At 40.9% G+C, this 144179-nt stretch overlaps 1 protein-coding gene and 1 long non-coding RNA gene across 2 annotated transcripts; both read left to right on the top strand.

The window, feature by feature from the left end:
- Window positions 1–3202: 3202 nt before the first annotated feature.
- On the top strand, window positions 3203–15748 carry LOC140725660 (uncharacterized). The gene is made up of 3 exons (XR_012098405.1): window positions 3203–3455; window positions 9029–9160; window positions 15550–15748. It is a non-coding gene; the product is annotated as an uncharacterized lncRNA (long non-coding RNA).
- A 21663-nt stretch (window positions 15749–37411) lies between these two features.
- On the top strand, window positions 37412–95585 carry irs1 (insulin receptor substrate 1). The gene is made up of 2 exons (XM_073041423.1): window positions 37412–41011; window positions 94534–95585. The coding sequence occupies exons 1-2, from the start codon at window positions 37759–37761 to the stop codon at window positions 94536–94538; spliced, it is 3258 nt and encodes a 1085-aa protein (XP_072897524.1). The 5' UTR covers window positions 37412–37758; the 3' UTR covers window positions 94539–95585.
- The last annotated feature ends 48594 nt before the right edge of the window (window positions 95586–144179 follow it).

Genomic DNA, 144179 nt, shown 5'->3' with positions numbered 1-144179 from the left:
CGGGATTAAAAGTAACATTAGCAAATTTGCTGATGACGCAAAGCTGGGTGGCAGTGTGAAATGTCAGGAGGATGTTATGAGAATGCAGGGTGACTTGGACAGGTTGGGTGAGTGGGCAAATGTATGGCAGGTGCAGTTTAATGTGGATAAATGTGAGTTTATCCACTTTGGTGGCAAGAACAGGAAGGCAGATTACTATCTAAATGGAGTCAAGTTAGGAAAAGGGGAAGTACAACGAGATCTAGATGTTCTTGTACATCAGTCAATGAAAGCAAGCATGCAGGTACAGCAGGCAGTGAAGAAAGCTAATGGCATGCTGGCTTTTATAACAAGAGGAATTGAGTATAGGAGTAAAGAGGTCCTTCTGCAGCTGTACAGGACCCTGGTGAGACCCCACCTGGAGTATTGTGTGGAGTTTTGGTCTCCAAATTTGAGGAAGGATGTTCTTGCTATTGAGGGAGTGCAGTGTAGGTTCACAAGGTCAATTCCTGGAATGGCAGGACTGTCATATGTTGAAAGATTGGAGCGACTGGGCTTGTATACACTGGAATTTAGAAGGATGAGAGGGGATCTGATTGAAACATATAAGATTATTAAGGGATTGGGCACACTGGAGGCAGGAAACATGTTCCCGCTGATGGGTGAGTCCAGAACTAGAGGCCACAGTTTAAGAATAAGGGGTAGGCCATTTAGAACAGAGATGCGGAAAAACTTTTTCATCCAGAAAGTGGTGGATATGTGGAATGCTCTGCCCCAGAAGGCAGTGGAGGCCAAGTCTCTGGATGCATTCAAGAGAGAATTAGATAGAGCTCTTATAGATAGCGGGATCAAGGGATATGGGGAGAGGGCAGGAACGGGGTACTGATTGTGTATGATCAGCCATGATCACAGTGAATAGCGGTGCTGGCTAGAAGGGCCAAATGGCCTACTCCTGCACCTACTGTCTATTGTCTATCAATATTCTGGCTTCCTCCTCCTTCTTTCCAGTCCTGATGAAGGGTCTCAGCTCAAATCATGACTGTTTATTTCCCTCCATAGATGCTGCCTAACTTGCTAAGTTCCTCCAGCATTTTGTATGTGGTGCTTGAGCATCTGTAGAATCTCTTGTGTTTAAGACACCGGGATTTTACCACTGTACTTGGTGTACTTCTCTAAAGAATGGGGTGCTGGAAGGGGTCAATCAGGTTCACCAATAAGACTTTTGCTTCTGTGTGAGAAAGCAGAGGGTACACACCCAATTCCAGAAACTTCCACAATCATGAGATGAGTATTACTCTTTGCACGTGTATGAAAACGGACAGGTTCTAGTCACTTTGAACATCACTCGATTTTACTCTTCTTTGAGTTTAATGGAATGTAAGATCGGCCAATGTCATTTTAAAGCTTCTCCATTGCTTGACAGCACTGCTTATAGAATTGCTGTATTCCTCAAAGTGATAACTTTTGAATAGGTTTTATGCTATGTCTAACCCTTCAGGGAAACTTGAAATATATTGTGGCAATATTGAAAAATAACAGGGAGCTCTTCTGTGCCCTAGACAATATTTATCCATTAACAAACACTAAAAACAGAGTAACTAGGTATTATCTTACTGCTTTATGTGCAACCTTGCTCTTTTAAAAATTTGTTCTCATGTTTGCTGAGCCAACATGTCATTGACTTCCTGCCAGTATTGTTATATTTTGCAATACCTTCTAAACTCTCACAACATTCATAGCTTTTGCTTTTAATTGTCTTCTCCTCTTTTGATTGGTGTCCAGTCCAACCATTTGTTGCCCAATTACAATTGTCCTTGAAATTTACAAACTACTAGACCTTCTTTATTATTAAAGTTATTAATGTTACACTTCTGAACCTGTTCTCAGTTCTGAAACTGTTCTCTTGTGTTTCAGATTCAGATTCATTTATTTATCACACATATACCGAAACAAATGCAGTGAAATGCAGTGTTTACGTTAACAACCAACACAACCTAAGGATTTGCTGGGGGCAGTCCAAAAGTGCCACCACACATTCTGACACCAACATCGCATGCCCCCATGTTCACAAAACAATACAAATAACAACAATGTCAGAACAACAGCAACAAAACAAAATACAAAACAACCACTTTATCTTCTTCCCACCCACCAGTACATTTTGTCTTTCTCAAATGCTCTCACCCCAATTTTGTCAACGATAATCTTTTGCCTTTTAGTTCCAAACACAATGTGCTTCACCATTGCACTGTTAATGAGTTGAGATCAAGGTTTGTGCAGGCATACCTCACACAAAATCTCTGCTTCTGGGATCTGAAAAGTGTTCAGTTCTTCATTCTTCCTCTTCCAGTCAAAAGTTTTTAAAAACAGATTGCTGGCACCTTACCTTCATGAAGGCTCTCTGAGCAACCAGTGATATCTCCTTCAATTCAAATAATGCTGCCCAGTGTAATGAAATGTTATTGGCATGAAATGTTAACCACGCTCTCTCTCAACAAATTCTCAAAATCTTTTGGGTATTTTCAACATTTTTATTTCACATTTACAGCATACTGTATGTTTTCTTTGCACATTATTCAATGATGAATTTGCCATTCAATTCTTAATACCTGGAACCTAAAAATGCCTTTTTGTTATTCAATGCAAAGATAAAGGTTTGCTTTATTCATACACAGAATGTCAAAACATAGTGAAATACATCATTTGCGTCAAATCAGATCAGCGAGGATTGTGCTGGAGCCATGCTTCCATTGCCAGGATAGCATCCTCACACCATACTAACCTGAATCCTAATCCTAACGGTACATCTTTGGAATGTGGGGGGAAATCAAACCCCACAAGGTCATGGGGAGAACATACAAACTTTATAATCAAACCCTGATCAGTGATCACTGGCATGTTAAAGCACTTGTATTAACTGTTTTACTACTGTGCCACCCATGTTAAAGGTTCAGACCTTTAACACACATAATCAAACACTGGATAAGCAGGCCATCTCCAAACATTTACAAGAATTTAAACCTAGATTACTGATCAAATGTAATGATTTAGCCCTGTCTGTATTTGCAGTCCTCCAAGAGGCCCACAGCCCTGTCATGTGGTTTCGAGGCTTTGTGTACCTCAATGACCTGGAGGGCTATGCAGGTTGGAGTCAGGGATTTCTGCTTTGACTCTTGGAAGGGTCACCTGTACCAAACAGGTCAAAGGGCAGAGGACAGACTGAGCGTGCTCCACTGATCTTCCAGGGGATTCAGCTCAGGGCTAACAACCCTGACTGGTAAAGCAAATTTGTTTTGGAAACAGCAATGAAGAATCCTTCTAAATCTGAATGTGATGGTATTCCTGAGTCTCTACCCAGGACTTGCATGACCGACAGTAGTGAAAACCGAGAGGAAGCTACTGACATGATGAAGGAAGCCCTGAACACCCAGAGATGGTCTTCATTGCTGCCCTAAGTGCCAATGGCGTAACAAGCAGTAAGTAAATATTCACAATATGTTGCCAAAATATAAACTACTCTTGCTCCTACTCAGCATCCATTAAAAGAAATCTGTCGGAATAAAACCTTTACTGATTAAATTGCAGATAGTGTCAAATTTAATGGCACTGAAAACAGAAGCTGAAAGTTCGAACTGCTAAACCTCAGAAGATTATTGTTTAGGGATGGTGTAGGTGAGAAATAGAAGCGGCCAAGGGGAACAACAGCATCAGTACGCAATGGTAAAAGAAGTGCTCTTTTGGCAACATTGAATGTTTAAGAATGGAATCAACTAAGTGTGCTAATTGGCAGTAGATTGACAGTAAAAAAGGAGGGTCCAATCAACTGTGTCAAAGTCAGGACAAATGACCTCTTCCTTTTTTATGCAGAAATATTTTGATGAAGAAATATTTTGATACAATGGTGATGAATGTAAGATTAAAAGATTTTAACGTGTTTGAACTTGAAAGGTTCAAATTTCACAGTAAATTTATATCAAAGTGTGTATATGTCCCCATATACTACCTTGAGATTCATTTTCTTGTGGGAATTCACAGTAGAACAAAGAAACACACTAGAATCAATGGATAACTACACACAAACAAATACTGACTAGCAACCAATGTGCAAATAAAGTCAAACTGTCCAAATACAAAAACCAAATAAAAATAATAAATAAGTAAACAGATAATATAATAAATGTAATATATAAATGTATATATAATTATTTAGGAATAAATGTTTATCCATAGACCATATCCATATGGGAACTTGAGAGGTTAAAATATATTCATAGATAATAGAGAGGTAAAGGAGGTAATAGCTTGCAAGAACAGACCACCATTGCTTTTGTCGAGGCGGGTATGTACTTTCAGGGTGTTAAGGAAAGATTTGAACAGAAGAGGACCTGGTTCATGATATTAAAAATATCAGTTAAAATGGGGGCCAGGAAAGAAATTATGGTGGGAATGGATTCAAGGAATAAATTGGTGAGTGCCAAGGTCAACATCAGCTCAGAGGGATTATAAGGGTGAAGGGGAAAGGGACCAGAGAAAGATGAAAGGCCAAGTATTGTCTAAATGGGAAGAATGGGGGTTACGGGAAGGAGAAGATGAGGGGGGGGAGGAGGGGCAGAATAAGATTTATTCATTTTAATCACAAGGAAATTGATATTACAAATTTGAGATGTGTTTTTGTAAAGGAGAAGCAGCCAAATATTTTGCAGTCTAAACCAAAGCTATAGCTATGATTTTGGAAGTATGTCAGTATGTAAATTGCATTATAACTTGAGCATTAGATCCTGATCTGATGCTTGAGTGCACAAAGCAAAATGCTGTGAAACCCTCACTTGCAACGTCCGCCAGCATAGAGCCCATTTCAGAAATGTTTATGCGTAGACCATATGGGAACTACCGAAGCCAAAAGGAATTTAATAGAGAAGTAAGCAGTAAAATTTTACAGTACAGAAAGAGACTTGCAACAAGTTTGCTTCCAGTAAAGGGATCTCCAATCACTAAATGTACAAATATTGGTGTTAGTCTTAGTTAATTATTATCACATGTACCACGATACAGTGTAAAGCTGGTCTTGCATGTAGCTCACACAGATCAAATCATCACACAGTGCATTGAGCTAGACTAAGGTGTAAAAGATACTGATAAAGTATATACAGGTAAACAATAAAGTGCAAGATCATGATGAGGTAGTTTGTGAGGTCAAGAGTCCATCTTATCATACAAGAGATCCATTCAAGTGTCTGATAATAGTAGGACAGAAGCTGTGCTTGATCAGTATATCAGGTACATGCTTTCCGGCTTTTGTATCTTCTGCCCAATGGGAGAGAGGAGAAGAGAGAATGTCCAGGGTGGGTGGGGTCTTTGATTAAAATGGCTGCTTTACTGAGGCACTGAGAACTATAGACAGAGTCCATGACAAGAGGCTTCTTCCCACGATGTGCTGAGCTGGTCCACAACTCTGAAGTTTTGTGCGGTCACGTGCTGAGCAGTTGTCATTCCAGGCCATTATCTGTCTAGACAGAATGCCTTCTATGGAGGATTAATTAAAATTGGTAATAATCGATGGGGGTGTGCTGAATTTCTTTCATAATTTATTTAAGGCTTCTGAGTGTGTGGAAGCATTGGTGGGCTTTGTTGGCCGTGACTATATTTAATGATTGGAAAGAACATTGGCTATGATCTCAATGATTGAAGTTGAAACTTTCTTCACTCAACTTTTCAACAGCTAAACAAGCTCTTTTGACCATTCTTTTTCTGAGCTGGTGGGTGTATTAACCAATCTCATCACTGCCATAGTTGACAGGACTCTCAAATGTGTCTGTTGAACCTTCCATCCAGCCCAAGAATAGGGAAAATTGTCCTGATCTTTCCGTGCCCCTAGTTTCCACATTCAATGGATTTATCTTTTTGCATCTGCTGTTTTCAAAGTGATGCTACCACCAGACATATCTCTCCTCCCCCTTCGGCGTTCTAACACGACTGTTTCCCGTGCAACACTTTGGTCTGCTGATCGCCTCCAACAACACTCGTTCCCTTTCTCACTGCACTTTCCCATGCAACTGACTCAGACGCAGAGGCTGTTCTTTTACCTTTTCCTTTCCTAACACACATGGATCCAAGCATCTGAGTGAAGCAATGATCCTTGTGTACCGTTTCCCATAAAGGCATTTAGTGGTCATGACATAATCTTCTCTACATAAAGAATATCATGTGTGAGTGTTTCAAAATCCCATGTCATCCTGAGCTGCACTCTCAGAAGAAAGCAGCATCCTTCATCACAGACCTCCACCGTCCAGGTGATGCCCTCTTCTTGCTACTACTATCGGGCAGGAGGTAAGGTCCCTTACCACCATGTTCAGGAGCAGCTATCACACTACAAACATCAGGCTCCTGACCTGGCATGATTAACATCACTCACCTCAACTCTAATCTAATCCAACAACCTACAGACTCACTTTTAAGGACTCTTTACAACTCATTTTCTTAATACGTTCTTTTCCCACAATTTGTCTTCTTTTGCACTTTATTTGTCAGTGTTTGCATTCGTATAGTTTTTTTCTTAAATTTTAAATTTCCTTTATTTTCCTGTAAAAGCCTGCAAAAATTAATCTCAAGGTGGTATATAGTAACATATACGTACTTTGATAATAATTTTGACTTTGAACTTGGAACTTGCCTCTTTAATTTGCCATCCCTCTCTGATCTTTCTGGCTTTGGCCTCCTTGCATTTTTGGTAAAAGCATCCTCTGACTGCAGAAGGGCAGATCGCAGCCTTCAGAAAAATATAATAACTTTATTTTATTTATTTGGAGTTACAGCATAGCAACAGGCCCCTCTGACCCAATGAGCCCGCGCTGCCCAATTACACCCATGTAACCAATTCATTTACTAACCTGTACATCCCTGGACTGTGGGAGGTAACTGAAACAGTCAGAGGAAACCCATGTGGTCACGGGGAAAACGTGTAAGTTCCTTACAGACAGGTGGAACTGAACTGCTACGCTACCTTGAACTCCGATCAGTGATCGCTGGCGCTATAAAGCATTGTCTTAACTAATGTGCTACTGTGTTAAAAAAATAAATATATAAGCAACAAATCTCGAGAACGTGAGCCAAAGAGGTCTTGAAAGTATGGGAACAGTTCAGTGAGAGGGCAAGTGAAGTTGAGTGAAGTTATGCCCCTTGCTTCAAGAGTCTGATGGTTGAGGGGTAATAACTATTCCTGAACCTGGTGCTGCGAGTCCCAAGGCTCTTGTACCTTCTTTCTGATGGCAGCAGTGAAAGAGAGCATGATGTCCCTGATGTCCCTGATGTCATTGGTGTCCCTGATAATGGATGCTGCTTTTCTGCAACAACACTTCGTGTAGATATGCTCATTGGTAGAGAGTACTTTACTCATGATGGGTGGGGCCATATCCACTACCTTTTGTAAGATTTTCTTTTCAGGGGCATTGGGGGTTCCATACCATGCTGTGATGCAGCCCGTCAATATATTCTCTACCACACATATGTAGAAGTCTGTCAAAGTTTTAGATGTCATGCCATATCTTCACAGATTTCTCAGGACATAGAAACACTGCTGTATTTTCTTTGTAGTTGTGCTTATTACAGGACAGGTCATCTGAAATGTTAACACCAAGAATTATGTGGTTATTTGAGTTACTGTTGCCTTCCTGTCAGCTTGAACCAGTCTGGCCATTCCCCTCTGACTTCTCTCATTAACCCATAAAGCTGCCACTCACTGGATAGTTTTGTTTTTCGCAGTTTCTGAGATACTCAGACTACCCCTTTCTGGCACCAACAATCATTCCACAGTCAAAGTCACATAGATCATATTTCTTCCATATTCTGATCATTGGTTTGATCTGACCAACAACTGAACCTCTTGACCATGTCTTCTGCTTTTATGCATTGTGGTGGTGTCACGTGATTGGTTGAATAGATAGTTACATTTACGAGCAAGTGTACAGGTGTAACTGTTGAAGTGCCCACAGAGTGTGCAGTAGAATCCATGGAGAACTACACTCAAAGACTGACAAGCAACCAATGTGCAAAAGAAGATAAATTGTGTGCATACAAAGAACTACCCAAATAATAAATAAACAAACAGATAAATAAATACTGAAAACAAAGAGTGCTTGAAAGTGAGTCCATAGGTTGTGACCAGTGATGAAGTGAGTGAAGTTCAGGGGCCTGATAGTTGAAGAGTAATAATTTCCTGAACCTGGTGGTCTGGGACCTAAGACTCCTGAACCTCCTGCCCATAGGCAACAGCATGGAGAGAATAGCCTGGATGCTGGGGGTCCTTGATGATAGGTTCTGCTTTCATGTGGCAGCACTCAATGATGATGAGGGCTTTTCTTGTGATGGACTGGGCTGCTCTCACCACTTTTTATTGTCCAGTCACAACAAGTGGTGAATATGATTGGTTTGATTCTATAGATAATACAAGAATGCATTTCATTTCACTGGGAATACCTTATTTTATCCTGAATTATTCTGTTTGCAGTAGTTAGAATGAAAGTAAATGAGATTGTTTGGCTTGTCTCTCATTAGTAAATCCTAAAGCCTGTCCCACTTCACCTTCAACTTATTCTGTACTGCATAGACATTCCCGTCCCTACCCAGAGCCAGTGGTCTCCTGAATGAGATGGGAAAACAGATCAGGCAAACTCAGAGAGAAAAGAAAGCTGAAACTTTCCTCTTAAGATGATCAACTCTACAGCAGGTGATCATTCATTCTGTGTGTGTGGCAAATCTCATCCTAGCCAGAAGCAGCTTCAGCTCTCGTTGAAAACATTCAGCAAGTCACCCTACGATACTCGAATAACAAGCGGACTGATTTTTCACTAGAGCTCTCTAACCTAATTCTCCCTGATAAAAGCTCACAATACTAAGTATTGTTTGTTGCAAGCTTGGTTGCTTCACTCTTAGTTCATGGCCCAGATGAAAAAGCTGAAGAAGGATTACTGTCATAAATTATTGTACCGTCAATAAAAAACGAGAGTCGGGTGCGACTGGTATTACATCTAAACACTTTTCATTCTTGATGCAGAGTCTCCGCCTGACATGTCAGCTCGTTATTCCTCTCCATAGACGCTGCCTGGCCTGCTGACTTCCTCCAATGTTTTGTGTGTGTTACTCCATATTTCCAGCATCTACAGAATCGCTGTAATTTCTCTGACAGGTATGTACATTGGCATGGTAGTTATACCTAAAATATTTTCTCCTCTACTGTGATACCCCTTTGATCAAATAACTCCATTGCCAAGTTGCTGGGTTGCTCAACCAATTGGAAATAACAACGAAGGTCAGTTGTGGTACCCTTGTTTCTTTTGTCATGCAAAGTATAAATCTTTAATTGGAATGGCACCAGAGTTTTAGACAATGATGCCTTCTTACAAAGCTCAGCCACCCAGGTAAACTAATCAACTTCATAGTGCTTACTTGACAACACACTGGCTGATGTATCATTGAGATCTCTTTGCTGATTACAGCTGGATGCTGCATATATTACCACCAAATACTACCACCCCAACAGCATGATTTGATGGTATACTGCCAAATTTCCATGGTTCAAAACCAAAGCAAGTCTCATCAAATCACAATGAAAAAAGAGTCACTGAGCACCAGTGATTCAATGTCTGACACCAATTCTGAGAATGCTGTGAGCAATATACACTGAATGCCCATGCTTCCCCCTTCTTAACCTTTGCATTCTAAAGAAAACAAGAATCTTGTACAACCTCCTCCTGGCTGAAACACAATACTTTCATGACTACCAGAAATATGAGACTCCCTAGTTCTGACAAAGAGTCTCGGATCTGAAACATTAACTGTTTCTCTTTCACCAAACATTGCTTGACCTGTTGAGCGTTTCCAGCATTTTCTGGTTTTACCTCGGAGTTTCAGCATTTGCTGTTTACTTTCCTTTTCTCCACCAGAAATAAAACGGCAGTCAATTAAATAAAGTTTAATTCTTCTGTCACTATGACGGCATTGTAACTATCGATACCAGCGTTAGCAAAGAACTTTCAAGCGACCAGCAGGCTGACTCAGTTTTGGGTTAGAGTCACAGAGAAAAATGGCATAGAAACCCGCCCTTTGACTCACTCATCTATGCTGATTGAAGGTGTGGGGTAATGTAGTGGGTGGAAGCATACACTGTGCATAATTCACAACCACTGACATTGAGCTGGGGTTCACTTTAAGATGTTGGTCTGACGTGATGATTTAATGACATTAAGATATTTTACCATGCTTTAGATTCTGTGTTTGGTGGAGAATAAAGGAGTTGTTACAGTTCCCCTTAAACGTAAAATGCCTCTGCCATTTTACTTAGAAAATTCTACAAAGGTACTACTCCCAAGCTAGGCCTATTTGCCTGCGTTTGGCCCATATCTCTCCAAACCATCTTTTTAAATTATGTTATTATACCTGCCTCAACTACTGTATCTGACAGCTCATACACACCACCCTCTGTGAGGGGAAATTGCCCCCCAGGCTGTTTTTAAATCTGTCACTTCTCACCCTAACCCTATGCCCTCTCATTTTAGTTACCTTTCCCTGGGAAAAAAGACTATACGTGTTTACCCTGTCTAGATTCCTTGTGATTTTGTATATAGAACATAGAAATATAGAAATCTACAGCACATTACAGGCCCTTCAGCTGTCCATGTCACCTACTCTAGAAGCTGCCTAGGATTTCCGTACTGCATAGCCCTCTATTTTGCTAATCTCCATGTACCTATCTAAGAGTCTCTTAAAAGACCCTTTTGTATCCACCTCCACCACCGTCACCAGCAGTGTATTCCATGCACCCACCACTCTCTGTGTGAAAAACTTACCTTTGACATCCCCCTTGTACCTACTTCCAAGCACTTTAAAACTATGCCCCCTCGTGTTAGTCATTTCAGCCTGGGAAAAAGCCTCTGGCTATCCACATGAGCAAAGTCTCTCCTCATCTTATACACCTCTATCAGGTCACCTCTCATTCTCCGTCGGTCCAAAGAGAAAAGGCCAAGTTCATACAACCTATTTTCATAAGGTACACTCTCCAATCCAGGCAACATCCTTGTAAATCTCCTCTGCACTCTCTCTATAGTATCCACATCCTTTAGGTCAGGGGTGTCAAACTCATTTTAGGTCATGGGCCGGATTGAGCAAAATGCAGCTTCATGCGGGCCGGATCAGTCGGACACGTGCGAACGCAGCTTTCGTTGCCTCCGTTTTTTCAGCCTGCTCTCATGTGTCTCAGTCTCTGCTATAACTACAAGGTGTTTCACTTTACAAATTCCGTTTCTTATGAAGAAGACTGCCGAGCAAGACTGCCGAATAAACACTAAAAACCCTGAAAACCTGGTACCTGAATAAACTCAGCATTAGCCATATCATACGCCATAGGCGCTTCGATTACTGGGGCCATCTTTAATAATAATTAGATATTATCTCGCGGGCCAAAGATAATTCCACCGCGGGCCGGATTTGGCCCGCGGGCCTTGAGTTTGACATATATGCTTTAGGTAGTGATGTGACCAGAACTGAACACAGTACACCAAGTGGGGTCTAACTAAGGTCTTATATAGCTATAACATTACCTCACGGCTCTTGGAATTCAATCTCACGGTTGATGAAGGCCAACACAGCACACACCTTCTAAACAACACTGTCAACCTGCACAGTAGCTTGAGTGTCCTATCGATACAGACCCCAAGATCTCTCAGATCCTCCACACTGCCAAAAGTCTTACCATTAATATTAAATTCTGTCTTCAAATTAGACCTTCTGAAATCAGCTACTTCTCACTTATCTGGGCTGAACTCAATTTCCCACTTCTCAGCCAAGTTCTGCATCCTGTCGAAGTCCTGCTGTAACCTCTGACATCTTTCCAGAGTATCCACAACACCCTCAATCTTTGTGGCATTAGCAAACTTACTAACCCACTCTTCCCCTTCCTCATCCAGATCATTTATAAAAACCACAAAGGGGAGAGGTCCCAGAACAGATCCCTGAGGCACACCACTAGTCACCGACCTCCATGCAGAATACGAATCATCTACAGCCACCCTTTGCCTTCTGTGGGCAAGCCAGTTCTGGATCCCCAAAGCAAGGTCCCCTTGGATCGCATGCCTCCTTACTTTCTCAATAAGCCTTGCATGGGGAACCTTATCAAATGTCTTACTGAAATCCATATACACTACATCCACTGCTCTATCTTCATCAGCGTGTTTTGTTACATCTCCATAAAGTCACCTATAACACAGGCTCTCCAGTCTTGTAAATTGTTGTAAATGTTCTCTGCACACTTTCCAGTTTAATGAAGCCTTTCCTGTAAAAGGGTGACCAAAACTGTCCACAGTATTCCAAGTTGCCCATAGAAACGGTCTAGGGTGGCTTTAGGAGGGAGGGGGCATTAGTGACAAAGTGCAGGAGCAGATAGTATACAAAATTACAACATTACATGGTCACTGGGTTCACTGGTTTTCTATCTTTTTCATCAATTCCTCATTCAGTCTTCCTTGTTCATTTTTATACCCAAACTCTTCTCTGCCTACAACAACATCATCAGGGCAGCATAGTAGGAACTAACTACCTGATGGATCGCCACCAATGACCAGTAGCCCAAGTTGAACTCGGGTATATTGTCATGTATGTGCGGGTGCAGGGGAAGACTTACTTGCAGCTGGTTCACAGGCTTGACAGTCTTGGAAACCATACTAAAATGAAGATAACCAATCTGGGCTGGCCACAGCGCCATATGGATGATATGACAATTGAAAGGTTGATGGAGGAGGAGGCTATTTCAGTCCATTAAACCGGTGACAGATAACAAAACAATCCTATTTCACCACCGATTTTCACTGTAACCTATCTTCTCCACACTTGCTTCAATTTCACCACCCTACTCCGCAAAGAGACGCACTATAAGACAATAAGACCATAAGACATAGAAGCAGAATTAGGCCATTTGGCCCATTGAATCTACTCCGCCATTTCATCACGGCTGATCCATTTTTCCTCTCAGCCCCAATCTCCTGCCTTCTCCCCATTTCCCTTCATGCCCTGACCAATCAAGAATCTATCAACCTCTGCCTTAAATATACATACAGACTTGGCCTCCACAGCTGCTGGTGGCAACAAATTCCATAGATTCATCACTCTCTGGCTAAAGAAATTCCTTCTCATCTATGTTCTAAAAGGACGCCCCTCTATTAGATTCTCGCACCATGGGAAACACTCTCTCCACATCCACTCTGTCAAGGCCTTTCACCATTCGATAGGTTTCAATGAGGTCACCCCTCATTCTTCTGAATTCCAGTGGACACAGGCCCAGAGCCATCAAATGTTCTTCCTATGACAGGCTGTTCAAACCTGGAATCACTTTTTTAAACCTCCCTTGAACCCTCTCCAGTTACAGCATATCCTTTCATCCAATAAAGCATATCCTTTTATCCTATAAGGCAAGGGGAATAATCCATCCACAACACTTTAAGATATAGGAGGAAACCAGAGAAGCTGGAGGAAATGCTAATGCCACAGGAAGAAAGTGCAAACTCCACACAAAGGGCAGCCAGCGTGCCAAGAGTTCTAGCTTGGAATTTGGGGTCCTCTTATCAGCCGGACGTTGGGTGGTCAATACCAAAGATTGGAACCCAAATCCCAGTGGCTGAAGCGTGGAGATTGGAGGTCGGTCCATGTCTGTGAGTAGGAAGGAGGGTGGCAGGGAGGAAAGGGGCGTGTTTCACCGGTGTTGCTTTGCTTGTTCTGTTCTGAGCATTGTGGGCAAGCTATGTTGATGTCGGAATGTGTGGCGATACTTGTGGGCTTAGGCAGTGGTTATTGTTACAAATGATGCATTTCACTGTATGTTTCGATTAAAAAAATCTCAATCTAAATATCAATTTGAGAAGGCCAGGGATCAGGATTGAACCCGGATTGCTGGAGATTGGAGCAGCAGCTGTACCAGCGGCACCACTGCACCACCTTGCCTCCTTGTTATATAGAGGTCAAACAGAGAGGCAGCAAGGACATAGGAATTGAAGAAATATTGCAGAACGTTCTCAAGTCTGATGAAGCATCAGGCACATTGTATAAAAGCGACAGAAAGAGCAAAGGAATATAACTTGCATCGCCTTGGCTGAACGTAGAGGGAGTGTAGGCATCATTTTACCCTGACAAGTTTCGCGAATCTGCGTGTGGAAACTCATTCCAGAAGTAGGCACAGTCTCTGGTGTTTACTTTTGCATAGTTCCAGAGTTAATTTAGCTTCTCAATCGTTCGAGTAAGTACGCTTACTGGCCACACTGGAAGGTTTCACTGAAGGTACATAAGTCTCCTTTAGAAAGATCAGAACCATTTTCGGCAATACATTGCAAGGACACTGCCTGTGATTCTGCACTGGTCAGAACATTACAGGATCACTAATGCTGCCTGTTTCCAGGTCACGCTCCCACATCCTATAACCATCAGGTCCATAGGCGCTGGTAAACCTTTATCAGTGTGTAATTGATAGCATACCGATCTACTGCCTGACAGAATGGTACACTAGCTGCAACAAGATCGATCAAAAAGCGCTCCAGTGAGTGACCAGGACAGCACAGAACATCAGTGGGACACAGCTACTAGATATGGAAAACATCTGCAACTCACACAGTCTATGGTGGGCTCGCAACATTGTGATAGACTCATCCCACCACTAGTTCACTAACCTACCATGCAGCAGGAGATCCAGAAACATCTCTCAGGTGTTATTTTACAGTTGGTCATTGTGCTTTTAGTAATTGATTTGCCAGTGTGCTGTTTTACACGGAATGGAGCAGAACTGCAATCTCATTGTCCTCAGTAATGACAATAAATTTCTCACTAACTAATTAACATATAATCCTAAAAGTCTTAGACACCTATATTAATAGAGAGCCTAAAACATTTGATCAGCACTGCAGTAATTTTATGTTTTGCTCTGTCCTGCTGCTGTGAAAAAAAAACAAATTTCATGACCTATGTGAGCGATGATAAACCTGATTCTGATATGGGTCTGTATTGTGGACTGAGAGTGGGAAGGGGGCAGGGAGAGGGGAATCATGGTTGGGAAAGGGGGAAGGGAGAGGGAGGGAGCAGGAAGCATCAGACAGATATTCTGTAATGATCAATAAACCGATAGTTTGGAATAAAATTACCTTGCCTGGTGTATCAGGGCTGAGTGTGACTGCACCCATGCCACACCAGTTCTGACCCCTGGCACTCCTTCTCTGCCACCTGTCCCCCACCCCTCCCATGGCACTTCACTCTTGTCATTCCCAGCATCTGTTATTTTTTCCAGATTTACAAACTTGTTGTCTACTCCATGTTGACAAATACAATACTGTGCAAAAGTCTTGGGCACCCGAGCTACATACGTATATGGCCCAAGACTTTTGCACAGTATTGTATAATTGTCATTAAGCTGTTGTTTGAGGCAAAACTGGGACTCTACAAACTTTAAAATAGTATATCCCTTAGTTTTTGTTTTGAGTTATTTTCCAACCATTTTGCTTAAAATTATCTTCCCATCACAATCTTTTAACTTTCTCCTTACAGTAGAGAAGAGTCGATGAAGATGTTTGATCTCCATGTTCTTGTCCTGCCAATACATGGCCGATCGCACTTGGAGATTGACAGCTGAAGCCCAGTGTGGAGGTTCGTACTTTCATGTGTGAGCTTACAAGATGAAACAACATCCATAAAAGAAGTGACTGAGAGCATCTATTGGACAACAGGTGCTTGTTTCTTCATTCCTTAAAAGGCAAGGTTGGTTTGTCCTTCAGCTCTTTGTGAGAATGATGCCTCAGCTGTCCACTTCACTTTCCAAACATCGGGTCATTCTTTGGAATATCAGTTTGTATCAAATCATTGATTATCACAAATAATTGGGAAAAGATCATAAGACATGGCAACAGAATTAGACCATTTGGCCCATCGAGTCTGTTCTGCCATTCAATCATGGCTGACCCTTTTTTCCCTCCTCAGCCCCACTCCCCGGCCTTCTCCCCATAACCTTTAATGCTGTGTTCAATCAAGAGCTTATCAAGCTCTGCCTAAAATACACCCAAAGACCTAGTCTCCACAGCTGCCTGTGGGGGGCCGAGATGGCCTGTTTCCGTGCTGTGATTGTTATATGGTTATATGGTAACAAATTCCACAAACTTACTACCCTCTGGCTAAAGAAATTTCTCTGCATCTTTATCTTAAATGGAGGTTCCTCTATCCTGAAGCTGTGCTCTCTTGTCCTAGACTCCCCTGCCCTAGGAAACATCCTTTCCACATCTACTTTGTCTAGGCCTTTCAACATTCGAGAGGTTTCAATGAGATCCCCCCTCCTAGCCTTCTAAACTCCAGTGAGTACAGACCCAGAGCCATGTATGATAACCCTTTCGTTTCTTGAATAATTCTTATGAACCTCCCCTGAACCTTCTCCAGTGCCAACATATCTTTCCTTAGATGAGGAGCCCAAAACTGTTTCCAATACTCAAGGTGAGGCTTCACCAGTGCCTTAAAAAGCCTCTGCATCACATCCCTGCTTTTGTACTCTAGACCTCTTGAAAAGAATGTTAATCACCCTTCCTCACCATATCAAATTTGGTTAAGATCCTCACAATCAAGAGAAAATCTGCAGATGCTGGAAATCTGAGCCACACACACAAAATACTGGGGGAACTCAGCAGGCCAGGCAACATCTATGGAAAAAAATACACAGTCGACGTTCCGGCTGAAACCCTTTGGCAGGACTGGAGAAGAGAAGCTGAGGAGTAGGTTTAAAGTTCTGAGGAGTGCGGGAGGATTTACCGACCTTTCAAATCTACTCCTCAACTTTTTGTTCTCCAGTCCTGCTGAATGGTTTTGACCCAAAACATCAACTGTACTTTTTTTTCCTGGCCTGGTGAGTTCCTCCAGCATTTTGTGTGTGTTGCTGGGTTATGATCCTGTCAACTATGCTATCAAACACACATATTTAAATTCATTCTATAAAACCAAAAGACAGAGGAGCAGAATTAAGACATTCAGCCTGTCAAGTCTGCTCCACCATTTGATCATGGCTGATTTATTTTCCCTCTCAACACCTTTCTCCTGCATTCTCCCTCTAACCTTTGACACTCTTACTAATGAAGAACCTATCAACCTCCGCTTTAAGTATACCTGACACCTTGGCCTTCACAGCTGTCTACGGAAATGAATTCCACAGATTCTCCACCCTCTGGCTAAAGAAATTCCTCCTTATTTTTGTTTTAATAGGACATCCTTCTAATCTGAGGCTCTGCCCTCTGGTCCCAGGTCCTCCCACTATCCTATCCACATCCACTCTACATAGGCCTTTCAATATTGGGTTTGTTTCAATAAGATCCTCTCCCGTTTTTCTGAACTTCAGTAAGTACAGGCCCAGAGCCATCAAACACTCCTTACACACTAACCCTTTCATTCCCAGGCTAATTCTCAATTACCTACTCTACACCCTTTCCAATGCCATCATATCCTTTTTCAGATATTGGGCCCAAAGCTACTCACAATACCCCAAATGTGGTCTGATCAATTTCTTATAAATTCTCAGCATTACATGCTTGCTTTTATATTCTAGTCCTCTTAAAATGAATGCTAACATTGCATTTGCCTTCCTTCCAAACAACTCAACCCTTAAGTTAATCTTCAGAGAATCCTGCACTGCGACACACAAATCCCTTTCCACTTCCCATTTCTGAATTCACTCTGTATTTAGAAAACAGTCTATGCCTTTATCCCTTCTCCCAAAATGCATGACTATATAATTCCCAACACTGTATTTCATCTAACACTTCTTTGTCCATTCTCCTAATCCCTTGAATTCCATCTGTTGACTGCGTGCATCCTCAACATTTCCTGCCACACCAGCAATCTTAGAATCATCTTTAAATTTGGCCACAAAGCCAATAATTCTATCATCATTAGCATAAAATGTGAAAAATGGTGATCCCAACACTAGCAGCAGCAGACCACCACTGTTTACGAGCAACCAAACCAGAAAAGGCCCCCCATTATTTCCAATGTTTGCCTTCTGCCATTCGGCCCATCTTCTGTCTGCTCGTACCTTTGCAATCATTCCATGGACTCTTGTCCTGTTTAGTAACCTCTTGTGCAGCACTTTGTCATAGCACTTTTGAAAATCCAAGTAAAGAACTTCTTTTTACTGACTCTCCTTTGTCTATCCTGCCTGTTACTTCCTCAAAGTGTTTCAACAGATTTGTCAGGCAAAATATCCAGTTAATGAAGCCGTGCTGACTTCGACCTACTTTATCATCTGCCTCCAACTACCCTAAAAGATCCCCCCTCCCCCATGACAATTATAACATTCCTGTCAATGAAAGTATGTATCAGAATCAGAATCAGGTTTATTATCACCAGCATGTGACGTGAAATTTGTTAACTTAGCAGCAGCAGTTCAATGTAATACATAATCTAGCAGAGAAAATAAAAAAAAATAATAATAATTAAACAAGTAAATCAATTACATATATTGAATTGATTTAAAAAACATGCAAAAAACAGAAATACTGTATATTAAAAAAAAGTGAGGTAGGGTACAAAGATTCAATGTCCATTTTGGAATCAGATGGCAGAGAGGAAGAAGTTGTTCCTGAATCACTGAGTGTGTGCCTTCAGGTTTCTGTACCTCCTACCTGATGGTAACAGAGAGAAAAGGGCATGCCCTGGGTGCTAGAGGTCTTTAATAATGGATGCTGCCTTTCTGAGACACCGCTCCCTAAAGATGTCCTGGTACTTTGTAGGCTAGTGCCCAAGATGGAGGTGACTAGATTTACAACCTTCTGCAGCTTCTTTCGGTCCTGTGCAGTAGCCCCTCCATACCAGACAGTGATGCAGCCTGTCAGAATGACCTCCACGGAGAACTATGGAAGTTTTTGAGTGTATCTGTTGACATGCCAAATTGCCTCTGTCTTGCCTTCTTTATGATTACATCAATATGTTGGAGCCAGGTTAGATCCTCAAAGACCTTAACACCCAGGAACTTGAAGCTGCTCACTCTCTCCACTTCTGATCCCTTTATGAGGATTGGTATGTGCTCCTTTGTCTTACCCTTCCTGAAGTCCACAATCAGCTCTTCTGTCTTACTGACGTTGAGTGCCAGTTTGTTGCTGCGGCACCACTCCACTAGTTGGCATATCTCACTCCTGTACGCCCTCTCACAGTCTGTCTTACGACAATTACCTGGTTTGCTTTTTCTGCTCCCAGGATCTCCTGTGCACATCAGCATAAGTTTGCTTCCTTCGAGTGTATACAGTGTGGTTATAGAAGTCCATAACACTTAGCAGCTGAAAGCTTGCAGTTCTGCTCATTGGCTTCTATACACACTTGGCTTTCATCATGTTGTTAGAGCATTTTGTAAGGGTCTCTTGATCGCTGTTTGATTCTTTTCTGAAATACACACAGGTTAACTCCTTTCCCCTGACCATCAATGTCTGGTATGATTAATCTTTAACAATGGCTTCTCTTCGACTTTGTTGTGACAAGAAGTGTTTCCTGTGGGGAAGCTTGTTTAGAGAAGACGGACAGTTTTGGCTCCTGGACTTGGGTGCCATGGGACTCAAGATGTGTGTTGCAGGTAAAGTGCAATCAACATCTGGCAAGTGATCTTCCACAGCTGGGGAGTGACAGTAAAGCTGGAGGAGCGATTGATAAGTATAACTACTTTTTTTTGCATTAATATCTATAAGGCATTGTGAAAAGTGTTGTCATCCCTGTCTAGATACACTTACAGTTTTGATTGTGTCCTTGTTAGCTTTATAATTTAATATAGTTTGCTTTAAGGTAGTGTATATACAGCAGGTTCACCTAATGAAGCCGCTATAGGCAGAGTAGAGTGTATTAGATTTTCATGGTGAAAGATCCTTAATTTTGGTACCTGTACAGGAACAGCCACTTGAGTTTTTTCAATTGAATCATGGGTAATTGGAACTAATTTCCTGTTACTTACTGTTGATCCTTTGATTCTTGTTCCAAAGAAAGTCTGATATTCAATACTATATTAAGGTCCTTATTGCAAAACTGGATTGAGGAAAACTCAAGAGAATGGCTTTTGCTAAGTTAAGGGCAGTATAGATAATTCTGCAGAGTACAAGGTAAGTAGTTGTGTAAATGGGTAGGATATGGAACTCCCAATTCTTCAGCAAAGTGATCAAGTTTCTATTGATTTCAATTCCCAAAAAAGAAAGATTGTGGATCTGAAGTTGTTGCCACCTTCCAGTGGCTAAAACCGAGGAGGTTTCACCTGCTTGTCACTGTGAGGCTGAACCCAATCCACAAACATCAAGGAGCTGCAGAAAGTCATGATCTAAATGGCCAATCTTTGTCTTGGAGAAACAAATATTGCCCAGCATTCTGGAACTTCCTTACACTTATTAAAAAAAAAATGTCATGACTCTTACATCAGCCCGAGAAAGTCTCAGTTTAACATGTATAACAGGCATCTCTGAATATGTACCCATCTCTTAGCACTTGATGAGGTGTCTGCCTAGCTATCCCTCAACTGAAGAGTATATCTTTATATTCCATGGAACAGAAAATTATAAGCTGAATATTATTTTCCTTGATTTTACAATGACAGCATATGCCTGCTAAACGCCTACATCCTGACACTGAAGAGAAAAATCTGGATTCTTATCATAACCTTTCTCTTATCTCGTGATCATGAAGTACACTGTGCTGTTTAAAACAATTGTGCAAAAATGGGTATCCCACATCTAGAACCAGCATGACAGTCCAATGTTTTGAAATTCCTATGAGCTCTGTCATGGTTCCCAGTAACCTGCATGCAGACGTTTTTTTATCCAGGATTGTTATTCAAAAGGAGGTGGAAGATGTAAGCTAGGCACTTTCCCACAGGTGGGACTGATATTTACATTACATTTTACCCTTACATAAGGCTGGTAGGTATATTGTGCAGCACCGACAAAAGCCTTGGGGTACAGGAAAAGCAGATAAGATGCCAAAATATCCGCCTGTTAAGATAATATACTATGAATTACTTACTTACTGCTCGTTATGCCACCGGTGTTTAGGACAGTAATGAAAGTCCTCCACCTCTGGCTTCCTTCATTGTGTCAGCAGATTCCTCTCAGTTTTCACTACAGTCAGTCATGCAACTTCTGGGTGGTTTCTCAGGAATACCATTGCATGCAGATATAGGATTCTTCATTGCTGTTTCCATAACAACTTCGTTTCACCAGTTAGCCCTGAGCTGAATCCCTGAACCTGGAGAACCAGAGGACCACTCTTAGTCTGGCCTCTACCCTTTGACCTTTGACCTGTTTGGCATAGGTGACCCTTTCAAGAGCCAAAGCATAAAGCCCTGCCTCCAGCCAACAGAGATCTCCCGATCATTGAGGCACACAATCCTCCAAACCACAAACAAGATCCTTGGAGGATCCTATGAATTAAAAGCAGCAAAATACTTGACTGATTTCATGTTCAGAGAGCTATAGTGTGGGTTGATGTAGAGACAGAAAGGGGGAAATTTTACTAGTCTCCTATCTTGTACTGTTTTGACGCCTCTGGTTGTTCTGTTAAATTCAGTTCAGCTAGTGAATCAAATTGCCCAAGTTAAAGTGATGGTACAGTGCAAGGTTTTATCCTAAGATATCCTGTGCAATTAATACAGGCACTATTTATGAAACAGCATGAACCTTACAACAGGAGGAAATAAAGAAATGAAAGCAACGCACACAAAATGCTGGAGGAACTCGGCAGGCCAGGCAGCATCTATGGAAAGGAGTAAACAGTTGACATTTCGCGCCAAGACCCTTCATCAAGGCCTGCGAGATTCCTGATGAAGGGCCCCAGCCTGAAACGGTGACCGTACTCTTTTCCATGGATGCTGCCTGGCCTGCTGAGTTCCTCCAGCGTTTTGTGCGTGTTGCTTCGGATTTCCAGCATCTGCAGATTTTCTCTTGTCTGTGAAGAAATGAAGGTGTCCTGGCTTACATTTACTTCATATCTTTCACAACACCATAATGCCTAAAAGCGCTATACAGTTATAGAAATACGAGGCATAGTCATTGTAGAAGCTAGAACACAAAGCACCAAGCTTGCACTCAGCAAAATCCCACAAACAGCAATGGGACCAGATAATCCATTATTAAGACCATAAGACAAAGGGGTAGAATTAGGCCATTCAGCCCATTGAGTCTGCTTCACCATTCCATCATGGTTGATCTTAGATCCCACTAAACCCCATATACCTGTCTTCTTTCCATAACCTTTCATGCCCTGACCAATCAGGAAATGATTAACTTCCGCCTTAAATATACCCATGGACTTGGCCTCCATTGCAGTCTGTGGCAGAGCATTCCACAGATTTACTATTCTCTAGCTAAAAAAAATTCCTCCTTACCTCTGTTGTAAAGGCTCACCCTCAATTTTGAGGCTGTGCCCTCTAGTTCTGGATACCCCCATAAGAGGAACCATTCTCTCCACATCCACCCTATCCAGTCCTTTCAACATTTGGTAGGTTTCAATGAGATCCCCACGCATTCTTCTAAATTCCATCCAGTGAGCACAGGCCTAGAGCTGCTAAGCGCTCCGCATATGTTAACCCCTTCATTCCCGGAATCATCCTCGTGAACCTCCTCTGGACTTTCTCCAATGACAACACATCCTTTCTGAGATATGGGGCCAAAAGCTGCTGACAATACTCCAAGTGTGGTCTGACTAGTGTCTTAGAAAGGCTCAGCATTATCTACTTGCTTTTATATTCTATTTCGCTTGAAATAAATGCCAGCATTGCATTTGTCATCCGTAGCACAGTCTAAATCTGTAAATTCACGTTCTGGGAGTCTCACACGAAGACTCCTAAGTCCCCAGCACCTCTGATCTTTGAACCTTCTCCCCATTTAGACAGTGGTCTGCACTATTGTTTCTTTTCCAAAATGGATTATCCAACATTTCCCAACACTGCATTCCATCTGCCACGTTTTTGCTGATTCTTCCAATTTGTCTAAGTCCTGCTGTAATCACATTGCTTCCTCAGCACTACCTACCCCTTTACCAATACTCGTATTATCCACAAACATTGCCACAAAGTGATTCCATTATCTAAATCATTTTCAAACAATGTGAAAAACAGCAGTCCCAATACTGACCCCTGTGGAACACCACTAGTTAAAGGCCCCTTTTATTCCCACTCGCTGCCTCCTGCCTGTCAGCCATTCCTCTATCCATGCCAGTATCTTTCCTGTAATGGCACAGGATTTTATCTTGTCAAGCAGCTTTAGGTGTGGCACTTTATCAAATGCCTTCTGAAAATCCAAGAAAATTAATCCACTGCCGCTCATTTGTTCACCCTGGTTGTTACTTCCTCGAAGAACTCTAACAGGTTTGTCAGGCAAGATTTCCCTTTATAGAAACCATGCTGACTTCGACTTATTTTATCATTAGTTTCCAAGTACCTCAAAACCTCATCCTTAATAATAGACTCCAACACTTCCCCAACCTCTGAGGTTACGCTAACTGGCCCATAATTTACTTCCTTTTGCCTTCCTCCTTTCTTAAAGAGTGGAGTGATATTTGCAATCTTCCATTCCTCTGAGACCATGCAAAATCAAGTGATTTTTGAAAGGTCATGACCAATGTATCTGCTATCTCTTCAGCAACCTGTCTCAGCACTCTGGGACGTAGTCCATCTAGTCCAGGTGGCTTATCCACCTTAAGACCTTTGAGCTTGCCTTGTACATTTACCTTTGTCATAGCAATGGCACTCAGTCCTGCTCCCTGATGCTCACTGACCTCTGGCACACTGCTAGTGTCGTCCACTGTGAAGGCAGATGCAAAATACCCATTAAGTTCATCTACCATTTCTTTGTCTCACATTACTACCTCACCAGCATCATTTTCCAGTGGTCCATTGTCAACTCTCACCTCCCTTTTACTCTTTTTTATAACAGAAAAAAAGTTTGGTATCCTGCTTTATTATTATTGGCTAGTCTGCCTTCATATTTCATCTTTTCCCTTCTTATAGCTTTTTTAGTTGCCTTTTGTGGGATTGTTACAGCTTCCCAATCATCCAACTCTTTCTACCTTATAATACCCTTTCCTTGGCTTTCGTTAGTTACGGACAGATTCTGGTAAAGGTAATGGTGAGAACAGCCTTTCTTTTGTTCAGAGTTATGTCCCTGGACATTTTATACTTACCAAAATCAAGTCAGTGGTTTGAGATCACATTTGAAAGGAAGTTATGATAGGCATAATCTGCTTTTTTCCTCACTTTAATACCTTAAAGACTGTATGTGGTTGAGTTCTTTTTCCTTAAAAGGAATTACTTGTTAATAAACCCAGAAACAGTTTGTTGCTGAGACATGTTAATGTCCCACTTGAAAAGCAAATACTATCAAATCTCTCATCTATCAGCATGAATTTGATTATTCACACAACTGATTCATGTAGCTGTGATATTTGATATGTGAAGGGCAGGCGAGTGAGAATTTTAACCCTTGTAATCCCTGTAGAAACCTCTTGATAGGACTGTTAAAATACACTTCATTATTTAACTAGCTAATCCCTGCTGGTTTCCTGGGAGTTCCAATCTAAATCAAACTATGTTTTAGTCTAGATGGACTCTTCTTACACAGAAAAGTCACTCAAAAGTTGAATATGGAGATTTAAGAATGATTCTAAATAAGTAGGTAACTATAGCCATTGAAACTGAAACTGTAGTAATTGTTTAATTGTTGTTTTAGTGTTCAAAAAGAATAACACATTATGTTGAGAGAGAAGAACTAGATTCTCTCCAGAAGATCTGCTGTAAATCCGTCAAGACCTTTTGTATCTCCCAGGTGTGGCTCAGCCTATCACAACAAATAGGTAAATTGAGAAACATCTTGTCACAGGCTTTCTTATTTCCTCTGTAGATCCGACATTTAACTTCCCCTCATCCTCAACTCCCATCCACTTAAAAGAAAAATCTCATCCATCTCCAGAACTCTCAAATTCAAAGATGTTTAAGAGGCTGTAGTTCAGAGTGTGCCCAAAGGGAAAACCTCTACAAAACAGCGCAGATCTGCTTTGAAAGTAAGCTTCTTGAGAAACTATGATGAAGACAGGTAACATTGTAGCATTAAATACTTATAATGGGAGCACTTTCAACTAACAGAACTGCTTTGAGTACTCAAATGCTGGCAGATGGTCCAAGAGCTTCTAAGCACAAACTCCGGACACCCAATATACACCCGTTTAGTCACAGTGCTGTGGCAAGGATATGCTTTAAACAATGGATTGGATGTCTTCCCTGATCTCACCCTAAAGTCTTTAATGACTAGCAATTAACACCAACTCCCATTTATTGTCCTCCTGTGTAGTTTAGTTTGACTGAGTCTGAATGTCCCATACCCTATGACCGGTTTCGACACCTTAAAGATCAGTGGAAGTTGAACTATTAACAAGTTTTAATCCATGAAGACCAGTTCTCGTTTTAGTTAATATCCACTATCCATAATTTTATAAACCTGAATAATCCTTAATAATTATCAAATATGCACTGGGAATATGATGTGCAATCGAGTTGAAGCTGGTAAATCAGGAGATTAATAACTTAGCAATCAGATTATAATGATATTGCTTGAGGAATAAAAGCTATAGAATTCCTTTCACCTCCTTGAAATAATGCCATGCGAGCTTTTAAGTTCATTGAGAGGATAAAACAGTACTTGACCTGAAAGATGGCACCTGTCAATACAGTACAGGTCCGCCCCAGTTTACAAAGATTCAATTTATGCACAGTCCATGCAAATGGAAAAGCATTTGTGAGATCAGTGGTTTGGGTTCGTCAGCTGCTGTGAAGCTGCAGTTATCTTCAACCATGTGGCAACTCAGCTTGTGGCCACATTTCTGACTTACGAACTCTTCAGGTTATGAGCAGTTCACAGAAATTAAGGGCTTCCATAACCTGGGGACAACCAGTACCTGCTTTGTGACTGCAAAGCAAATGAGAATGGATGTTGAAGCTTAGTAGAAAAGGATCACGGATCAATTTTATTCGGCATATACAGTATTTCACATATTAGGAGTTTGTTGTGGTGTGTCAATGTGACATGCAACAAAAACAGCATTCAACAATTATAAGAATAAAGAATTATATAAAAATAAACAGAAAGTATGGATATGGAATAAAATGTGCATAAATACAGATATACCATCACATACTTACAATGAAAAGTTAGGAGAGACAACTAAAAACTCGACTCTAAGGACAGAAGGTGCAAGAGAGGATACAAGTGTGGTGGACATTACAGAAGAGGGGTAGAACTAGACCATGGAGAACTTTGGAGATGATTTTACATTCAACTCACTGGGGTATCTGGGAGTTAGTTTTTGTCAGTGGAAGTTTTATAATGAGCTAATGTACCTGATGAAGAATATACAGGACTGAGGTTTAAAGTACTTGGAGCTTCAAAAGGGTATCAATCAAACCATTGCCCAAGAAGAGCAGGTGAGCTGCCTCAGCAACTATTACCCAGTAGCACATATCAACAGTGATGAAGTGCTTTGGTCATGGCTAGAATCAGCTCCTGTCTCAGCAAGGACCTGGAGCCACTGCAATTTGCTGACTGTCACAACAGGTCTACAGCAGACACAAGCTCACTGACACTCTACTCGGCCTTGGACCACCTGGACAACAACGATACCTACCTCAGGCCACTGTTTATTGATTAGAACTCAGCATTCAACACCATCATCCAATCAATCGGCTTCAAAATCCAGCCCTTTGCAACTGGATCCTTAACTATCTCATTGGGATTCTACAATCAGTGCCGATTGGGAATAACATTTTTTCCTCATTGAGAATTAACACAGGCTTATCTCAAGGATGCATTCTTAACATCAAGCTCTGCTCAATCAATATTCTTGACTAGGCAGCTAAGCACAGCTCAAGCACCATCCATAAATTTGCTGATGACACAGCAGTGGTTGGTAAAATCACAGATGGTGACAAGGAAGCATAGAGGAGTGAGATAGATCAGCTGATTGAGTGGTGTCACAACAACAACCTTGTACTCATTGTCAGCAAGACCAAGGAATTGATTGTGGATTTCAGGAAGGAGAACACACACCAGTCCTCATTGAGGGGCCAGCAATGGAAAGGGTGAGCAGTCTTAGGTTCCTTGGAACAACATCTCAGAACATCTGTCCTGGGCCCAACACTTTGATGCAATCATGAAAAAGCATGCTAGAGGCTATATTTCATTAGGAGCTTTGCTATGTCACCAAAGCCTCTAAAAATTGCTACAGATGTTATGTGCAGAGTGTCCTGACTGGATGCATCACTCCTATTAAGAAGGCTTTAATGCACAGGATCGAAAAAAGCTTCAGAGGATTGTAGACATAGCCATCTTCATCATGGGCACTAGCCTCCCCATCACCGAGGATCTCAAGAAGGCGACATCCATCATTAAGGACCACCACCATCCAGGACATGCTCTTTTCTCATTACTACCATCAGGGAGAAAGTACAGGAGCTTGAGAACACACACTCAAACATTTTAGGAACAGCTTCTTACCCTCTGCCATTACATTTCTGAATGGTCCATGATCACTACCTTACTTTTTGCTCTCATTTGGACTATTTTTTGATTATTTTCTTGTGGGCTGCCCCAACACATCCTTAGATTGTGCTGGTTGTTAACACAAACAACGCATTTTACTGTGTGTTTCGATGTACCTGATTGTAACCTACAGTAATTTAAAAAAATGTAAACACAAGGGATTCTGCAGATGCTGGAAATCCAGATTAACACACTCAGAATGCTGAAGGGTCTCGGCAGGTCAGGCATTATATCATTTGGCTTGCTGGAATATGATATTGTTTCATACAGAAGCTGGGAAAATCTGTTGGAAAAGATTCTTAGAGATAGGATCTATGGGCATTTAGAGAATCATGGTCTGATGAGGGACAGTCAGCATGGCTTTGTGAAGGGCAGGTCGTGCCTAACAAGCCTGATAGAGTTCTTTGAGGAGGTGACCAGGCATATAGATGAGGGTAGTGCAGTGGATGTGATCTACATGGATTTAAGTAAGGCATTTGACAAGGTTCCACATGGTAGGCTTATTCAGAAAGTCAGAAGGCATGGGATCCAGGGAAGTTTGGTCAGGTGGATTCAGAATTGGCTTGCCTGCAGAAGGCAGAGGGTCGTGGTGGAGGGAGTACATTCAGATTGGAGGGTTGTGACTAGTGGTGTCCCACAAGGATCTGTTCTGGGACCTCTACTTTTTGTGATTTTTATTAACGACCTGGATGTGGGGGTAGAAGGGTGGGTTGGCAAGTTTGCAGACGACACAAAGGTTGGTGGTGTTGTAGATAGTGTAGAGGATTGTCGAAGATTGCAGAGAGACATTGATAGGATGCCGAAGTGGGCTGGGAAGTGGCAGATGGAGTTCAACCCAGAGAAGTGTGAGGTGGTACACTTTGGAAGGACAAACTCCAAGGCAGAGTACAAAGTAAATGGCAGGATACTTGGTAGTGTGGAGGAGCAGAGGGATCTGGGGGTACATGTCCACAGATCCCTGAAAGTTGCCTCACAGGTAGATAGGGTAGTTAAGAAAGCTTATGGGGTGTTAGCTTTCATAAGTCGAGGGATAGAGTTTAAGAGTCGCGATGTAATGATGCAGCTGTATAAAACTCTAGGCCACACTTGGAGTACTGTATCCAGTTCTGGTCGCCTCAGTATAGGAAGGATGTGGAAGCATTGGAAAGGGTACAGAGGAGATTTACCAGGATGCTGCCTGGTTTAGAGAGTATGCATTATGATCAGAGATTAAGGGAGCTAGGGCTTTACTCTTTGGAGAGAAGGAGGATGGGAAGAGACATGATAGAGGTGTACAAGATGTTAAGAGGAATAGATAGAGTGGACAGCCAGTGCCTCTTCCCCAGGGCACCACTACTCAGTACAAGAGGACATGGCTTTAAGGTAAGGGGGTGGGAAGTTCAAGGGGGATATTAGAGGAGGGTTTTTCACTCAGAGAGTGGTTGGCGCGTGGAATGCACTGCCTGAGTCAGTGGTGGAGGCAGATTTTACTAGTGAAGTTTAAGAGACTACTAGACAGGTATATGGAGGAATTTAAGGTGGGGGGGGTTATATGTGAGGCAGGGTTTGAAGGTCGGGACAACATTGTGGGCCGAAGGGCCTGTAATGTGCTGTACTATTCTATGTTCTATAATTTCTGAAACATATGGTGCATATTCAGATACAGATTTTATTTTACTTATCATCAATGCATTACAGTGGAGTCTGAAAAATTTCTGAACATCATTTTACAACTCCTACCCATATACTGAAAAACACTAAGATGGGGAAAAACAAGAAGAAAGCAATAAAATTAGGAAACAAAGATAGAGAGAAACAGAGAAAAACTACTTGTATTTAGATAACATTTGCCTGCCCTTGAGATGTTTTAAAGTGTTTCATGGTTACTTGATTGCGTATTTGAGTGCATTTGTATGTAAGTCCGACATAAATAACCATGAGATACAAGCCTGGTTAACTTGTTTAGATGATAAAAGTGGAACGTAACATTGTAATATTTCTCTTACTTTTCTTCCAATAATCACTGTAGGAATTTTATGTCCGAATCAGAACCACTCTATTGCCAGTATGTGAAACGTACCAGAATTGATGGTGGTTCAGTGCCAAGCATAAAACACAGGCCAGTACCATATCAAACCACACAACAGCAACCAACAATTTGCAAGACAGTAGTGCAAACAGCCATGGTCAATCAACAATTAGCAGAACAGTCACATCCACAAATGTCAATAATCAAACTTAAATAAATGGGAAAATATGAACAGATTTAAATAATTATCATCAGAACAAAGAGAGCAGGAAAGGCCATTTAACAGATGATGTGCAGGGACAGTTAGGGTATTACATCCGAGTGAGTTTTGTTGAGAACCTAGATAGATGCAGGAAAGAAGCTTCAGAGATGATGTGCAGTCAAGGTGGTGATGGAATTTAGCAATTGGTGAATAGGTTGCCTCTAGGGAGGGTGGAGTCAGCAGGAACTTTGTCAGCTCTTTTCTTTGCTCTAGCGATGAACAGGTCTTCTAATGTCAGTTTAAAGAGCAAACACGAGGAAATCTGCAGATTCTGGAAATTCAAACAACAACACACACAAAATGCTGGTGGAACACAGCAGGCCAGGCAGCATCTATAGGGAGAAGCGCTGTAGACGTTTCGGGCCGAGACCCTTCATCAGGACTAACTGAAAGGAAAGATAGTAAGAGATTTGAAAGTAGTGGGGGGAGGGGGAAATGCGAAATGATAGGAGAAGACCGGAGGGGGTGGGATGAAGCTAAGAGCTGGAAATGTGATTGGCGAAAGTGATACAGAGCTGGAGAAGGGAAAGGATCATGGGACGGGAGGCCTCAGGAGGAAGAAAGGAAGGGGGGAGCACCAGAGGGAGATGGAGAACAGGCAAACAACTAAATATGTCAGGGATGGGGTAAGAAGGGGAGGAGGGGCATTAACGGAAGTTAGAGAAGTCAATGTTAATCCATGTCTATCCATGGCCTCCTCTATTGTCCAAATGAATCCAAACTCAGGTTGGAGGAACAACACCTTATATACCGGCTGGGTAGTCTCCAACCTGATGGCATGAACATTGACTTCTCTAACTTCCATTAATGCCCCTCCTCCCCTTCTTACCCCATCCCTGACATATTTAGTTGTTTGCCTGTTCCCCATCTCCCTCTGGTGCTCCCCCCCACTTTCTTTCTCCTGAGGCCTCCCGTCCCATGATCCTTTCCCTTCTCCAGCTCTGTATCACTTTCGCCAATCACCTTTCCAGCTCTTAGCTTCATCCCACCCCCTCCGGTCTTCTCCTATCATTTCGCATTTCCCCCTCCCCCCATTACTCTCAAATCTCTTAATATCTTTCCTTTCGGTTAGTCCTGATGAAGGGTCTTGGCCCGAAATGTCGACAGCGCTTCTCCCTATATATGCTGCCTGGCCTGCTGTGTTCCACCAGCATTTTGTGTGTGTTGTTGTTCTAATGTCGGTAGCTGACAGCCAATGATCTTCTCTGCTGAGTGGACCACTCTCTGCAACCTGGACTTGGAGGGGAAGAGGCAGTGGGAAACCAAATGGTGATAGAGGTGGTCACAACACTCTCAATGATGGCTGAGTAAAAATTCATCAGGATATGCCCTGAGATGTTAAGTTTCCATAACCAGATGCTCAGTTTAAATTGCATCTGCTAGAAAACATCTCTGAACTTGTAATACTCCTGTACTGCAAATCACTCTGCATTCCAAACTGATCTAGGAAAGAAAAGTAACCATAGAACCTTCAGATTTAGGAGTGAGCGGCTGATAGTTGAGTCAATCTAAAGCTATATTGCATTCTGTTATCTACTAAATGCATAAAGGCCAGACTAATTTTGTCCTTTTCTTCTTTAACTAAATTGATTTAACTTGTAACATCTAATCCTGATATTGCAGAAAACATCTTACTAAATATGCAGGATAATTTCAATAGTAGCTGAATTGTTTGAACACATGCAATTGCTCTAAAGTCAAAATGTGCAATCATTTTTTTCAATATCATTACCTTACCTGAGGCCCAGCAATGTTAACAGAGAAACTATTTTGGCGGCAACTACTGCGTGTTGGCGCCAGAACATGTGGCGACACTTGTGGGCTGCAACCAGCACTCCCTAGGGTGTTGGTTGTTAATGCAAATGATGCATTTCACTATATGTTTTAAGATGTACGTGTGAGAAATACATTTGAATCTTGAACCTTGACAGAGATATACAAACCCCATTTCCAGAAAAGTTGGGAGATTTTCCAAAATGCAATAAAAACAGTAATCTGTGGTATGTTAATTCACGTGAACCTTTACTTAACTGACAAAAGTACAAAGAAAAGATTTTCAATAGTTTTACTGACCAACTTAATTGTATTTTGTAAATATACACAAATTTAGAATTTGATGGCTGCAACACACTCAACAAAAGTTGTGACAGAGTTAAAATAAGATTGAAAAGTACACAGAATATTCAAGTAACACCGGGTTGGAAGACTCCACATTAAGCAGGCTTGACAGGGTATAAAAGTAGCGTCCATCAAAGGCTCAGTCTTTGCAAGCAAGGATGGGTCGAGGCTCACCCCTTTGTGCCAAAATTCGTGAGAGAATTGTTAGTCAGTTCAAAAGGACTAAGTTCAACGCAAGATTGCAGAGAATTTAGGTCTTTCAACATCTACAGTACATAATATTGTGAAAAGATTCAGAGAATTCAAAGACATCTCAGTGTGTAAAGGGCAAGGTCGGAAACCACTGTTGAATGCACGTGATCTTCGAGCCCTCAGGCGGCACTGCCTGAGAAACCGTCATGCTACTGTGACAATTATAGTCACCTGGGCTTGGGAGTACTTCGGAAAACCATTATCACTTAACACAGTCCGTCACTGCATCCAGAAATGCAACTTGAAACTGTATTACGCAAGGAGGAAGCCATACATCAACTCTATGCATAAATGCTGGCGAGTTCTCTGGGCCCGAGCTCATCTCAGATGGACCGAAAGACTGTGGAACCGTGTGCTGTGGTCAGATGAGTCCACATTTCAGCTAGCTTTTGGAAAAAACGGGCGTCGAGTTCTCCGTGCCAAAGATGAAAACGACCATCCTGATTGTTTTCGTGAAAGGTGCAAAAGCCAGCATCTGTGATGGCATGGGGGTGCATCAGTGCCCACGGCATGGGTGAGTTGCATGTATGTGAAGGTACCATTGACTCTGAGGCGTATATTAGGATTTTAGAGAGACATATGTTGCCATCAAGGCGACGTCTCTTCCTGGGACATCCATGCTTATTTCAGCAGGACAATGCCAGACCACATTCTGCACGGGCTACAACAGCATGGCTTTGTAGACACAGAGTGCGTGTGCTTGAATAGCCTGCTGCCAGGCCAGATCTGTCTCCTATTGAAAATGTATGGTGCATCACGAAGAGGAGAATCAGACAACGGAAACCATGGACTGTTGAGCGGCTGAGGTCTTATATCAAGCAAGAATGGACAAGATTTCCAATTGCAAATCTACTACAATTAGTATCCTCAGTTCGAAAACAATTAAAAAGTGTTATTAAAAGGAAAGGTGATGTAACACAATGGTAAACATGCCTCTGTCCCAACTTTTGTTGAGTGTGTTGCAGCCATCAAATTCTAAATTTGTGTATATTTACAAAATACAATTAAGTTGGTCAGTAAAACTATTAAAAATCTTTTCTTTGTACTTTTGTCAGTTAAATAAAGGTTCACATGAATTAACATATCACAGATTTTTGTTTTTATTGCATTTTGGAAAATATCCCAACTTTTCTGGAAATGGGGTTTGTACATCGAGGGGCTTAATGTGAAGGGAAGATCTTAAAGGGGAGTTGAAGGCAGAATTCTGTCACTTCAAAGCGAATTCACCCAACCAAATGTAGTTTCCATGTAATATCTAAATGAGCAGTCAGCTTCAGGAACTACTTCACACATGATTCCAAATTTTTCCTCTCATATTTTCTTGTACCTTATTATATAGTCTTTCATTAGTCACATAGGAGGGTTACCACTGGTGGTGTAAGAGTTTAAATATCTCTGTATTATTTCTCTCTTCCCCTTTCCATTGGGCAGAAGATATATGATCAGGTACAGGGTCAGTTTTTGTTCCACTGTTATAAAACTCTTAAATGGATCTCCTGTACGATAAGGTTGAATGAACTCTAGATCCCTCAGACTAACTCACTGACACCCTTGCACCTTATTTGTCTGGCTGCACTGCCCTCTCTCTGTAACTGTGACACTTTATTCTGCATTTGCTTCACTTTTTGTATCACCTTGATGTACTTACGTTTGGGATGATCTATCTAGAGAGCATGCCAAACAATTTTCCCCACTGAGTTCAATTCAGAACTGACTGAGAAATATTCTCACTGGTTCAGAATCAGAATCAAGCTTTTTTGTTGTCACATGTGTCGAGGTTCAGTGAAAAACTAAATAACAAAATAAATAAATAGTTGAAAAAAGAGGATTCATGATCTGTAGTGAAAAATGACAGCAGAGGAGAGAAGCTGTTCCTAAATGATTGAGTGTGGGTCTTCAGGCTCCTGTATCTTCTCCCTGATGGTAGTAATGAAAAGAGGGCATGTCCCGGATGGTAAGAGTCCTTTGTAATAAATGCTGCCTTCCTGAGCCAGCATCTCTTGAAGATGTCCTAGATGGTGGGGAGGATTGTTCCAATTTATTTTTTAATCAACAGACTTATCATAGAGAGATACTTCATGATAATAGGTCCTCAGCCCACTGACTCCATGTTGATCATTAACCACCCATTTACACTGGTCGTATTAGTCCCATTTTCATACAATGCCATTATGATCTCTGTACACTTCAAACTAAAAGTACTGTAAAATAATAAATGTCCATTATTAACATTACTTAAAGCAACAACTAGCTAAAGAGAAATTACTAAAATATTAAACAATATACTTATTCATCCCAACAAAACTATTTTCTCTATAAAATCCACTTATAAGTTTTAAACTACCATAGATAAACATCAAAGAAAATAAAACTTCCGCTCAATTCCCAGGAGCAATCAATATAATTTCAGAAGATTACTTGAAATTTACAACTCTTTAAAAAAGAGGCCACACTCAGGTTGGAGGAACAACACCTCATATTCTGTCTGGGTAGCCGCCAACCTGATGGCACGAACATTGATTTCTCTTACTTCCTGTAATTTCTCCCTCCTCCCCCTTCTCTCCTTTTCCAATCTGGTTCGCCTGTCACTCCTTCCCCCCCCCCTTCACCTGGTCTCACGTATCACCAGACAGCTTTACCCCCCCTACCTTTTTATTCTGTCTTCTTCCCCCTTCCTTTTCAATCCTAATGAAGGGTCTCGGCCCAAAACGTCAACTGTTTATTCTTCTCCATAGATGCTGAGTTCCTCCAGCATTTTGTTTGGATTGCCCTACATCGTCATTGGCTTTCATTCACGTTCACTGCAAAGCACATTTTGTTCCTTATTGTTCCAGTGTGCCTTATCAGCATTAATATCAAAGTTATCTCTGTACAGATATTTATTCAAAATTTATTTAAATGATTTAGTCAGCTGAGTATTGATTTTTGTTTAGCTGAATCTCTATGTTTGTGGTTCTGCTGCTCTCTAACCTTGACAGTACTTAAAGAAACAGATTGTTCAGGAAACCAGATTTAAAATTCAATTCTATTATTAATTGACATTGAACTCACTGCTGTGCAATCTTTTTACTATCATAAATAAAAATAATTATTTGCAACCTGTTTCAAAATGAATTCTGTCGAAGTCTTTATCTTTAAAATGATTTGTGTGCCATTAATTTGATTGTATATGTCTCACAGTACTTGGACCTTTTTAGAAATATTTATATTTAATGATTTCCAATAATTCTCTGGTTATTTGCATTCAGTTTTTGTATAGAGAAGGCGTAGAAACCAAATCCAGTAAAACCATAGATAAGAGCAAACTAGATGTGGACTGAAATTCAGATATAAAGTTAATTTTGACTTGCTCTCATGATGCAGATTTTTCTGGCAAGAGTGGAATTTTTTGGAATAATTGCCCAGATATGAAGGTGATATGCACTTTCAACCACTGCTGCCCATGATCTCAAGAGAATTACAAAATGGTACTATGTTGGTAATAACATTAAAATAACTTAAAAACTATATTTTAATTTAAATTTTGAACTGATTTATATTAATTCTATGAACCCCCACATTCACACACCTGATGAAATACTCAGCTTTACAAATAGTTAGAGCACATTTGACGGTATAGTGTGAACATTAATTTCAATAGACAAAACTTCAATGATTTTAGGAACACGAGAATGTAGAGCAATCGGATTTACATATCTGTATGACCTGGGATATAGAAATAACGAATTTTTTGTTTGTATATTGGTACTTCACATTCCAGCGTCCAGCCCAGGTACAAGTAATTTCTATTGTTTCCTCGCAGGCTGACATTTCATGGCACTCAGTAGGTGGCAGTAGAGCGGTGCCAGCACAGTAGCATTGCACCTCGACAGCAACACAGCGGAAAGTACGGTTCTGCAACACTTGAAAAGCCGCAAAATGGAAACGGTTTGAAATTGTACTCTCTCGGCAATGTTTTTCCCTCAGTCTGGATTCCGTCGCCGGTAATATGGAGCACGAGAATTAAAACGCGGTGGCATTTCTTTCAAAGCGGCAATTTAAAATACACAATTTGCACCAATATTTCAGAAAGTTTTAAAATAATCATTGTGTTATAAGCTCGCCGTAAACTAGCCATCAAACAGAATAAACCAGGGATTCCTGCAAGTCAACGCAGATGTTTACGATTCCCGGACCGACTAAACATGTGCTCCCTATATCGTTGTGTTATGCGTTTCTCAATTATTAAACATTGTGGCTTAATTAATTTATATAACTGCATCTATTTCCCCAATCAAAGGAGAGCGCTGTAATTTAATTTGAAAACGCATTCGCTTGTCTTTTTTTTTCATGTGGTTTCGTGATAGGCAGTTGTAATTACGGAACAGTTCAAACATTACGAGATAACGTGTTGTTTTCCGTTTGAAAGCGGCAAGAACATCGTGACAGCACCTGGGGTAATGTGCAATGCAGAGCAGAATGCGGAGGTTGGGATTTGAATCCTAACCCCGCAGTTCTGCATCACAAACTTGCAGCATTGCTATTCCTCCAGGGATTTAATAATATTACGAACGGACCGTCTTATGATGTGAATTTAAGGACTTTTATCTAAATCGCATGAAGGTTCCGTTGACAACTGCGTGTGGATCAGTTTATTTCAGACGTATCTAAAATTTGCTTCCTATCAGTCTTACGAGGACAGGGGAGGGAAAATGCATCACGTACAACAAAAATACACTGTAATTTGAAATTGCAATGCTGGGACCTTCTTTTGGCCTTGGCTATACAGTATCAATGATAATGAATGGCGGGTGCACCTTACTATGATACGCATCCACCGAAGCAAAAGGCGGGGGCGTCTGCAGAATGAGCTTGTTGGGAGGGGAGGGTCGAAGGAGGCGGTGGCGAGCGAGCAGTCGGCTGGGGATGATTGGCAGCTCGTCCGCGTGAAGGAGGGCGGTGCTGGGGGGGGGTGGTGGGCGAACGCGACAACATTCCGAAATAGAACGTAAACAAGGGGGGGGGGCAGCTGGCCAATCAGGGGCAACGTCGCCAGGCATGGGAGGGGAAGGTGTGAGAGGCGGGGGGCACCCGGTTGGCTGGGCGTGAGAGCCCGTGAGCGCGCTCGCACGGGCGCCGCCCCCCCCCCTCCTCTCCTCAATAGCCGGGCGCGCGCCCGAAGTTGAGTTGTCAATCGCGGGGCGCGCGGCGCGCGGCACAGCCGACAGCGCGGGAGCGAGGAGGGTTACTCACATCGGGCGGGCTGCGCGCTTGTTGTGGTTCCCTCTCGGAGGCGGAAAAATAATTCTACATTTAATTGAAGAGAGAGAGAGAGAGAGAGAGAAAGGGGTGGGAGCGTTTTTTTTAAAAAAGTGAAAAGTAATCCCGAGTGGTTGGAGGTGTTTTATTTTGCTGGGGGAAATCAGTCGGTGTAGTACTCGCCCTCACACCCCCCCTTCAAGCCTCCAGCTTGCTGTTTGTAATTGTTTTAATTTATTTACTGAATCCTGATAGTGTGTCCAGCCGGGCCAGCTCGCCCGGACTCCGAGCAAATGGCGAGTCCGCCCGAGCCCAACTCGCCCGGCACTGACGGCTTCTCGGACGTGAGGAAAGTGGGCTACTTGAGGAAGCCCAAGAGCATGCACAAGAGATTCTTCGTGCTGCGGGCGCCCAGTCAACTGGGCCCGGCGAGGCTGGACTACTACGAGAACGAGAAGAAATGGAGGCACAAGGCGAGCGCGCCGAAGCGGTCCGTACACCTGGAGAGCTGCTTCAACATCAACAAGAGGGCCGACTCGAAGAACAAGTACCTGGTGGCCCTCTACACCAAGGACGAGTACTTGGCCATGGCCGCCGACTGCGAGAGCGAGCAGGACAGCTGGTACCAGGCGCTGCTGGAGCTGCACAGCAAGGGCAAGCTGACCGGTGAGGAACGGGAGGCTGCGGCTGGCACGGCCGCCCACCCCGGCGGCTCGGCGGCGGTCGAGGACACCTACGGCGAGGTGAGCCCCGGGCCGGCTTTCAAAGAAGTGTGGCAGGTGGTGCTGAAGCCCAAGGGGCTGGGACACACCAAGAACCTGGTGGGGATTTACCGGCTGTGCCTGACCAGCAAGACCATCAGCCTGGTGAAGCTGAACTCGGAGGCGGCGGCTGTGGTCTTGCAGCTGATGAACATCCGCCGCTGCGGGCACTCGGAGAACTTCTTCTTCATCGAGGTGGGCAGGTCGGCGGTGACGGGGCCTGGCGAGTTCTGGATGCAAGTGGACGACTCGGTGGTGGCCCAGAACATGCACGAAACTATCCTGGAGGCGATGAAGGCCATGAGCGAGGAGTTCCGACCGCGTAGCAAGAGCCAGTCGTCGTCTAGCTCCAACCCCATCTCGGTGCCCCTCCGACGGCACCTCAACAACCCGCCTCCCAGCCAGGTGGGCTTGAGCCGCCGGTCGCGCACCGAGAGCATTACGGCCACCTCGCCCGCCACCGGCAAGCATCATTCGTTTCGGGTGCGAGCTTCCAGCGATGGCGAGGGCACCATGTCGAGACCGGCCTCGGTGGACGGCAGCCCCGTGAGTCCCAGTGCCGCCCGGACACATTCCCAGCGGCACCGAGGCGGCTGCAGGCTGCACCCCCCTCTCAATCACAGCAGGTCCATCCCCATGCCGTCGACCCATTACTCGCCTTCGGCCACCAGCCCGGTCAGTTTATCGTCAAGTAGCACAAGTGGTCATGGGTCCACTTCCGACAGCCTTTTCCCCAGGCGATCCAGCGCTTCCATCTCTGGATCACCGAGCGACGGTGGGTTTATTTCATCCGATGAGTACGGATCCAGTCCGTGTGATTTCAGGAACTCCTACAGAAGCGTCACTCCCGATTCTTTGGGACACACTCCTCCTGCAAGGGAGGAACAGGAGTTAAATAACTACATCTATATGGGGAAGCATTCGAATCTGATTCCAAATTGCCACAACAGGGGTACTCAGAGGTGGGCTTCTACTAAATTAGAAGATGCAGATTCTGATAAAGGATTTAGGAAGAGGGCTCATTCGTCAGGCACATCGCCACCCACTGTGATGCACCAAAAGACCTCTTCTCAATCTTCCACCGCCTTGTTTGAGGAATACACAGAGATGACACCGTGTTACCCAGGGGGGCATTTATCCACCTGTAAAAACTCAGCTTTTGTACCTACTCATTCATACCCAGAGGAATGCTTGGACCTTCACTCAGCTGGTAGGCGTTTCAGCCAGATGGATGATGGATATATGCCAATGTCACCAGGAGTGGCTCCTGTGCCTAATAAAAGTGACTATATGCCAATGAGCCCTAAAAGTGTTTCTGCTCCACAGCAGATTATTAATCCCCGCCAACATTCACGAAAAGATGGGTATATGATGATGTCACCCAGCGGTAGCTGCTCACCGGAAAACGTGAGTTATGGAAAGATTTGGACTAATGGAGGGAATTCTAAGCTGTCCGTTGAAAGTAATGAAGGGAAACTGTCAGTTAGTGACTATATAAATATGTCTCCTGCAGGTTGCTCAACCACAAGCACGCCACCAGACTCTTTCTTCAGTCCAGTTGAAGAGTCTCATAAACCAGTTTGTTCATATTTCTCGTTGCCTCGTTCCTTCAAACATGTGCATCGAAAAAGTGAGGAGTCCCCTTTAAGAATCGCTGTGAATTCAGGTCGTCTTTTATATGCTGAGGATTCTTCTTCATCTACGAGTAGTGATAGTTTAGGGGGGCAAGATGGTGGGCATCATGGAGTTAACCCTGTTAAAAACGACTTGTATGTACCAATGAAAGGTAAACTTGTACGGCCCACGAGGCTATCGCTTGATAACACTAAAGCGAGTACTTTGCCCAGAGCACGAGAGCATCCACTTCCACCAGAGCCAAAGAGCCCAGGGGAATATGTAAATATTGACTTCAGTGACAAAACCTATTCTCGTTCATTGTCTCTTGTTGAACCCTCTTCAGGTGCAGGGAAACTTGTTCAGCAAAGGCTGTCTATGTCAGAATACATGAATATGGATTTAAGAACTGAGGCACACAAGTTTTCTGGCATATCAAAATCTACTGCGGGCGTCAACAGGTCTGTAGCCAGCTGCACTTCCAGCACTTGCAGGAAGAATAGAGGGCAGGGAAATGGTGATTACGTTACCATGCAACTAGCTACCACCTGCTCAGACTTACTAGAACCGCCAGTAAGTAACTATTCAGAGATGACAGTTGGTGAAGGTGTAACACCTTCTATTTCCGTTCTACCTCAGGCAGAAGTGAGCTCATTGAACACCGTTTCTGATGCAGTACCTGGTCCTCTGATGGACCAGATTTCAGGAAGGAGTGCCTTTACTGTGCTTAATCTTGCCCCTAATCGGAACCAAGGTGCCAAAGTCATCCGAGTTGACCCTCAAGGTAGAAGAAGACATAGTTCAGAGACTTTCACTTCCACAGCCAGTGTAGCTGGCATGACGCTGTCTTGCGTTGACCACATTAAACGACATAGTTCAGTGTCTTTTGAGAATGTGTGGCTTAACAAACCAGGAGATTCTCTGGCTTTAAGTTCCAAAGATCAGTCAAATGATGTCACAGTGCAGAATGATTGTAAAAATGGTATGATCTACATCGATTTAGATTTGGTAAATGATTTTAACAAAGAATGGCCCTCCTCTCAACGTGTAACCCCTCGTCAACTTCAAGGAAGTACCTCTGGTGGTGGTAAGAATGATGATGATCTGAATTCGTATGCAAGCATCACCTTCCAGAAGCCAGATGAAATGAGCAAGCCTGCAGAAAGGGAAGGTAAAAGCACTAAATGAATTCTTTGAGAATTGTTACGTTTCACCTAATTTAAAATGTGATTTTTTTTTTAGTTTCTTTGATCACTTTACTAATGACTATAAAACATGTTTTTCTTTAAATGATGGCAGTTTAGTTATTTGCTAGAGCTGCTTTTTGTTTTAAAGTTTTGTTTTTGAAAATACAAAAGCATTTACATTCTTGGTTGCCTAATATATGCTTCTAGTGTACAGATGATTGGAATCATTGGGAGAATAGAGTCAAATTTAAATATTTCACTGAATTACCAGGGTCGATCCTTGGGAATTAACCCCGTTTGGCCTGTATGAAAATTTCCACATCGCTGCAGGGTTGGAAGTTAGTTGTGTATGTGGAAAAGCTCTCTCAGAAATTATTTACTTTATTATCTGTCAATAAATGTTGATCTCCATTTAGTTGGACAAATCATAAAGCAGTTCTGTCAATGTTAAATATGGCAGCAAGTTTTCTCTCACATTTTATGCTCTGTACTTGTTTGTGTTCAGACCTTCCGAGTTGAGCAGGGGCAAAGTGAACCTCAAGAAATAGTTGCCTTGGTTACACAAAATGTTTTGCAATTGAGAGGCACATGTATTTTCCCAATTAGGTCTGCTTATGGAATTTTTAGTGCTCAGCAAAAGCTAGTTTTGAATCGGTCAATTCCAGTTAGAGTTGCTATGATGGAATCCCTGGCCTGGTAGGGGAACGGGGAGCAACCTATGAGAGACCAGAACACTTGTCAATTTAGATACATGGTCAGCATTACTGAGTTAACATGCGGAGGGAGCTTCAAGCGGTTTTGATCATTAGAAAGCGAGACCCAAGCGATCGAAGCGTCACTTCCTGTGATTTGGCAGGAGCACAGTAGAACCTTGTAGCCTTCCTTCTAACATGCTTATAAAAATAGTGAAATGGCTGCAACTTTTATTGAATATTTTGGAGAAATCTGTGGAGCCACTAATCTGCCTTCATGGTTTGGCAGACTGTTACTTCACCACAAGAGCACGTCACTTAACCCTTTTGACAACTGAAGCAACAGTTCTCCAGCAAAATAAGGCTTCTGTTAGTTCAACAAATGTGAATTAAGAATAATTTCCTGAATCGATGTGTTTCTCTGATGCTGTGCATGAAGGAGGAGGAGAGCCTTCAAGAATGTATCAATGAAAACAGGAATCAGGGTCAGAGTTTAAATTCTTGTAGAGTAAATCATATATCTTCTGGAAATTTTCCAAGATGTATTTCTGTGAAGTACAGGTATATTACATTTTGAGACGTGTTGCTAATTGTGAAGAAGTCTAATATATTATACTGACATTTTAAGGACTCTGTAGGATGCCTTCTGGGCTGGGGGAGTGAATGAAGAGTTAGTAAACTTTGTGGTGCACGTGTTTACTAGGTACAGCAGAATAGCTTTGAGGTAGTTGCAAGTCTTCTAAGGAGTTAATGGGGGTTGGAATGTGAAGAATGGGAGAAAAGAGGAACCAAGTACTTCTTTCAAATAGCCATTTTCCTGATTATTTGTAATATAATTTTATTGTAAATACTTGTAGAAAGTAGTGAGCAGAGACTGTTATATGAATATAACTTTGCTTTGAGTTAATCTCTCTCAAAATGAAGGAGCAAATTGTATTGAGCTGCAAAATGTGGATAGTTAATGCCAAACAGTGATTTATTTCATCTTGTCAAGGGCATAAGGTATGGATTTTCTCTGGTTATGCTGCAGAGATAATGATGTATTCATAAACAGCATTGTTCAGCAAGAGTTGATTTTTATCTCTCAAGTATTTTGCAGATTGTTATTTTAGCTTAAAACTTTTTCATATTGTTGGGGCAACTGTAACAGTGTGTACATCCTCTTCGTGGAATGTGTGGACTTCCTCCCACAGTTCAAAGATGTATCGTTTAGCAGATTGGTCATTGTTAATTATCCTGTAATTATACAGAACGTAGAATAGTACAGCACAGTACAGGCCCTTCGGCCCACAATGTTACGCTGGGGTTAAATTTGGGGTTGCTGGGCAGTGTGGCTAGAAGGAACTGCTTTGCATTGTATCTCAAATAATGTGTGTAGCATGTGGCTTGTGTATTTAATGGTACTGACATTTGCTTTGCTTCTGTCTTGTGATTGGTAAGACCTCGAAGCATATGAAACAATATAATGAACCAAACTGTATGTTGAATTGTATCAGAGGAAGATATTGGATGTCTTTTTCTGGCTTCAAGTTTTCAAGGAAAGCTTTATCTGGAATTTTAAAGTACTAAAAGATATGATGTGGTGAAAATGTGAAGAATATTTTAAATCTGTATGGGATTTAATGTACGATTGGGTACATCACTGAGTAGAAATTATTTTTCAAGTGTAATCCATGTTGAATGGGCAATCGAAATTGTCCATGGCCTGGAACTTGGTAACTGTAGTTGGATACCTCATTTTTCTGATTTATTTCATGTGTTAGGTCCAGTTTTGTTTTCAGTTTATATTTTTAAAAATGCAATGACATGGTTGAGAGCTTTGTGCATTTGTGAATCTTTCTGGACTTGGCAGCAGCGTTAGCAAATGTGATATTATAGTAGTAAAGCATGAGTTGTACCATTCCATGACTGTGTCACTTATTGATTGCTTGTTTTAACCACAGAGGCTGATTGGAATGCAAATCATTGCCAGAGAAGTTGAAAGGAAATGATCTGTTTACTTCATTCTGAAAATCACTTCTTAGGGAAAAAAAGTCTTGCATGGTTTGCATTCCGTTCTGCACCGTGAGAATCAATGGAGTTTCTTTCCTCAATGTTCCTTGTGTACTGTCCATTACAATGCTGATTTGTGATACCTTTTCTCATACAGTTTTAGTTCAAGGTACAGTTTGAGGAAACTGCAGACTCTAATTGTCTGTTTGCACAGCAATTTTGATAGTATTTTCTAAGTGTGTATATGAAAACGCAGCTTGTTCACGAAGGCATTCTGGCAGTCACTTCAGTTGCCTCTTCATGGGTGTACAGCTTTGTAAGCTAAACACTTTAAGAAAGCCTCTTTGAGCACTTTCCATTCAACCTTTATTGTGTATTTTACCTGGACTACTTGGGGCATGCCATTTGATAGTCAAGTATGCATTTCGGAAATTATCTGAATTCCTTTGAGGATGTGTCTTTAATTTGAAAGAGAGAATTTAAGTTCAAGGGGCATGCTTTTTGTGATTGTATGCATTGCAGAAGCCACTTATCTCTCTATTTTTATGCTCATTGTATACCTCACCTTTGCCCCACCCTTTGGTCTGTCTTCTTGCACTTGCATTCTTTTAGTGAAAAGTAGTGTTTTTTAATTCAATGAGATCATGCTTTTGAGTACAATATTTAATTACCAATTTCTCAGTAAGTGCAAACCCTAGCTTTCCGAAGCTTTAATACTTTTGAAGATTAACCTGAGTGATCCATGATTTGGGCGCTAACATTTAATCAGTTGTTACTGCTTTTATGCTGTGCAATTGTTCTTGCAATCATGCTCTTGATATAGTCCTGTATTTGGATGTCTACCATTATACAAGGACTGTGCTTTTATCAATAAACTACATGTAGCACAAACTTAATTGTTCGAACTGAGTGTCTGACTTGCCATTTTAATTTTAATGCCAGCAAAAATTTAAGTAATGAAGTAAAAGTGAAAAAGAATTGTAAATAAATCTGACAATTCTCAACTCTGATAGGTGTGAGATTCAGCTGTTGGAAAAAAACCTGAATTCTCCATTCAAAACAATGAACCCTACATTTGACCATATTTTTTTCTGTAGGAAAATGTTTCCAGCTGTGTCATATCAGCCTGTTTTCCTTTGTTCCACAATAAGTGAAAATTGTGGGGGTCAGGGATCAATTAGACACTTTTGTAAGTGGATGGAGATGAATCTGGTTCCAGATGCTTTTCCATGAGATTCAATCATTTACTTATGTTTCTGATTTGGACCTTCAAGCAGTTTTTCAGTCTTTGTTTCGTATGAAAGTAAAAACAAATCCTTTAAACAGCTGCTGAAGATCTCAAAATGAAATTGGGTTTCTAAATTAGTTAATCACAGATTTACAAAAAGTGCAGTACAGAGTGTTCTTTTAAAAAAAAAAAAAAAGTAGGTATGTTTTCTGAGGCTGAGATACTGTATGAACGCTGTTTTGGTGTGGAAGAAGTTATGGGGTAGTGGTTGTAATATTACTGGAAATTGGTATCCCCTGGGTGTGGCTTTTACCTGGTACATTGTGTGCTGCATTTCAAGTGTTAACACTTGCAGAGCTCTTGGTTGGTAAATATTGATGGTCTATAAAGCTATAGAACTATACTTCGAAGAGACTTTGAAAAATTGTTTAAGAAAATTCAAGAGGTTTTGAGCATGAAACTTTTTCATGAGGTTCGGTTTCACTTATGTTTCCGCCCCCCATTTTAACAATGAAGTGGAGTTACCTAGTTCTTGTAACAGAGTAAGTGGAATGTGACTGATCATTGTGGGAGGTCAGCCAGAACTGCTTTTACTTATTAGGAACCCGGAGTAGTTTGGTGCCTTTGCATTAGCACTTCTTCCTCTGTGCTCTGAATGAAATATCTGTGTGACACTCCCTTCAGTTTGCACTTCAGTGCCTTCTCTATTGCTAACGTACGTTATTGTGAATTAGCGAACAAGAGAAAATCTGCAGATGCTGGGAATTTGAGCAACGCACAAAATGTTGGAGGAACTCTGGCAGTCCAAGCAGCATCTATGGAAAAGAGTACAGTCAACATTTTAGGCCTGAACCCTTCAGCAGGACAATTGTGTAATAGTGTAGTATACCCCTGGACAAGTTGTTGCACAAAAGGTTTATGCAAATATATCTAGTCTGGGCATGCACTACTGAAGGAGGATCTATTGTTAATGAGAGTAAAAGCAAATCGACAACTTTTTAAACTTGGATGCGCAAAGAAAGTTTTCTTTTCTCAAGCATCTCCAGTATGTCTAATGCTGACTTGTCATGCTACATCTGCTTTATATTTTGTGAATTCTTATCCTGTGCCTTGTTATAACTGAGAACAGGTTTGCTGATTATGATGGGACTTGTTTTGTAGTTGGGTTTCAAACATTTGTGCAACATCAAAATCTTGACAGCAAGCAAGTCTCTGCAGGAAAGTCTTTTCAAAGCAGGTGCTTAGTTGGTGGAGGAACTGACTTGCAGAGCCTTTGAACTGGATAAGGAATGTCTCTGAGAAGACTGCTGCTACAAGCCCCAGGGTCTGAAACTGGTGGGGAGGAATGTCATTGTGTCTTTCAAAGCAGACTTCTCACATCTTTTTGAAGCAGGGTGCCTGTGGAGTATCCATCATTACTGAGCCTAACAGACCTGATCTGATTTAGAAAGATCAGATCTCCTGATGAAGGGTTTCGGCCTGAAACGTCATCACTGCCTTCTCCCATAGATGCTGTCTGGCTTGCTGAGTTCTGCCAGCATTTTGTGTTTTTTATTTGTTTCTGATTTAGAAAGTAATTGTTTGGTTAGTTTTGAGATGAGGGGCCACTGGAAGGTTCCATTTTCTACCATCAAGTTGAGTTCACAAGGCATTGTTTTGAGATGTGTTTTTTACCACAGAAGCTTTACTAAAAGTTTGTGTGTTCTCTGCTGGTATTTGGGCCACACATTGACACAAGCTCTACTGAAAGTTAGCTGGCATTTACCTTATTAAATGATTTAATGATTATTTAAATTGCTTTATAATTTAAATACCTAATTTTTTTACATAATGGCAAATCTTTGACAGTGGGATCAAGATATCAGCCATATGGATCATAATATTATAAGCTTAAGTCCTTCTCCAGAGACTTGAGGACAGATATCTAGGCCGGTGCTCCAGCTAAGAGTTCCCCAGTACTTCACAGGATGGCTGGTCCTAACTTCTCTGCCGCTGTTTTGGAGATGCATAAGACCTTGCACCTGTTTTCTGCATTGCCTGCCTCCTGAGTCATTGGTAGCTCCCACTGACTCTAAAGGCTGATTTATACTTGTGAGCCGCATCGATGCCGAAGGTAACGCGTATCCTGCGCCGTGGGGTGGGGTGACGTGCACCTCTCCAGAAAAGTTACTCACGGGTTGCGGCGACACGGACCGCAACAACTGTGATTGGTCAGCTTAGTAGCATCGCATTTCCGGTTGCTGCTTCTCCGCCACGTCTGTAGGCTCTGCGTACACCAATGTGAAATAGATTAACCAAGTCGTCAAATCTACCTGCCAACATGTGAAAATGTTTGAAATGCATTTCCTCATCCGTGTCTCTCACGAAGAAACTCAGCACAGTAGCATAGAAACCCCACTGCCAACTAACGTTTTGGCACACACCAACCATGCTTAATCATGCTCGCTACGGCGTAGAGCGACGCAGAAGTGAAAATCAGGGCTGCGGTGCAGCCTGTACGCACAAGTATAAATCAGCCTTGAGTGAGATCTCTGAGAGCCGGAATTGGTCTGGATGTACATATAGGATGCATTGGGAGTTGAATCAAATGTCCAGGTGAAGCACCTTAAGAAACCTGGGCTGGAATTGGGCACTGGGGATTAGAGTGACTGTGTGCACATAGCTAAGCAGAGTGAAAAGTGAATGTGCTGAAGGGTATGCAGTGTTGGCACTCCGCGGAATGTGTAGTGACACCTGTGGGCTGCCCCCAGCACATTTTGGATTATGATAGTTTGTTAACGTAAGCAATATATTTCACTGTTTTGATGGATAAGTAAATGAATCTTGAGTCTGAGGTTGGTTGAGTTCCAGGGTACGGTATTGGAAGAGTGTTGAAATTGAAAGGGGGGGGGGAACAAGTTGTATGTGCATCGGTGATTTAAGTGATGATCACTTTCACTCAGTTACTTTGTTTTTACTGGTTGGTATACATAATATCTTTGTTAGATAGTGTTCTGCCCAGCATGCTTCAATCTTTAATAGTAGAATAAATTACCTGGCGATTATCAATGTGCAGCTGCAGTACTGTGTCGGCAGGTATTTGCATTTATGATGCTCCGGTTTTACTTCAGAGGTACTTTATGGCTGTTTAAGGAGACACAGGACATCCAGAATCAGTGAAGCATCACTGAAAATGTATGAATCATTTTAATTTACCTAGATCATAGCATTACCAATGATCAAATTAACATTGAAGAGACTGCATCTGCTGTATTCTGGGTCTTATTAAGCTCAAGTGTTTGTGGTTCACTCAGTCACCTTGTGTATTGAAATTGTGGCAGGACCATCAGGATTCATGAAGGTATTTAAAACTGTAGCTTACCTACCATTGTGTACCAAGTTCAAGGTGAAGACAGATCTCTGAGTAGCTGAATTTGAGAGAATGGGCTTTTGAGGCCTTGTCAGTGCTGAAGAAATTGCACATAACACTCAAGATACTAGTTGCTACATAGATCTATACCTGTAATTCATTTACTCCCCAGTGCTGTGACAAACGACCCCTAGCTCATAATCACATTCTCAAGGGCAGTACAAAAGAGAATGGTAATGACACAGATAAACTAAAAGTGAGTGTAGAAGGAATGTATGAGAGGAGCTGTAAATGTTATTAAACCTAATCCAAGGATTGCAACATAATTAGCAAAGTTGAAGGTTTCTTTTTGAATAAAATATATCCTACTCAAACTTCAAGTCTTTCTGTCTGAGAGCAGATGTGGCTTTGGTTTAATGATTTGCCTGAAGGATGGCTCTAAAGAAGGTGTAGTACATTTGTATTCGTACAGTGGACTTGGCTGGTTCTCCATGCTCTTGTGTGAGGAATGGTACTTGAACCCACAGTGACAGAGCCCCAGCTGCCAACCTTGGTGTTTGTATTCATCATGAAGTTTTACTGAAGGATATTTACTTTTAAACTGCAATGACTGAATAAATGCAAGCCATTGAGAGGCTTCTAGGAGGTTTCATGCATAAAAGCTTATCATAAATCTGTGCAGCTGTTTTCTAGAAAAGCAACTTTCACTGGTGTATATCATTTGGCTCAATTGCATATGTGACCCGTACATTAAAAGTGATTGTAGAGCACAGTACTTTGTTCATAAGTGGCAAGATATTCAGAGACCTTGATACATTTCTCAGTATTTCAAATTAACTTAGTACAAGTGCATAATTACGATGAGTAAGCCATCAAGAGTTTTGAGGTGGCTCATCATTTTTGCTATGAGGCAACAACCTCCTCTCATTATTCCTGCATAAATCCCTTCATTTTCTTAATATTCAGAAATCAGTTGATTTTTTTTTTATTTGAAGGAATTTAGTTTTGAGCCTTCAGCCCTTTAGGGTAGGGGTTTACAAGGATCACCATTACCTGAGTGAAGAAATTCTTCCTCATTTAGGACTAAAATGGCTTATCCTTTACTCTTTCATTCTTGACCTCTGGTCCCTGACTCCTCAGCCAGGGAAAGCACTTACTCCACTGAACTTTGAAAGAGTGTTAATCCAAATTCTTTCAAACTTTAGGGTGCTGTTTCAGACTCGTACAGGGGTTCCTGATGGGTGCTGCGTTACTGTGACTACGCTCTGTGTGGATGTGATGAATGGCGATGAGGGCGTTACCCACGATATACTGAGCTGTATCCACAACTTCTTGTAGGATTTTCCATTCAAGGGCATTAGTGTTTCCATACCAGGCCGTGATGCAGCCAGTCAATATACTCTCCACCACACTCATTTAGAAGTTTGTCCAAGTTTAGATGACATGTTGAATTTTCTAAGGAAGTAGAGGTGTTGCTGTGCTTTATTCATAATTGCACTTGCATGCTGGGCCCAGGACAGATCCTCTGAAATGATAACATTGAGGAATTTAAAGTTTCTGACCCCCTCCACTTCTGATGCTCTGACTCATGGACCTCTTGGTTTTTATTCCTTTTGAAGTTAATAGTCAGCTGCTTGGTTCTTGCTGACATTGAGTGAGAGGCTGCTGTTGTGGCACCACACAGCCAGATTTTCAGTCTCCATTCTATATGCTGATATGTCACCACTTTTGGTTTGGCCTACGACAGTGGTGTCATTATCAACCTTGAATATGGCATTGAAGTTGTGCTTAGCCTCACAGTCATAAGTGTAAAGTGAGTAGAGCAGGGGGCTATGCATGCAGCCTTGTGCATCTGTACTGATGGAGATTGTGGAGGAGATGTTACCAATCTGAACTAACTGGGAGTGAGAAAATCGAGGATCCATTTGCATTAGGAGGTATTGAGACCAACATCTTGAAGCTTATTGATTAATTTTGAGACTATGGTAGCATTGAATGCTGAACTGTAGTTGATAAAGAACATCTGGTGTATTCATCTTTGCTATTCAGTTGTGGCACTGGCTGGCAATTTGGAATGGATCCAAGTTGTTTTTCGGGCAAGAGTTGATATGTTTCATGAACATCCTCTCAAAACATTCTCAGCACAGATCTTTAGTACTTGGCCAGGTACTCCATCTGAACCAGAGCTTTTTGTAGGTTCACCCACCTGAAGGATGCTCACATGTTGACATTGGAGACTGAAATCACAAGATCATTGGACACTGTGGGAGTTCGTGATGGTTCTTCCATGATTTGGCAGTCAAGTCAAGCATAGAAAGCATTGAGCTCATATAGAAGTGAAGCCCTGCCACAACTTTTAAGCATCCTTCGTTGATTGAAGTTTAGTCCAGAATTGCTCTTTCACCCAGGAGATGGCTTTCTGGAGGTAGATCCTGAACCTTGTGTAACTTTCTTGGTTTCTAGACTTGAATGCTTCTGATCTGACCCTCAGCATTTTACAGATCTCATGGTTCATCCAGGGCTTCTGGGTGGGGAGACTCTGAATAAATTTGTGGGGTCACACTCATCTAAAAATGTTTTTATAAAGTCACCGACAGCTATGGTGTGCATTCAGATCCACGAATATTTCCTTGAACACAGCCCAGTGAACAGACTTGAAGCAATCCCATAGTCACTCTTCTGCATCTGCAACCACCTCTTTGTTGTCCTAATGTCTGGAGCCTTGCTCTTTATTCTTTGGCTGTATTCAGGTAGGAGAAGGATAGCCAAGTGATCAGATTTCCCAAATGTGGTCAGGGCATGGAATGGTAAGCATTCTTGTGTTAGTATAAGTGTTTTAGTGTGTTGGAACCTCTAGTGCTACAGGTTATACCCTGATGGTAATTGGGCAGGGATTTCTTCAAACAAGCCTGGTTGAAGACCCCAAACATGATTTGAAATGTGTCAGGATGGACTGCTTGTTTGGTGATGACATCATGTAGTATCTCAAGCACTTGATTATAGTTCGCAGTTGTTAGGATGTAAACTCTGGTGAGTATCATTAATGAGAACTCCCTAGGTAAATAAAACTGATATTTGATCACAAGGTGTTCAAGGTCGGGGGGGGGGGGGGGGGGGAAACACATTCAACAAAACTACCATATTAGAGCACCACCAAGTTTTTCTTGAAACACACATCTTCACCTTTTGCCTTTTCTGAATCAGCAGTTGGTCCATCCTGTGAATCGAGAAACCTGTGGTTTGATTGCAGTATCTAGTTTGCTGGGAGGAAGCCATGTCTTGGTTAAACATACAACACAACAATCTCTTGTTTCCCTTTGATACATCAATCGTTCCCTTGGGTCCTCAGTTTTGTTGTTCAGAGACTGCACATTCGCTAAAAAGATGTTGGGTAGAAGGGGTCTTATTCCTTGGGTGTTTCAACCTGACTTGGAGTCTCCTCCTCCCCCATGCTTCGCTTCTGGCCATAGCAGTGAACCTTCATGCCTGCATGCTTGTGTCCTTCAGAAGATCATGAAATTTGTAGTTCTTTCACTTGATGTTAAACTATTTCCCTTAATACTACATGTAGCCTGCAGAAGGTCGCTGTGGTTCACCAGCACTATCCCAAGAATGCCTGCCCTCCTGTGTGCTTCTGAAACATTGACCATCAATGATGTCTCTCTGAAATCTACCAAATTACCTGAAGGTTATATGCACCAGTATCTACTGTGAGACCAACATCCTCAGCATTGGCACACTAGTTACACTCAGTTTTATTGGGCAGGCCACATTAATTTGCTTCAATACTAGATGTCCTTAGCAAACAGTCTAATCTGAGCTGTGTCGTGGGAAGTGTTAGCAGGAGGATGGAAAAAGGTTCAAATGTGTGCTCAAAGTCCCCTTGAGGAAATACAAAAGCCTCCACTCACCTCAGGCAGTCTTTGGCCTAGTGTGGCGAAGGAGCATGATTGCCACAGTATTGCGAACCTTGTCTACGTATCAGGAGCACTACCTCACAAACTAGTAAAGGTATATTATCAGGCAGACATCAGAATCACTTGGATGACAGCTTGATAAAATGATCAGACTTGTCTTTATATCAAATTTAATTGTGTTGCTAGCTTAACTATATAAAATGGAAATTGAGTAATTCTGATACCCAGACAATAAGACATAGGAGCAGCAGTAGGCCATTTGGCCCATTGAGTCTGCTGTTTAATTCTATACTTGCCGCTGTATTATTTTCTTTGACAGCTGATAAGGTAATTTCTATACTTTTACACAGATACTCATGACTTCTAATTAGGATTGTGAAGTGGTAACAATGTTGGGGAGATGAAAATAGAGGGGAAATTACAAATATTTCAATTCCTATTGGCAGCTTGATGTATTGGCCTTTTATTAGCAAAAGATCTATTTCATTGTATATGAATTTATCTGCATTTTCTAACAGCCTGCATATTTTCAGTCTTTGTGATCTGGCTGTTCCTTAGTTGGATTGTATTGGAATGAAAGTTCTGATGCCTTTGATGTGGTAGCAATGAGTATGAGACGAAACAAAAGGGTGATATTTGAGAAGCTGCCAGCTAGCTTGTCTACCTCTATTTGACTGTATTGCTTAGCTACAATGATAGTTCACCATCATATTGGCTTGGTATTCTACTTCTGTGAAGCAGCTTGCCATTATTCACAATATGGGGTTGATGCAATGCTAACTACTGAATAGAAGGAAACCAGTTGACAAACAGAGGCATTATCTGCTCAAAACCAGGCCATTTCTGAAATGAAGCTGCACGTCTAAAGTAGACAGTCTCAATTTATAGAAATGCTCTGTTACGCCAATAACTTTCCAAATTTCTAAATTAGTTTTAAACAAACCCGAGTAATAAAGTGACCATGACCAAGGAAAGTAGTTACCAGGGTTTTCACACAATAAATTTCTGTGGCTGTTGTGAAGGCAGGAGACCCTCCTTGTAAGTCTGGAGGGCAATAGAATTCCTTGGGATCTAGAAGGAAAAATTGCTTTACCCTCTCGAGGATCACCCCCAAAACTATTTCAAACTTGCCACTTTCCAATTCACTTGGAGGCCAGCAGGTGGTTGATAATTGCTTATGCTGTCTCTGTGTATTGTGGAAAAATGGACCATGATTTAAAAACTCTCTGGCCTCCTTTGAGCAGAATTCAACCTGCTGGTGTGATTTTTTTTGTGTGTGTGTCACTATGTCATTGCTTGCCACCTTTTGCTTTTTTCCACCAAAACAGAATTCAAATCAGGTCTGAGTATTGGATGTAGAGTTTCACAAATTGTACATGTGGAAGTTTCTGGAGATGGAGGCCTTGTGCAGAAACATATTGCGTCTCATTAATTCAAACCACATTTTCGAGATATTTTGTTTTCTGCACCAGCTATTGGTTTGAAATCCTAACACAGGATCTGCTGATTTCACAGAGCTTTTGGAGTCAGTTGCTGCTGTCCTTGTTTCAACTTGATTCCCAGCCTTCCTTGGCTCAGAGTTGAGTGTTGGTTGCAGGCCAGTACAAACACACAGGGGACTTGGGGGCGGGCTGGTGTGTGAAGCACGAAAGGTTAGTAATGTAGTGCTGTAATGCACTCTGCCTCAAAATACAATCTTCTCAAAAAGGTAAGAATTAAAAGGTTGGAACAAAATTGAAACCATAGTGATCAGGCATTTAGAATAGTTACAGAAAAGAAGGCTTCAGTGATGAGGTTTATTACTGGGGAATGTGACTCATTAAATTTGCATCTTAGGGCTGAGCTTTCCGTTAATTTTTATGTGGTGAAGACTTTATTTAGCTGCTAGTGTTTTCTACCCTGGAAAACCTGTCATCTTGGCTGTCCAGGACTTTTTTTTAATAGGGGAAAAATACATCTTTTCTAGCATATTGGCTAGAAACCTATGCAAAGTTTTCAAAATGCTCCGGAGAAATATGTGGCCATTTATGCAGCTATGTTGTCCTCCTTCTGTCAAAATAGAAACAGACTTTCAACAGAGAGTGGTGTTACAGCTCAGCCCATTGCATGCAAAGCCCACCCCACCATTGTGCACATTTATAAGGAATGCTGCCACAAGAGAATAGCATCCATCATTAAGGAGTCCACCATCAATGCTTTCTTCTCACTTCTACCATCGGGCAGGATGTACAGAAGCTTTAATTCCCACACCACCAGTTTCAACACCAGTTATTACTCTACAACCATCAGTTTCCTGAACCAGTGTGGATAACTTCACTTATCTCAACTTTGAACTGATGCCAAAACCAAGAGAGACACTTCAAGGACTCTATAATTCACAATCTCAGTACTATTTTTTATATTTGCACAATTTGTCGTCTTCTGCACATTGGTTGATTGTCAGACTTCATGTGTTTTGTTTTACAGAGTTTTATACTTTCCTATAATGAACCTCAAGGTGGTACATGGGCAACATGTGGTATCCAAGTATATACATTTACTTTGACAGATGTGGCATACATTGTGGAATGAAAATTTTTTATTGGTGTAGCCTACAGATTTCATTTATGGCTGTTGGATTGAGCAGGTAAAGCATCAATCCTTGTACATTTTATATTTTCTGGCAAGATAGCAGACCATTTGGCCTGTTAAATCTGTTGGCTCTAGAGCAATTCCGTCATTAACAATCCTGTCAATTATTTCCCTGGCACATATTTTACACATGCTCTTTAACACTCCGATTCTACTGCCCACAGTTTATAGCAGTGAGTTAATCAAGCATCTTGATCACCTTGGTGATGTGGGAGGAAACAAGAGCACCTGGGAGAAACCTGTGTATGTGGGTACAAAGGGAGTGAGATTTCCATGCACGTAGTGCCAGAGGTTGGAATGGAACCCAGATCAGTGGAGCTATATTACCTGCAACCCCAATTGACTCATTAACAAAAGAATTGATTCTAATTATAATAAAAGAATGAAATTTCAGTAGCAGGTTTTTGTTCTTCTAGTTAGTATCACAAGATGGATATATTATTAAATTTAATTTTTTTCCTCAATTGGTGAAATTCTGAGGACTAACATTTGTAGAGTTGATACACAACTCTTTACTAATGCTATATTATCAGTAAAGTTAAGTTTTAATCTAAATTAACTTTTATTCATTTAAAAACTTGCCCTAGTCAACTGTAAGCACAAGGAAATCTGCAGATGCTGGAAATTCGAACAACACACACAAAATGCTGGTAGAACACAGCAGGCTAGGCAGCATCAGATGCTGCCTAGCCTGCTGTGTTCTACCTAGTCAACTGTAATGAGTTTTAACAGCTAAACCTTTTACAAAATACTACACAGTTCCATTTATAGACTGTCTATTTTATAATACCACTACATTTCTAATAGTGTTAAAATATCAATTTATTCAGCAGCTGAAGAATAGATTTCTGTCAAACATGTTTGTATTGGAGAACTATAACATCAAGCAAATGCACTGCTTGTGAGGGCAGACTATCTGGCTTTTTAATAAAGGTAGATTCCAATATTTTGCATTAGTTCCCATGGATAGCCCTTTTTATTCAACTTTTGTGTACAGGAATGGAGCACCTGTTTAATTGTTGTCTGTGCTATTAAATGTGTAAGTATTTCCTAAATAATATATTGTGAGTTTGGTAGCAATGTAATACAAAGCAGCTGCAGAAACCCGCAGTATCCCCAGCAATTCTTGGCTTGGCAAAGATTCTGTTTTTCCAGATTGAACAAACCTTTCTGTATTAAGTTCATATCAATAGAACCTGCTATGTATGTCAGTTTCTGTTAAGACTTTTTTCACATAGTTCTTTGTAAAACTGACAATGCAATTGTGAGTTTTCCTTTTCTGGGAACTTATATATAATATGTGAACCTTTTTTGTCTTTTTCAATAGACCTGAAAAATCACTGTACAGATTTAATAAGATGCCATATAAGGCTCTAACCTCTGTCTAAAATAGAAGATGCTTTGTCATTTCTACTTTAACATCTTCCATAACAGTGATTCCAAGATGTCTGTCTTCCAATTAATCTGCTTGCTTTGCCCTGGCAGAAATGTTGTATTTTACATAAACCAGCTACTACAATGTCAATGTGAGGCATTTATCACTGTAAGTTTCCTGCCTTTATTTGTAATACAGATTCTACAATATTAATTTTCAAAAGTCGGAGGAAACTTTTTTTTAAAACAAAGATTCAATTTCTCAAAGCTTTCTTTGTCTGCTGTTCCACTTCATTCTTCACCTCATTCAGTAGTTGTATAAACTGACGTATTTTTCCTTTCAAGTAACAAGGAGCCCAACCCTGGATCCTCTTCCTTACTTTCCCTTTCCCTATGGATTGTTTTCACTGTCCCTCTTGTATTTCTATTTTCTAATTCTGAATAAAATCGCCTTAGCAGTGACCTGACTGCCTCTCTTTACATCAATGGATTCAGAGCTTGATGTGTGTGAGCTTCTACCTTCATCTTTGTGCACGTCTTTAACTCCAGTTCTGTTGACAAGACCTCTTCTCCTATCCTAAAAATTCCTATATCTCTTGTCCTCTAATTTCACTGCAGTTTTTAATTCACTTTAACCTATTCCCCTGTGAGCATCATTGTCCCTAAACCTGTAGATATTCTCAAATTCAAGTTTGGTTATTTTCATAGGCATACAAGTACAGGGTTTAGATGCCATGGACATTAGAATTTTATGTATTAGCATAGTACATTACAAACATAACCAGCATATACAGTCAGCCCTCCATATCCGCGAATTCAACCAACCTCGAATCGCGAAAACCCAGAAGTGCTCTTCCAGCACTTGTTGTTCGAGCATGTACAGACTTTTTTCCTTGTCATTATTCTCTAAACAATGCAGTATAACAACTATTTAACATAGCATTTACATTGTATTAGTTGTTATAAGTAATCTAGAGATGATTTAAAGTATACAGGAGGATGTGCGTGGGTCATCGTGGATCGGGATCGAAAAAAATCGGAAGTTCTCTTACTAAGTAAGTCGGAACAGGTACATAAGGTATTATTTAGCGTCAGTCAAATATTTGTCTTAGTATATAGTATATACTTTCTATGCATATAAAACACTTAAGAAAGTATGTTTCAGCGCTGGGCTCGGGAACGGAAGTTCTCAGGACTCGGGACAGATCGCTCCTGAGTGCGCTCTCCACCGTGCCAGGTTGATGTGGAGGATCAAAAACCCAAAATCCAATAATTAAACCACTGTGTTGCTTAGTAATAATAGTAGCTTTCATCGGGGCAGGGCCTTTTACATGCTCCGTTAAAATTGTTCCGATCGTTGACCGACTGTAGCCTAGTGCTTTTCCAATGACCGATGACATTTCACCTCTTTCCGATCGCTTTATTACTTCCACCTTATTTTCAATTGCGATCGTGAACAGAAACACCGCGGATTCAGAGCTAACACAAGGAAATCTGCAGAGGCTGGAAATTCAGACAACACACACAAAATGCTGGTGGAACACAGCAGGCCAGACAGCATCTATGGGAGGAGGTAGTGACGATGTTTCGGGCCGAAACCAATGTTTGTCTTAGTATATAGTATATACTTTCTATGCATATAACACTTAAGAAAGTATGTTTCAGCGCTGGGCTCGGGAACGGAAGTTCTCAGGACTCGGGACAGATCGCTCCTGAGTGCGCTCTCCACCGTGCCGGGTTAATGTGGAGGATCAAAAACCCAAAAGCCAATTATTAAACCACTGCAACACGAGTGAATCTGCAAATGCTGGAAATAAATAAAAAACATAAAATGCTGGCACAACTCAGCAGGCCAGACAGCATCTATGGGAGGAGGTAGTGACGACGTTTGGGCCCGAAACCCAAGGGTTTCAGCCCAAAATATCGTCACTACCTCCTCCCATAGATGCTGTCTGGCCTGCTGAGTTCTGCCAGCATTTTGTGTTTTTTATTAAACCACTGCGTTGCTTAGTAATAATTGTAGCTTTCATTGGGGAGGAGCCTTTCTCACTTTATCCTTTAAAATTGTTCAGATCATTGACCGACGTAGCCTAACGGTTTTCCAATGACCAATGGCGTTTCACCTCTTTCTGATTGCTTTATTATTTCCACTTTATTTTCAATCGTGATCGTGTTATTTTCGTGAACAGACACTGTGCATTCAGAGCTCTGGCACCAGGTACTAATGTCCACCGCATTGAGACAGGTTGAATAAGGGACTTTGAGCATCTGTGAATTTTGGTATCCGTGAGGGGTCCTGGAACCAATCCCCTGTGGATTGGGGGGTGGGGGGGCGACTGTACCATCTTCTGGTCCCTAGCTCTCCACTTAAACCAATACCCTCTAGTTTTAGTCTTTTCCCCAAAGAAGAAGAACTATGTGCATTTAGCCTTCCTGAGCTCCTTGTGATGGTATATGCCTCTGATGTCATCAATCTTCAATATTTCAAGAAGTAGTCATAGCTTGCCCAACCTCTCCCTATAACTCAGGTCTTGAGTCTTGGCAGCATACTTGTAAACCTTCTCTGCACTTTTTTCAGTCTTGTCTTGTGTCTTTTCTAAAACTGTACAGAGTATTCCAGACCCAGACACAGATACTGGTCTCACTGACGTCTTGTACAACTGCAACATTAATTCCAACTCCTACACTCAATGTCTTGACTGAAGCCTGGCACGTCAAATGCTTTCTTTGCTACCTTGTCTTCCTGCTCTCCTCTTTGTGTTCCTGCTTTCAGTGAGCTATGTATTTGTACTCGTAGGACCCCTTGCTGACTGTTCACTGTACAAGTACGACTTTAATTTGACACAAATATTTATCACTTATCTGAACTTAAAGCCTTGGACAACTTAATATCTGATAACCGTTTGTACTGTCCACATTACCACCCATTTCAGTTTTATTCTCAAATTTCATAACCAGACCTATTTCATGCATATCTAAATAATTTCTGTAAATAACGCTATGCTGAATCTCCTTACACTTTGAAAGTAGGGACACTGTCATGCTGTCTTCATGGTGGTTTGCATATATACTTGTCCAAAATAAGTCCTCTGAGATCTTGATACCAAAGAACTCTAAGCTTTTCACCCCATAGTTTATTTTTGTAGTAGGAAGGCAGGAATCTTCACAAATAGATAAATGTTTTGCCTTCATTCCAAGCTGAAATTAAAATGAATAATGGATTTGTTTGCATGTTCCAAAGTATGGGTGCAGAATGATGGATGATGATTGTGGAGTAATACTTGATCTAGTATTTGTAGTGAAAATAAACGTGAACCACAAATGGGGTTTTTTGGGACAAAATCAGTTGGTAATTAGAACAGAAAGGACAAAGTAATCAACTTGTTAGATAGCGCCTAAGGGAAGAGAAATTCATTGTTCTCAAGACTGAAAGGCTACGTCCACACTACACTGGATAAATCTGTAACTGAAGCTTTTTCTCTTCGTTTTTACCCTCTGTCCACACTAAAACGGCGTTTTTCAGAAACGCTGTCCAGGGTGTGTAATTTTGAAAACGCCGCTTGGGCAGATCAGTGTGGATGGGGTAACCAGAGAAATCTGAAAATGCTGTTGTGACTTGCCGGAACAGATGGTGACGGTAGTGCGCCATTTTATTGTTTTCTTGAATGCAGCCTAACAGTTTCAGAACAGACGGCAATAAGACTGAAGCCAGAAGAGTTAGAAATGTACTCACCAAATACTTTGACCCATAATTTACTGAAAAAATAAGTATACTGTACTCTGCCCTGTTTTCTGTCCTTGCTCATATGATAGTGGTTTACCTATTTATTCAAGTACTTCTCTAATAATAGATGTATAACAGCCTAATGTAACATTGTATGGAAATACAAGATAACACTGATGCAGACATGTTTTATACATTTAACAAGGTGCTTTATTAATGCAACAGTCCAGTCAGTATTTCAATGCTCGTCGTCAGCCGTGTCATACTGTCCGTGAACTCTGTCAGTTGCCTCCGTACGCTCCAGTATTTATCTTTTTTACTTTTAAGTTCTCCTGCGTGAGAGCCAACAGCTGTCCGTCGTTTTAAGTTTTTCTAGTCTGTAACTACACAAACAGTGAGATTCGACACCAACCGTCACTTGTTTTTGGTAGATGTGTCCTGTGCATGCACAGTAGGAGGAGATTCGCCGAAATCTCCGTTTCAGTGTGGACAGAGATATTTTTTAAAACGTATAGTGTGGATGCCTGTCGTTTTTACGCGAAACCGGTATTTTCAAAATTATCCGGTCTAGTGTGGACGTAGCCTAAGAGTCACTTTGCAGCTGAGCCAGGGATATTATTGGCTGCAACCATAACTGGCCACTTGAGCACTACTTCAAGCATGGTTTAAAGCAGGTGGCAAAATGATTGTAGCTGAATAAAGGGTATCAATACTTCAGGGATAGTAAGATTATGGTTGGAGGTGCAGACTGCACGGAGAGGGAGTTGTGAGGGAGCAGGGAGATAGTTCTTTTTTCACTACATCATCCTGTGTAGTCTTGCTACTTGGCTGCTCATTTCCAATATTTTATTCTAGAGGAGACTAACATCAGTAGTTTTTCAGAGGATTGCATGGTTTGTTTTCACAAAAAACATAATTGCATAAATGGCTTCTTTATATATCAATGGAAGAGTAAAAAGTACTGTAATATTGTAAAGCACGGTGAGGGGGTGCAGGATTTTCAATGTCTTTCTTCTATTTGGCTTTAAGTTCCAATCTCTTCAGTTAGTTAATGCCACTTCCTTTTGTAACCCCCGCCATAATTTCTTTTCTGCATGGTGAGTTCTTTGTGGATAACTGTTTTCACTTTGTGAATGTGAGGTTAGAGAGGCTACTGGATAAAGAACAGAAATTAAACCTGCAGGCAATTTAGTGGCAAAACAAAAGAATGGTGTCAAATCTTTTTGACAGACAGGCAATAGTGGAACATCATATCTTCAAGTTGTCAAGAGCCAGGACACTTGCAGGACATCTCCCCAAATATTAGTAATTAAGATCTTGCTGACATTTTTGGGTGTTAAATACCAGAATTTTGTTTGTGATTTGCAATTGGAATTCCTCAAAGTATTGCTTGTGTCTCCAAGAGCAAAGTGTTTCCATGGCAAATGACTCTTGGCTGCGACAAACCAGTGGATGAAGTGATCTCAACATAATTTGCAAGAGAACAAAAAGCTATTAATCCCCTGCAGTGCTGACCACATACAAAGTTAGTGAACACCAGCGAAGAGTTTTGTTTTTTAAATTTAGATCTAGTGCCGGGCAAATGACCCAACAACTTGGATTTAAAATTCAAGAGATGTCTTCTGTAACATTACATTAATGGAGTAAATTGGTTTCAGGAAATAAAAAGGTTCCTTTCACCCAAGGGGTAATTCTGTGACATAAGTTAAAGGGTAAACACGAGGAAATCTGCAGATGCTGGAAATTCAAGCAACAACACACACAAAATGCTGGTGGAACACAGCAGGCCAGGCAGCATCTATAAGGAGAAGCACTGTCGACGTTTCGGGCTGAGACCCTTCGTCAGGACTAACTGAAAGGAAAGATAGTAAGAGATTTGAAAGTAGTGGGGGGAGGGGGAAATGCGAAATGATAGGAGAAGACCGGAGGGGGTGGGATGAAGCTAAGAGCTGGAAAGGTGATTGGTGAAAGTGATACCGAGCTGGAGAAGGGAAAGGATCATGGGACGGGAGGCCTCGGGAGAAATGGGGGGGAGGGGAAGCACCAGAGGGGGTATTGATTTGAAATTGCCTCAAACAGAATTTTAGTTTGATTTCAAATCCCTTCAAGTAATCTGCTTTGTAATATATATTGTTATTAAATAGAAGTACATATGCATGTTTGAGTGTATTGCTTTTTCTGGCTTAAATATTTAAGGTTAGTTCTCCTTATTTGAAGGTGCAATTACGTGAACAAATATTTACTTTGGATCTGAAGAGCAACTCAGTAGCACTTTGAAATATCAAGCTGCTCTGAATGTTTGTTTATTTTTCCATATTACTTTTGCATTTCCTTCATTTTATAAATTTTATAATAAGAATATGTATATCTATAAGATTTCAATAGCTAAGATAGCTAAATTTGTACAATATAAATAGCAATATGGTCTGCTTTTTCCTATTATGATCTCCATGGTACAAGGGAGATTTTTGTTTTCTGGTGGAGAAGTGGCTGTACGAAACATGATTTGTGTTAAAGACCAATTTTAAGTCCATAGAATATGATCTTTCAGATACATTTTGTTCTCTCTGTGGATTGGTTACTGACAGCAGCAGCCTGTGTTCCCACTGAACTGTGAGTGTGTCATGTGTGCAATGATTTCCGAAGGTATTTTTTTGGTGCATTCTTTTCCAGAGATCCCATGGATGCCAGTAATACTTGCTCGGTCAAAAATGAAATGAAATTCCAGTTAAGTGTTCAATGCCATTCTGCTGCCTTAGTGATGCCCACAGCATAGTTTGATTCGTACATACTGGTCACATTTACTCTTTATGTTAAATCAAACATCCAGAAAGAACAAGAAAATACTGTCAATGTACAAAATATATTTGAAACACTTTTTATTCAAAGGATGTTGCTGTTGCTGCCGATGCCAGTAATGATTAACCATTCCATGGTTAATAATTAGCTTGAAGAAGTCGTGATCTCTAGTTTTGAGATTGCTGCAATTCTTTTGATAAAGATATAAGGCACTGTTAGTTGGAAGTTTCAGGATCTTAACCAACTGGCAGGAAAGAATTGGTGTTACTTTCATAAAGGTAGCTATTGAGGAAATCTTGTAATTAGCTGAAAGGCAGCTGACACCTTGTAACATCAGTGGTGAGGGACTGAGGCAGTTGGAGTGCTGTTAAAGTGGTCATCTTTGTTTTGAATAGTGTTGAGCTTTTATTTGAATTGTAATCACCAAGGCAATTGGAGAATATGCAATCGCACCATTTGCTAATACATGTAGTCCCTAGTTTGCATAAAAGTTCCATTGCTGACTTCACTGTCCGAAATGTCACCCCTACTGTATCACTCTACATGTACTTGCTATTTAATTATTTACTTAACACTAATCGAAGGTATACTGTAATTGGTCATTAGATTGCCATAGAGCATTTTATAATTATCATGAAAAACACTTTGGAAAACGCACAGAATTTGAGTAAGATTAAATTTCTGTAAGTCAGGTCATTCTTAACCAGACACCATCTGTACCTTCTAGATGGTTAGGTGCATAAGTCACCCTGACCAGAGGAACTTTACCCTAGGGTTCTGAAAGAGGTAGCTTTGGAGATTGTGGTGGCATTAGAAATGATTGTTCAAAAGTCATTGGTCTTTGGTGTTGTGCTGGAGGACTAGAAAATTGCAAATGTTACTCTTTAAGAAAGGAGGAAGGCTGCAGAAAGGAAATTATAGACTAGAATTATTAGAAATTACAGGATAGATAAAGGGGATGCAGTGGATGTTGTATCTTGGGACTTTCAGAAGGCCTTTGTCAAGGTGCCACGCATGAGGCTACTTACCAAGTTAAGAGCCCATGGTATTACAGGAAAGTTACTAACATAGTTAGAGCATTGACTGATTGGTAAGAGGCATTGAGTAGGAAGAAAAGGATCCTTTTCTGCTTGGTTGGCTGCCAGTGACTGGTGGTTTTCCTCAGGGGTCAGTGTTGTGACCACTTTTTATGCTGTATATAAATGATTAGATGGCTTTTTTGCCAAGTTTGCAGATGATATGAAGATTGTTGGAGGGGCAGGTAGTGTTGGGGAAACAGGTAAGATGCAGAAGAACTTGGACAGATTAAGAGAATGTATTTCATTTTCCACTTGTCTAGTGTTGGAAGATGCATGGTCATGCACTTTGGTAGTAGAAATAAATGTGCGGACTATTTTCTAAATGGGAAGAAGATCCAGGAATCTGAGTAACAGAGGGACTTGGGAGTCCTTGTGCAGAACACACTGAAAGTTAACTTGCAGGCTGAGTTGGTGGTGAGGAAGGCAAATGCCATGTTAGCATTCATTACAGGAGGTCTAGAATACAAGAGCAAGGAGGTGATGCTGAGGCTTTATAAGGCACAGGTGAGGCCTCACCTTGAATATTGTGAACAGTTTTGGGCCTCATCTTAGAAAAGATGTGCTGACATTGGTGAGGGTTCATAAGGATGATTCTGGGAATGAAAGGGTTATCATACAAGGAATGTTTGATGGCTCTGAGTCTGTACTCACTGGAATTCAGAAGAATGAGGGGGTATCTCATTGAAACCTTTCAAATGTTGAAAGGCCTACACAAGTAGATGTGGAAAGGATGTTTCCCATGGTGGGCGAGTTTAGGACAAGAGGGCAGAGTCTCAGGATAGAGGGGTGCCCTTTCAAACAGAGATACAGAAACATTTCTTTAGCCAAAGGGTGATGAATATGTGGAATGTTTTGCCACATGTAGCTGTGGAGGCCAGGTCGTTGGGTGTATTTAAGGCAGAGATTGATAGGTTCTTCATTGGATATGGCATCAAAGGTTATGGGGAGAAGGCAGGGAACTAGGGTTGAGGAAGAGATTTTTAAAAAAGGATCAGCCATGATTGAATGGTGGAGCAGACTCGTTGGGCCAGATGGCCTAATTTTGCTCCTATGTCTTATGGTCTTACTGTTAGAGACTTCCATGTGGAGTTATTCTTTGAAGTATATAAGACTTTGACCATCTTTGCAGCCACAGTATATGTGACTGGTCCATTTTAAATTTCTGTTCTTTTTAACGCTTTCCAACGTATTACTGGTATTGACAATTGCAATGATTACATCAAATCTCAAAGGGAGATTACTACACTTTTTCTTGTTGGAGGTGTTTATTACTTGGCAATTGTATGTGAGTGTTACTTGATACCAGTTTAAGTATGTATGTTATTTAGGTCTTCATGTATATGGACACCAGTTGCTTCATTATCTGAGGAGTTGCGAATACAACTTGGTGCTGTCGAATTTTGTATGAGCTTCCCCACTTCTGCCTTGTGTTAGTTGATGGGTCATTGAGTAATTTGTTTTGCATATTAGTATGTGAAAGTTTGTCAGGACCCAGATCTTTTTCTTTATTCAGTTATTTTTTGCTTACACATGGATAAGGACTGCACATATGACAAAGAAGATCTGAGTGGATCTTAGGTTTTGAAGATCACTTTTTGTTGTGAATGCCTTAACTTTTTATTTAACCTTTATTCTGGTCTCTAGAACAGGGGTTCCAAATCTGGGGTCCACAGGGATCTTGCTTACTGAGATTGGTCCATGGGATTAAAGAAAGGTTGGGAACTCCTGCTGTAGAGTCAAGTAAGTTTATGGAATGGATCCTCATGTTAACTACCCAGTTGTTCCTCATTAATTATGAGGGGGATAGATAGAGTTGACGTGGATAGGTTTTTTCCATTGAGGGTAGGGGAGATTCAAACAAGAGGACATGAGAGTTAAGGGGCAAAAGTTTAGGGGTAACACGAGGGGGAACTTCTTTACTCAGAGTGGTAGCTGCGTGGAACGAACTTCCAGTAGAAGTGGTAGAGGCAGGTTCAATTTTGTGATTTTAAAAAAAAAAAAAAAAAAAAAAAAAATTGGATAGGTATATGGACAGGAAAGGAATGGAGGGTTATGGGCTGAGTGCAGGTTGGTGGGACTAGGTGAGAGTAAGCGTTCGGCACGGACTAGAAGGGCCGAGTTGGCCTATTTCCGTGCTGTAATTGTTATATGGTTGTATATTATTTGTGTAAACCTGGAAAAGATTTGATTTATTGGGGGTTGATACTTCTGCAACCCTCTTTAAGAAAATGTCTCAATCTCTCCCCTCAGTTTTCTCTAGCATGAGAGATAGAAACAGGAGTAAACTATTAAGCCAATCAGGTCTGCTGTGCCATTTACTCAGATCATAGTGTGACCTTTCTTGTACTGTGCCCATAGCTCGTTAAGATCCCTAATAAATAAAAATCTATCAATCCCTGTCTTGAATATTTCAGTGATTAACATGGGCAGTTTGGGTAGAGGATTCTAAAGATTCATTACTTCTGACACGAGGAGTTTCTTTCTCCTGGATGCCAATCAGTGTGACCCCTGGTTTAAAACATTTCAGCTGGGGGGCGGGGGGGGGGGGGGAGATCATTAACCCTGTGAATCTCATTATGAATTTTGTATTGCTTTATCTATTTAATATGTATTTCATTTTGTCCATAAACGTGTATTATCAACTATTTTAATCATTGTATTTAAATTAGCATCTCATCTTTGGGTACATCTAGTGCTGTTTCTGACACACCCATTTACTTAAGTGTCCTTTGAAACTTGTCAAGTTTCTACTGTCAATAACTAATGAACTAATTCATTATGTATCAACAATGCCTCATATCTCAATTCATATTTTTATGCCTGAAAGTTTATTGCTATATCTGTTAGCTTTCTATTGCCTAAGCCTATCATTATGATCTTTATATAATCTGGAATATTTCTATTTAGTACCACTAGACTTTGGCAACAAACCGACCGTTGGCATTTCTGTCCTACCAATTTAAACTTCCTTGTTTCGCTAATTTTTCAGTGGAAATGACCTTGAGGAGCTTGTGTAACATGGGGACAACATTCCTATCATATACCGTAGTAGCTATTTGCCATATCTGATCTTTTTAATTTGGTGTATTGCGTAGAGTTTGACCTCCTGGTACTACTATTCAGTGAACCTTCTGTGCTTGTAGTTACACACTGTTCCCAAGTTTGCAGCTGTGAGCAAAATATAGTGCAGTCAGTCAGAGTGCTGTTCGGAACATTCAGTGAAAGAGAAATTCAAATCATTTTTATGATTCTAACATTTCAGTGATTTGCTCCCTATGCATACGACTTATTTGAATGTCAGCTTCCAGTTTATTTTTGATTTCTGATGTTGTAACAAGGTAACTGAGGTTCAAACCATCTCAACTTGCTGCTTTAAAAACTTCAGTTTGTTCTTTACGGAGTTTGCCATTATAGGGTTGCTCAGATTGTGATTGAGTACAAGTGTGGCCTGCTTTAAAATACACATGTCAAATTAAATCTAATAAATCAATGGATTAAACAGTGTTGCTTTTTCATTTTGAAATGTAATGACCCGGTAGTCAAAGGTAGCATAACCACCAGGGTCATTGAATACATTTCATTGCCTTTTTTTTAAAGTTAGCAAATTCAAATTGTGACTTGTGTGACTTATGGATAAATTGATCTGGAATTGGTTAAATGTCTTTTCCAAACTGGCAAATGATGTAAAGCAGAAAGTGCAAGGCAAGATTGTGTAGTTTGAGAAGACACCTTGAAAGAGAGATCCACTTAGAATAAGACTTAAGTGCAGAATTAGGCTATTTGGCCCATTAACTCGGCTCTGCCATTCCTTCATGGCTGATTTATTATCACTCCCAACCCAATTCTCCTGCCTTCTCCCTGTAACTTTTGACGCTCTGACTAATCAAGAACCTATTAACCACACTAAATATTCTCATCTACTTGGCTTCCACAGACATCCATGGCAACAAATTGCACAGATTCACCACTGTCTGGCTGAAGAAACTCCTGTTCATCTCTGTTCTAAATGGATGACTCTCTTGGGTTATGCTCTCTGGTCCCAGAATCACCCATGACAGGAACCATCTTCTCCACATCCACTCAATACGTTTTTCAATATTTAATAGATTTAAATGTGATTTCTCCCCACCCCATTCTTCTAAACTCCAGCTAATACAGTCCCAGAACCATCAAATGTTAATCATACATTAACCCTTTCATTCCCAGAATCATTCTCATGAAACTCCTCTGGACCATCCAATCCCAGCACATCAATTCTTTGGTAAAGGAGCTCAAAACTCCTCACAATACTGCAAGTGTAGTCTGATCAGTGCCTTTTAAAGCCTCAGCATTACATCTCCGCTCTATTCTAGTCCTCTGGAAATAAATGCTAACATTGCATTTGCCTTCCTTACCAATGACTCAACCAGCAAGTTAAGCTTTAGGGAATCTTACATGAGGACTCCCAAGTCCCTTTGTACCTCTGATTTTTTTGAATGTTCTCCCAGTACCTAGCTCAATGTACCTATCTAAGAGTCTTTTGAAAAACCCCATTGTATCCACCTCCATCACCATCACTGACAACCACCAAACTCTTTGGGTGGGGGGGGGGGGGGGGTGGAACTTGCTCCTGACATCCCCTCTGTACCTACTTCCAAGCACTTTAAAACTATGTCCCCTCGTGTTAATCATTTCCACCCTGGGAAAAAGCCTCTGGCTATCCACATGTTCAGTGCCTCTCATCATCTTGGTCACCTCTCATCCTTTGTCACTCCAAGGAGAAAAGGCAAGTTCATTCAACCTATTCTCATAAGGCACACTCTCCAATCCAGGCAACATCTTTGTAAATCTCCTCTGCACTCTTTCTATAGTATTCTGTAGTGAGGTGATCAGAACTGAACGCAAGTGGGGTCTGACCAACATCCTATAAAGCTGTAACATTACCTCTCGGCTCTTAACTCAATCCCATAGTTAATGAAGGCCAATGCACCGTATGCCTTCTTAACCAGAGTCAACCTGCGCAGCAGCTTTGAGTGTCCTATGGACCCCAAGATCCCTCTGATTCTCCACACTGTCAAGAGTCTTACTGTTAATACTATATTCTGCCATCATATTTAACCTACAAAAATGAACCAACTCACACTTATTAGGGTTGAACTCCACCTGCCACGTCTCAGCCCAGTTGTGCATCCTATCGATTTCCTGCTGCAACCTCTGACATCTCCAGACTTTCCACAACACCCCCAAACTTTGTGTCATCTGCAAACTTATTAACCCACACTTCTACTACTTCATCCAGGTCACTTATAAAAAGTCAGCAAGAGGAGGGATCCCAGAACTGATTTCTGACATCCATGCAGAATACAACCAATCTATAATCACCCTTTGCTTTCTGTGGGCAAGCTAAAACCAAAGGTCTCCTTGGATACCATGCCTCATTACTTTCTGAATGAATCTCACATGGGGAATCTTATCAGATGCCTTACTTAAATCAATATACATTGCATCCACTGTTCTACCTTCATCAATGTGTTTTGTTACATCTTCAAAGATTTCAGTCAGGCTCGTACAGCATGACCTGCCCTTTTATCATCATGGCTTTGTCTATCCCTAATCAGAATACGTCTCTCCAAATGCTCATGAAGATCCTGACAAGCAGGATTTAACAACTTGGCCAGTACTGAAGTAAGACTCACTGGTCTATAATTTCCTGGGTTATCTTTACCCCCTTTCTTGAACAAAGGAACAATGTTTGCAATCCTCCAGAACTTCTCCAGTCCCTATTGATGATGTAAAACTCATCGGCAGAGGCTCAGCAATCTCCTCCCTCACTTCCCACAGTAGCTTGGGGTATATCTTATGCCATCCCAATGACTTGTCTAACTTAATGTTTTTTGAAAGCACCAGCACATCCTCTTTCTTAATGTCTATATGCTCAAGCATTTCAGTCCACTGTAAGTCATCTCCACAATTGCCATAGTTTTTCCCTGGTGAATACTAAAGCAAAGTATTCATTAAGTACCTCCGCTACCACCTTTGACTCCATGCAGGCTATCCACTATTGCTCCTGATTGGTCCTGTTCTCATATGGCTCATCCTCTTGTTCTTCACATACCTGTAGAATGCATTGGGGTTTTCCTTAATCCTGCTCGCTTCTAACTGTCATGGTCCCTTCTATCTCTCCTAATTTCATTCTTAAGCTCCTTCCTGGCAACCTTGTAATTTTCTAGAACTCTATCAGTACCTAGTTTCTTGAACCTTTTGTAAGCTTTTCTTTTTCTTAACAAGATTTTCTACATCTTTTGTACACCATGGTTCTTTTACCCTACCATCCTTTCCCTGCCTCAAAGGAGCATACTTATGAAGAACACCATACAAATGTTTGCTGAACATTTGCCATATTTCTGTTGTGCATTTCCCTGAGAACATCTGCTCCCAATTTGCGCTTCCAAGTTCCTGCCTAATATCATCATATTTCTTCCTACCCAAATAAATGTTTCCCAAATTGTTTGCTCCTATCCCTTTGCAGCGGTATGGTAAAGAAGATGGAGGTGTAATCACTACCTTCAAAATGCTCTCCCACTGACAGATCTGACACATGACCAGGTATATTTCCCAATGCCAGATCAAGTACAGCCTCTCCTTTAGTTCGCTTATCAACATATTGGGTCAGGAAACCTTCCTTAAGACTCCTAACAAACTCCACCCTATCTAAAACCCTTGCTCTAAGGAGATGCCAGTCAATATTAAGAAAGTTTAAAATCTTCCATCACAACAACCCTATTATTGTTGCACTGTTCCAGAATCTGCCTCCCTATCTGCTCCTCGATGCCCCTGTTACTACTGTGGTATTATTAATTTTGCTGTATCATCTGCCTGTCCTTCCTCAGTCTTATTACACAATGCATGAACTTGTATGTTCACAGCTCCATCCTTGGTCATATCACTCCAGTTCCCATACCCCTGCCAAATTAGTTGAAACCCTCTTCAACAGCCCTGACAAATTTGCCCTCAGGGGTATTGCCCTCTGGTGTGTAACTTTTCCTTTTTGTACTGGCCACATCTTTCCCAGAAGTGATCCCAATGATCCAGAAATCTGAAACTGAATCTCTCCCCTTTGCCTTACTTCCTCAGCTGCTCATTAATCTGTACCATCATCCAAAGATGGCATGCAGTCAGACTCAGGTGGGACAGCCAGCAGGGGGAGTACCAGTGCAGAATCAAAAAGGACAGCAAATACAGCACTGTGTTGTATCTCAGTGCACAGAATGCAAGAAATAAAGTGGATGATCTTATTGCACTTTGGTGTGGCCATCACTTGTGGGTGAGGGTGGTTGTAGTTGTGAGCTGAATGTCCAGGGTTACACATTGTATCAGAGGGGTTGGAAGGTAGGCAGAGGGGGTGGCATGGCTCTGCTGGTAAAGAATGACATCACATAGGTAGAAAGATGTGACATAGGATCGGATCCTCATGGGATGAGTTAAGAAACTACAAGGCGGTTAAATACAGACCCCAAATAGTAGCTGGGATGTGGACTACAGATTACAACAAGAATTAGAAAAGGAGTGTCAAAGGGCAATGTTATGGCAGTCATGGGAGACTTTAACATGCAGGTAGATTGGGAAATAATGAATTTGGTAATGGATCTCTAGAGGGTGAACTTGTTGAATGGCAATGAGATGGCTTTTTAAAACAGTTTGTCATTGAGTCTATTAGGGTATCAGCTATACTGGATTGGGTGTTATGTAGTGAACCAGAGGCGATTAGGGAGCTTAAGGTAAAGAAACCCTTAGGAGATCATAATATGATTGATTTCAACTTGAAATTTGATAGGGGATAGGGAGAAAGTAGTCTGACGTATCAGTATTTCAGTGGAGTAAAGGAAATTACAGTGGTATTGGAGAGGAGTTGGCCAATGTAAATTAGGAGATGCTGGCAGGGGTGACAGCAGAGAAGCAAATGAAATGCAATGTTGGAAAATGCATGGTCTTGCACTTTGGTAGTTAAAATAAATGTGCAGACTATTTTCTAAACAGAGAAAACCCAAAAATCTGAGGTGCAAAGGGACTTGGGAGTCCTTGCGTAGAACACCCGAAAGGTTACCTGGTAGAGTGGGTGGTGAGTAAGACAAATGCAATATTTGCATTCCTTTCAAGTGGTCTAGAATACAAGAGCAGGAATGTGATGCTAAGGCTTTATAAGGCACAGGTGAGGCTTCTCAAATATTTTGAACATTTTTGGGCTCTTATCTATATATTTAAAAAAAATGTTAGCCTTGGAGAGGGTTCAAAGATGGTTCTTAACCTTTTCATTCCCAGAATAATCCTTATCATAGGAATGTTTGAGGGCTCTGGGCCTGTACGCAGTGGAATTTAGAAGGATTGAGGAGGGCAATCTAATTGAAACCCTTCGAATGTTGAAAGGCCTAAAAGGATGTTTCCCATGGTGGGGAGTCTAGGACAAGAGGGCACAGCCTTAGGATAGAGTGGCATCTATTTAAAACAGATGCTGAGTAATTTCTTTAGCCGGAGGGTGGTGAATTTGAGAAATTTATTACCATAGGCAGGTGTTGAGGCCAAGTATTTGGATGTATTTAAGGCAGAAATTGATATGTTCTTGATTGGCTCTCCCTCTCTCCCCTTCCCCCCCCCAACCCCTCAGCCCCATTCCCCTGTAACCTTTGATACCATAGCCAATCAAGAACAGCTAAGGTTCCACTGATCCCATGCCTCATGACTTTCTGGAGGAGTCTCTCATGGGGGACCTTGTCAAATGCCTTGCTAAAATCTACTGCCCTACCCTCATCAATTTCTATTGTTACCTCTTCAAAAAACTCAGTTAGGCTTATGAGGCACGACCTTCCCTTCACAAAGCCATGTTGACTATCCTTGAGTAGACTGTACTTCTCCAAATGCCTGTAAATCCTATCCTTAAGAATCCTTTCCAATAGTTTGCAGACCACCGACATAAGACTCACTGGTCTGTTGTTCCCAGGATTCTCCCTATTAGCTTTTTTAAACAAGGAAACTACATTTGCCATTCTCCAATTTTCCCGCACCTCCCCTGCAGCCAAAGAGAATTCAAAGATCATAGCTACTGCTCCAGCGATCTCTTCTCTCACTTCCCACAGCAACCTGGGGTATATCATGTCTGTCCCTGGGGACTTATCAATATTGAATCTTTAATTTTTAATTTCTAATCTTTAATGTTTAACCATTGACAGCATCTACTGGAGGTGTTGCCCTGAAGTAGCATCAGTCATCATGTATCCCACTCGTAATGTCTTTTTGCTGCTACCTTCAGACAGAAGATACAGAAGACTGAAGTCCCACGCTACCTATTGGAACAGCTCCTTTTCTGTGGCTACAGCTTTTTAATAAACCAGCGCAACCCCAACTTTAACTCGTAACTGAACACTCTGAATCGCATATTGCAGTAAAGTGGACTTGTCTCTGATTGTGTCTTTGTTTATTTGTTGTAAAGTTTTGTCTCTGACTCTGCACTGTCTTGTCTAATTTATTTTCTGTGTTGTCTGTGCCCGTGATGCTGCAGCAAGCAAGTTTATCACTGTACCTTGCCGTACTTGTGCACTTGATTATAAACTTTACTGTGAAACATCAGAATCGTAGTTTAAAGCAAGAAAAGCTGTGGAAGAATGATATTATATTGTCTGTATTTTGATAAATAGATGCCATTTCATTTTTAGTGGAGCTTTTGTTGAACAGTGAAGTCAATCAAATGTTGCCTTGATAACAACATTACTTCTGAGGAGGTGGCTTGGGTAGGCTGTGATATGTTCCTGTTTCAGGCACATCTTGAACTGGCTGCTTTTTAATGTTTCTTTTTACTAGATAGTATAAACTATGATAGGCTCAAGGCTTTTGCGGTTGTGATGGAGTAGGATGCAGTTCCTATTTTTATATTGTTATAGGAAATTGGTTTTATTCAATCTTAAGGAAAGCAAACTACAAAAGTTGGCTTTGGTAGCTTAGGGGAAACTGCATTAAAAGATGAGGCAGTAAACTGGCAATGGCTTATTTTAAAGAATTAAAGTGTTATTTATCCCCTTATGGCAATAAAAACTATTAAGGAAAGTGGCCAGGATATAACTAATGGGTTAAGTTAATGTTAGAATATTGGAAAGCACTTGCAGTGCTGCCAAGAAGAGCAAGTAAACCCAAAGACTGGGGAACATTTCAGAGGACCAATTTTTTTTTTAAAAAACAAGCAGAATGCAAAAGTAATCTCAAGGAACACGAAAACAAACTGAAAACTTCTGTGGATATAAATGGAAAATGATTAGTGAAGGTTTTTGCAGTTCAGACTTGTATAGGTGAAAATTTATATAGGGAAATAAGGAAAAATGATCTGGGATGGGGGAATAAAAATAAAGAAGTTGTAGATAACAGACTTGTGATGTATAACACTCTGCGGGGTAGCCGACATGGGGGCATCCTTATCACGTGCCCCAGCCACTGCAACTGACGCTGGGTGATCATGGCCTCAATACTTGTGCGGTTGGTCTTTACTAGTAGTTCAGTGTGAGGCACCCGCTCACACCAAGTAATTCCCAGGATGCGCTGAAGGCAGCTTATGTGGAAGTGCTGCAAGGACTTGATGTGACGGCTGTCGGTTACCCAAGCTTCACAGCCATACAGGAGAGTGGTGACGCTTGGTATACGGCGACCTTTGTGGAGGGACGAAGGCTCCTGTTCTGAAAGACTCTATACAGAAGTTTCCCAAAGGCAGCTGATTCCTGCTTAATGCAGATCTGGATGTCATTGTCAATGCCGCTGTCCTCAGAGAGAATGCTGCCCAGATATTTGGAAGATGGCACCTCTGACAGCTTTTCAATACCAACAGTGAAGGTAAGTAGGGTGGGTGCGACACTAGTACTTCATTGGCAACCCACTTCTGTCTTGGTAGTACTGACGGTCAGCCCCATCCTGCTGTACGCTCTCACCACCACAACAAGGACAGTCTGAAGATCCTCCGGAGTATGGGCCACAGGAGCACAGTCATCTGCATACTGCAGTTCCATGACCCGTTCTCTATGGAGTTTGGTTGCGTGGAGCCTCCTGATGTTAAAGAGGTTGCCATCTAATCTGATGTCCACTGCCACACCGCTGCTATCCTCAATCTCGTGGAGAAGCTTGGTAACACACAAGAGGAAGATGTTAAAGAGCACTGGCACTAGCACACACCCCTGCCTCACCCCTGTGCGTACAAGGAAGGGCTGGGACTCTTGTCCTCCTATGGTCACTCGAGCAGTCATCCCATCATGGGACTGGCGGAGGATGTTAACAGATTTATTGGGACAGCCAAACCTGAGGTGGACATCCCATAAGAGCTCTCTTTGCATAGTGTTGAATGCTTTGGAGAGGTCGATAAAGGCCATAAACAGATCTTGATGTTTCTCCCGGCACTTTCCCTGACGCTGCCAGGCTGTGAAGATCATGTCGAACATGCTCCTGTTCTTCCTAAATAAAATTCTATAAATTTTATTTATAGAACTTCTGAAGCAGAAAATAAAACTGCAAATGTTGGAAATTAAAAAATAACTAGATGAATCATTTGATTTGAAAGTTGTTGATCATTATAACATTGATATTACTGCTCCTTCTCCAGATGCTGCTTGCTGTATTTCCAGCATTCTCTTTTCATTCAGAATGCTACCAATCTGACCTTGTGCAATGAAATAATGTTTTTCAGATTCATTTTGTTTTTCTCATTGTTATCCTGTCTAAAATTCCCAGATATAGTAATAGAAACCAGTTACGCTAAGTTTAGCTTAAGTATTTTCTATTAACCAAGTGACGCGATCTTGACTGTGCAAGAGTTGTGACTGTGACATAATTGTAAAGGTGCTTTAGCATCAATCACAGTGACATAAAGAGGAGTATCCCTACGAAATCACTCTAGCTTTATGGGAAATGCTTCTTTCTATCCTTTCTACACCCCGTTACTTTGTCTTCCTGAATCAAGTCCTACTTGAACTTTATTATAAAATGTGGCCTGATATTCATCCAAGTCTTAATAGTAGACAAACACAATCTGTCTAAGCTAATAACGCAAACAATTATACTACTTCTTGTCAATACTGTGTGCCCCATTTAAACAATTGCAGTCCAGGTTCAAAGAAGTATGTGAGCCTCTGGTGTAATGTCTTCTGCAAAAGCTATTTGGAGTCGGGTGTTCCAATCAACGAGATGAGATTGGAGGTGTAGGTTGTTGAAAAAGTGTGTGTGTGTGTGTGTATATATATATATATATTATAATATGTGTGTATGTACAGTGGTATGCAAAAGTTTGGGCACCCCCCCCCCCCCCCGGTCAAAATTTCTGTTACTGTGAATAGTTAAGTGAGTAGAAGATGAACTGATCTCCAAGAGTTATAAAGTTAAAGATGAAACATTATTTTCAACATTTTAAGCAAGATCAGTGTATTATTTTTGTTTTGTACAATTTTAGAGTGGGGGATAAAACGGAAAGGAGCACCATGCAAAAGTTTGGGCACCCCAAGAGACTTGAGCTCTCAGATAACTTTTACCAAGGTCTCAGACCTTAATTAGCTTGTTAGGGCTTTGGTTTGTTCACAGTCATCATCAGGAAAGGCCGGGTGATGCAAATTTCAAAGCTTTATAAATAACCTGACTCCTCAAACCTTGTCCCAACAATAAGCACCCAGGGGCTCCTCTAAGTAGCTGCTTAGCACTCTGAAAATTAAAATAAATGATGTCCACAAAGCAGGAGAAGGCTATAAGAAGATAGCAAAGTGTTTTCAGGTAGCCGTTTCCTCAGTTTGTAATGTAGTTAAGAAATGGCAATTAACAGGAACGGTGAAAGTCAATTTGAGGTCTGGAAGACCAGAAAAGTTTCCGAGAGAACTGCTCGTAGGATTGCTAGAAAGGCAAATCAAAACCCCCGTTTGACTGCAAAAAACCTTCAGGGAGATTTAGCAGACTCTGGAGTGGTGATGCACTGTTCTACTGTGCAGCGACACCTGCACAAATATGACCTTCATGGAAGAGTCATCAGAAGAAAACCTTTCCTGCGTCTTCACCACAAAATTCAGCGACAGAAGTTTGCAAAGGAACATCTGAACAAGCCTGATGCATTTTGGAAACAAATCCTGTGGACTGATGAAGTTAAAATAGAACTTTTTGGGCGCAGTGAGCAAAGGTACGTTTGGAGAAAAAAGGGTGCAGAATTTCATGAAAAGAACACCTTTCCAACTGTTAAGCACGGAGGTGGATCGATCATGCTTTGGACTTGTGTTGCAGCCAGTGGCACAGGGAACATTTCACTGGTAGAGGGAAGAATTGATTCAATTAAATAGCAGCAGATGCTGGAAGCAAACATTACAACAGGATAATGATCCTAAACATAACTCAAAATCCAGAATGGACTACTTCAAGAGGCGCAAGCTGAAGGTTTTGCCATGGCCCTCACAGTCCCCTGACCTAAACATCATCAAAAATCTGTGGATAAACCTCAAAAGAACAGTGCATGCAAGACGGCCCAAGAATCTCACAGAACTAGAAGCCTTTTGCAAGGAAGAATGGGCAAAAATCCCCCAAACAAGAATTGAAAGACTCTTAGCTGACTACAGAAAGCACTTACAAGCTGTGATACTTGCCAAAGAGGGCATTACTAAGTACTGACCATGCAGGGTGCCCAAACTTTTGCATGCCACTGTATGTGTGTGTGTGTGTGTGTGTGTGTGTGTGTATATGTATGTATATACGTGTGTGTGTGTGTGTGTGTGTGTAATACACAGACACACACACACACGTATATAGACACACAGGTTACTGACAGCCTGCTCTTCTCAAGAATCTGTAGATAGGAACTTCCCATTATTTGGCACATTCACAAAGACAGGTGTATAAGGGCCCGAAGGATCATTGGGGACCTGAGTCACCCCAACCACAAACTGTTCCAGCTGCTACCATCCGGGAAATGTACCACAGCATAAAAGCCAGGACCGACAGGCTCTGGGACAGCCTCTTCCATCAGGCTGGTTAATTCATGCTGACACAATTGTATTTTGTTACGTTCCCCAGTAACCAGGTGACTTACCAGCAAAGATAGACAGGTCCGCTGAAGCCTGGTGCTACTATTTTCAAACGTTTTTATTTATAAAGGGGCACAAACGTATGGTTAATACAAAACATTCAGATCATATACGTCGTCACAACTCAATCTAAAGCACAGGTATAGTAATAATCAATCAGAAATAAGCTCTATCGTTGTCTAGGGGTAATGTATATATGGTTCGCTGTATATCTGAAAGTCTCTTGCGGCCACTGCAGTTTCACCAGCTGCCGTCTGTTGTGGTGTCACGTTGGTGCACTTTTGTTAGAGAGAGAGAGAGATTTAATGAAACAGTTACCCGACAGGTTTTCCGACCTGTAGGAGTTCGGTTCGTCGGAAGTCTCGTTGGGGAATGGACTCTCATCTGTGGCCTCCCCTGTAGCTAAGCCGTTCTTCCGTGGTGAGGTCGCCAATCCCAGGCAAGGAAAAGACGCACACGAACCCCACCACCGGCTGTCGCTATCAAAACGCTGTCGCAGGATTTCTAGCGTCTTCTGGTGCGTCTGAGGCCCCGCCTCGGCAGCCCACCTTTTATCTGGACTGGCAAGGTTGTCGATGTCCATCAGGGTCTGGGGGCGAGGCAGTCTTTTTCCCATCACTCATCTCACCTTGCCCTGAGGGTCTGCACGTAGGCCAGATCCTTATTCCACAAAGGTGTCTCCCAAGACAATGGCTATGTCCAAGGCTTTTGTCCTGTTGAGCGACCAGCCCACATTCCAAACCGTAAGAGTCTCTCTCTCTCTCTCTCTCTCTCTCTCTCTCTCTCTCTTCTCACAAAGGAGGGGGCTGAGGTCATAACAATTTCTATACTATATTGACTGCCCTGTGGTACATACAATTTATTATAAATTACTATAAATTGCACATTGTGCATTTTGACAGAGATATAAAGATTTTTACTCTTCTGTATGTGAAGGATGTGAATTCAATTCAATTCATGCAAAAATCCCAGAAATATTGAGAATCTGAAAACGTTTGTATGGAGGAATGGTCTTAAAATTCCTCCTTGCCATTGTGTAAGTCTGATCAGCTGCTAAAGGAAGCATTTGGTGGAGGTTATTGCTGCTAAGTGGGCAAAGTACTGGAGAGTTTAACATCGGTAGCTGAGCGAAGGGCGCTGAGTAAGCTACGGTCAATTATGGATAACTCTGAACATCCTCACATAGCACCATCCAGAGACAGAAGCAGTTTCAGTGACAGGTTACTATCGATGCAATGCTCCTCAGACAGGATGAAGAGGTCAATACTCCCCAATGCCATTAGGCTTTACAATTCTACCGCCAGGACTTAAGAACTTTTTAAAAGCTATTATTAATGCTTTTTGAGATAGTGATTTAGATGCATATCATATTTTTTACTGAGTTAAGTATTGTATGTAATTAGTTTTGCTACAACAAGTGTATGGGACATTGGAAAAAAGTTGAATTTCCCCATGGGGATGAATAAAGTATCTATCTATCTATCTAAATGAGGTTCTGCTAGTTATTAAATCCAAGGGTTCATATACTTTTTCCAGTCTGGATTATGAATGATTAAACAACATGTTCAATAAAGACACGAAAAGTAGTGTTTTTTGTTAGTTTAGGTAGATTGCTTGTCTATTAGTGTGATTTAGATGACGATTAGATCCCATTTTGAGTAATTAATGCAGAAAACCTGGTAATTGCAAAGGATTCACCCGAACTTTTTCTTGCAACTGTATGTTGGTGGTTCAGCTTGTATGGATTGCACTGTCAATTTTAAAATGATGCTTGAAAACATGACATTCACTTAAGTATAATTGCTAAGTGAATACCATGATATGGTCAAGTTTCCTCACATATCGTGATGATCAGATGGTTAATTGGCTGGAGTGAATTGCACCAGTGAGTGGCAAAACCTGGAGGGAATTCATGGGAATGTGGGGAGAATAAAATGGGATAAGCATAAATGGGCAGTTAATAGCACAGACTTGGTGGGCCTTTTTCTGTGCTGTGTATCTCTGACACTGACTATGGTAAGTTGTACAGTGTTCGAGTCAGTGATGCAGCTGATGGAATATACCATAGGAAGATGCGTTCATTGACCTTTTATTAGTCATGTGAGGCAAGTGAGACCATTGCATGCATTGCTGCACTTCAAGCTTTTTAGGCGTGACTCCTGGCTTTGATCATGGTAAGCTGACTAAAAATTATATGGAGAGCCTGTTTCTTCTTCTCATTCTTCGTCTCTTTGGCACATGCACACGCACACCTCAAATCTGCAGTGTTATATCAGAGAATCTCTCCCGTGTTTTGTCATTTTCCAAGCATCCTTGGTCAGAAAATTGCAATGAGCAAGTTCTATAGCCACAATTCACCATCCCTTAGAGAATCAGCTGAACCTTAAATGTTGCTTGCACAAGATGCTGGCTCCTGCTAAGGTATTTAGCTACTCAGCAACATAGATATTGCTGGCTGAATACTGCAATTTGTTTAACAATTCACAGGCTGCACAAGCTTGGTGAGCTGTTTATTTTGGAGGCAGTGGGAGTAGGTTAGCCTTGCATCATAATTTGGCCTTTTCCTCCTCCCCTGCTTTCTCTGTCACCTGTTTTAAAAGACTGTCCAATTTAGATCCTTGCTCTTAATTTATGATTTACCAACTATTGGAACCCAGATTATTTATGCTATGTTGTGATGCAGTTAGTATTTGCTGGAGAAAAGATTTGTTTCCCTTGGGTTTCTGGCAAAAGTTAAGCTGACCAAAATGTGTACTGTGATTTGAGTGGAGAACAGAGCTATTTGATACTGTTAATGTGGTTTTAATAAGATTTAATAATTATCTCTAGGGAAGACTTTGCCTGCAGGAAGGGTGTGAGTGATGTTTGTTTGAATAGCAGGAAAATGTATTAATCATATTTATGCAGGTGTGCAAACTATACACCGTACTTCAGTAGCGCTGTACAAATTGTTCAGCAAAATCGGTTATTTCAAAAGACCACTATTTGAGGGCTAAACTAATGTATTCGAGTAGGGTCTATTACATGTAAATTCAGTGGATTCTGGTTAATTGGGACACCGTGACAAGTACATTTTGCCCAATTAAGCAGCTGCCCCAGTTAATTGAAGTTTCATGGAAATAGTTGAAGGTATTAAAAAAAGAACAAACTACAGTTTAACTGGGTAACAAATCATGTATTTAAAATACAGAACAAATTCAAACACCACCAATGCTATGACAGTACTATAAAAATATTAGTTCCTAACAGTTATCGACATAATTCATCCAATTCATCTAAAGTACGCTGTTGTGTATCGGTGTCCAGGAAATGTGTCCATTCTGGTGTATCTCGCTCACCTTTGGTCCTCACTAGATACTCAGCTCCCACCAGTGACTCCAAGTAGCTGTTTGCGTGTGACAGCAGTGACACCACCCAGTACACCGCTTCAACAGGTGGGCTATACCAGGTGAGGGTAGCCTTATACCTTGGTGAAATTGGGACATGCCTGCCCTAGCATGTGAAGTCAGCTCTGGCGGACTGGGCGGATGAGACCAATAGTGGGATCCAATAGCCAAGAAGGTGGAGACTGAAGGTCATGACGAAGCACAGAAGTAGTCATGATCATCCACTGCAACTAAGGAAGACCCCAATTTGTGATGACTACTCGTACCACTGGATCCAGAATTCCAAGATCGAGAGAGTAGAACTGTCCCATTGCAACGGCTTTTCCACTTTTTAAAAACTCTCCTGTGCAGGTTTCACTGTCATCATTGTTTATAACTGGCATGTTCTTTTGACTGTAAATGAACAAAATTACAGCAGGCACCTTGTACAGATAATGGACTGTCTTCATATAATGCCTTTGACAAATGCATCTTCCCAATCTTCTTTTTCATTGTAACATTCAAGATTGCTGATACCCCAAATTCTTCGTAGTTCCTAACTTGTTGAATTAGTGAAATCATCTCATTTGTATTCCTGGCTGTTACTGGCATTTCCAAGCCTGAATGTTTGAAACTGCATGAGAAAAGCAATTCTAAACTGTGTTGCTGAATATTTCTTTCCATCTGTGACAAAAATCACTGCTTTTTGAATACAAACATGCAACTGATGCTATTTAAAAATTGTTTGCACTAAACACGGTATAGTGCCGGATGGTCACCCAAATTTGTGTGACTGGCCAACAGTCTCCTGTCCCAGTTAGTGGCATAGGGTCCCAAATAATCAAAGGGAATCCCTCCTATTTTCTCGATTAGTTTATGTTCTTTAAGAGTTGTCCCAAATAAGCTGCTGCTCTGATTAACTGGTGGCCCAATTAACTGGAATCCCCTGTGTATATTTTATACATACCTGGAGAGAAGGCATTATAGCATGTTTTGAATAGAGCTACTTGGTCACTGCAAAGCTGTGTAATAAAGATCACGGTCCAAAATTTTTAAACTGCAGACTAAGAAGCAAATTAATAACTTGTGTAATTTAATGTGACCAATAGGGGCACTAATTAACCAAGTCCAAATGTCCAAGATGTGGGAATGTGCAGCTAAAAGTCTAATGTTACAGGATTGAATTTAGTGGGTACAGATGGAAGACAGGTTAGTCTTTCTGTTCACTTGAGGCAGTTGTTTATCTCAGATTTTTTAGAGATGGAATAGATTAGTTTGCTGTTTTGTCCAAGGTAATGACTACCTGTGTTAGCTAGTCAATTATGGTATATTTTTCAATTTCTTCTCTTACTGCATGTTTCTGCTGTAAAGCTATTCTCATAGGCTTAGATCCCTATAGATACCTTGTCCAAATAGTTTTTGCATCATGCTTGCATCATGGAAGGGTTTGATGTAATCTTCAGTTTCCATGGATGTACATTTACAGCAGAAATGTATCTTTTGGCTAATCTTCAACCTAATCTGTTTTGAGTCCTAATTCAGCCTTTGTTTGTCCCTACAGTTCTAATTTTCGCCCTCAGCTGAAGTTGAAACTAACTCAATGATTGTGGCTGGACATAATTACATGGGAGTTACTATGTTGGTACATCCTCCAGTTTGAGTGTTATTGCAATCGTGATCTGTTTGTTCTTCCTTCTTCTACTGTCGCCAACTTGCTGCTCAGGTTTACACTGTCATTCATATTTGTGCCGTGTTTATTTGCATTTGGAGTAAGTGCTATGTTTTGTAACTCCAATTTCATTTTTACTTTAAATGAGGCACACTTATCACGTGGTGTGATGACAAATGCCATTCACGTAGGTTTACATATAAACCATAATGAATTATTTAAACAAACAAGAATGCTTAGTCAAACAATATATTTACAATATTACTCAAATATTGCTAAAAAATTAAATACACAACACTCCTTCCTGCTTAGCTATAAACTCCCAATTCTCACGTGTTGCGTCGTGCTCTGAGCCCATGATCGCCTAATCTTTTTAACGTGTCTTGAGGTTTGGAAATGTTCCTCATCATCCATATTGGTAATAATGTCATCCAGATAAGTGTGCCGGACAGCCTTGCAGCATCTGGTCCATCACTTTCTGTCAGAGTTCAGGTGTAGATGCTACTCCAAAAATAAGCTGATAATAGAGATAAAGCCCTTTGTGAATGTTTATGGTGGGATGCACTTTTCACTTCCATCTCCAACTGTAGGTAGGCCTCAGCTACGTCTGCTTACTGAAGGGTTTTCTTCCAGAATGGTTTGCAAAAATAACCTATATTCTAGGCAGAGGGTATTTATTAACTTTGAGTACTGGCTTGATTACCTTAAAATCACTACAGATGCTAACAGACCCATTCTTCTTGGCTACTTGGGACCACTGGCATTGCCCATGAGCTCCACTCAAACTTGGAAAGAATTCCTTCAGCCTCTATCTGACCTAGTGCCTGTCCACTTTATCACAGGTGGTATAAGGAACTGGACTGGCTTTATAAAACTTGTGTGTGGCATTTTCATTTAACACTATTTTAGCCTTGGGAAACTCAACCATAACATTGCCATCCTTGAATACTGAGACATCATCTACTATCTTTCTTAATTTGCTTTCAGTTGGCTTTATTGACAGGTATGTGGCATACAAATGGTGAATGGATCTCCTATCAAGTTGTAGTTTCAACCAGTCATGCCCCCACAATGCTGGCCCTCCTGATTTTACCACATAAAAGCCTAATGTGGCTTGTTGGTTGTTGTATTTCACTGTAACGAATGTCATTCCCATAGGAATTTTTGGTTAGTGTAGCCTTCACTTCAGTATCTCTGAAATGCCATTCAAACTCATTTTGTGGAATGACTAAAACAGCTGAACCAGTGCCCAATTCCATTGTAATTTGCCATTGACTTCTGGTATAAATCATATTACTCCTCTCTTGTTATTTCTCACATTGTAAATCTCAAGGCTACCCAGTACTGTGTCACTCTTATTTGTCATCAACAGCGTGCAGATTAGGTAGATACCTTATTGATCCCAAAGGAAATTAATGTCACAGTAGCATTTCAAGTGTACAGATCTAAATATTAGAGAAATAGAAAGAGTAAAACAAATAAGTTACACAAACAGTCTATTAAGTGCTCCTCTGTTCAGTCACAGTGGCATGCAGAGGGTGAGAAACATTGTCCAGAATTGCCAGGATTTTCCATAGGGTCCTTTGTTCTACCACAGCCTCCTTGTGTCCAGTTTGACTCCTATAACAGAGCCAGCCTTTCTAATCAGTTTACTGAGTCTGTTGGCTTCACCCCTGTTGATAGATAGATAGATAGATAGATACTTTATTCATCCCCATGGGGAAATTCAACATTTTTTCCAATGTCCCATACACTTGTTGTAGCAAAAACTCATTACATACAATACTTAACTCAGTAATAATATGATATGCATCTAAATCACTAACTCAAAAAGCATTAATAATAGCTTTAAAAAAAAAAAGTTCTTAAATCCTGGCAGTTGAATTGTAAAGCCTAATGGCATTGGGGAGTATTGACCTCTTCATCCTGTCTGAGGAGCATTGCATCGACAGTAACCTGTCGCTGAAACTGCTTCTCTGTCTCTGGATGGTGCTATGTAGAGGATGTTCAGGGTTTTCCATAATTGACCGTAGCCTACTCAGCGCCCTTCGCTCAGCTACCGATGTTAAACTCTCCAGTACTTTGCCCACGACAGAGCCCGCCTTCCTTATCAGCTTATTAAGACGTGAGGCGTCCTTCTTCTTAATGCTTCCTCCCCAACACGCCACCACAAAGAAGAGGGCGCTCTCAACAACTGACCTATAGAACATCTTCAGCATCTCACTGTGCTCCAGCACACCACCGCATAAAAGATTGTACTGGCAACAGCAGACTGGTAGAACATGTGAAGGAGAGGCTTGCATACTCCAAAGGACCTCAGTCTCCTCAGGAAGTAGAAAATTAGTGCTCTCTTTGAAACAGCAACTTGACTTTTTAGCTTTATCTCTTCCCTGTGCAGTCCATTTATTTGTGTCTGGCCAAGATTCTCTTTGTATGTGCCCTAATTTTTTTGCATTTTCTGCAAGTTTTGCCTTCTGCATTTTTCTGGTTTACAGGAGCTCCTGCCACAATGGTAACTCAATTTCTTTGGCCAGGAAAGTTTCACAAACTAAATGATTCGCATCATTAAGCCCATTATTGAATTGGCAATGCTCAGACAATCTCTTCAATTCAGCCACACGCTGAAATAGATTCCTTTTCCTTTTGAATCTGTTTATGAAACATACTTTGGTCCTGCAATCAACAATTGTTTCAGTTTTAAGTATTCTTGCATCGTTTTCACTATTATAGCCAAGCTTGTTTTGGTTGGTTTGTGTAGAGCAGTAAAACTTCTAAGCAAACTGTGAATCTAAACCCAATGCACTCAGTAAAACTAGCACTCGCTTCTCATTGCCTACTTCATTTGTTTCAAAATTACAGCTCAATTTGCTCCGTGTACATTTTCCATTACCTTTGTGCAGTCGATCATGTCTATCTTAACAATATAACCAACCATTTCTGCTTTTTAAAACATTTATTATTATCACAGTTTGAACCGGTGAATTTGTCTGTTTTCTGCCTTTTTTTAAAACTCGACAGCCTCTTTTTCCGAAGATGCACATGTTGTGCTGGTTTTTTTTCATTCAACCGTTTCTCGTTACACTTTATTTTTTTGTTTACTTGAACAGCTCATTGCACTTCAGGTAGGTAGTCATCTCGGGTTCCTTGCTACTGTTATGTTTTGTAACTCCAAAACATGAAAACCTAGTTGAAGGAAAACGGGAGCCGCGTATGTAGTCTGCCTTTGTTTTTACATTAAGTGAGGAACAAGTATGATGTAGCGTGCTGACATAAGCATTCATGCATGTTTACCTATAACAGGTAATTGTTTAAACAGACAAAATCTAATGAAAAATATCTTTATTGCTCAAATATTACTAAACTATTAAATACCCAGAAGAAATCATCAAATTATCTACATTGTCAACTTGAGAAAGTGGTATTAAATCCACATTTGCTTCTGCATGTTCTTAAAATGATATGACTAACAGGGCCATTTGAGAGTGTGGTAATCTGAAGAAGGAATATAATTGGGTATAATTTTACAGTCATAGATTAAGAAGAAAAATGTTTTTCTTCATAGCTTCAGTCATCTATTCAATTTAGTGTCTTTTTATTAAATGAAGTCCTTCAGGAGAGCTATTGGTGTTTATGGCCTAGATATCCTATTGGAAAAAAGAAAGGACCACATTTTTCACAGGAGTCATTACAGATTAATCCACTAACCTCATTGTACCTTTGGGAAATAAACCACTCACTGTTGCAAATCTGGTGTGCCAGACAGTAATAAAAAGACCTGCTGCACAGACTGTTTATCTGATCAATAGAATGTGATAGCTGATATTAAATGAAGTGCACCTGCATGTTTTTTTTCCTTGGCTACATAATTTTTGGATGAGAAATGAAGCTGCATTACACAACCATTTAAAATTGAGCTGTTCTTTTATCGAGTTACAGATGGCGGTTTCTCAGTTTGAAAAAAAAATTAACAAGCCACCTATGAAGGTGAATGCATTTTTGAAATATTTGCCATGAAAAATCTTGTCTCTGGTTGTAAATACAGTGCAAAGTCTCAAAAATTCTAGATACATTTGATCTTATTAGCAAATTCTAGAATTGTAGAATGTTTTCAGGAAACTTGGCCAAGTATTTTTTTTTGTACCCTTGGCTTTTGACTTTTTACAAGTGATACATTTTGCATAGTGATAATTTAGTAGGTTTGAAATAGAGGGAGAGATGCAACTAAATATAACCTTTAAAAACCAAAGATCATGCTATAGCAAACCTCTCTCTAATGAATTCCCTAGACTAAGGATCCTTGACCTTTCTGCAAAGCTCCCTATGGTGTGATGACTTTGATCTACTGATTACTACCAACTGGAACTGCATTCTTTTAAACTATCAGAATTTCACTAGAATAATTACAATGATTTGTGTTATCAAGATTAGTGACTTTTGTAAAGTATTAAAAATGAAATTTATAAGAAAAACAAAATTCACAACATAAGGAGTTAATCTGACTACTGTGATCTTTATGGTAAATGTGCTGGTACTTTGGCATAATTATACTTTTGTTTACAATGGCCATAAACACTGCTGTTCCACAACATGGCAAACTTGTGTGAAGTGGTACCTAAATCTGTATCATTCGTCCCTTCTGAATAGGGGTGATCTGTTTATATGAATGGAAAATAATGACAATGTTGCCTTTATTGGCCATCATAAACTGTTTTGATCCATTTCTGTTCCACCAATCAAATTGTAGGTTTCCAACAACACAAGTCAGCTTGAACTCTTATGGTAACTTGGTATGAAAATTTTCAGTTTCATAATCTGACAGCGTTATGAGTTCCACCATGGTTCCTCACATAATTTGGAGGAATGCTTTTCTGAATTACATATAACCTTTGCCCTGCTGTTTTGAGAGGTCTAAAGGTTATTCAACTTTAATTTAGAGGTAATTCTATATTTTATCTTCTGTTGTGCACCCCCATTACTGGAAAATTAGTTGAGAATGCCCTCTGGTAGTTTGCAAGAAAGCAGTTCACATTGCTTGATTTGGTAATAGATCAGTTGAGCAGTTTCATTGCTTATCTTGCAGGCAGTTGCAAGCTATGTCTGTATCAGCATTTCTAAGGTATCCAAGTCACCGTGTTTCAGTACATGTGTGTAGTTTCACACATGTAGGTCACTGGTAAAGCAGATCTCAACAAGTTGCATTTGTTTAAGTGAACGGGTTTTTATTTTGTGGGAATTAGAAAGTAAATTTAAAAACAAATTATAAATAAAATTTATATTTTCATCATAATCTAATGTTTTATTTCCATCTAATGTATTTTGGTCTTGTATAATTTTATATGTTCAATTTGAATAGTGCAGATAATTTGAATATAATTTTTTTGCATTTAGTAAAAAATTATTTGTTTATACATTGTGTCACACTTGCTTTAATGCTTTTAAAATTAATTCATTCATAGCTTGTCACACCAGCCAGCCAGCCACTCTAGTGTTGCTTGGTTGATGTTGAGCAGGTCAGTGTCAGCTAAATCAGGTGAGAGAGGGAGTTGCGCCTTTCACCACACTCACAGGATTCGCTGGTCTTTAAACCCCACTTCACCCAAACTCCCTACAAACTCCTGCTCTTGCTCTTTTGAGAGTGCACCACTTCCATCTGTCAAGCAGTGCCCTGTCTGGCAACGTTTCTGTGGTGTCTTGCACCGTATTGTTTGGTGGGGTTCTGGCTTCTGTTTGTTGCCAGAGGTCAGTCCTGTTTGTTTGGGGGAGATGTTCCATGCAGTAGTTCCTCCACTGTGGCAAAGCTTTTCCTTAATTTTAGATGGTTGGAAACTGGCACATGATGATGTAGTGGGTGCCGTGGATCCGAGTTCTGTTTACCTTTTTTAATTTTTGTTGTAGTGCATCTTTGGATCTCTGGGGGAGCAATGCCTGTAAGTCTGTAAATGATGATAGTGGGTGTGGGGCGCAGTGTGCCCGTGATTATTCAACAGGCTTCGTTAAGCAACTGGTCTATTTTCTTCCCATGGGCTGATCTGCCCCACATGGGTGCACAGTACTGTGCAGGTACATAGCAGAGTGCTAGGGCAGTTGATCTAAGTGTGTGAGTATTCGCTCCCCATTTCATGCCTGCTAATTTTTTCAAGAGAATTGCGAGAGCCAACCTTCCCTCAGAGTTTTTGGATGTTGGTGGTAAATGAGAGCGTTCTATCCAGTGTTACAGAGTTGGATGGTGTTCGAGCTCCTTCCCACGCCAGAAGATCTTGAGTTTCCGAGCTGCTGCTTGATTCCTCAAGTGGAATACACACATTTGAGTATTTGATGGATTTGGGTTCAGAGACTATTTTTCATAATACTGCTTCATTGCTTCGAGGACTGCTGTAAGTCATACTTCAACTTCTTGGAAGGAGTTAGCTTGTGTTACTATGCATAGGTTGTCTGCATAGATAAACCTGTGTGTATTAGGAAAGGTTGGTTGGTTGTTTGTGTAAACATTAAATAGTAGCGGTGCCAGGACTGATCCCTATGGTAGTCCGTTCTTTTGTGGATGCCACCTATTCTTAATTCCATTCATTTCTACATAAACTCTGTGATTTTCTAGGAGGCTACTTACTACTTTGACTGTGGTTTCGTTCTTTAACATTTTAGATAATTTCAGTAGAAGGACTCTGCGATTCACAGTGTCGTATGCAGCTATTAAGTCAAGAAATACTGACCCTGTAATTTGTCACATTTCAAAGCCATCCTCAATATACTGGGTTAGGTTCAGGACTTGACCTCAGCAAGAGTGGCCTGGCCTGAACCCAGCTTGGTCTGGTGTTAGAAGATCTTCGACTAAGGGGGATATTCTTTACAGTGTGAGTCTCTCGTAGAGTTTATAGAGGGTGCAGAGCAAGGAAATCGGTCTGTAATTTTTAGGAATGTTGGGGTCTTTATTTGGTTTCAGGAGAGCAACAACTTTGGTTCTTCTCCACTTTTTAGGTATTTTTAATGATCTTAGGCAACAGTTAAAAAGGGACAGAAGCCAGTGGAGTACTTTAGGTCCAAGATGTTTAAGGAATTCATTAAGAATCTCATCGGGACCTTTCCTAAATTACTTTTCCAATTTATAAAGTTTAACAGTGCACAGACTTTTATGTATATTTCTATCTTCTCTTCTTAAGCAAATATTTTTTTTTCTAATTATCCATTATCATCCATCAGCTTTTTTCTTTGGTAGTTGGTATATAAAAAATTTCTTTTATGATGTATGACCTATCTTTAAATTTTTGATTACAGAGTGGTATACCTTAGTGGTACCTATGTTATGCTATAACATTTTGAATGTACACAAGTTATGTTGAGATGTATCTATGCATTGCACTCTGTAAATCTTGTTTTTTCTTCTGAATAAAAATATTGTAAAAAGAAAAGAATTCCATCTATGCCAGCAGCTTTGTTGGATTTTAGCTGTGATACTTCATCCTTTAATTCTTCTAGGGTGAGAGGTGGGAAGTTGTTATTCCTGTTTGAGAGAGCTGACTCCATTTCCTGATGTTGCTTTTTCTTTTGCCTCCATTCCTTGTTATATGGTCGACCATTTAGTATTAGTTGGTGGGCAACCTGATTGGGTGTTACGTCAGCAATTCTCTGTGGTGGTCTATTGTCTGAGTTGAGTTTCCGAACAGTTGCTCATGCCTTCTTGGTCATGGATTGATTTGATCAAAGCAGTAGCCTATAGGAACAATTTTTAGGGACTTTAGATTAAAACTAAAAAAAACTTTAAAGAGGGCATAGTTGAAGCATCCAGAGTAATAAAAGAATATTATCAATAGAGTTTGTATTAGTCATTAAAAGATGGTGTTACTCAGGAAAGAAAGGGAGGCTGAGAATTGAACATGACCTATGAAGATGGTTTTAATGTATTTTACAAGCCTCTGTTCTTGAGGAATGTTATTTCCTAACTGTTCCATTCTTTAATTAGAAGAGAGTGATCCTACGTCCTTGACCTAGACTAAACAGAATCTTACAAAATTAAAGCTCACTCCTCCTTTATACAGTGACAGCTCATCTTAAAGAGAGGCTTACTGGCAATCGCTGCCATTTTAGCTTTTCCGCATTTTGAAATATCTCCAAGTTGCTTTAACCAACCCTTGGGTATCTATGTTTTTGCTATGTGAGACATACTATAACTTGGTTATATTGCAACCTGCTGCAATGCAATTAAAAAACATTGGATTGGTTTAAGCCATTATTGCTTGGAATGCTTGCCCATGAGGGTAAACCTGAAACTTTGTAGAGTTTTGTTGAAGAGGCATGATATTACCTAATCCACTGTTAATAATGGGACAAAACAAATTCTCCTTATGGTATATAGAATTTTAAGATATTGTTACATTCCACTTGCTCTGTGAAAATGGCAAAACAAAATTAGCCAACCATTAGTAAAAGAAATATTGGCATTAACTATTGAATTACTTTTCAAGTGTAGTGTTGTAAAAGAGAAGGGGAGAACCTTCTTTTGTGAACCATGAGTAATAATTCAAATATTATTTTTATTCAAGTAACTGATAGTGTTTTATATTGTGAGGATGGCCAAGTTCTCACGTTTGCTACACATTATAAGTTATGATGTTGTAGTATTTGTTATACATAACTTCAAAATTTGGTCAATCTAGCATTTAGAATTGGATCTAACCTTTTTAGTAAAGTATATGTTTTCTAGATGTATCATTAAATCTGTAGTATGTTACAAAAATTAATCTTTCTATGAGAATTTAGAAAGAACAATAAGAAAATGTGTTTTAAATTCTTCTGTCAAAGGAATAGATTTTATTCTTCAGACTGATTGCTGATCAAGGATGTAGGTGCGTTTCAGAGTAGGAGATTGCTGAAGACATGGAAGTCTTGTTTCTCATCAGATTTATGTGTTTGCATGTATTTGCAAACTCACTTTTTTTATTTTTGTGGCCAAACATTAATTGAAATTTGGTTTTGCAATGAAAGCATTGTTTTCTCTTGGTCAGCTGACTTGTGTCTTTTAAAAATAAAACGAGAGTTCCTGTGGGTGTAACTATTTCTAAAGCATTTCCCAGGGAGGGTTGAAAACCAGATCAGATGATGATTAACTAGACTACAGTCATAATTAGATAAATGATTTAAGATAATAAAGGACATGGGAAATTCATAAAGAAATTGGATTAGAACAGATGTTCTGATACGGGATGTTATCATCTGCACAAGCTCTCCCCCAATAGCTTCCTGTGCTGACAATAATTGGATGGCCCTGTGGGTTAGCAAGATTACTTAGTTTTACAAAAATGTTGCATTTTGGAATACAGCTATCAGATATGAATGTGACATATAAAAGAAATTTATGTTCTTTAATATATAAATTATGTTGTTGCTAGAATGAGGTCATTAATTGATTAGATTGGTCATTGTCCTGACACTACAATCTATTGACCTTGCTTGTGAATCAATACCAGCAGCTACAAGCATTTCAATTGAATTTCCGTGCTTGTGCAAAATGTGGATGTTACAAGTGGATGATTACTGGGTCACAAAATAGAATAATGTGTACAGCATCTTTCTGGAACATTTTTAACATTACTCTGATCAGAGGAAATGGTGGTGTAAGTGACATGAGAAATTGATACAGATGTATTGAAATATTTGATATATCCATCTTTCAAATTAACACGGAGCTAACAATAATAATTGAAGACGCTGAACATACACTCAACTTTTTAAGTTTTTATCTTCAGGTTTTTGAAATTAATATCTCCAAAAAATCCTAGTTGTTGGGAAATTTAGTAGGTATTTACTTCCAAATTTAAGCAAAGTACTTCCTGTAAAATGTTGGCAAGAGGATTAGAGATTGAGCATATGTGGCTAGAGGAGATGATTTGAGGTATAAGGAAGAGACCATGAAAAGATTTGATGATAAAGACAAAAAGATTTTATAGTCAAAATACTTGGGCATGAAAAGTCAATTAATATTATTAAGTACCAACGTTATGGGAAAATGGGACCAGACTAATTAAACTGTGTAGAGTCTAGTAAGGGGAGTGTTTTGGAAAGAGAGAACCATATGAATTGACTGGAAGATCACTTAAATCTCAAGGTTTAAAATTAGAGAAACACAATTTTAGAGCTTCCACAAAATTAGTGCAGCCCTTTGACCATCTCTTTGCTGTTTAAAACTGTTAAGAAATTTTAGTGGTGGGACAAAGAGCATTCATTCAACATCATCAGAGTTTAACATGTTTATGATTTGGCCTAATGGAGATGTCCTCTTGCATTTTTCTTCCCAGCTTTCAATTGCATTTGACAGTTTGTACATTGAAAAAATAGTTGCTACAGAGGAGCATAATGGTTATCAGGTGCCCATGGAAATGCAAACTAGTACATACACTGCCTTAGCTTATCCAGAGAAATTGCATTTGACTGCCGTTTAATTTAATTTCCTTCCTGAGTACTATAATTATATGTAATTAGGTTATTGAAATGACACAACCTGATTTGGCTGCTAAAAGACTTTTGACCCTGGTTAAACTCTTTCATTCCAGTGTTATCTTTGAAAGTTTCTTTGCACTCTTAAATTTCATCACTTGTTAATCAAACTAATGTAAAAGCAAAATAGAAGAGCAGAGCAAGATACAGGCTCCCTTTAGCCACAGTACTTTCTCATTGGCTTGAGTGAGGCAGGGTTTAGAATAATTGCTCATCTGAACCGAAGAAAGCAGGCTAAAATACTCAAAAATATCCACATGTGCAATGGTTGTAACAGTTTTGGCCACTTAAGTTGAATATGCAAGCAGGTAACAATTTTTATTGTTGTAGTGTACATCACTGAATGTTTAAAAATGATCAAACTTTATTTATTTGAAATGCCAGTTGCGAATGAATTGGGTTGAAGTATAGAAAGCTGATTTCTATATTGATTTGCCTCCATTGCTGTTAACACCATTATTAGGGTCTTAACCACATTCCGCCGTGTTCGATGATGACAAACTTGTGTGGGAGAGTTCTTAAAGTGGAAAAGCCACTAAAATATCTACATGTTAATGACAGTTGCTTGTAGAAAATGAACATGTTAGTTGTGTTAGTTGTATTCAACTAACACAATGAAGTGTTAGTTGTATTCAGAAATGGGACTGAAACGAGTAATTTTCCTTTTGGATTCTTTTTGCTCGGTTTCTATCACAATTGTGGTGGCCATATTTTGCTAAGGATGCAAGTCGGAAGTTGCTATGACTTTACTGAAGATGAGTCAATCCACTGTACCTGCAAGATAAGGCAATACCATCTCTATTTTTATATGTAGACTGGGATACTGCTGCTTTCTTCAAAATGTGGGCTTTCAGCTGCCTCTTCCATTCTCTATAAGTATGTATGCATGCATATATGTTTGGTTGTGTAAAGAAGTAGTACTTGCACAGTATATTGTAATAGATACCTTTATAAAGCAACTTGTGTTCATTTTCTGATGATATAAGAATCCAAAAGATTAATGAAAAGATTCCTCTTTTATAAATATAAGTATATATTTATACCGCTGTTTTGCTTTGTATATAGGTGCATATATGAATAGTTTGTTTTGCTTTTGCTCAATTGGAACAACTCCTAATTTACTTCAATCTTCTCTTTTCCAGAATGACATCTCCCTAGCTTTCAGCAAGCCTTACATGGAATTAATGACCCAGGCTTCAAATAATTTGTACAGTACTACTAGGACCTAACTTTCACATAAATTATGGTACAACGCGTCAAAATCACTCCAGTTTGCTGCAAGAAACCTCAGGACATAATTTTTTGACTGGATTGCATGTTCGTCATTGTGTGTGTCCTTGTGCATATGTGCATCTGTGATGCACAGTCAGCGTTATGACACAAGCACTATAGCGAATCTGCCTCAGTTTCCTCAGCAGGACATTCTACTTCAATAATCTCAGTAAACAGAAACAGAAAACTATCAGCAATGCAACTCAGATGCCTAACCTGGACTGTAACATAATGCATTAACCTTGACTTTCACATGCTGCTGAAAAACATTAAGGTTTTCACTGTAAATTATTAAGTATAAAGAAGTATTGATTTTTAAGAAGTTGCTAATGTTTGAAAAATACAGAATAATATTTAACAGTTTTTGCTTCCTTTATATTGATACTTTTTTGAACTGAACGTGTAACTTTTTTTTCCTGATGCACATCCATTATTGATGTGTCTGGAAGTAAATTACAGTTCTAAATATAAACAATTTTGTTTAAAATTTGTGAATATGTAGTGCGAATGGGTTATGTTTCTATTCTTGGATAAAGGCTGTTTATACATAACATAATCCTGAAGTACAGGCTTTCGTGTACAGTCCCTTTTCACTGATATGGTTAAAGTACCAGTAATGCAATCCACCTGCATAGAAAATTTCACGATTTTATACTCAGCCTTCCTACGTGAGATATATTGCAGATGGGATGTTAACATCACTATACATGGTACTGAATTTCAGTGGAAATCAAAACTGTACACAAAAACAATCACATTTAGTCTTCCTTTTCTTTATGTATATATTCTGTACCTGGGCAATGTATACATACATGAGCTGCCGTGGGATGGGCAGTGTTGTGTTTGTAATTTCTGGAGACTTACCCCCACCCACCCACCTTTCCCCAGCTCCCTGTAAGTAATAAATTAGAAAATGAGTTCACTCTTTTGTCCTGCTGGTGAATTGATTAAATAATAAGATGTGTTTTTACTGCTCACAAGATGATTCACAGGGTGCTTTATGTAGAAATTTACAAAACGTTGCAAATAATTGCTACCTCTTAATGCTGAAATTGTTGGTAGTTTTTACTAGTGAATCGATCCTAAAACAAAATAAAGGTCTTATAGGATTGACATGCAAAAGAGATTGGAACGAGATGCAAAAGTAAGTTTGGATGGGTATGACGCATTTTGGGTAATGCAGGGAAATGTTATGGAAATAAAGCTCTTATTTAAAAATGATTTATAATTTGTGCTCTAGGTTATTTGTTAAATTGTAAAAGTGCTGTTTTATAATCAGTTCTGATTACCTGTCTCAAGGGACTAGTCCCAATGGTTGCTAGAGCCATTGATCTTGGGCATGTTTTGAGTGCTTGCTGCACACTTGAGTGCTCGGTGGAGGGTGCTGATGTTTTTTTGCCGGTGCTGGTTGGGGGGGGGAGGTCGTTGCCTTGCTGCTGCTTGTGTGTGGGAGTGGGGGGGGGGCTTTGGGTTTCTAACATTTAACTGTCATTCATCCTTTGGGGCACTCCTCTGTTTTCGTGGATGTTTGCAAAGAAAAAGAATTTCAGGATGTCTCATTGTATACATTTCTCTGACATTAAATGTACCTGTTGAAACCTATTTTAAAATATCCTTCCCTCTACTGTATAAGGGATTGATACTTCCAGCTATTTTGATAATGCACAAATTAGTATTTCACGCATGGTCTCTTATTGCACAATTATTTAGCTGCATTTTAAGAGTTAGATTTCATATTCATACTCTTTTATGACTTAAGATTTTACTGGAAAAAATGCTGAAAGCAATACATCAACTTGTGTGAGCACTTTGACGGTGGCTCATCATTCAGAAATTTTCTTATGTAAAATAACATCTAATCACAGCTGAACACTATTTTCATTTTTTTATTAAAAGATGAGCTGGACTGGTTATTAAAATAAGAGGAGTTGGGAGACACGAATGATTGAAGCTTCCAGCAGAACTGGAATCAGAATCAAATATATTATCACTCCATACATGATGTGAAATTTGTTGTTTTATTGCAGCAGTACAATGCAAAGATATAAGAAATTGCTATAAATTACAAAAAGGTGCAAAAACAAAAGCAACAGCAAAAAATGCATTCTTGATCTTAAACTGTTTAGATAACCTGCTACAGGAAGTATTTGAGCAGTGGCATTAAACCAAAAAACAGTGTTTAAGAACTAAATAATGCCTTGCTCCAGATTGGCAACAAGAAATGCTTACTGGATTTCAGCTTTTAAAAAAAAATTAAATCCACCTTTTTATTTGCCTTCTCCCAGTGAACCTACATCTTCATAGAAGCGATAATTGGATTTAAAATGGGCTCAATTAGGAAAAGCAAAAGTTGACAATGGTCCTTAGTGACTGGAGGTCTTCATAATTGGTTCTGTTAACTTAGGTTCTGACTTTTGTGCTGACATGCAAAAATAATTGACATTTGAAAATAAAGGCTGTGATTAAGAAGTCTGTGGAAGATGCCAAAACAGAGTAATAAAGACATGAATCACTGCACTGCAGGAAGATATCAATGAATTGGTTTGGTGGACAAAAAAGAAATGACAAATAGAAGTGGGCTGGCACCCTGTAAGTCCTGTGACCCAGGTTCATCTGCGACCTTGGATGCTGATGGTCTGGAACTTGCCACTTCTCTCTGAACATGTGTGATTTCCCCTGGGTGCTCTAGATTCTTGCCAAATAACAAAGGCATGCAGGTTGGTAGGCTATTTGTTAACTGTAACTAGTATGTAGGTGACTGGTAGAACTTGGGAGGAATTGTTGAGAATATGGACCACATTACACTAATCCCATTTGATTAGGTTGGAATGAACTTGAGTCAAAGGATCTGTTTGCATGTTGTATGCTTTTGAAGTAAAACAAAGGCATGGAACTACAAGATAAATTGTGCATGCATTCTGTTCCTCCATGTTTGCTTGTATGTCCATAAACCTCTAAACACAGCAGAGCAAATTGATAGTGATTCTGAATGCATACCACAGTATGATAGGAAGATCATAAAGGAACTGTATCTAACTAGTTAGAATATAGCCATTGAAAGTCCTTAACACATTACAGGAAGCATTGATGAGATTTTTTTGAGGTTTCCAGGGCTGGCAAATTATGAAGGGTGTCTAGGTTGTGTTTGCTTCTCTGAGGGGAGATCCAATCATTTAAAATTGCAAGGCAAGCAGTGAATAGGGCAGAATGGGGCATAGTTATTTTAAAACAGGGAAGGGTGTTACAGACAAATTGTTTTACATATTGAATAGTGGAGGTGTGGGACTCCCTGAAAAAGTTGGTGGAGGCAGAAACCTCACAGGAGATAATAAAAATAAGACGTTTCTAGCGGGTGCCGTTTGTTGATTTACAGTGTTTGAAATGTACTTTGATATGCTTGTGAAGATTTTCAACCAACAAGCCACTATTAGAAAAGCAGGAAACTAGAATTAATTTAAAGCCTATTTTTTGTCTAGGATGAGCCCAAGGGTTTGCCATGACCTTATGAGAGGTTGGCTTTAAGAATACCTACTTAGTGCTTTTTTTTAACTGGTTCCTGTGCTTTGAGGAAGAGTTCTTGGAAGTACTTGAAATACCCCTAATTTTAAGGCATACTAGCCATCTACTGGAGTTGTTTCTGTCTGGTAAATATTAATCTTTATTTTTGAGAGATATTCCAGTCAAGATGGCACCAAGTTGCAATATTTGTCCAGGTCGTGGCTCAGACCTAGTTTTTTTTAGGTCCATGGGGTTGGTTTTGGAGACGGTGTGGGGAGCTAGTGGCTGTTAGCATTTAGGAACAGGTATAAGGGGTAGTTAAGAGGTCAGGGGCAGTAAATGATGAATCAAGGGCAGGAGCCGGTGCTTGGAATCCAGGATGGAGCATTTCACAGTCGAAGACCAGTGATCCCTGTGGATGGACACTGGATTGGCAGGTGCTGAGGATGAAGACCAGTGATTTCTCCGTGGTCAATGACAGGTTGCTGGGCCTAATGGATGAGGGCTGGTGACCCCTAGGTCTGAGTTCCTCCACATCAGCAAGCCCTGGTGTTGGAAGTCCATGTGGGCAGGAACCACGAGAGCAGGTGAGTCCGTACCCAAACAGGTTGGCAAGTCCAAGGGTCAATACCCAAGGTTTGACAAAGTCCAGAAATCAGTGTGTCCAGAGGTTGAAGACTTGACATCCCAGTGCATATTAAAACCACATCTGTTTTATTTAATACAGCCTTCATAGATAGATAGATACTTTATTCATCCCCATGGGGAAATTCAACTTTTTTCCAATGTCCCATACACTTGTAGCAAAACTAATTACATACAATACTTAACTCAGTAAAAAATATGATATGCATCTAAATCACTATCTCAAAAAGCATTAATAATAGCTTTTAAAAAGTTCTTAAGTCCTGGCGGTAGAATTGTAAAGCCTAATGGCATTGGGGAGTATTGACCTCTTCATCCTGTCTGAGGAGCATTGCATCGATAGTAACCTGTCGCTGAAACTGCTTCTCTGTCTCTGGATGGTGCTATGTAGAGGATGTTCAGAGTTTTCCATAATTGACCGTAGCCTACTCAGCGCCCTTCGCTCAGCTACCGATGTTAAACTCTCCAGTACTTTGCCCACGACAGAGCCCGCCTTCCTTACCAGCTTATTAAGACGTGAGGCATCCCTCTTCTTAATGCTTCCTCCCCAACACGCCACCACAAAGAAGAGGGCGCTCTCCACAACTGACCTATAGAACATCTCAGCTCCCTTGGTCAAGTAATGTAGATATGAACATTTATGGCAGATAAATATATCCAGAGAGGAAATTTTGAGAACAAAGAACACAACATAGAACATCCTAGCACAGGAACAGGTCCTTCAGCCCACAATGTTGTGCCAAATCAAATAAATTAGTAATCAAATGGCCAACGAAACTAATCCCATATATGTGTGCCATGTCCCTCCATTTTCCTTGTATTCAGGTACCTATCTAAACAATCATAAAACACCCTTGTGTGTCTGACTCTATTACCACCCCAGGCACCCCAACACTTTAAAAGAAGAAAAAAACAAAACTTGCCTTCACATCTCTAAAATTACCCCCTTTAACCTTCAATGCACCTCCTCTGGTATTAAACATTTCAACCCTGGGAAAAAGATACTGTCTGTCTACTCTATCTATGCCTCTCATAATCTTATAAACCACCAGATCACCCCTCAGTCTCTGCTGTTCCAGAAAAAAACAACCCAAATTGTACACCCTCTTACAGCACATTTCCTCTAATCCAGGCAGCATCTCAGTAAATCACAGCTTTTCCAGAGACTCGATATCCTTCCTATAATGGGACAATGAGAACTGTATGCAATACTTGAGATGCTAACTAGAGAATGCACTTCAATTTTGGATAGTGTTTTTTTTCCGTTTAATATGAAATTGCATTTAAATTTCAGAATAAGACTTCATATTGCTTCATCTATATGAGACTATCTCAGCAGGGAACCCCACCACCCAGGTCATGCTCTCTTTTCACTATTGCCATCGCGAAGAAGGTACGGGAGAAGGAGTTACACCACCATGTTCAGAAACAGTTATTACCACTCAACCATCAGGCTCTTGAACCAGTGGGAATGAGTTCACACAACTTCACTTGCTCCATTACTGAACTATTCCCACAAACTATGGACTCACTTTCAGGGACTCTTCATTGCATATTCCTGATATTTATTGCTTATTTATCTTTCCTCAAAGTCCCTCTGTAAGGTGTTGCACTTTTGGAGAACAAACCTGAGTAGGGCATACACAGTGAACAGTAGGGCATTAGAACGAAGGGATTTGGAAATATAGATCCACAATTCATTAAAAAGAAGTATTACAGGTAGATATTACCATAAAGAGAGATTTTGGCGCATTTGGCCTTCATAAATCAGAGTACTGAGTACAGGAGTTGGGATGTTCTCTTGAAGTTACTGTATATGAAACGTTGTGGAAAAGTGTGTATGGAACCGGAGGAGATAGCAGAGGTGCTTAATGAATAGTTTGCTTCAGTATTCACTACAGAAAAGGATCTTGGCGATTGTAGGGATAACTTACAGCTGATTGAAAAGCTTGAGCATATAGACATTAAGGAAAAGGATGTGCTGGAGCTTTTGGAATGCATCAAGTTGGATAGGTCTCTGAGACAGGACAAGGTGTGCTCCAGCCTACTGTGGGAGGTGAGGGAGGAGATTGCTGAGCCTCTGGCAATGATCTTTGCATTATCAATAGGGACAAGAGAGGTTCCAGAGAATTGGAGGGTTGCAGATGTTGTTCCCTTATTCAAGAAAGGGAGTAGAGATAGCCCAGGAAATTATAGACCAATGGGTCTTACTTCAGTGGTTGGTCAGTTGATGGAAAAGATTCTGAGAGGCAGGATTTATGAACACTTGGAGAGGCATAGAATGATTAGGAATAGTCAGCATAGTTTTGTCAAAGGCAGGTCGTGCCTTACGAGCCTGATTGAATTTTTTGAAGATGTGATTAAGCACGTTGATGAAGGTAGAACAGTAGATGTAGTGTATATGGATTTCAGCAAGGCACTTGATAAGGTACCACATGCTGGGCTTATTGAGAAAGTAAGGAGGCATGGGATCCAAGGGGACCTTGCTCTGTGGATCCAGATTTGGCTTGCCCACAGAAGGCAAAGAGTAGTTGCAGACAGGTCATATTCTGCATGGAGGTTGGTGACCAGTTGTGTGCCTCGGATCTGTTCTAGGATCCCTTCTCTTTGTGATTTTTATAAATGACCTGGATGAGGAAGTGGAGGGATGGGTTAGTAAATTTGCTGTTGACACAAGGGTTGTGGGTGTTTTGGACAGTGTGGAGGGCTGTCAGAGGTTACAGTGGGACATCGATAGGATGCAAATCTGGGTTGAGAAGTGGCAGATGGAGTTCAACCCAGATAAGTTTGAGATGGTTCATTTTGGTAGATCAAATATGATGGCAGAACATAGTATTAATGGTAAGATTCTTGGTAGTATGAAGGATCAGAGGGATCTTGGGGTCCAAGTCCATAGGACACACAAAGCTGCTGCGCAGGCTGACTCTGTGGTTAAGAAGGCTTACGGTGTATTGGCTTTCATCAATCATGGGATTGAGTTCAAGGCCTGAGAGGTAATGTCAGATCCCATCTGGAGTACTGTGCTTGGTTCTGGTCGCCTCACTATAGGAAGTGTGTGGAAACCATATAAAGGGTGCAGAGGAGGTTTACAAGGATGTTGCCTGGATTGGGGAGCATGCCTTATGAGAATAGGTTGAGTAAGCTTGACCTTTTCTCCTTGGAGTGACAGAGGATGAGAGGTGACCTGATAGAGGTGTATCAGATGATGAGAGGCATTGATCATGTGGATAGACGGAGGCTTTTTCCTAGGGCTGAAATGGCTAACATGAGAGGGCACAATTTTAAGGTGCTTAGAAGTAGGTACAGAGAAGATGTCAGAGGTAAGTTTTTTTACGCAGAGAGTGGTGACTGCATGGAATGGGCTGCCAGCGATGGTGGTGGAGGCGGAAACAATGTGGTCTTTTAAGAGACTCCTGGATAGGTACATGGAGCTTAGAAAATTAGAAGGCTATGGGTAACCCTAGGTAATTTCTAAAGTAAGTACATGTTTGGCACTGCATTATGGGCCGAAGGGCTTGTATTGTGCTACAGGTTTTCTATCTTTCTATTGGTGAAGTCTAATTTGGAGTATTGTGTCCAATATCTACAGGAAACATCAATAAGATTAAAAGAGTACAAAGAAAATTTACAAGGATGTTGCCTGAACTTGACTTGAGGTATAAGGAAGAGGTTGAATAGGTTAGGATGAACATAGGAGAATGAGAGGCAAATTAATAGAGGTACACAAAATTATGAGGGGTATAGATAGGGTAAATGCAAGTTGGATTTCTCTTCTGAAGTTGGTTGAGGCTGGAACTGGAAATCAAAGGTTAAGAAGGATGAACAGTGAAATATTTAAGGGGAGCTTGAGGGGGAACTTTATTCAGAGAGTAGAACGAATGTGGAAAGAGCTGCAGTGCAAGTGGTGGATATGGGTTTAATTGCAACATGTGAGAGATGTTTTGGATAGGTACATCGATGAGAGAAGTATGGGGGCTATGGTCTACGTGCAGGTTGATGGGCCTAAGCAGAATAACAGTTTGATACGGACTAGATGGGCTGAAGGGCCTGTTTCTGTACAGCAGTGTTCTATGACTCTAACCTTCCATATATCTACATAGGTCTGCAACCTTCCAAGATGACTAACCTTTCCAGTTATGCATTCTTGATTCTATCTGTTGCTCCACCAACATCACCTGTGCTTCAGCTGCTGATGAAATTACTTCTCTAAGAAAATCTTCTGTTTTCTTTCATTAAGAAGCAGAGGTGAAGGAGTATGTCTCATGATCAACTCTACTTGATGCACAAATATATCAATGCTGACCCAATTCTGCTCACCAGACCTGGAATATCTAGCAGTAAAGTGCCGTCCTTTTTACCTACCACGGGAGTTCTCTGGGGTCATTCTGGTAGCAGTTTACATTCCACGTCAGGCCAATGTCAAGCAGGCTTTAGATGATCTGAGCAATGGGATCAACATGCACAAAACAGAACACCCTAATGCCTTCACCATCATTTTGGGGGATTTTAACAAGGCCAGTCTGAAAAAAATCACTAAGTAACTACCATCTACAGATCACTTGCAATACCAGAGGAAACAACACACTGGACCATTGTTACACCATCATCAAGAATGCCTCCATGCTATTCCACGCCCTCACTTCGGGAAGTCTGATCACCTGGCTGTACTTCTACTCCCCATGTAGAGGCAGAGACTGAAGACTACAGCACCAGCAGTGAGGACCAAGAAGGTTTGGACAAGGGAAGCACAGGAGCGCCTACAGGACTGCTTTGAATCGGTGGATTGGACTGTATTCGGAGATTCTTCTTTAAATCTGGATGAGTATGCTGCAGTTGTTACCGACTTCATTAAAACCTGTTTGGATGAGTGTGTGCCTACAAAGACTTACTGTACATTCCCAAACCAAAAGCTGTTGATGAACCAGGAGATACATCGTCTGCTGAAGGCTAGATCTGTGGCAGTCAAGTCTGGCAATGCAGGCCTGTACCAGAAAACCAGGTATGATTTGCGACGGGTTACTTCAAAGGCAAAGAGACAATTTCAAACGAGGTTAGAGGCGATATCAGATGCACGACAACTCTGGCAGGGTCTGCAAGACGTTACTTCCTACAAAGCGAAACTCAATAGTATGAATGGCGGCAATGCTTCACTACCAGATGAACTCAATGCCTTCTATGCCCACTTTGAAAGGAAGAACACAACCCTAACCCTAACCCTAACCCTAATGCGGGCCCTAACCCTAACCCTAACCTCTGTACCTCCCTCTGCAACTGGATCCTCAACTTCCTATCTGGAAGACCACAGTCTGTGCAGATTTGCGATAACATATACTCAACAACAATCCCTGGGGATACGAATGGACAATAAACTGGACTGGTCAAAGAATACTGAGGGTGTCTACAAGAAGGGTCAGAGCCGTCTCTATTTCCTGAGGAGACTGAGGTCCTTTAACATCTGCCGGACGATGCTGAGGATGTTCTACGAGTCTGTGGTGGCCTTTGCTATCATGTTTGCTGTTGTGTGCTGGGGCAGCAGGCTGAGGGTAGCAGACACCAACAGAATCAACAAACTTATTCGTAAGGCCAGTGATGTTGTGGGGTGGAACTGGACTCTCTGACGCTGGTGTCTGAAAAGAGGATGCTGTCCAAGTTGCATGCCATCTTGGACAATGACTCCCATCCACTCCATAATGTACTGGTTAGGCACAGGAGTACGTTCAGCCAGAGACTCATTCCACCGAGATGTAACACTGAGCGTCATAGGAAGTCATTCCTACCTGTGGCCATCAAACTTTACAACTCCTCCCTCAGAGTGTCAGACACCCTGAGCCAATAGGCTGGTCCTGGACTTATTTCCACTGGGCACGATTAACTTATTATTTTTAATTATTTATGGTTTTATATTGCTATATTTCTTCACTATTCTTGGTTGGTGCGACTGTAACGAAACCCAGTTTCCATCGGGATCAATAAAGTATGTCTGTCTGTCTGTCCTCGCTGATGATCAACACTGGTGCACCTCAGGGGTGTGTGCTTAGCCCACTGCTCTAGTCTCTAAATACACATAACTGTGGGGCTCGGCATAGTTCAAATACCATCTCCAAAATTGCTGACGATACAAACATTGTTGGCAGAATCTCAGGTGGTGACAAGAGGGCATACAGGAGTGAGATATGCCAACTAGTGGAGTGGTGTCACAGCAACAACCTGGCACTCAACATCAGTAAGACAAAAGAGCTGATTGTGGACTTCAGGAAGGGTAAGACGAAGGAACACATACCAATCCTCATAGAGAGATCAGAAGTGGAGAGAGTGAGCAGCTTCAAGTTCCTAGGTGTCAAGATCTCTGAGAGTTTAACCTGGTCCCTATATATTGATGTAGTTATAAAGAAGACAGGACAGTGGCTATACTTTATTAGGAGTTTGAAGAGATTTGGCATGTCAACAAATACACTCAAAAACTTCTATAGTTGTACAGTGGAGAGCATTCTGACAGGCTGCATCACTGTCTGGTATGGAGGGGCTACTGCACAGGACCAAAAGAAGCTGCAGAAGGTTGTAAATCTAGTCAGCTCCATCTTGGGTACTAGTCTACAAAGTACCCATGACCTCTTCAGGGAGCAGTGTCTCAGAAAGACAACGTCCATTATTAAGGACCTCCAGCACCCAGGACATGCCCTTTTCTCACTGTTACCATCAGGTAGGAGGTACAGAAGCCTGAAGGCACATACTCAGCGATTCAGAAACAGCTTCTTCCCCACTGCCATCCGATTCCTAAATGGACATTGAATCTTTGGACACTACCTCATTTTTTATAATATACAGTATTTCTGTTTTTTGCATGTTTTAAAAAATCTATTTAATATACATAAATGATTTAATTGTTTATTTTTTTTTTATTTTTTTTTACCCCTGCTAGATTATGTATTGCATTGACCTGCTGCTGCTAATTTAACAAATTTCACGTCACATGCCGGTGATAATAAACCTGATTCTGATTCTGAAGTACACATTAAAACCTATAATTTTGATCATCTGAGCATTATATCCTAATGTGATTTTGATTTTTCTTTAGCAAAAACTGCTATAAAGTGAATAGTAGACCCTGCAGTGTTAAGGAGAATATGTAAATTCTCATTGTTTAACTTGTAAAATTTAATGCATCTGGGCTAAGCTTAAGCAATATAAATAATGCATGCATCAATTAATTTTTCTCATATATACTTTGAATTAAGGTTTTTATTCAATGAAGAAGCTTTATCTGGATTAACTGAGCACAAGCTATTGGATGTTGTTAGAGTTACCCTTTTCAGTGAAATCAAGGTTATCAGCTCACTATTTCAAGGGCAAAGAGACAATTTTGAATGAGCTTGGAGGCGACATCAGATGCCCGGCAACTCTGGCAGGATCTGCAAGACTACTTCCTACGAAGCAAAACCCCATAGCATGAATGGCAGCGATGCTTCACTACCAGATGAACTCACCATCTTCTATGCACGCTTTGAAAGGGAGAACACAACTACAGCTGTGAAGATCCCCGCTGCACCTGATGACCCTGTGATCTCTGTCTCAGAGGCTGATGTTAGGCTGTCTTTAGAGAGAGTGAACCCTCGCAAAGCAGAAGGTACCCATGGAGTACCTGGTAAGGCTCTGAAAACCTGTGCCAACCAACTAGCGGGAATATTCAATGACATTTTCAACCTCTCACTGCAATGGGCGGAATTTTGCACTTGCTTCAAAAAGGCAACAGTTATACCAGTGACCTATCGCCTGGTAGCACTCACGTAGACAGTGATGAAATGCTTTGAGAGGTTGGTTATGACTAAACTGAACTCCTGCCTCAGCAAGGACCTGGACCCATTGCAATTTGCCTATTACCACAATAGATCAATAGCAGATGCAATCTCAATGGCTCTTCGCATGGCTTTAGACCACCTAGACAAAACAAACACCTACGTCAGGATGCTGTTCATCGACTATAGATCAGCATTTAAATGCAATCATTCCCAAAATCCTGATTGAGATGTTGCAGAACCTAGGCCTCTGTACCTCCGTCCGCAATTGGATCCTCAACTTCCTAACCAGAAGACCACAATCTGTGTGGATTGGTGATAACATATCCTCCTCACTGATGATCAACACTGGTGCACCTCAGGGGTGTGTACTTAGCCCATTGCTCTACTCTCTATATATACATGACTGTGTGGCTAGGCATAGCTCAAATACCATCTATAAATTTGCTGACAATACAACCATTGTTGGTAGAATCTCAGATGGCAACAATAGGGCATACAGGAGTGAGATATGCCAACTAGTGGAGTGGTGCCGCAGCAACAACTTGGCACTCAACGTCAGAAAGATGAAAGAGCTGATTGTGGACTTCATGAAGGGTAACATGAAGGAACACATACCAATCCTCATAGGGGGATCAGAAGTGGAGAGAATGAGTGGCTTCAAGTTCTTGGGTGTCAAGATCTCTGAAGATCTAACCTGGTCCCTACATATAGATGTAGTTATAAAGAAGACAAGATAGTGGCTATACTTTATTAGGAGTTTGAAGAGATTTGGCATGTCAAAAAATACACTCAAAAACTTCTATAGTTGTACCGTGGGAGCATTCTGACAGGCTGCATCACTGTCTGTTGTGGAGGGGCTACTGCACATGACCGAAGGAAGCTGCAGAAGGTTGTAAATCTAGTCAGCTCCATCTTGGGTACCAGCCTACATAGTACCCTGGACATCTTTAGGGAACGGTGTCTCAGAAAGGCTGCGTCCATTATTAAGGACCTCCAGCACCCAGGGCATGCCCTTTTCTCACTGTTACCATCAGGTAGGAGGTACAGAAGCCTGAAGGCACACACTCAGCGATTCAGGAACAGCTTCTTCCCCTCGCCATCCGATTCCTAAATGGACATTGAATCTTTGGACACTACCTCACTTTTTTTTAGTACACTGTATTTCTGTTCTCGCATTTTTTTATCAATTCAATATACATAATTGATTTACTTGTTTATTTATTATTATTGTTTTATTTATTATTTTTTTCTCTCTGCTGGATTATGTTTTGCATTGAACTGCTGATACTACGTTTAAAAATTTCACGACGCGTGTCGGTGATAATAATCCTGATCCTGATTCTGATTCTGATTCTGACTGGGATTGAAAAATTGTGATCATATTCCATTAGAGTGACCTCATGAAGTCATTGGCAGTAGTTTGGAGGCATTTTCAGAATCTATTTACAAAATATACCAATTGAAATATTGAAGAAGAACATCTTTATGCTCTATATTGCCTCCTCTGTTTCACTCCAGTTCAGCATAATCTTTTTCTCTGGGAGCAATATAAACGTGATTAACTTTGATATTTTTGCTCCACGTGCTTCAAGGATGTTATCCCTAGTGTAGAATTAAGACAATTATTTTCAGGAATAGGGTCTAGAATTCGGAGGTTGTTGAGGTAAAAATGTTGAAGCTATGCTGCTGATTTTCTGCATTCAAGATTCAAGATTGTTTATTGTCATTCTTCAGTAGATCAGTGTAAAGAATGAAATGATTGTGGTGCCTTTGGAAGACGGCTTTCACCATTAAGGACTGACATGCCCTCGTTCTCATTGTTAACATTGGGAAAAAGGTACAGAAACCTGAAGACACATACTTTACGATTCAGAAACAACTTCTTCCCCTCTGCCATCCAAGTCCTAAATGGACATTGAACCCATGAACACTACCTCTCTACTTAAAAAATTTATTTTTGCGCTATTTATTTTAACTTAACAGTTTAATAGACATATATATGTATTTACTGTAATTCCTTTTTGTCTTTCTATATTTATTTATTATGTATTTCATTGTTACTGTTACTGTAAAGTTAACAAATTTTATGACATATGCCAGTGATATTATATCTGATTCTGAATATGAAATGATTGTTATTCCAGATCTGATGTAGCATATTTAGTCATGCTTAACCCTAACAATAGCAGCTTTCTCATTTCACTCTTCATTTAAATCACAATGATTCTGAGCACCAGGAATATTGAAAAGCATATAATTCTGAATATTTTTGGTTATATGAAAACTAAGTTTGTGTGAAGTTCTAAGCAGCAGATTCCACGTGTATTAGGAAGGCACTGATAAATTATAGGAAGCAATGAGGTGTCACATTTGGGGTATTTTAGAATAATATTGATACAGTATGCTAATGCTATGACTAGAATGTCAATGGATCAAATCACTTTCTCTATATAATGTTTTGATGACAATGGCCAGAAACTCTGTCAACGTTGCACACTATGTTAGTAACTATTTTAGTTAGTAACTATAGTAAAATAGTTAGTAACTATTTTATAATTTGTAGCAAGGCCATTTGATCCAAACATTTTTGTACTATACAGAGTTAAAGCCTGATAAACAGCTTCGGTAAGGACTGATGTACAGAGTATGGATATTTTGTTTAATCATTCTGCACATACATTACAGCCAAAATATTAACTGAAATTTACACACGTTCTGAAGAAAATCTTTGGGAAACAAAATGATGGAAATTATGATGTTTATGAAATAAATTTTCTAATTCGAAAACAATTTATCAATTGAACAAAATGAGCAGAGAGTTTATTGTTTTCAGTAGGCCATTATCGGATGAGGTCTGTTCTGTTTTGTAAAGACCAATGTACTCTACAGAATGAACCCATAGACTGAATGGGCATAATCATGGCAGTATTGAAGGATTAGGAGAAAGGTAAAAATATAAATTCAGGTTTTAAAAAAACTGGTTGAGTAGTATCAAAGTAATATAATTGCAGAAGTGTGTATTATTTTAAGAGCTCTCAGTGTCCACTTTAACAGCAGGGCTGGGGATGGGTTAGCCTGGGTTTGACAAAATTGATGGATGGTAAGTGCCATCTATAGTTTCTAAACTGTCAGGGTGTAATTTGTTATCATCAGATCAGCTAAGACTTCATTCATAATGTGCAACGTTGTCAGAGTTTCTGGCCATTGTCATCAAAACATTATATAGAGAAAGTGATTTGATCCATTGACATTCTAGTCATAGCTTTAGATTACTGTCATTAACAGTAGGTGATGTATTTCTTCAGAATTGATAAACAGGATCAACATACCCATTTCCAATTATTTTTTTTTAAATTTTTAATATGGATACACTCCAAGAAAGTAGCTGTCTACAATGATCTTAAACATATAAACTACAGATAGAGCAAGATCCAATTAGGATAATTCCCAGGAAAATATTACTAGCATTTTCAGGCTAACAGCTCCTCTTATACAATGGAAGTAATAGTAATACAACATGGGAGAATATCCAGAAGTTTGGAACTTCATCAGTCTTAATATCACTGACAATCTGTGTTTGTCATAGAGCTTTAAAACACAGAAACATGCCCTTTCTCTAACTTCAACACTCTGACCAATTTGCCTAACTGAGCTGATCCTGTTTGCTTGCAATTGGCCTATACCCCTCTAAACTCCCTCTATCCATGAATCTGTCCAAATGTCTTTCCCTTGCCTCTATCATTTCCTCTGGCAGTTTGTTCCACATACCACCAACTTCTGTGTGGCAAAACTTGCCCCTCACCTTAAATCTGTGCCCTGTAGTTTTAGATTCCCCTTCCTTGGGAATCCATCTTACCTATGTCCTCATGATTTGATAAATCTCTGTAAGGTCAATCCTTAGGCTCTTTTGCTCCAGGGAAAATGGTCTTCACCTATGCAGTCTCTCCTTATATCTTCAGCCCTCCAGTCCGAGCAATATTGTCATGAATGTCTTCTGTACAGTTTTTAGCTTATTCATATATATATGGTGACCAGAAATGCACAAATATTCCAGGAGTGATCTCATATTAGTTGCTGTGCTATTATGCATCATTTGATCCTGTTAGAATAACTATTAACCACTCTGTCTGCTTGTGCATTAAATTGGGAAATAAAATGATCGTTACATATTTTACTTTCATCTGGAACACAGAACTCATAAAAGCAATTTATATGTTGTGCATCTTACAGGGCAGCATCACTCACAGGACCAAGAGAGATGGTGTAAGAGTTTTTTTAAGGAGGTAAGATGAATAATGAGCTTTAGGGAGAGCATTTCCAGTTCTTAGGGTCTCCAGAGCAGGAGCAGGGAAGTGGGCGACACACAGGGTAAGCAAGAGAGCTGGGGCTGCAAACTGTGCTGGGCTTCAGTATGTTATGCAGATGGGAGGGAACACGCCCATTGAAAGGACTTCAGCAGCAGAATGGCAACCTTCAAATTGGGCATTTTGTTTCCATTGTTGATATGGATCAACAAGCAAGGTCTTTTAGATAGGGGGCTGACGGTATGAATTAAGGCAGAGAAGTTTTGGGGATTGCTGACACTATATTTGGCGTTGGGAATCTGCCAGTGTTGCGATAGTGTGGGTGTAAGAAAAGAGTTCTGTAGTACTGTATATGACTTATGTTACAGCAAGTAACGATTTTACAAAGGATGAACTAGGAAAGCCAGCATTTTTTTTTCCATTTCTTAACTATCTTTGGAATGAAGTAGTTTGTCAAGCCATTTCGTAGGGCAACTAAGAGTAACTGTCTGGGTAACAATGTCAGGTTTTCTTCCCTGAAGGACATTAATGTACCTTATAGTTTTCAGACAGAGTGCTGATGGTAATGATGGAAAAGGCTGTTTTTATTTATTACTACTGGTCTTCATTCACAGGAGGAAGATATCACTGACAATGCTGATATTTATTGTTCATGGAATGTGCAGTTAGTTGAGAGTTAAATTAATGTGTCTGGCGTCACATATAGACTAAGTAAGGTAAGGATGGGAGATTGAAGCTCAACAGAAGTACTCAGCAGTTCATTCAGTATCCGTGGAGTGCGAAACAAATCCAGTTCTGATGAAAGTCATTGACAGGAAAGATTAACCCTGTTTCTCCCTTTACAGATGCTGACTGACCGGCTGAGTTCTTCCAGCATTGTCTGTTTCTATTTCAGATAGAATCAGATAATCAGAATCAGGTTTAATATCACCAGCATATGTCATGAAGTTTGTTGTCTTTGTGGCAGCAGTACAATGCAATGTAAATAATAGAGGGGAAAAACTGAATTCTGGTATTAATAGTTAAATTAAATAAGTAGTCCAAAAATAGAAATAAAAAAGTAGTGAGGTAGTTTTTATGGATTCAATGTCCATTCAGAAATCAGCTGGCAGAGGGGAAGAAGCTGTTCCTAAATCATTTTGTATGTGCATTTAAGCTTCTGTACTTCTTTCCTTGTGATACAATGAGAACAAGGCATGACCTGGGTGATGGGAGTACTTAATGATGAATGCCACCTTTTTGAGGCATCGCTCCTTGAAGATGTCCTGGGTACTGTGGAGGCTAGAGTGCATGATGGAGCTGACTGATTTCACAACTCTCCGCAATGATATTCAGCAATTGCGGTGTTTTAGTTACAAAACAATTGCTAGACTTCCTGCCCAAAGGGCCATTGATGATGTAGGTGAAGTTTTGTTACAGTGCAATGCTCTCATGGTTACCTTTACCAAGACCAACTTGTATTTAAATTCCACAATAAATTTAATTAAGTAATGAATGAACGGGAGGATCATAGTTCATATCAGGAACCAACAGTAAACTCATGGTGTACACAGCTGGCTGAAGCCTATGTAAGTGTCTGGAAACAGGGTGGAACTGTTCCTGATTGGACAAAATTGCCACTCATTCATAGCTAATTAATAGTTAGACAAATGGAGTATCTTCAGACTTCATTTGAAATCTGATGTTGTTTCTTCAGTGTGATGCAATAGGAAAGAGGGAGGAGGACAAGCCTTTGCAAAGATATATAGGTTGTAGTTAGCTAAAGGTGGGGCCTAGTGAGAAATTTACAGTAAGCATAAAAAATTATCATATTTGACCTTGCTAATTATTGATGATTTTAACTTTCCTATCTAAGAGTGGTGCAATATAAATATGAAATACACCTGTTGCATGAGACCATCAAATTTTGCCATTTGTTACAGAGAAAAAGAGAGTCCTGCACCGGGTTCTGACAGTACATATGTGTTTCTTTTTTACTTTGAAGGAAATGCTGTAAATTAAGTTATGACCTCCTAAAGATAATGTAAAAAAAAACAACCAAAAAAGAAAAACAATTCATTTCAAGTTGGGTTCACATCTTGTAGTCTAGCCACATTTTCTCCAGCTGTGTGTCCTTCAAGACAAGTGCAGTGGCAAATGTTAGAAGCAGAACTAAAGTATAGAAGGAATGATACTGCTATTATACTTCAGGACAAGTGGACTGAACTGGTGTGGACAACTTCATTTATCACGATTTCCAAACTGATTCTGTAAACTACAGGCTCACTTTCAAGGACTCTTTATAACTCATGTTCTCAGATTTATTTTTAATTGCTCAATTTATCTTTTGCACACTGGTTGCTTGTCAATCTCTGTTTAATTTTGTTGTAAAATTCTATAGTATATTTTTCTGTGAATGCTTGCAAGAAACTGAATCTCGGGGTAGTATATGGTAACATAGTGTGTATGTACTTTGATAATAAATTTTACTTTGACTTTGAAGTCTTTCACTCTATTGAAAAGATATAGATGCTGAATCTTTCAGTTTCTTATCTTTATCATAATATGTGCTGATAAACATTTATGGACTCAATGCAACTAACGCTGAGTTTAGTACAAAGATGGGAAAATCTGCAGATGCTGGAAATCCAAGCAATGCACACAGAATGCTGGTCAATTCTAAGATTAAGTTTGAGTTCCAATTCCATTCCAATGTTGACTATCAGAAGCCACTCCCTTTCCACTTATGGAGCTGGTATCAGCTATTAATGCCTTCCACACGGAATTTTTGTGCACCAAAGGTAAAGCAGTTTGGTGTAAAATATTAATCACTGAAGACTGATCATTCCACTTACAGTTAATGAACTGCAGTTAACAGAAAGTGCAGAATATTTAAAACGTTGTATGAGAACAGGCAGTTCTGTCCACAATGTTGTATTGAATCAAAATCAGGTTTATTATCACTGGCATGTGTTGTGAAATTTGCTAACTTAGCAGCAGCAGGTCAATGCAATACATATTAATGTACAAAGAAAAATCAATCAATCAATCAATTATAGTAAGTATATACATGTATATTGAATAGATTAAAAGTAGTACAAAAACAGAAATAGATATGAAAAATGTGAGGTAGTGTTCATGAGATAATTAAACTAATAGTTCAATAGTTCCGTCTAATGTCAGAGAAATGTAAACAATAAATATCCTGAAATTCTTGTTCTTTGCAGATATCCACAGAAACAGAACTGTGCCCCAAAGAGTGAGTGACAGTTAAAATGTTAGAACCCCTACTCCCCCTCCCACGCACAAACAGCAGCAAAGCAATGAACCTCCCCCACCCCACCCACCTCCGCAAAATAAAATCAGCACCCTCCACCCACCGAGCAAGCAATAGCAAAGCCTCTAATAAAGACCATGACACGCAGTATAACAAAAACTACTTGTTCACCCGACAATTTACCTCTCTCTCGCCCTGGTAAAGGAAAAGAGAGGAGTCCCCTTTCACAGAGAGGGGGGAGGCACAACAAAACAACTCACTGGTTTACAGGGTTCAAAGCCTGTTGCGCTGCATTTTGTCCTGAGTTCTCTACCCAGAGAATTTGGGGGGGGGGGGGGGGAAGAAGAGAGAGAGAGAGAGAGAGAACAATTTGCTGAGTATAGAGCCTCCAACAGCTGATCCGCTATTCCTGATGTTCTGTTTTCTCCCACGATGCTTCAGTCGACGGCACTGGCTTAGAATCAGCCTGCCCACAGGGCGGCAAAACCTCGGAACCCCGAAGGTGCGCTCGCCTTCTAGGCCGCGCCCTTGGGATTTTGAGAAATGGCCAGTCGTGAGCCTCCCGGAGCGGGTTCTACCACTGCAAAGAACAGAAGTCTGAGTGTAACTCCAGGTCAGGGTCAACAGAATCTGATCCACCCTGAAAGGGAAAAGGACATCAAAGCTAAGTTAAACTGTTTCCATGGATGAACACGAAGGACTCACATTGAACACTGTCGTAACTCTGCCATCGCAAACGCCTGACTAAACAAGTTGCTTCAGTCTACATAATATCAATATTTCTCAATTCTCTGCACATTCATGAGCCACTTCAATTGTCTATCACATTTGCCTCCGCCACCATCCCTAGCAGTACACCCCAGGCACCCACACATCTTGGCAGTAACTGGGATTAATTTTAAACAATGTTCTGCCCTTCAAACTTCTGCCCGGAAACAGAAAACTGCTCAAATCTAGAAATGGCTACTTTATTAGGCACACCTGTACACCTGCTCGTTAAAGCAAATGTCGAATCAGCCAATCATGTGGCAGTAACTCAATGCATTAAAGCATGAAGACATGGTCAAGAGATTCAGTTGTTGCTCAGACCAGACATCAGAATTGGGGAAGACATGTTGATCTAAGTGACTTACACCGTGGGATGATTGTTGGTGCCAGACGGGTTGTTTGAGTATCTCAAAAACTGCTGACCTCCTGAATTTTTCACGCACAACAGTCTCTACAGTTTACAGAAAATGGTGCAAAAAAACAAAAAAAAAACATCCAGTCAGTGACAGTTCTGTGGGCAATAATGCCTTGTTAATGAGTTTGGTTAGAAGAGACTGGCCAGACTGGTTCAAGCTGACAGGAAGGCGACAGTAACTCAAACAACCACACTTAACAACAGCGGTGTGCAGAAGAGCATCTCTGAACGCACAACACGTCAAACCTTGAAGTGGATGGGCTACAGGAGCAGAAGACCGCAAACATACACATAGCCGCTGAATTTGAAATCCAATCGTGTCTGCAATAATTAGTTTTTCATGCAATATTTGGAACTTTTAAAATGGCAAACTTTCCGATTGAGCAAAATGGTGGCCCTGAAGACTATGCACTTACTCGTCCATATCTGATAGGCTACAAATTTGAACCAAAGTAAAACATGCTGTAAGCTGGAAATGTTGCACTTTCCTCCCAGATAGTTTTAGACACCCAAGGGGCCTTTATGTTTGCTCATTTCTCAGACTCTATTTAATATTTAGAATTAAATAGTTACAGTGTGTCCTCTCATACAGATGTTACATGATGAGAAACAGATTTACATGAAGTTTTTACCACAGTCTTAGTTAAAGCAAAGGCATATCAAACTAACTGCCACCCTTAATCATGAGAATAGTGATAAAAAGAGATTCCCAGAAGTATTTTCCATTTGTCTTACAACAACTTGTTCTCTCAGTTATTATGCAAGTAGTCTGGGGATTGATGAGTGGTTTTGTGAATTTGACTCGTAATATGAAAATGCTGTTAAAGAGAGGCAGTGCCCTAAATTGGTCATTTCTGTAATGGGACAGATTAAAATGCTAAAAAGTGATAAATCTGGAAAAAAAAAGCTTGCTGGAACAGAGAACATAAAGAGATAACACAAGCTGGAAATGAATAATTGTGTGTGTGTGCGCGCGCACTCTACTAATTCCCGACTAACAGTGCTTGAGTTATGGGTTCACTGCCAGAGTTGCTTTGCTTTGATGAATCTCTTCTGCAGCTGCTCGTTCCGTGCTACAACTATTTGGCAGACACTGGTCATTTGAAGGTCAGCGTGTGCCTTAAGGTGATTTTACATTTTGCTTCAAATTAGAAGCAACATTAAGCCAGTCTCTGTTTACTGCCGTCCTATGCTAATAACAATCTGTGCCTATTATAGATCTGGAAAATAGGGAACTGTTCCCAGAATGTGCTGAAAATCAGGCCCTGTGTTCTTCAGCTTTTCTCACTAGAACTGGACAGAGTGGTTAATACTGAAACCTTTCTTAATAAGAAAAGGGAAATGGGCACTAAAAATGCTGAGCTATTCCAAAGCAGAATCTACTGAAAGAAACAAAAATGATCTAATGTTTAAGTGTGAAAACAGTAATAATCCAAGAAAAATTTGAAACGGAGAAAAACCTGATATAATTCCTGGGCAGAATAGCTGAGAATGTAAAATAACTGTATAGGTTGTACCCAGCACCCTTCAGATGATGAGCACTGAACATTCAGGTGTACAACATTCACATGGGGAATTGATAGGACCAGTAAAAAATAAGCAGTGCTGATATTGCCTAGATAGCACGAGTTAGGCATTTAATAACGTATTAACATTTGACACAAAGAATATACACTTAAATATATGAAAAGTATACTAAAAATATCACCAAGCAGTGTATAAGACTAATAACCTTTCTGTTCTTTTTGATTTCCAGACAGATTAAAATTAGTTCTAAAAAATAAAATTTGCATCATACAGTATAAGCAAAGCCCAAAACCTTATTTAAAACCTGAGGTATACATTTTCAATTCATATAAAATATAAATTACTTAATTTGGGTTGGGTATTTGCTCCCCAAAATAAATGTCGAGATAATACTTTACCCTACTGAGTGCTAAATCGGAAGTATTTCTATTTAAGAGTGGGCGACTTCTTTAGTAACTACTTTAAATGGTAATTTTCTTCCGTGAAATATTCACAAAGTACGAAGTAACCTTGAGCTCAAATCCTGGTTTAAACTGGTAACCTTTGATTCAGAGGTAAAAGTGCAATGACTGTTGACTATAAGATTTAAATTGGAAAATTATTTTGTTTGTACATGCGCCAAGGTACCGTGAAAAGCCTTATTTAGTATGCCATCTGTACAGATCAGTGAGGAGCCCTTTAGAGAATGAGGGGTGGATTGATAGAGGTGTATCAAGTTATGAGAGGTATAGATAGGGTAAATGCAAGCAGGCTTTTTTTTTTGAGGTTGGATGAGACTAGAATTAGAGGTTTTGGGTTAAGGGTGAAAGATGAAATGTTAAAAGGGAACATGGGGGGGGGGGGGAACATCCTCAGTCAGAAGGTGGTGAGAGTGTGGGGCGAGCTGCCAGCATAAGTGTTGGATGCAGGTTTAATTTCAATGTTTAAGAGAAGTTTGGATAAGTACATGGATGACCACAAGACCGTAAGACATTCAGCCCATCGAGTTTACTCTGCCATTCCATCATAGCTGATCCCAGCTCCCATTCTACTCCATACTCCTGCCCTCTCACAATATCTTTTGATGCCCCGACCAATCAGGAATCTAACAACTTCCGCTTTAGGTATACCCATGGACTTGGCCTCCACCGCAGTCTGTAGCAGAGCCTTCCACAGATTCACCACTCTTTGGCTAAAGATAAAATTTCTCCTTACTTCTGTTTTAAAAGGTTGGCCTTCAATTACCCTGTAGTTCTGCATACCCCTACCAGAGGAAACATACTCTCCACATCTACCTTATCTAGTCTTTTCAACATTCAGTACGTTCCAATGAGATCCCCCCCTATATTCTTCTACAGAGTAAATTCCAGTGAGTACAGGCCCAAAGCTGCGAGACACTCCTCATATGTTAACACCTTCATTCCCAGAATCATCCTTGTGAACCTCCTCTGGATTCTCTCCAACGCAACACATCCTTTCTGAGATAAGGGGCCCCAAGCTGTTGACAATACTCCAAGTGTGTCCTAACAATTATTTCATAAAACTTCAGTGTTATCTTCCTGTTTTTTAATTGTATTCCCCTTGAAATGAATGACAACATTGCATTTGCCTTTTTTACCAGAGACTCTGAATTAACCTTCTGGGAGTCTTGCACAAGGACTCCTAAGTCCCTATGCACCTCTGATGTTTGAATTTTCTCCCCATTTAGATAATAGTCCGTACTATTGTTTGTTTTACCAAAATGCATTATCATACATTTCCCCACACTGTATTCCATCTGCCACTTTTTTGACCATTCTTCCAATTTGTCTAAATCCTGCTGCAATTGCAATGCTTCCTCAGCACTACCTACCCCTCCACATATCCTTGTATCATCCTCAAACTTTGCCACAAAGCCATCAATTCCACTATTTAAAGCATTGGCAAACAATGTGAAAAGTAGCGGTCCCAATACTGACTGTGACGAACACCTCTAGACACTGACAGCCAACCAGAAAATGGCCTCCTTTATTCCAACTCACTGCCTTCTGCCTGTCAGCCATTCCACTATCTATGCTGGTATAGTTCCTGCAACATCATTTTGTTAAGCAGCCTCATGTGAGGCACCTTATCAAATGCTTTCTGAAAATCCAAGTAATTTATATCCACAGCCTCTCCTCTGTCCACCTTGCTTATTACTTCCTTGAAAAGGTTCTATCAGATTTTTCAGGCAAGACTTCCCTTTACAGAAACCATGCTGACTTTAATTTATTTCATCATTGGTCTCCAAGTACTCCAAAACCTCATCTGTAATAATAGACACCAACATTTTCCCAACCATTGAGGTTAGGCTAACTGGCCTGTAGTTTCCTTCCTTTTGCCTTCCTCCCTCTTTAGAGAGTGGAGTGACATTTGCAATCTGGGACTCTGGGACGTCGTCCATCTGGTCCAGCTGACTTATCCACCTTAAGACCTTTGCGATTGCATCAGACTTTTTCCTTTGTAAAAGCAATGGCACTCACTTCTGCTCCCTGACACCCACGGACCTCTGGCATACAGCTTGTGTCTTCCACGATAAAGAATTAAGCAAAGTGCTTATTAAGTTCATCTGCCATTTCTTTGTCCCCCATTACTACCTCACCAGCATCATTCTCCAGTGGTCCAATATTAACTCTCATCTCCTTTTTATTCTTTTTATAACTGAAAGAACTTCTAGTATCCTGTTTTAAATTATTGGCTAGTTTGCCCTCATATTTCATCTTTTCCCTTCTCATAGCTTTTTCTCAGTGGCCTTCTGTTGCATTTTAAAAGCTTTCCAAACATTCAACTTCCCACTCACTTTTGCTACCTTATATGTCCTTTCCTTGGCTTTTATGCAATCCTCAGCTTCCCTTGTTAGCCACGGTTGCTTAGCCCTGCCATTTGAGAACTTCTTCGTCTGTGGGACAAATCTATCCTGTGCCTTGTGAACCACTCCCAGAAACTTCAGCCATCTCTGTTCCGCTATCATCCCCGCAAGTATCCCCCTCCAATCCACCTGGGCAAGCTCCTCTCTCATGCCTCTGTAATTCCCTTTATTCCATTATGATACTGATACGTGTGATTTATGCTTCTCCCTCTCAAACTGCAGTATGAATTCAATCATATTATGATCACTGTGTCCTAAGGGTTCCTTTATGTTAAGCTGACTAAATAAAATCTGTGTTATTACACAGCACCCAACCTAAGATACCCTTTCCCTGAGCACAAGCTGCTCTAAAAACCCATTTTGTAGGCATTCAACAAATTCTCTCTCTTGCAATCTGACACCGGTCTGATTTTCCCAATCCCCTTGCATACTGAAGTCCCTCATTACATTTGTGTCATTGCCTTTATTACATGCCTTTTCCAGCTCCCTCTGCAATCTCAACCCCACAGCTCATCTACTACTTGGAGGCCTATATATAATTTCCCTAATGTTTTTCTCACCCTCGCAGTTTCTTAAACCCACCCACAAAGATTCAACATTCTCTGACCCTAAGTCACCTCTTTCCAAAGATGTAATTCCATCTCTTACCAAGAGAGCCACACCACCGCCCATACCTTCCTGCCTGTTCTTTCTATACAAAATACATCCTTTGATGTTAAACTTCCAACTACGGCCTTCTTTCAGCCACGACGCAGTGATGCCCACAGCGTCATAATGACCAATCTCTAATTGTCCCACGAGTTTGTCCACCTTATTCCAAATACTAAGTGCATTTCAATACAGCACCTCCAGTGCTGCGTTCGTCTCCCTTTTGAATTTTGCCTCTGTGCTATAACTTAACTCTTTGCTCTGACTGCAGTAGTACCCAATCATTGGCTTGTCCTTCCTTACATTCATGTTACATATTACAGCATCTACTTGTAAACCTGTTGGCTCATCCTCAGCTCTGTCATACTGGTTCCCATCCCCCTGCCATATTAGTGTAAACCATGGGGAGGGGTGTGAAGGGCTGTGGTCTAGGTGCAGGTCAATGGGACTAATAAAGTAATAGTTTGACACCGACTTGATGGGCTGAAGGGCCTGGTTCTATGCTGTGGTGCTTTATAACTCAACGACTCTACTTCATCACATCAATATATTGAGGTAGTACAAAGTAGAATGCAGAAAATGTATCCCAGTCACAGAGGTAGTGCAGACAGTAAAATGTGAGTCCATTACAAAGTAGATTGTAAGGTCAAGAGTCCATCTTAGCATTCCATTCTATAGTCTTATGACAGTGGAATAGAAATTGTCCTTGAGACTACTGGTATGTACTTTCAGGCTTTTGTGTCTTCTGACAAATCCTTTGCATCTTAGACAAAACTTCTTTTGAATTTTTAAAAAGGTTCTTGGAGATTTTAAGAGTAACAGAAAGGTAGACATGTTTGAAGAAATACGAAGAAGTTTACATTTACAAGAGTGTTGTACGCTGGTTATTCCACACGATTCAGTAAGGCTCTGAAAAGATCTGTAAATTAGGGTAACATTTTTAAATTTGGTGCCTTAGGAGTGGTGGCGCCCAGTGGTAGAGGCTTGACTGTGGAAGGAGATGATGCAGCCGTCAGAGTTTATAATGTTGGTCTTTCTGTGGGTGATATTTGAGAAGCTGGTAGTTAATGCCCTGGGAGAGTATAGTAGAATGACAGGATTACCATGAGAGGGAAAGAGCTGAGGGAAATACTCCTCTCACCATCATCATCCAGAACCCTAGGACAGCTGACCACAGAGTTTACACAGGCTTTTGAGCATAAACTCATTCACGTCAGGTATCAGATTCAGTTTGGCATTCTCTGCAGGAGATTCAGCGTGAGGAAACAGTGAGTCTTTTCACCAGCTCAGTCACGGGAACTTCCTGACACAAGAGCCAAAATCGGAAAATAAAAATTAATTTAAAATCATCTTTACTCAGTTGAGTTAAAAAAAAACAGTGAGAAAGAACAGAATCAAGTTTAATATCACTGGCCTGAGCTGTGAAATTTGTTGTTTTGTGGCAGCAGTATATTGCAATACATAATAATAACAACTATAAATTACAATAAGAAGTGTATATATATATATCATTACATAAATATAAATAAATAAGTAAATTAATTAAATAAGCAGAGCAAAAAGAGAGAAAAAGTCATGAGGCAGTGCTCATCAGTCCATTATCCACTTAGAACTCTGATGGCGGAGGGGAAGAAGCTGTCCCTGAAATGTTGAGTATGTGTCTTTAAGCTCCTTTAACTTCTCCTTAATGGTAGCAATGCGAAGAGGGCATGTCCTGGATGATGGGGTCCTTAATGATGGACGCGGCCTGTTTGAGTTATCGCCTTTTGAAGATGTCCTCGATGATGGGGAGGCTAGTGCCCATAATACAGCTGGCTGAGTTTACAACTTTCCACAGCTTTTTCCGATTCTGTGCAGTGACCCCTCCATACTGGGTGGTGATGCAACCAGTCGGAACGTTGCCCCACATCACATCTGTAGAAACCCGTGAGAGCCTTTGATGACATATCAAGACTCCTCAAACAACTGATACAATTTAGCTGCTCTCGTGCCTTCTTTGTAATGACATCAATATGTTGGAACCTGGATAAATCCTCAGAGATGTTTACTCCCAGGAAATTGGAATTGTTCACCCTTTCTGCTACTGATCCCCTGATGAGGAGTGATGTGTGCTCTCTTGACTTCCTCTTCCTGAAGTCCACAATCAATTATTAAAAGAGAGAGACAGAGGCAAAATATAAAGGAAAAGTAAAAATCTATTTTTAATTGAAATCTCCAACTAATTAAACTCAGTAAGAGTGCTATTCCATCCATGACTGTTTGAGACTAATTATTTATTATTTTGTTAAGCATCTGCTTTATTAATTAATCAGCCTCAATATTTTCTATATTTAGTGAGTAACTGGACGAGGAGAACAGCAGCTTATGCATTATGTTTAAAGGATTGTATCTAACAGCAACATGGTGCGTAGAGGACAAGGACATCACTGAGGCATCTCCCTGATTTCCACACTTACACGAGCTGCTGTGGTCACTAGATGTGTCTGTCCCAGTTACTGCATAATAATAACTGTTAGCCTTGCCATTATTCTCATTTGAAACCTAGGCCAATGAAACACTTATTTCAATTTTCTAAAGTAGGTACACATCTTTCTTAGCATTGCTAAACTTTTTCCAGTAAGATGTCTACTAACGTGTTATTATTCTTTTCCGTTGTATTTTTGCTTCAGTTTTCAGCAAGTGAACATGTTTTCACTGAAGAGAATCCCTTCTAATTTTACCGCCAGTTGTATGTTACACCACTCTGCTCTATCGGGCATGTGTAACGCATGCTGTATAGTGCACGTTTGCAGTACTGGGTGCTCTGTTGATCAGGAGCCCTTAGCTGCCTTTGCAAAGAGTCAATGCTTGGAAGTTGCATAAAAAGTATAATGCAATGGCATTTTTCATTTGATAAAATTACTCTTTGACATAGGTGTAAATGGATTTACCTATCTGCTCAGTTCACCAAAATGTCCTGTGTGCTCACTCAAGAGTAGATACCCTTTCGGAATCTCATACATTGAGAATGGAGTTATCTCTGCCATCCTTCTCCAAGCTTTTCATCCTGGAGCTGTGATTAGCTCAGTGGAAGAACACAAGCTTCGCATGGATGAATTTCCCAGGTCCAATCCCCGGCACCTCCACACGGTGCTCTTAAATTCTTAACAAAGGCAGGAAATTATTGCAGGAAAACCTCCGGAAAGAATTCCGATCTGACCTTAGAATGGACTTCGACTGAAAAATGCGAGCCTGATGTTTAGGAGCGGCGTGGTAGTGTAGGGGTTAGCGCGACACTTTACAGTGCCAGCGACCCGGGTTCAATTCCTGCTGACTGTACAGTGTTGCTTTCTTCTCCTGGTCACCGTGTGGGTTTCCTCTGGGTGTTCCAGTTCCCCCCGACATTCCAACAACACAGGTTAGGATTACTGAGTTGCAGGCAAGCTAGGTTAATGCCAGAAGCGAGGCAATGATCTCGGGCCGCCCATAGCACATCTTTGGACTGTGTCAGTCACTAATATAAAGACGCATTTCACTGTATGCTTCAGTGTATCCTCGGGGAAGATGAAATGGTCAAATGGCCTCATTTTGCTCTTATGCCTTATGGTCTTTATCTTTTTTCTCCCTCTCATGGAGAACTGCTTGTTGAAAAAATGGCAGAGGGACCTCTTCCTTCAGTAACTTCTACAGTTCGAGATCTGTTGAAGTACACACAATCCAAGATTCATAACTTCTCTTTTCTGCTGGTTGGTGAATATCTCCAGTATTTTCTATTTTATGTTCTGAGGTCATGAAACTATTTATGCAGCTTCCTGAGGTTGGAATTTTTCTATATAGAGTAACATGTGTTTATAGAACTTCACAATGCCCATAAGTTAAGAAGACTAATACCCTGTAATCTGACAACAAATACTCCAAATTTATAGCTGTTGTATAAACATCGGGGAACTCTGGCATGTAAACTGTAGACTTCCTCCACAGCCAATATCTATAGCAGGGCCTTATGATGAGTGTGAAAGTAGTCACTGTAGGAAAGTCCATACCGCTGACTGGTCTCCTCAAACTATTCATTTGTTTGTTCTTTGTATCTGCAGTTTTCATTGCATTGGGTGTCTTCAGTAATTCTTGGGTTTGGCAGACACTGAGACCAGGAGCGGGTTTTTCCCCTCAAATTCTATCACGCCTCTACCCCGGCGAAGATATGTCTGGCATCCAACTTGCCTATCAGTATGTTCATGATATGTCTCCGTTTGTTGCAATGATAATCTCACAACATGGCAAAACAGAGAAGTGTGTCTCACTTGCAAGAGCTACAATACTGTGCAGAAGCCTTAGGCGCACATATATATATATATAGGCTTTTGGACCGTACTGTAGTAATTTTACGTATTGCACTGTACTGCTGCTGCAGAAAAAATGCATGACATATGTGAGTGATGATAAACCTGATTCTGATATGGGTCTCTATTGGGTATGAGTCTCTACATGAGTGGGAAGCGGGCAGAGAGGGGGAATCATGTTTGGGAAAAGAGGAGGGAGCAGGAAGCACCAGAGAGACACTCTGTAATGATCAATAAGCCAATTGTTTGGAAGCAAGTGACCTTGTCTGGTGCCTAAGGGCTGGGTGTGTCTGCACACCCACCCCTGACGTTCTTCTCACCCCCCTGTCCCACGCGCCTTCTGCGGGACTCCACCCTCACCATTCCCAACATCCTTTGCTCCCGCTAGGTTTACAGACTCACCCTCCGCTCCACAATGACAAATACAGTACTGTGCAAAAGTCTTAGGCACCGTGGTTTTATATATATATGTGTATATATATATGTACCTAAGACTTTTGTATATTTATAACTCCTGAATCCTTGGATTTCCTTTCAGCAAAAAGTACATTTTTGATCCATTGCAAACTCTTCCACTCCCCGCCCCCCCCCCCCCCCCCCCACTATTCAAGATTGTTAAGCTTTGGTTTCCTTATGTTTTTATCTAATTAAACTAAAATTTTCATATGAAGTTGGAGAACGTGGGGGGGGTGGGAATTAAACCTACCATTAAGTGTTTTTAACGCTAAAAGGTTTCAAGGAGGTGACATTGTATTGGTTTATTACTGTCACATATAGCCAGATACAATGAAAAGCTTGCTTTGCATACTGTTTACACAGATCAAATCATTACACAGTGCATTAAGCTGGATAAAACATTAACAATGCAGAATAAACTGCGAAAGCTACTAAAATGGCGCACTGCAGGTAAACAATAAAGTGCAGGATGATATTCCTCTTATTGCAGTTCAGGGCTTTGTATACTAGCCCCTCAACTCTGGGATCAGTATTTAAATGCAACACAGACTAATAGGAAGAGGGATTTCCTTTTTCCTTTGATTGTTGACATTCTGCATGAAGTAAGCACAGGCAGTTTAAGTCCAGCTTCTTGGTCACGGGTCATCTGCTGACAATCAGAGAGCAACTGTTTCCAGCGGCAGAAGAGTCATATTAAAGGCATTGCCAAAATAACCAGAGATCTCATAATAATGTATGTTTGGAATTTTGATCTGGGAAGTTTTAAATGAACTCGTGTTGAAGGGAGCACGCTTCAGTGACTTCGGCTGTTAATGCCTATTGATAGTAACTGAACTCTGAAGGAATGAGAGACAGCACTTTTAAAAGTTATTTTCTATGTCAAAGGGATTATTTAATTGAAACTTATGCCAGTGAAATCAAGCTAATGAACATGAAAAGATAGTTAAAAATCAACTGCACTGCACTCAGTCTTTTGCCAAATTCCAAAATGGGTAAGAGGGGAAGAATCTCAAAGACATTGAAATAAATAGATTTTCATAACAGTAACATGGTTTTGTGATCACTAAAAGTGAAAATTTCTTCTACCTTTCTTTAATTACCGCATTCAAATACATAATCTATATTCTAACTGCAATATATATTGCATTAACTTTACTATTTCAGTGAAGATCTACTAAGATAGTGCAGCTGCCAGAAGTCCAGAGCATTTCTAATGGCAACTTTCTGAATTCCACATTTACGAAGGGTCTCGGCCCGGAACGTCGACAGTGCTTCTCCTATAGATGCTACCTGGCCTGCTGTGTTCCACCAGCGTTTTGTGTGTGTTGTTTTTACTAAGCAATGCTCAGTTTGGGTTTTATCAAGCTCACACATCTCCAGACATTGTCACAATCTTCTGAGCATTGTCCAGTGCTGAATACTAAGTTAAGGTGTGAGTGTCAACCCTTAACCTCAAGACAGTGAATGGTATCAAGACACCTAGTTGAAAGCGAGCTTCAAAGGGAAGCCACTCTCATACAGGGAAGTGGTTGTGGTTGCCAGAGGTCAGTCATCCCACCTCCAGGACATCGTTGCAGGAGTTCCTCTGACTAACATCCTGGGCCCAGCCATTGTCAGCTGCTTCATCAATAACCTTCTTTCCATCAGCAAAGTCTGAAATGGGAAGACTTGTTGTTCATTTCAAGTGCAGCAAGACATAAATAGCATTCAGGCACGATTTGATAAGTGGAAAATTAACAATTCTGCCATAAATGTGTCAAGCGGTGAGTATTAATTATACATGATATTCAATGATATTACCATCACCAAGGCTATCTCTATCAATAATTAACAATGGTAGGAAATTCACCTGGGCTAATCACATAAATAACCATAATCACAAGTTCAGGGCAGAGATCAGGTATCATGTGCTGGGTGATTCATTTTCCCAAACTCCAAAGTCTTCTCACTAACTTAAAGTCAGAAGTTTGATGGAAAATTCTCCACTTGCCTGAATGGCTACAGCACCACTGACTTTCAGAACTTAAACAACTTGGGTGATATAGGAGTGCAATATGTAGATCTGGTGCTTTTCAGTTCCAGCTACCCAGGATCAATCCTGATTTCCAGGCTTCCTGAGTAAGATTTGCTTTACTTTGTACTGCCTCAGTGCACTGTTGTTATGAATTGACCTGTATGGACAATATGCAAGGTAGGTTTTTCACCATACCTCACTAATGTGACAATAATAGACCCATTTACCACTTTTTCCTGGGTGAGTTTTCCCTGGGTGCTGCAGTTGATCTATCTCACTTCTATACGCCTTCTCGTCACCATCTGAAATTCTGCCAACAATAGTTGTGTCGTTGGCAAATTTACAGTTGATATTTGAGCTGAGTCTACCAATGCAGTAACGGGTGTAGAGAGATTAGAGCAGTAGGCTAAGCACACATCCTTGAGGTGCACCGATGTTGATTGTTAGCAAGGAGGAGATGTTAATTCCGACTCACACTGACTGTGGTCTTCCGAGGAGAAAGTCAAAGATCCAGTTGCAGAGACCCAGGTTTTGGAACTTGTTGATTAGGACTGAGGGTATGATAGTGTTAAACTTTGAGCTGTAATCAATAAACAGCAGCCTGACGTAGGTATTACTATTGTCCAGGTGATCCAAGGATGAGTGGAGAGCAAGTGAGATTCCATCTAATATAGACCTCTTTTGGCGATAGGCAAATTGAAGAGGGTACAAGTCCTTGCTGAGGCAGGAGTTTATTCTAGCCATGACCAACCCCTCAGAGCCCTTCATCACAGTAGATGTGAATGCCACTGGGCAATAGTTGTTGAGGCAGTCACCCTGCTTTGTGCAGTGGTATGACTGTCCCACTTCTGGAGCAGGTGGATACCTCTGACAGCAGCAGTGAGAGATTGGAGATGTCCTTGAACACACCAACCAGTTGGTTGGCACAGGTTTTCAGAGCCGCACCAGGTACACCATCAAGGTTTGATGTCTTGTGAGGGGTCACCCTCTTGAAAGATATGTTGGCATTGGCCTCTGAGACAGAGGTCACGAGGTCACCAGATGCAGCTGGGATTCGCATACCCGGACGTAGTTTTATTCTCCCTTTCAAAGTGAGCATAAAAGGTGCTGATCTCATCAGGGAGTGAAACATCACTCTCATTCATGATGTTAAGTTTCACCTTGCACAAGTCATGGACTGCAAATACTGCTAAAGTTGATGTGCATCTGATTTCACCTCTAACCTCAACTAGAATTGTTTTTTTCACTCTTAACATATCCTTCCATAGGTCGTACCTGGACTTCTTGTGTATTTCTGGATCAACAGTCTTGAATTCCATACATCTAGCCCTCAGCAGACTATGAATCTCCTAGTTCATCCATGGCGTTTGATTTCAGTATGTCCGGTTTGTTCTTAAAAGCATTAACTCATCCACACAGGTTTTGATGAAGTTGGTGATAACTGTGGTGTATTCATTCAGAATCAAAGATGAAACCCTGAATATTGTCCAGACCACTCACTCAAAGTAGTCCAGTAAGCATTTGTCTGCCTCCCTTGATCATACTTTCATGCTCCTCTCCGCTGGTGCTGCACTGCGGTCTTTAGTCTCTACTCATCTGCTGGGAGTAGAAATACAGCCAGATGATTGGACTTTCCAAAGTGTGGGTGTGGGATGGCATGGTAAGCATTCTTGATGGTGGTATAACAGTGGTCAAGTGTGTTGGCTCCTCTGCTTCCACAGGTGATATGTTGGTGGTAATTGTTCAGAGACTTCTTCAGGCTGGCCTGGTTGAAACCCCCCACGATGATAGTGAAGACACCAGGTGTGTGTCTGCTGTTTGTGGAGCTTAGCTCCTCCAGAGCCGTTCTGTCATTGGCCCGAGGTGGAATGTACACTGCTGCCAGCATGGTGAAGGAAAACTCCCCGGCAGATAAAAAGGACAACGTTTGACCACTAGATGATCCAGGTCGGATGAGCAGAAATAAGACAGAACCTGCATGTTTGTGCAACACGATGAGTTAATCATGAAGCATACTCTTCAACCCCACCTTTAAAAGACTGAGTTGTTGTTCTTTCTTCACGGTGATTGGGGAAGCAATCTAGCTGTAGCGCTGCATGTGAAATGGTGGGAAATAACATGTTTCCATGAAGCAAAGTACATAGCAGCCCCTGATGTCCCTCCACTACTGCAATCTTGTTCTGAGGTCTACAATTTTATTATCCAGAGATTATACATTTCCCTGTAAGATAGATGGGAGTGGGAGTCTAATGGCTATATGTTTCAATCTTACTTACAGTCCAGCACCCTTTCATAAGACCATAAAATATAGGAGCAGAATTAGGCCACTTGGCCCATCGAGTCCACCATTTCATAATTGCTGATCCAATTTTCCTCTCAGCCCCAATCTCCTGCCTTCTTCCCATATCCCTTCACTGATCAATCAAGAATCTATCAACCTCTGCCTTAAATATACATAAAGACTTGGCCTCCACAGCTGCCTGTGCCACAAAATTCCACAGATTCATCACTCTCCGGCTAAAGAAATTCCTACTCATCTCCATTCTAAAAGGAGGTCCCTCTATCCTGAGGTTGTGTCATCTGGTCTTAGACTCTCCCACCACAGGAAACATCCTCTCCACATCCACTCTATCAAGGCCTTTCACCATTTGATAGGTTTCAATGAGTTCGCCCCTCATTCCAGTGAATTCAAGTGAATACAGGCCCAGTGTCATCAAGCGCTCTTCACATGACAAGCCGTTAAATCCTGGAATCATCTTGGTGAACCTCTTTGAACCCTCTCCAGTTTCAGCACATTCTTTCTAAGGGGGCCAAAGCTACTCACAATACTTCCAGTGAGGCCTCAGCAGTGCTTTATAAAGTTTCAACATTACATTGTTGCTTTTTTATTCTAGTGCTCTTGAAATGAATGCTAACATTGCATTTGCCTTCCTCACCACAGACTCAAACTGCAAATGAACCTTTAGGGAATTCTGCATGGGGACTCCCAAAGTCCCTTTGTACCTCAGTTTTTTGATTTTTCTCTCCATTTAGAAAATAGTCAACCCTTTCATTTCTTCTACCAAAGTGTATGACCATATACTTCCCGACACTATTCCATCTGCCACTCCTTTGCCCATTCTCCTAATCTGTCTAAGTCTTTCTGTAGCCTCTCTACTTCCTCAAAACTAACTGCCCCTCCACCTATCTTCATATCGTCTGCAAACTTTGCAAATAAGCCATCAATTCCATCATCTAAATCATTGAAATATAACACAAAAAAGAATCAGTCCCAATACCTTAATGTGCCCCTGTGTAACACCACTAATCACAAGCAGCCAACCAGGAAAGGCACCCTTTATTCCCACACTTCGCCTCCTGCCAATCAGCCACTGCTTTACCCTGCTAGAACCTTTCTTGTAATACCATGGGCTCGTAGTTTGTTAAGCAGCCTCATGTGTGGCACCTTGTCAGGGCCTCCTGAAAATCCAAGTATGCAACATCACCCAATTTTCCTTTGTCTATCCTGCTTGTTATTTCTTCAAAGAATTCCAACAGATTAGGACTAGGGGGCATAATCTTAAAATAAGGGGATGCCATTCCAGGACTGAGATGCGGAGAAATTTCTTCATTCAGAGGGTAGTGGGGCTGTGGAATTTACTGCCCCAGAGAGCTGTGGAAGCTACTACACTCAATAAATTCAAAACGGAGATAGGGGAGATAGATCTAGGCCTCATATGGAGCCAGTGATCATTAATGGAGAATGTGTGGAGCAGGTTAAGACCTACAAGTATCTGGGAGTACAGTTAGACGAGAAGCTAGACTGGACTGCCAACACAGATGCTTTGTGCAGGAAGGCACAGAGTCGACTGTACTTCCTAAGAAGGTTGGCGTCATTCAATGTCTGTAGTGAGATGCTGAAGATGTTCTATAGGTCAGTTGTGGAGAGCACCCTCTTCTTTGTGGTGGCGTGTTGGGGAGGAAGCATTAAGAAGAGGGACGCCTCACGTCTTAATAAGCTGGTAAGGAAGGCGGGCTCTGTCGTGGGCAAAGTACTGGAGAGTTTAACATCGGTAGCTGAGCGAAGGGCGCTGAGTAGGCTACGGTCAATTATGGATAACTCTGAACATCCTCTACATAGCACCATCCAGAGACAGAGAAGCAGTTTCAGTGACAGGTTACTATCGATGCAATGCTCCTCAGACAGGATGAAGAGGTCAATACTCCCCAATGCCATTAGGCTTTACAATTCTACCGCCAGGACTTAAGAACTTTTTAAAAGCTATTATTAATGCTTTTTGAGATAGTGATTTAGATGCATATCATATTTTTTACTGAGTTAAGTATTGTATGTAATTAGTTTTGCTACAACAAGTGTATGGGACATTGGAAAAAAAGTTGAATTTCCCCATGGGGATGAATAAAGTATCTATCTATCTATCTATCTATTTTCCTGGATAAAAATGGCATTAGAGGATACGGTGAGCGAGCAGGTAAGTGGACATGAGGCTAGGTTTAGATCAGCCATGTGATCTCCTGGACCAGTTTTCGATAGCCTGGATGGGTCGGAGAGGAATTTTCCAGATATTTTCTCCTCAATTGGCAACTCGGTTTTTTTTCCCCGGGTGATCACATGGGTTTGGGCGGGATGAATAATAAAATAAAATGGGCGGCATGGTGCCCTGTTGGTTGGCACTGTTGCCTTGTGGGATTCGGTGAAAACTAGAGTTAAGATTGGATCAGCCATGATCTTGTTGAATGGTGGAGCAGGCTTGAGGGGCCGATTGGCCTACTCCCGCTCCTATCTCTTATGTTCTTATGTAGATTTGTCAGACACGATTTTCTCTTGAGGAATCCATGCTGTCTATGGCCTATTTTTTTATGTGCCTCCAAGAACCCTGAGACCTCATCCTGAGAAATCCACTTCATACTCTTCATAACAGGCAGGGTGAAGTTAAGATGGTGCTATACTGTGACTCATTTGCTTGCATCTCTGGAAACAGCTTTAGTTCTGTCTTTGATATTTCTTTTTTCCCTTTTCAGGGTGTGGGGCATTTTCTTGAAGACCCTGACCTGGAGTTATACTCTGTCTTCAGTTCTTTGCAGGAATGGGACCCACTCCCAGGGCTTCATGAATGGCTGCTTTTTGATATCCCAGGGACACGTTCTGGAAGACGAGCACACCTTCAGGCTTCCAGGCTTTTGTGGCTCCGGAGATGTGCTGATTCTAGGCTGGTGCCCCTGACTGAAGTATCATGGGAGAACATGGAACATCAAGAGCAGCGGGTTAGCTTCTGAGGGTTGCGTGCCCGGAGAGCTGCATCATCTTGGTGCCAACTCTCCAGGCGTAGAGCCGGAAGAAGTGATGCAACAAAGGTTTAATATTGTAAATCAGTGAGTTGCTTGTTATGTCTCCCCTCTCACTATGAAATGGGGACACTTATTTTTCCCTTATTAGCCAGAGAGAGCCTGTGGTATGTTGAATTATTGGGTGAATGAGTAGTTTTTGGGTTACTGCAAGTGCTTGGTGGAGAGTGCTGATGCTTTTTTGCTGGTGGGTGTGGGGGGATCATTAATTTGCTGCTGCTTGTGCATAGAAGGGGAAGTTGGGGGGTAGCTTTGGGGTTCTAATATTTTAATTGTTATTCATTCTTTGGGGCACTCCTCTGTTTTCATGGATGTCTGCGAAGAAAAAGAATTTCAGGATGTATATTGTATACATTTTTCTGACATTAAATGCACCTGTTGAAATCTATTGAAACCCCTTATACCTGGAACTTCCATCATAATGTTACCGTCTTCCACAGTGAAGACTGATGCAAAATACTTATTTAGTTCATCTGCCATTTCGCTGTCACCCATTGTTCCAGCAGTTTCATATCCACTGTAACCTCTCTTTACACTTTATGTATCTGACTTTTGGTATCCTCTTTAATATTATTGGCTAGCTTCCTTTCATATTCTATCTTTACCTTCTTGTCGGTGGCATCTTTTGCCTTCCTTAGATATGTGACATTTGACATTTGACACTGGAAATCCAGAGCAACACACACAAGATGCTTGATGAACTCAGCAGGTCAGGCAGCATCTATAGAGGGGAATAAAGAGTTAACGTTTTGGGCCGAGACACTTCATCAGGACATTAAATAGGATTAACCTAGGACAGGTATAAATGGGTGCATGATATTTGGCATGGACCAATCGGCTGAAGGACCTGTTTGCATGCTGTATGACTTTATGATCATACAGGACTTAGTTAGTAGCCCATTATTATTCATTCCATCTGCCACCACATGCAATGGGTACCAATACACTGCGGCTCCTCACCAAATTACTTGCATCTCCTAAAGCCACAATGGCTCCCACCACGAACAGCCAGAGCAGCTGGTGAACGGCAAGATCAATGTCTACAGGTTGTCCACCATGTCAACATACAATTCCGACTTGGATGTAAGTAACCAGCTCTTCATCATCATTGGGTGTAAACACCGCTACTCCCTTCTCCGCTGCACTGCGGGAGTACCTGCTCAAGAAGACTAAGGCAGTTTGCCATTTACCATTAACTTCTCAAAGGCAATTAGAGAAATGCATTAAATTCTGTCCTCATTAGTGATGTTCCTAATAATCTTTTGCTTTAAAAACAGTGAATTCTTGAAGGTCCACTATAATATGGTTTGGTACCGCTGACACAGAAATTTGTTTTGTAGCCGTGGTACATAAAAATTACTATAAATTATGATAAGAATATATACATTGGATTCTGGTTAACTGGACCATTGGTTCATTGGGGCAGCCTCTTATTTGGGACAAATGTGTCAGCTTTCTCAGGGTTTTCTGGTTTTCTCCCACAGTCCAAAGATGTACCAATTACTAAGTGAATTAGTCATTGTAAATTGTGCTGTGATTAGGCTAGGGTTGTGCAAGGGCTGGAAGGGCCTATTCCACGCTATATCGCTAAATATAATATAAAATAAATAAGTTTTGACGACCAAAATCTAATTGAAAAAGTAGCTAGAATTCCCTTGGTTTATTTTGAACACTATGATGCTTAGTTGGGGCAGAAGACTGTGGACAAATAGTTTCTAATTAGGGTCAGTCACGTGAATTTGCGTGACCATCAGACACTACACATGCTTAGAGCAATCTTTTTAAATGGCAACAGTTGCATTGTTTGTTTTCAAAAAGTAGTGATTTTTGTCACTGATAGTTGGCAAGAAATAAGCAAGAAATAGGGCAATTCAGAACTGTTTTGCTTACTGCAGTTTAATGCATTCAGGACTGGAGATGCCAGAAACGGCCAAGAATGAAAATGAAACCGTTTTACTGCTTCATCAGATTAGGAACTATGAGTAATTTGAAGGTGTCGAAAATCATCTTGAATGTTTCAATGAAAATGAAGATTTGGATGATGCAATCGTAGAAAGCATTGTATGCTTTGCAGAAAGTGTCTGCGCTGATTTTGCTCATTTACTGTCAATCAAAAGAACACAACACCATACTGTCATGAGCCCGGTGGGCCTCTGTGGCTTGCCATAGAACATTGATCTCCTGGGTTTCTTGAGCGCCTGTATTTGCTAATTGTTATCTTAACTAGAGCCGTTAAGCCCTTGTGCTTTCAGTTTAATCGTGTCAAGTTAATTGCGACTGGCATGGGTTTCCTGCATTTGTGCCTCCGTGGCTCTGTTGGTATTCCTATGTCTAAGCTCTTGTTACCATCTCTTCATGGGGATTCTGCTACCCTCCACCCCTGGGGTCGAGTCGATGTCAGTGCTTCCTGTGACTGAGGCTGCCTTCCGTTGCACCTGGGTTGAGTTGGTGCCAGCAACCGCTGTGACAGAGAGAACCTGCCATTCCTCTGCACTTGGGTCTCATTCGGTGAATGCACACCATAACACATACATTGGATTAATTCCTCTGTCGATAAATATTAGGAACTAATACACAGATTTGAAGTATAGTGGTGATATTAACAGTGTTCCAATTTGTTCTGTATTTCATTTAAATACATCATTTGTTATTCAGTTAAACTTTATACCTTTTTTATATATTTTTAACTATTTCCATGAAACCTAGGCCAATTGGGGCAACCGCTTAAATGGTCCATAATATACTGGTCCCAACGTGTCCCTGGTACCAGGAATCCACATTTTAAAAGAATGCGAAAAGAGAGTAAAATAGTGAGGTAGTGTTCATGAGTTAATGAAATATTCAGAAATCTGATGGTGCCCAAGATGGAGTTTACAAACCTCTGCAACTTTTGCCTCTCCTGTGAATTGAGCCCCACTGTACTAGACAGTGATGCAACCAGTCAGAACGGTCTCCATGGTATATCTGTAGAAATTTGTTAGAGTCTTTGGTGACATACTAAATCACCTGAGATCCTAATATAGCTAGTGGTATGCCTTCTTTGTAACTGTATCAGTCTATTGGGACTGGAATAAATATTGGCAACGAGGAACCTGAAGCTGCTCACCCTTTCCACTGAAGACCCGCTAATTCTATCAGAAGCCTGTAATTCAGAGTGCCACTGAAGTTTCCTGATGGGGAGAATCATTCTACAGGAGTTAAGGTATCTTTTTCAGAAATTGCAGCTGCATCTCAATTTTACTGCAAGGTTGAAGTTTCTTAATGCTAAACTTATGTCTCGCAGAGTTCAACATTAACAGTGAGGGCTTAATGCTCAAAACGAAAACAAGTATGTTTAAAGTATTTGTACTACATTAGCAGCATTAGTGGAGATTTATATGTATATTAGCACCTCTTGTAATCACAGGACTACGCAAAGTACTTACAGCCAGTGAAATTCTTTGGCGTATTATAGGAAATGCTTAACTGAGGCTCATTTGTGTAATGCACTATAATTATAAGAGGGATATTAGAAAATGCAATATTAAATATCTAGATAATTTTCTCCTGACTGTTATTAAATCAGTCTGAAAGGATAAAGTATTTGAAATATTTGTTGTTAGTTTGGGCTGATTGAATATTATTTTTGGCTAGACTGGTCATTGGATTTTTTCCAAAATGAAAAGAAAATATAATGAGGTAAACCAGAAATTCAAAAAAAAAACAAATCTTTTCCTGTAAACAGAAGATATCTCTGAGTTTTAACCACGTCTACCATTTCAGTCCCGCTGAAGGAGCATTGCACCGTCTTTCAAATATTTCTTTCCAAAACATCCTTCAGCACGCAAGAAACATATATGCACTGCAGGCATCTTTTGCTTTTGGGTGTGAAATTGGGCATCGGTTATTTAGGGCTGGGCACGGCTTCCACACAAATTAACACAAGAAAGGAAAAGTATTGTGTTTAAAAGAAGGTATTTCTTTTATGAATTCTCCCTGTCAATATATCACACAGAATCCGAATTAATATTACAGTCACTGACATACGTCAGGAAATTTGTTGCTTTGCAGCAGCAGTACAGTGTAATACATAAAGTATATTGTAAATTCTAATAAGAAATGTACTTTTAAATGTTCCAAAGAATTTCAGGACAGAGCAAGCATTTCTCTCTGCATGGAAAGTCTGACCAAAATTAAATTTATCCATATGTAATCCCATCTCCATCAACCCTTTTAATTAACACCATGTAAGCACTTTAGAGACATTCATTTTGTTGGACCCAGAAACTACTTTTTTCCGGATAAACTGATTTAACTAACAGACCATGGAGAAGAATTTATTACTTAGCATAGAGGCTGCAGTTTTCTCGCTTAGCTTTTGAATTGCAGTGGGTTTTTGGTAATTCACAGCAAAAGGCTTCACTTTGCAATTGAGTTCCACGACGATTCTATTGGTAGACAATAGACAGTAGGTGGAGGAGTAGGCCATTTGGCCCTTCTAGCCAGTACCGCCATTCACTGTGATCATGGCTGATCATACACAATCAGTACCCCGTTCCTGCCCTCTCCGCATATCCCTTGACCCCGCTATCTATAAGAGCTGCATCTAACTCTCTCTTGAATGCATCCAGAGACTTGGCCTCCACTGCCTTCTGGGGCAGAGCATTCCACATATCCACCACTCTCTGGGTGAAAAAGTTTTTCCGCATCTCTGTTCTAAATGGCCTACCCTTTATTCTTAAAATGTGGCCTCTAGTTCTGGACTCACCCATCAGTGGGAACATGCTTCCTGCCTCCAGGGTGTCCAATCCCTTAATAATCTTATATGTTTCAATCAGACCCCCCTCATCCTTCTAAATTCCAGTGTATACAAGCCCAATCGCTCCAATCTTTCAACATATGACAGTCCCGCCATTCCGGGAATTAACCTTGTGAATCTACGCTGCACTCCCTCAATAGCAAGAATGTCCTTCCTCAAATTTGGAGACCGAAACTGCACACAATACTCCAGGTGGGGTCTCACCAGGGCCCTGTACAGCTGCAGAAGGACCTCTTTACTCCTATACTCAATTCCTCTTGTTATAAAAGCCAGCATGCCATTAGCTTTCTTCACTGTCTGCTGTACCTGCATGTTTGCTTTCATTGACTGATGTACAAGAACACCTAGATCTCATTGTACTTCCCCTTTTCCTAACTTGACTCCATTTAGATAGTAATCTTCCTTCCTGTTCTTGCCACCAAAGTGGATAACCTCACATTTATCCACATTAAACTGCATCTGCCATACATTTGCCCACTCACCCAACCTGTCCAAGTCACCCTGCATTCTCATAACATCTTCCTGACATTTCACACTGCCACCCAGCTTTGTGTCATCAGCAAATTTGCTAATGTTACTTTTAATCCCGTCATCTAAATCATTAATGTATATTGTAAACAGCTGCGGTCCCAGCACCAAACCTTGCGGTACCCCACTGGTCACAGCCTGCCATTCCGAAAGGGACCCGTTAATCACTACTCTTTGTTTCCTGTCAGCCAGCCAATTTTCAATTCATGTCAGTACTCTGCCCTCAATACCATGTGCCCTAATTTTGCCCACTAATCTCCTATGTGGGACTTTATCAAAAGCTTTCCGGAAGTCCAGGTACGCTACATCCACTGGCTCTCCCTTGTCCATTTTCATAGTTACATCCTCAAAAAACTCCAGAAGATTAGTCAAGCATGATTTTCCCTTCATAAATCCATGCTGACTCGGACTGATCCTTCTACTGCTATCCAAATGTGTTGTAATTTCAACTTTTATAATTGACTCCAGCATCTTTCCCACCACTAACGTCAGGCTAACCAGTCTATAATTCCCTGTTTTCTCTCTCCCTCCCTTCTTGAAAAGTGGGACAAAATTAGCCACCCTCCAATCAGCAGGAACTGTTCCTGAATCTACAGAACATTGGAAAATGATTACCAATGCGTCCACGATTTCTAGAGCCACCTCTTTAAGTACCCTGGGATGCAGACCATCAGGTCCCGGGGACTTACCAGCCTTTAGACTCAACAGTCTATCCAACACCGTTTCTTGCCAAATATAAATTTCCTTCAGTTCATCCTTTACCCTAGTTCCTTTGGCCACTATTACATCTGGGAGATTGTTTGTGTCTTCCCTAGTGAAGACAGATCCAAAGTACCTGTTCAACTCATCTGCCATTTCCTTGTTCCCCATAATAAATTCACCTGTTTCTGTCTTCAATGGCCCAATTTTGGTCTTAACTATTTTTGGCTAGTTTACCTTCGTATCTCATTTTTTCTTGGTGTATTGCCTTTTTCGTTATCTTCTGTAGCTCTTTAAAAGCTTCCCAGTCCTCTGGTTTCCCACTCATCTTTGCTATGTTATACTTCTCTTTTATTTTTATACTGCCCTTTACTTCCCTCATCAGCCACGGCCTCCCCTTACTCCCCTTCGGATCTTTCTTCCTCTTTGGAATGAACCAAAGAGGTTCAGGTTGGTTATCTCTGGTTTGCTTCCAGTTCCTCATGCTAGAGAGGGCAGGAACAGGGAGATAATGGATCTGAATGTGTGGCTGAGGAACTGGTGCAGGAAGCAAGGATTTACATTCTTGGACCACTGGGATCTGTTTTGGGATAGGGATGAATTGTACAAAAGGGATGGGTTGCACCTTAATGGGTGGGGGACCAGCATTCTGGCAGACAGGTTTGCCACTGCAACACGGATGTGTTTAAATTAAGTAGTGGGGGGAGGGGATGAACTGGAAATATAAGGATGGAGTTAAAGGGAAAGTGAAAATAAGAAAAGTTAAAAAGGACAACAGAATCAATGGAGTAGAAAGCTCAAGAAGAGATCATACAGTATGGCCAAGTGAAATAGGAATTGATATGAAAGGAGAGGGGAGTACCAAATTAAAAGTATTATATATGAATGCACGAAGTATAAGGAATAAAGTAGATGAGCTTGAGGCTCAGTTGGAAATTGGCAAGTACGATGTTGTGGGAATAACTGAGACATGGCTTCAAGCGGACAGGGCCTTGGAAATGAATATTCAAGGATATACGTCTTATCGAAAGGACAGACTGACTGGTAGAGGGGGTGGGGTGGCTCTGTTGGTGAGGAATGATATTCAGTCCCTTGCGAGGGGGGACATAGAATCAGGGGATATAGAGTCAGTATGGATAGAACTGAGAAATTCTAAGGGTAGAAAGACCCTAATGGGAGTTATCTACCAGCCCCCAAACAGCAGTCTGGATGTAGGGTATAAGTTGAATGAAGAGTTAAAATTGGCATGTCACAAAGGTAATGATACAGTTGTCATGGGGGATTTCAACATGCAGGTAGACTGGGAGAATCAGAATGGTACTGGACCCCAAGAAAGGGAGTTTGTGGAGTGCCTCTGAGATGGATTCTTAGAACAACTTGTACTGGAGCCTACCAGGGAGAAGGCAATTCTAGATTTAGTGCTGTGCAATGAACCGGATTTGATCAGGGACCTCGAGGTAAAGGAACCATTAGGAGGTAGTGACCATAATATGATATGTTTTAACCTACAATTTGAGAAGGAGAAGGGAAAATTGGATGTGTCAGTATTACAGTTGAACAAAAGGAACTATGGAGCTATGAGGGAGGAGCTGGCCAAAGTTCAATGGAACAATACCCTAGCAGGGAAGACGGTGGAACAAAAATGGCAGGTATTTCTGGAAATAATGCAGAAGGTAGTAGAGATACTGGACTGGTAAAAGCAGCTAAGTTTAGTCGGTGCTCTATGTTACATTTGGCCGTTGATAATTTTGTCGCAATAACAAGTCTTCACAGACAGCGAGTCACATCTGCTAATGAATGGTGAGGCTAGCTTTAAAGATTAAAAAAACAGCCTTATTTGTCACAAGTACATCAAAATATACAGTGAAATGTGTTGTTTTGTGTCAACAGCCAACGCAGTTTGAGGACTGTGTTGGGGCAGCCCTCAAGTATCGCTTCGCTTCCGGTGCCAACAGAGCAAGCCCACCAGTTAGTAACCCTCACTGTAAGTCTTTGGAATGAGGGAGGAAACTGGAGCAGCCGGAGGAAATGTACAACTCCTTACGGACAGTGGCATTGGAAATCGCTGGTGCTCTAAAGCAATTGCGCTAACAGCTACGCTACCGTGCTACCACTTTATGCAAGGCACAGTCAAATCTGAAAATCCTGGAAGTTTATCCTTGGCGGATTGACAGGGGCTGTGTGATTATGGCAACAACTGTGAAAGAGGGAGGTAATTTTGGTGAAAGGATTAAAACCGTGCTAATATGACAAGTTTGTTAGGATCACCAAGTTTAGTGCACTGTTTTGGCCTTTGTTGCTGATTACCATAATTCAAAATTGCTTGGGGCTTAACAAACCCCCATAGATTTAGCATGTGCTCTGACTCGTGCATAGGTACATCAGAAGGATGTTATCTGAAAATCATTTTCCTCACTATTAACAGACCTATCATTTTCAAGGGTACTTTTCAATCCAGGGTCAGCTTCAGCTATTTCTTTGTATCCTTCAATTCCCACACGGCATCTCTGCAGAAATGGAATCTGTTTTCTTGTGGCTTCCTTTCATTTGTATGTTGTCCGTGGACAGAAAATATTAACGGTATTTTGTTCAGAATGACTTAGGGGCTAAGGAAAATGGCATATTGTCAAGGTCTTGTCAGTGAAGCGAGGTCTTCCAGCCCATGATAGGAAAGAGTCTATGTATCTTTCTTCAGCAGCTGGACATGCTATGCCTGGCTTCATGTCTTCCTCCTAATCCTCTTTGATACCAAAAGGGCCAGTGACCAACTCTTCCTTTTTTTGCTGATGAATCCCCTAATGTTGAATGCTACAGCACTCTAATTTCAGGTGGAGTTCTCAGAAATAAATGTTTCCCAAATATTATATCCAATAAACCCTCCAAATGTGCTTCAAAAACTTTCTTCACATGCAAGTAAACATTAAAAGATAATATTCCTTTAAATGCTGCTCAGAATCTCAGCAATGAGTTCCTTACATCCAACCACCTGGCTTCAATCAGAGAGTCACAGATAGAGCAATGTCCACCAAGGTACTGGGCACTCTCCTTAAAGAGCATTAATAGGCAAGTTAGCTGTCAATTAATCCCCTCATATCCGTTCCTCCTCATGTCTATTCCTACCAATTTAGTTACAAAAATGTCTTACTGTGAAAATGCAAGTTTAACCAGTGTCACCAGTGTCTAAGAAGAACATGGTAACCTGTCTCAATGACTATCATCCAGTAGAACTAACATCCACTGCGATGAAGTGTTTTGAGAGGTGGTGATGAACTCCATCAGCTCCTGCGAGCTGTATTTACTACAATTTACCTACCGGCACAACAGGTCCATGACAGATGTCATTTCACAGACTCTTCACTTAACCCTAGGACATCTGGATAGCAAATATACATACATCAGGATGTTCTTTAACGATGACAGCTCACCATTCAAACTTAACATCCCCTTAAAGCTAATCAATAAGCTTCAAGGCTTTCACCTCAATTCTTCCTTGTGCAATTGGATCCTCGATTTGCAGACCCCGGTCGATTTGGATTGGCAATAACATCTCCTCCACAATCTCTATCAGCACCACCATGTTGTGTGTATAGTCTCCTGCCCTACTCGTTGTATGTCTAAACTCAATGCCATATTTACATTTGCTGACAACATCACTGTCATTGGCCAAATCAAAAGTGGTGACAAATCAGCCTATAGGAGGGAGACTGAAAATCTGGTTGAGTAGAGCCACAACCATAACCTCTTACTGAATATCAGCAAGACCAAGGAGCTGAATGTTGAATTCAGGAGGGGGAAACCAGTGGTCCATGAGCCAGTCTTCATCAGAGGATGGATCAGAGGTGCAGAGGGTCAGAGCTTCGATTTCCTTAGAGGTCCAATCCTGTGCCTAGCATGTAAGTGCAATTACAAAGAAAGCATGGTAGCACTTCTGCTTCCTTAGAAGTTTGTGATGATTCGGCATATCCTCTAATACTTTGACAAACTTCTATAGATGTGTGGTGGACTGTATATTGATCAGCTGCATCACACCCTCGTAAGGAAACACCAATGCACTTGAACAAAAAATCCTACAACATTAGTGGATACAGCACAGTCTACCCTCCTCTCCATTGAGCACATCTCTGTGAAGCACTGTCGCAGCAAAGCAGCATCCATCATCAGGGACCCCCACCATCTATGACAAGCTCTCTTCTCACTGCTGCCATCAGGAAGAAGGCAAAGGAGCCTCAGGACTCACACCACCAGGTTCAGGAACAGTTATGTCTCCTCAGCTCCTGAATCAGTTGGGATAAATTTACTTAACTTAACTCACACCATCACTGAACTGTTCCCACAACCTATGGACTCACCAATTACAAGACAACATCACCTGACTATGCAGGTGATGCCTCCCTCCCAAATGCGCTGAATAACTTCTACGCTCAGTTTGAGGCAGAAAATGACGTGGCGGCGAGGAAGTCCACCCCTCCTACAAATGACCAGGTGCTGTGTCTCTCCGTGGCCGATGTGAGAAGAACCCTGTGCAGGGTCAACCCACAGAAGGCTGCTGGACCAGACAATATCCCTGGTAGAGTGCTCAGAGGATGTGCAGACCAGCTAGCAGATGTTCTCACTGACATCTTCAACATCTCCCTGAGCAGCGCCACAATTCCAACATGCTTCAAGGTCACCACCATCGTCCCCGTGCCGAAGAAGCCTTCAGTGTCCTGCCTAAATGACTACCGTCCCGTTGCACTCACATCCATCATCATGAAGGGTTTTGAGAGGCTCATCATGAGGCATATCAAGACCCTGCTGCCCCCCTCACTGGACCCCCTGCAGTTTGCGTACCGTCCCAACTGCTCAACAGATGACGCCATTGCCACCACCCTCCACCTGGCCCTAACCCACCTGGACAAAAAAAACACGTACGTTCGAATGCTGTTCATAGACTTTAGTTCAGCATTCAACACAATCATCCCTCAGAAACTGATTGGAAAGTTGAGCCTACTGGGCCTGAACATCTCCCTCTGCAACTGGATCCTAGACTCCCCGACCGGGAGATCTCAGTCAGTCCGGATCGGGAGCAGCATCTCCAACACCATCACACTGAGCACGGGGGCTCCCCAGGGTTGCGTGCTCAGTCCACTGCTGTTCACTCTGCTGACCCACGACTGTGCTGCAACACACAGCTCGAACCATATCATCAAGTTCGCCGATGACACGACCGTGGTGGGTCTCATCAGCAAGAACGACGAGTCAGCTTACAGAGAGGAGGTGCAGAGCCAATAACCTGTCTCTTAATGTGAACAAAACAAAAGAGATGGTTGTTGACTTCAGGAGGGCACGGAGCGACCACTCGCCGCTGAGCATCAACGGCTTCTCGGTAGAAATTGTAAAGAGCACCAAATTTCTTGATGTTCACCTGACGGAGAATCTCACCTGGTCCCGCAACACCAGTTCCATAGCAAAGAAAGCCCAGCGGCGTCTCTACTTTTTGCCAAGGCTGAGGGAAGTCCATCTCCCACCCCTCCTTCCTCATCACATTCTACAGGGGTTGTATTGAGAGCATCCTGAGCAGCTGCATCACTACCTGATTCGGAAATTGCACCATCTCGGATCGCAAGACCCTGCAGCGGATAGTGAGGTCAGCT

The sequence above is a fragment of the Hemitrygon akajei genome, chromosome 3, assembly GCF_048418815.1.
Source record: "Hemitrygon akajei chromosome 3, sHemAka1.3, whole genome shotgun sequence".
NCBI lineage: Eukaryota > Metazoa > Chordata > Chondrichthyes > Myliobatiformes > Dasyatidae > Hemitrygon > Hemitrygon akajei.
The sequence above is the reverse complement of the archived record's forward strand: the minus strand, read 5'-3'. Positions and strand labels throughout refer to the sequence as shown.

Coding starts and splice junctions, on each gene's coding strand:
- irs1 (XM_073041423.1), top strand. CDS start 37,759: ATGGCGAGTCCGCCCGAGCCCAACTCGCCCGGCACTGACGGCTTCTCG.